General features: G+C 37.5%; 5 protein-coding genes across 15 annotated transcripts in view; 2 read left to right on the top strand and 3 right to left on the bottom strand.

Annotated features, from left to right (window-relative positions):
• Positions 1 to 50,680, bottom strand: part of LOC306884750 (disks large homolog 5-like) — a 56,986-nt gene extending 6,306 nt beyond the window's left edge. The window contains exons 1-27 of one of the 2 annotated variants that reach the window (XM_079440925.1): positions 49,921 to 50,680; positions 37,037 to 37,105; positions 33,577 to 33,730; positions 31,785 to 31,928; positions 30,149 to 30,332; positions 26,789 to 27,048; positions 25,800 to 26,112; positions 25,290 to 25,520; positions 23,502 to 23,686; positions 23,288 to 23,413; positions 21,778 to 21,910; positions 19,754 to 19,881; positions 19,472 to 19,647; positions 19,252 to 19,355; positions 16,532 to 16,624; positions 13,541 to 14,416; positions 12,249 to 12,369; positions 10,455 to 10,599; positions 9,457 to 9,581; positions 9,259 to 9,348; positions 7,210 to 7,378; positions 4,238 to 4,400; positions 3,441 to 3,574; positions 3,184 to 3,348; positions 2,349 to 2,532; positions 835 to 983; positions 1 to 113 (exon numbers count right to left, since the gene is read on the bottom strand). The exon at positions 1 to 113 is cut by the window's left edge and continues 58 nt beyond it. In XM_079440925.1, the coding sequence (XP_079297051.1) occupies positions 1 to 113; positions 835 to 983; positions 2,349 to 2,532; positions 3,184 to 3,348; positions 3,441 to 3,574; positions 4,238 to 4,400; positions 7,210 to 7,378; positions 9,259 to 9,348; positions 9,457 to 9,581; positions 10,455 to 10,599; positions 12,249 to 12,369; positions 13,541 to 14,416; positions 16,532 to 16,624; positions 19,252 to 19,355; positions 19,472 to 19,647; positions 19,754 to 19,881; positions 21,778 to 21,910; positions 23,288 to 23,413; positions 23,502 to 23,686; positions 25,290 to 25,520; positions 25,800 to 26,112; positions 26,789 to 27,048; positions 30,149 to 30,332; positions 31,785 to 31,928; positions 33,577 to 33,730; positions 37,037 to 37,105; positions 49,921 to 50,215 (5,029 nt within the window). In that variant the 5' untranslated portion in view covers positions 50,216 to 50,680. Of the gene's footprint in view, positions 114 to 834; positions 984 to 2,348; positions 2,533 to 3,183; positions 3,349 to 3,440; positions 3,575 to 4,237; positions 4,401 to 7,209; positions 7,379 to 9,258; positions 9,349 to 9,456; positions 9,582 to 10,454; positions 10,600 to 12,248; positions 12,370 to 13,540; positions 14,417 to 16,531; positions 16,625 to 19,251; positions 19,356 to 19,471; positions 19,648 to 19,753; positions 19,882 to 21,777; positions 21,911 to 23,287; positions 23,414 to 23,501; positions 23,687 to 25,289; positions 25,521 to 25,799; positions 26,113 to 26,788; positions 27,049 to 30,148; positions 30,333 to 31,784; positions 31,929 to 33,576; positions 33,740 to 37,036; positions 37,106 to 49,920 lie in introns of both variants that reach the window. The other variant, XM_079440924.1, reaches the window with a different exon arrangement.
• Positions 50,681 to 56,587: 5,907 nt separating this feature from the next.
• On the bottom strand, positions 56,588 to 72,876 carry LOC306884691 (annexin A5-like). Of its 2 annotated transcripts, XM_079440801.1 has the most exons (16): positions 72,639 to 72,820; positions 72,413 to 72,513; positions 67,657 to 67,905; positions 64,261 to 64,334; positions 63,105 to 63,443; positions 62,463 to 62,550; positions 62,074 to 62,168; positions 61,543 to 61,656; positions 60,609 to 60,699; positions 60,375 to 60,454; positions 60,200 to 60,256; positions 60,019 to 60,112; positions 58,966 to 59,061; positions 58,454 to 58,512; positions 57,443 to 57,565; positions 56,588 to 57,336 (listed from the first exon to the last, which is right to left on the bottom strand). In XM_079440801.1, exons 3-16 carry the CDS (start codon positions 67,895 to 67,897, stop codon positions 57,277 to 57,279), a joined length of 1,611 nt encoding a protein of 536 aa, XP_079296927.1. In that variant the 5' UTR covers positions 67,898 to 67,905; positions 72,413 to 72,513; positions 72,639 to 72,820; the 3' UTR covers positions 56,588 to 57,276. The 2 variants fall into 2 exon arrangements, with proteins under 2 accessions (XP_079296927.1, XP_079296926.1); XM_079440800.1 differs by having other exon boundaries at positions 72,413 to 72,876.
• Positions 72,877 to 74,760: 1,884 nt separating this feature from the next.
• Positions 74,761 to 81,096, bottom strand: LOC306883923 (molybdenum cofactor sulfurase-like). 2 transcript variants are annotated; one of them, XM_079439449.1, is made up of 15 exons: positions 80,915 to 81,096; positions 80,532 to 80,621; positions 80,374 to 80,440; positions 79,087 to 79,734; positions 78,900 to 78,976; positions 78,610 to 78,809; positions 78,324 to 78,440; positions 77,293 to 77,682; positions 77,023 to 77,185; positions 76,491 to 76,575; positions 76,193 to 76,317; positions 75,767 to 75,869; positions 75,401 to 75,542; positions 75,212 to 75,316; positions 74,761 to 75,078 (listed from the first exon to the last, which is right to left on the bottom strand). In XM_079439449.1, the coding sequence occupies exons 1-15, from the start codon at positions 81,042 to 81,044 to the stop codon at positions 74,962 to 74,964; spliced, it is 2,559 nt and encodes an 852-aa protein (XP_079295575.1). In that variant the 5' UTR covers positions 81,045 to 81,096; the 3' UTR covers positions 74,761 to 74,961. The 2 variants fall into 2 exon arrangements, 1 of the variants encoding a protein (XP_079295575.1); XR_013785397.1 differs by lacking the exons at positions 74,761 to 75,078; positions 75,212 to 75,316 and having other exon boundaries at positions 75,412 to 75,542; positions 75,767 to 75,900.
• A 948-nt stretch (positions 81,097 to 82,044) lies between these two features.
• On the top strand, positions 82,045 to 101,199 carry LOC306884156 (poly(rC)-binding protein 3-like; the record flags this gene model as incomplete). 8 transcript variants are annotated; one of them, XM_079439857.1, is made up of 14 exons in its annotated part: positions 82,293 to 82,643; positions 83,858 to 83,945; positions 84,670 to 84,790; positions 85,426 to 85,449; positions 85,574 to 85,606; positions 85,963 to 86,079; positions 87,268 to 87,399; positions 89,532 to 89,660; positions 89,981 to 90,070; positions 91,420 to 91,461; positions 94,322 to 94,397; positions 95,303 to 95,355; positions 96,678 to 96,847; positions 100,759 to 101,199. In XM_079439857.1, the coding sequence occupies exons 3-14, from the start codon at positions 84,707 to 84,709 to the stop codon at positions 100,793 to 100,795; spliced, it is 987 nt and encodes a 328-aa protein (XP_079295983.1). In that variant the 5' UTR covers positions 82,293 to 82,643; positions 83,858 to 83,945; positions 84,670 to 84,706. The 8 variants fall into 8 exon arrangements, 7 of the variants coding, with proteins under 7 accessions (XP_079295988.1, XP_079295983.1, XP_079295987.1 ...); XM_079439858.1 differs by lacking the exon at positions 96,678 to 96,847 and having other exon boundaries at positions 82,480 to 82,643; positions 100,519 to 101,080; XR_013785419.1 differs by lacking the exon at positions 94,322 to 94,397 and having other exon boundaries at positions 82,563 to 82,687.
• Positions 101,200 to 108,590: 7,391 nt separating this feature from the next.
• On the top strand, positions 108,591 to 126,699 carry LOC306884599 (brorin-like; the record flags this gene model as incomplete). Its single annotated transcript, XM_079440597.1, has 3 exons — positions 108,591 to 109,259; positions 112,195 to 112,324; positions 126,548 to 126,699. The coding sequence occupies 3 exons, from the start codon at positions 108,591 to 108,593 to the stop codon at positions 126,697 to 126,699; spliced, it is 951 nt and encodes a 316-aa protein (XP_079296723.1).
• Positions 126,700 to 144,179: the final 17,480 nt, after the last annotated feature.

Below are 144,179 nucleotides of genomic sequence, written 5' to 3'. Positions count from 1 at the left end.
AGGCCATCCAGGTGCCAAAGTTGCCATTTGGTAGTGTGTCATCCACATAGAGGATGTCGTCTTTCTTAAAAGAGAGATCGACCTCAGTCTCAGCCACTCGGTCATAAAGTGCTCTGGAAGAGAAAGAGGACATGAATAATTCAACAAGTGACAGCATTATACATGAGGAAAAGACTGCGACATCTACAAGAACGAGGTAATACGAGACAAATGAAAAGAGTGCAGAAGACAAAGAAAAATAAAGGAAGGAAAGAAAGAACGAATGAAAAATTCAGGAAGAGGCCGGGACAGAGCCGATCCCTCATTCTTGGGAGTAGCACAAGGCGGCTTTTAGTGGCCACTCATAACTCCTCTTCCCTGCTCATTCATGACATGTGGATTGACGGAGATTATTTACTGCCCGTGACATCATGGGAGCGCAGGCATAAAAAGCGCCTGCAACAGCTGCGGGCCACAGAATTTCATTTGCACAGACAAACACGGCTATTTCTGAACAGCCCTCTTCCATTATTCTTTTTCCACCGTGCAGACGCAATGCATCTCTGTCTCGAACCATCTAATTACCACAGCTACTATTATAGAACACAAATTATGGAGATTTGGTGATACAATCTCCACCGCCAGATACAATATCTCACCCTCCATCTTAAACATAATTAAAGAGATTAAAAGATACCCATTGCAGCAGTTTTCTCACATATATATACATATATATATATATATATATAGAGAGAGAGAGAGAGAGCAGCGCACACAAGGCCCAAACACTGGCATTTGGTTATAGGGAAGCGGTAAGTGGTGATGTATGTTGATGCAGACGAGATCATGCTGTACCTGATATAGAATCCATCTCCAGGAGTGTCCTTCACCTGGTTGAACTCATCTAGATGATGCTGGACTCTGAACGTCACTGTTTCTGCAGGCTTCAGCATTTCCAGGTACGCCTCCTCAACAGTCTTATTCTTCATACTAACTGTACCATACTGGATGAACAAAGAACGATAGAAAGGGTGCAATCACGTTTAGTTTAAATATCCAATCTCTTATGTCAAAAAAACAAAAAACTATTACACTCAAAACTTCTTGAAATTTGTAGCTTCTTAACCACAATGAATTAATTAATTACGCTGAGAATAACTATTTAAACACTGGTTCCAAAAATAAATTAAGGATTCCTGATCGATTTCCATTCCATATCTAATAAACTTGTAGTGAAATCCCAATGACTTCTTTCCTTTGTCTTAGTGAAGCAAATATGTGCTATCGTCATGGCTGACACAGGTCTGAATATATCCATGCCAGGAATGGGATATTACCAATTTCACACCATGCTTCAGAAAGCAAAAAAGTGATCAATAAAAAAAACATAGTTAGGAATGCATACTGATATTTGAATTAGAGGAGAATAAAACAGGCAGTGGATGAGGCTGCATGAACCCTAGCAAATTAGAGCGCGGCAGGAAGGAACCCTAAAACCAAGTTTGTTTGTTTTTTACACTTTTGGTTCAACTGTCTCAAAGTCAATAGGTTTTTTGGTTAAATGCCTGAATTACGGTTTCAAGATGTTTTTACATTTTATCCTACAAAATAAAATACATCAGTAATACCCCGCTTGTTTAAAATATTTTATGTGTACTGAAAAAGGTGGTTGCTACAGGACAGAGTGGGATAAACAGGACTACAGAGGTTGTCAGGAACGCTTCACATTGCGTTTAGACTTGTGCTCATGCAAACCATCCTTACTGAAACATGACTACTTGTGCATTTTAAACAAAGACTACAAGAGTTATCAGAAGCTTAAGGGATGGTGACATTGAAATTGATCGTGGTGTAGTTTATTTATAGCCTAACTTCGCTTACTTCTGGTGACTGTATTTAGGCTTTAAATTCATAAAGGTTTTGTTCATTTGTGAAGATCATCTTGATTAACAAAATGTGCAGGAATCATAACTTTTGTTGGTCACAGAGCTTACTTTCTGCAATAATCCAAGTGTCAACGGAAAAAATTCCAGTTGGCTTTTTGTCAAAGAAATCAGGGTGAAATGCGGCATCACTGCGGCACTATATAGAGTAGACAACCAAACCATAATATTCAGCTTAAGTTAAAAGTCTAACTGCACTAGTGCCAATGTTAAGATCCTTCCGGAAACCTGTTTGTCTTGATTGTAACAGTCAGGGCTGTCAATTTAAAGTGTATTTGTCCTTTCAGGTCAGTGCAAAGCATATAACACTCAAAAAAAGGAAGTACAATAATTCTTTTGTGTCTTACAAAGAACTGCTGTCTTGCCATTTCTGTTCACAGTAGTTCCCTAAAAGCACTACACAAAAAGAGCAGTAGCTCCATTTACCTCAAGTATCATGTCCCCAGGCATAAGACCATCCACTCTTCTGGCAGGACTGTCCTCTTCCAGCCTCTCCACAAAGATTCCCCGCAGGTTTCCTCCACACAGCTGAATGCCCAGCTCCCCCTGAGTCTTCCTCACCATTACCAAGCGAGGCTCTGGAACTTTCTTTGAATTCTCAGAAGACATCCTGACATTCAAGAGCAGAAACAGGCTGGTCACCCAAAGTCATGGATTTCTGCATATTTATGCTTCTTTGAAAAGAGCTACAAAATTTTGGGCCAAACTGTGTAAAGAATTGCACAGATCCTTCCAAAAGAAGGCATTCCAAAGAATGTTTGGCAACAAGCTCAATGTAAAAATGGTGAGAAGGTGGAATAAGCGTGATGTTGATTATCAATATACCTATTAGTTATTCTAAATAAAACAAATCTTTCTAGTGACATGTGCCAGACTTCTCCAATCATTTATTTAATCACAATTGACTGGAAACTCACAATAATGTCTACCTCCAATTTTGAGTGTGATCTAAAAAAATCTAATCAACAACCAGTGGATAAAATCAAGTGTCCACCATATATTTTTATTCTTCCTCGAAAATCGGTTTCATTTAGATTTTCATCACAATAGATGAAAGATGTTGCAGAAAAGATGTTGCCGTTTCCTAAAATAGTGAATCCACTTCTGTGTGATTTGCATGTTGCACAGGGTTGCTGTCATTGTAGAGCATTCCAAATCTGTCATTTATGTGATTATATTCAGTCAGAATGCTGTCTTAAAATGCATCTGCTATCTAGACAGTAGACAGCAAGGAAGATCACTGTATGTATTTGTGCAGTACCTGATGAAGCTGTTGGGACTGGTGGTGGGTGTCGTATGCTTGGAGGACGGAGTGAGTGTGCCTTCATCTTGTTCACTCAGGGTGTCTATGGTGGAGTGGTTATCGGGGGTGGCGGCTCCACTGCCGTGCGGGGTGGACTGAGTGCTCACTGGCTCCAAGCGGGAACTATGGAACAACACGGCCAAGAATAAACCACCCCCGCTTTGAAATCAAATCTACATTAACCTGCGCTAAATGAAATGGAAAAAGGGCTGTACCTGGAGCGAGAGTGGTTGCCGAGCTGATACATGTGTGGGTTGTACTGGGCCATGATTGTGATGGTGTCACACTGCTGGCCAATGATGAGCCGCGCTTGCTGCTCGGTGGCATTGCGCAGGTTTATACCATTATACTGAGGAAAAGAAACAAAAATCGATTTGAGTTGCATGATGCATTTTAGTAGGTGGCATGGCATACAGCTTTACTGATGGCAAAATAAATTATATATAATTAATATATGTGTGTGTGTTTGCTGTCCAGCTACATACAAATATGACTAAATATAAGTAAAATTGCATAAAATAAAATGAATGAAAATTTTATGAATTTAAATTTAAATTCTACACACAATTAAGTGCAGAAAGTTGCATAAGAAAAAAAAATAAGTGCACCAAAATATAATAAAGAATATGCATAAATTATGCATAAAATTACTTAAAACTGCATATTTGCATAAAAGTGCATATAATAGCATAAACAAAATAGAAACCAAAATAAAACTGCATCAAATAAAATTGCATCAAAAATAGAATAAAATCAAATCAAATAAAAACATTCAAGTAGAATGTATATGTCCCGGGTGTGATAGTCCTTGATATGAAGTGTGAAATATAGAAATGTATTCTGTATAGCTGTATACTGCTCTCTTTAAAAAAAAAAAAAAAAAAAAATACTGCTTATGAGTTTAAATTTGCCCCAAGAAAAAAATTAAATAAATTCAAGTTAGTCATTGGCAAACCTTTTTTCATCCTTTTCTCTCAAAGCCCATTTGTGTTATTAATGTTCTAAAGCTAACCTCCAGTAGCTGGTCTCCATATTCCAGCCCAGCCTGGTGTGCAATGCTGCCCCCGGTCACCTTGGAGACAAAGATCCCACCATTCTCTCCACTCACGATGGAGATGCCGAGAGGCTCCGACCCTTTGTGCACGATGACATTCCGCGGCTCCTCCAAGTACGGCCTGCCAGAACAATAAATGCAGGTGAGTTTCAAGATCAGTGATAATCAACAGCCGAGACAGAAGTTGGTCTGCAGGGCTTTAACCAGGGTAGATGCTGAAATACTGCGACAGAGGAGAACCATGCAGGTGGGTGTACAGTAGGGCTGCACGATTAATCGCATGCTATTGTCATGCGCATCTCGTCAGTAAAGCCGGTTCTTTGATTAGCGGTAAGTCTCCATCACCTGCTTTCAGATGGAGCGGCATTTAATACACGGAGCCACAGTTTGCTGACAAGCCACGCAAAATCGCATTCATAATCGCTGATAAATCGCATATCAAAGAACCGGCTTTACTGACGAGATGCGCATGACAATCACATGCGATTAATCGTGCAGCCCTAATGTACAGCAAGAGACATTTACTGAACTGGCAGTTTGGAGGACTAACTGCCACAAAGGCACACAAACAGGGTAGAAAGCGGAGGGAGTGTGCATACAGGACTTCAATAAAAGATCCAGAAGGTTATACATTTATTCTCCTAACCTAAATACGCATGTAAATATACCCGATTTACCACCCAAACAAGTAAAATCATGCTTAAATGTAACAGCTCCTCCAAGTCCAGAGAAAACATCAACACTTCACTGACAAGTAAACCACATTTCAAAACAGACCTCTGTATTCCTGAGTAAAGAACTTAATACATTATACCTGCCATTTCACACATGGCAATAATTACTTATAGCAGCTTTAATCTCCCTTTAGCATTTGTGATTGACTGATTGAGGAAAATCTGGATCTTTTCAGGATGAGAGCAGCCAAACTGACATGCAAATCATAAATGTCTCTCCAAAATCTTGAGCACTTAAGTACACATTTACTCCAAAAACAGCTAAACCTGTTCTGTACAGATTTAAAATTCATGGGGAATCTCTTGCTGAGCAGGTTCATCAAAAAAGTAAATTAGAAGCAGCGGGGAAAAATGACCCAATAACACCAATTAAACTCCACTTGAAGGAAATGTTGACAGAGATTTATAAAAAACCTGATCCCCTCCATGTAGCCATATTAAAGGTGTAGTTCACACAAAAATGAAAATTGTCATATTTACTCACCCTCATGTCATTCAAAACATGATGTTCATTCATTTTTTATGAAAAGTGAGATTTCTGTCCCTCCACTGAAAATCCATTCCAACAAAATGTTCACGCTTCAAAATGTACATAAAGAGATTGTACAAGTAATTTATGAACAGAATGGTTTAATCAATTTTGGCAGAGACATGGTCACTTCATATGATGAACAGATTCAATTTGGAATTTTTTTCCACTTATAAACATAGATCTCATACATTGAGCACATCAAATATGGTAAACAGAAGGTCAACCGCACTTGATATGTGAGAACCAATGAGTTTTGTTCTTGTGTGTTGGTTGACACTTTACTCTATGCATGTGCGTTGATTAAAGGGCTACTCCACCCCAAAATGAAAATTTTGTCATTAATCACTTACACCCATGTCGTTCCAAACCTGTAAAAGGTTTGGTAACACATTATTTTAGGGACCAATTCTCACTATGAACTAGTTGCTTATTATTAGCATGACTATTATTAACATGTGTATTAGTACTTATAAAGCACATATTCTGCATGAACATATTCTAACATCCTTAAAACTGCCCAATACCTAAACTTAACAACTACCTTACTAATTATTAATAAGCAGCATATTAGGAGTTTGAGATGTCGTTGTTAATGGTTTGTTAATATCGAGAATTAATGTGTAATCATCGCTTTATATCTCATGTAAAGCAATCATGTCTGTTTAAAAGACTTGGAATAAACTTTGATTCACATTGATTATGTTTACCTTTAAAAGTAAATCACACAGATTACGTTTATCTCTATGTTTCAAAGTTTTTTTTCAATGGAGGGATAGAAATTTCTATGGTTTCATTAAAAAATCCTCATTTGTCTTTCAAAGAATTAAAGTCTTGATTTGGAATGGCATGAAGCTGTGTAATTGAGGACAATTAAAATTGTGTAACCTAACCATGTAAATGAATCAAACTAACAAGGGGCTCGCAAAACAACATGTGTTCACGGTCTTTGGTTTGCCTGAACAACTAGTTGACTAATCAATCAGAGTCATCATGGACTGCTATTCACAACCATTTTCCTTTGGTAACGCGGCATTTCCATGTGGTAAATATATTTCTCATGGCCTGGGCTGTATGCTAACACAACACAGAGAAGCAGGGATTTCTACAGCCAACCAGTTGGAGCTAACAAGTATGTTTGTCAGGCATTCCCTGTGCGTAACTGGCAGGGAACAAACCTCAAGCTTCTGAGAGAGGAGAACCTAGGCCTAGCAGCCAGAGGGATTCTCAGAAATGATCTGTTACGGTACAGAGATCTGAAAGATTGAGAGAAGCAAAGAAGAGAGGAGAAAAACAGATTGTGAAAGAGAGAGACACACAAGGGACTCTGGAGGAAGACAAATATGTAGAGAAGAATTATAATAAATACACAAGAACAACTGGAATGAATGAGTGACCTAGTTTACAAAACTCCACTCAAAGTCGAACTGAATTTTACATGATGGTGCAGATTAAAATAAGTTGAGCGACGGTGACGATATGAACGACTGATCCTTCAACATACATTATTTTATATTCACGCACAGTCCAATTATTGGAGTCAGATAAAGGGCTTCTGAGCTGTATGAGGATAAGAGCGAGCTGTTGCTTGGCAACCTGATGAAGAGGCTGGGGGGGGGGGGGGGGGGGGTGCGCAGCAGGAAGGACCCGAGGCAGCGCGAGTGTACCTGTCTTTTCTCCGCTCTCCTGTGGGTACGGGGCTGACGGAGATCCTGGGCAGGGTGGAGATGGAGCTCTGAGACTGGCTGGAGACGAACGAGGATGTCTCCAGATTGAGAGGAGACAGGGGTGGCGTGATGAGACTGGAACTGCTGCATTCTGAATGAGACAGGGACCCTGATGAACAACACAGAAACAGCAGTCAGTATGGGTTCTACACTGACAGCAACAACAATTTCACAATTTTGACAACAATCCATATAAACCTCTATATTTATGCATTTGCCATCATGGCCAATTAGACTCAAAAATGTTTACTGCAAGTAATACAGAGCAAAAATTTACTTCAAAATAATGTGCAATACAATATATAATAACAAACAGCAACATTTACAGATGGACACTACAATTTCTAAATTTTGGGGTTGGTAGGATTTTTTAATTAAATGAATACAGTAATGGCATTTATAATCAGATTTTTATTTCAAATACATGCTGTTCTTTTGAACTTTCTATTTTGTCCCAAATCTTGAAAATACAGTTCCCACAAAAATATAGAGCAACAGAACTGTTTTCGACATTGACAACAATAAGAAACATTTCTTAAGTAGCATTTATTAGAATATTAGAATGACTTCTGAAGGATCGTGATACTGAAGATTGTAGTAATGATGCTGGAAATTCTTCTTCTTTGCATCACAGGAATAAATTACATTTTAAAAATTTATTAAAATAAAAAGCTGTTATTTCAAAATGTAATCATTTTTCACAATATTACTGTTTTAACTGTATTTTTGGTCAAATAAATGCAGCCTTGGTGAGCATAAGAGACTTCTTTCAAAACCATAAAAAAAATAAAAAAAAAAAATTAAGTACCGACCCCAAACTTTTGAATGATCATGAAAAGAGCAAGGACATGTCCTGAATGCCAATTTTGCTACTGAAGTTTAGATCAGAAATACCTTCGTCTTCACACTCTCATATAAATCTGCAAAAAACGCTTTACTTAGATTTTTTTGGTCTTGATTCCAGCCAAAATATCTAAAAATTCTTTAAAAAAAAAAAAAAAAAAAAAAAAAAAAAAAAAAATCACAACAGATTTTCTAGACAAGTAAAAATTATTGTCTTGTTTTCAGAGAAAAATAATCTTGTTTTCTGTTTGACTACAGTTTGATTATTTTTCTTACCCCATTGACAGATTATTTTACTTGTTTCAAGCAAAAACTCACTTAATTTTGACTATTTTTTTCTGAAAAACAAGACAATTATTTTTACTTGTCTAGAAAATCGTTCTTGATTTAATTTTTAGACATTTTGGCTGGAAACAAGACAAAAAAATCTAAGTAAGTAAAGTATTTTTTGCAGTGAAGTCATGAAATAAGAGCAAAATTAGCTAAATGGCACAGTTTATAGCTCAATGGCTAAATAAAACATTAAAATCATCAAGATTTTCACAATGCCGATAATTCACCAACAAATTGATCACTAAAATACTATGAATATACATTATATTGATCTGTTCTAGTACAAAAGAAAACTTATTTCCACTACTTTGTATATATTTGACCCTGAAAGTAAATGGAGACTTAAATTTCATGTAGGAATCACTATTAGTTACAGAGAGAAAACCTCTTTGCCTCAGGTTATTTATTCAGGCTTTCGATATTTCAGTGTACACAAATGTCAAGCTTGTTTGTGCAAAGTGTTCTCTATTTGATATATTTTACTTGATTTAGTTCAGTCTGACATTTTAATTGCCTTTCCTGTACCGTATTGCTGCATCTGGTGTTTATTTAATTTTACATACTGCAGTATGGAAGACAACACTGGATTAAAAAGTCTAAATATATTTATTTCAGCAAGATTTAAATAACTAAATAAATTGACTACACAAACATAGAAGTGAGGTGACAATGTAGCATCTTACTTGAAATGTTTATTGAAGTATGACGCCTACAGTCTATACTACATATAATGTAGAAAGGAGTGTTAATTTTTCAATTCAACCATAACCCAAGATCATTTCAGATATGCTGGATTCACGAGTGGAGGCTCACCTCTTTCTGATCCCAGCATTGAGCGAGGATAGCGCGGCGTGGAGGGAATCTTTATCCTTTCAGTGCGATACTGCAAATTATTTGATGAACCTTCAGGAAACAAAAGGGAGAAGGTGAGGAGAAATAAACACTATTTAAATTCAATAGTTACTGCGTGAGGAGAACAGATGACATGCAAGATTAAAGATAGCGACTGACCGAGTCTAGCGCTGGACGGCAGGGAGTTGGTGCCGTGTGAGGCCCGGCTGCTACGGGACGAGTCAGAGTAGTCTGTGGAGCGTTTCTGGCTCAGGTCCAGACTCAGATGCCCTTGATGCTGAGGACTGAGATGGAGAACAGAAAACATACCAGATCAGCAAACACTCATAATGGGGTGAAGGAACAATTCTTCTCCTGATAAAGTAAATAATTATCTAGTTTATGACCTACAATGTTTACTTGTACTTAGAAAAGTAAAAAACAAACTGCAATAACTCACATTTAGGATGCACTTGTTCTGCATTAAAGTGATACCTTCCAGGGTCAAAAATGAACAGGGGCTTGGGGCAAAAATAGCACTAAAATCAACCCAAATTCAAAATGGGTGGGGGGGCCTCTGCGCTATTAAACTAAACATATTAAGACCGTCGTGATTACAGTGAAATGTAAAAATGAATGAAAAGTGCTAATTGCAGAAATATGTTTAAATCTGCTCAAGTTGCATCAAAGATTTCCTTTGTATTATTTATCATTATGATCAATCAAAAAGACAGGTTTGTATTGAGCATATGAAGTGGTCAAACAGCATTTAGATTTAGGTTTATTTAGAATGGTTGTGTTTTTCAAGCTATTAAAATAACCAATGTAAAGTCTTAAATTTCTAATGCATAAAATGCAATAAACTAATATTTAAACGTTTCTTAAATCTGTCTGTGTTGCATAGAAGAATATGACATTTAAAAAAAAAAAATTTGGGGGGGTATTTTATTAATCAATATTGAAAATCATTATTACAATATCAAAATAAATAATATGTAATATTGCCCCTTTGTGGAAAACTTTCATTTTAGCCCCTGATACCTTCCACGTTGATATTGCCACAGATTTGCCATATTTGATGGAGGTACAGTCTTAAGTGGAATTCCAGTAGATGTGTTATTTTGTGTGTGTGTGTGCGCATGTGTAAGCATTGGTTATCTCAGTGGGAACTGTGGTACCTGGGGTGTGTGTGCTGCTGATTGATCTGGTTGGCGACAGTGGGGCAGTTGCTGGTGTGAACTCTGTGACTGCGCACCATGTAAACGGGGTTCTTCATAACGGCCGTTACCGCAGGGCAGGGGGCCAGTCCTCGATGTGCTGAGTCTGAAGTTTAAACACAACCACATGACCAATAAAACACTTCAATGAGAAACACACACTCCCCTTCAACTGCCCGCTGCGCTCACATCTTTCATTTCTGCCTCTATTATTGTGGCTACTGCTCTCCTCACACCATCAAGAGATGTTAGCCGAAAGCCAAAACTGTGAGTTTTGTCACAAATAGAGCATAGAGTATGGCCTGAAACATATGAAACATTTGAATATATGGCTAAGTGAAAGGTGCCAACCGTTCAGAAAATGCTGTTTGTCCCCCAACTGTCCACCGCTGAGCAATTTTATTTTCTATTCATTTTCTGTGTGGGTTGCAATTTTTGACACCCTGTTGGCAAAATTTGGGAGATGTGGAGTAGTTTGTGTGTGACAGTTATTTTAAATTAATTTAACATTAAATAAACATCCATAATAACACAATTTATAAAATAAACTAATGAACAAACAAATATACAAACAAACACACACACACATATTCATAAACTCAATCATTCATTCATTGAAACTAATACAGCATAATATCAATCAGGGTTTTCAAACTTAGCACAAATAATGCTTCCACTGAGTTTGGACTTGCTAGTTTTGGACTAAATACTGGTTTGTACTTCATAAATCTATATTTCTCCTAAATTAAAGAAAAATATGTGTTATTAAATTAACTTGTGTAACAAGGGTGAAAGCAGTACATCAGTAGAGCTCAACCAGTTTGAATAAAACATTACTTGTTTTCTTGTCATGCTGTAGAAAGTGTGAAAATTTAAGGAAACATTTTTGAAATGAGGAAAATCATGCAGTAACATATGGAACAGGCCCTCAATTTTACTTTTTATGATAAATCACATTAAATTTAACATATCTAATATTTCCCATAACAAAAGGACATGGCAATTCGCTTTTTTAATAAAAAAAAAAACTAGACTGTATTGATGTCACGCTTTGGCTTTTGCTTGTGTTCAAAATCGAGTTCCACCAGTAAAGCCAGCTGCTCTGGGCGACAGATGAGCAGACGGCGGGGAAGCTCGGAAGGCAGTCATCCCAGCCAAAGCTTGAATACTCAAATCAAGTAAAAATAGACCTCATTATCACACAATCCCCATGTGAACTGTATAGTCACGTGAAAGAGGCATCAAGCAGAACCCACAGCGGTTTGTCCTGTTTCCACAAAAATCTACAGTCCTGACAATGTGCTTTATGTCTTTACGTGAGAAAATAAAATGCAAATATGTCATTGCATTAAATGGGACCTAACTGACACATTTCAAGGCTCATCAAAGAGAAGCCTTATGCTGCAGAAAAGTGATAAATGCAAAAAACTGAGCCCTGCATTTTCATCCTTCCTAAGCAATAGCATGAACGTTCAAAGATGAAAATTATATATGGGTTTCATTCTGTAAATCAACAAGCTCGTTGAACCATATTCTACATGATTATCATAAATGAGCAATTCAATTATTCAGGACTGAGTTCAGCATAAAATTAAGAAAAACATTCATTTGTAGGCCGCCTTGATCGGAATAAAGATGAACTGTGCTCCGCAGAGCAAATGCAGACAGGGAGAGAGTAGGAAGAGTGTTGTTAAAGAGATACATTGAAATGCACCATGGGCGAGTAGGGCTCTGATTAGGGCGGCTGTAACTCACTGGGAGGCAGGGTTCCATTATAGGCTGTAGGCACAAAACCCACGCTGTGTCTGTGAGGTCGATTAGGAGAGGAACGCAGCATCTCCCTCTGCTCCACAAAGTCACCATCATTTGAATAACTCTGCCAAACACACACACAGAATTAGATAATGCAGCATACACTTCTATATATAGAAAGTTAGAATTAATGTTTCTTTGCATTATAGAATATCCTAACAAAAATGACTAGTTGAACAATTTTTCATTCCTCAAATGGTATACAAAATATTTATGTATTTGCTCTGAAATGGTTAAAAACCATAGTTTGTAGCAAGTCGATTTGAAATAGTAAAAATGTAGTACAGTTAAAAAATAAATACAATTTATACATTTATATATTTACAATATATAATATATTTATATTTACAATAATCACGTCACAATGATTGTTACAATTTTTTACAAATAACAATGACATAACATTGTCATTTACACTAACGTTTAAAAGCTGATTTTTTAAAAACTTCATTCAGCGAAGATGCATTAAATAGACCAAAATTGACTTTTACATTGTTACTTACCAACAATTTCAAATAAATGCTGCTCTTTTGAAGTAATTAGTATATATTTTTTATATTATTACTCATTTTTAATTAGTATTATGGTTTTCACAATATTAAGCAGCACACATGACACTGAAGCCATATGTTTTGCCATACATTTAATAACTCAAACGTTTGAAGCATGTCAAATTCCATGTAGGGAATACAAATATTTTTAAAGAGATAAATCATATTCAGAATCATATTTTGAACTGCAAAATCAAGTCAATGAACAGCTTCATTGTACAGTTTAACTGAATTTGCTACTGAGGTTTAAAATCTATGATGCTGTTAATTAAATATCTTTGTCTCAATGCTTTACTGACACAATATTTACAAAAATACCATTAATGTTATTGTGAAATTCATAATACATATTTTTATTTTAAACTGACAGCAATATATGATAATGTATAAATCCAAATATGTATCATATTAAAATATATACTTTAGTATAGTAAATATGTACATGAATAATTCTAGATTATATTACAATAATTAGCATATTAATATAATAGAAAATTCATGCTAATAAAATGGCGCTAAGCTATTCTTCTACATATCATCAGGAGGTGAGCGTCAGCATTTCTAATATTCTCTCCCCCTCTCTCTTTCCTCCGGGTGCAGTGGGAGATCAATCTCAGGCTGCGAAGCTAATTAAAACAGGCAGGATGGGTGGCTGTGTCAAGCCCAGCAGATCTATATATTCACCTGGAAGCTCTGGAGAGGAATGGTCTGAGGAGTCATCCTGCGCCTGAGCGCCGGGGCCGATTTGGGCCGAGGACGCTTCACTTCCGGTTCCTCCGGCCGCATTCGACCGATGTCTTCCTCGCAGGACTTCCTGGAGCTCAAGACCTTGCTCTCGTGCCCCGCCTCGGTGAAGTACAGGTTGCCGTTGCGGTCCTCCTGTTTGGGTTCGTGGACAGACATGGCGGTGATGGTGGACTCTGAGGCGGAGCTGCCCTGATGTTTGTGCTTGAACTTGAAGGAGTCGCTACGTGTGGGCGGGGTCGGGGGCGTCGGGGCAGAGTCCGCTTTTAAAGGTTGAGGCGAATGGTAGTGCGTCTTTGACAGCGTATCTGGCCTTTTGAAGGTGTCGACATCAATGGGCTTTCTTTGCTTGGGCGACCTGTAGATGGAGAGTTGCGCCGGGCTGTCAGTTGTCATTGCAACACCCACAACCATTTTAGGCCAAGTGCCACCACTGTGTTGCTTCTCCAGGCTGGCTTCCAGTGTAACGCATTCAGGGCCGACTGACTCTGAGCGGGTGTAGCAGACCTCCTGAAAGGCACTGCCACTGTAGCGGGCCGGTCCCAGCTCTGAAGCGGGACGGAGAGAGTTAGGGTGCAAGGTGGAGATCGGAAACACCTTCCTCTCAGAAGAACCGCTCTCCTCTAAGTCAGTCCTAGTCTTTCTTCTCTCGCCGCCTGTGTCCCCGCTGTAAATGTCTGTCTGAGTGGAGCTGTTGTGTTTGAGGTTTCTGCTGTTTCGAGAATGGATATCCGACAGGTGGATTCTGCCGTTGGGTTTCTCGGCCTCCCTCAGGCTCTCAAAGATGTTCTGCCCCGATGTGCTCTGGGGAAAAAACTGTTAATGGACAGGTTCAGCACGACTGGCATAAATAAAACAACATCATCAATAAAACAAACATTCAGAGGTACATAAACTACTGTTACTGGGACCTATTTCGCAAAGCCAGTTTCAGTGCCTACCCAGGTAATTCGAGTTTAGTTCGGATTCAGGAAGATGGATTGGTATTTAGTGGCGTTCCTCACCATGGTAACTTATGCTTTTTATTTTGAGTAGGAGATCACTAATCGGATGCGAGCAAAGGGTCATATCTGATGCAAAAGTTAACTCCTGCTCCAAATTAAAACACTTCACAGTGAAAGTATTTTAGTGATGGAATTGCAAAAATGTTGCTCCTAATTATTTATTATATATGAATTACATAATATATCTTTAATGCATTACACGTAAGCAATTATATTTTGACAACTGGGCCCGTATTCATGAAAAATCTTAGTGCTAAGAGTTGCCCCTAGTAACAAAATTCTAAGCAAATTCTTAGAAATGTGGGTGTTTCCTCTTAAAATTAAAGAAAAGATCCTAGTAAAGAAAAAAGTAATTCAGAAAGCATCTTTACCTTTAAAAGAGGTCTTAAGGTCCAAAATTGTTAGGAGTACGGACAAGGACTTTTAAGAGGCTTAAGAGTTTCTTTAGCAGTGGAGAAAATTAATGAAACATGAAGAGGGAGAAGAAATGTGTTGCACACAATGCATGACAGTGAGTTAATGATCCATGCACGATCTAAAGTGTAGCGTCTTATGTTTGTGACTGATCTTATTTGAGATACGCTAACATCTCCGACCGCGCAGAAATGCCATAGCGCCAGAAATCACCACATTAACATATTTGGCAACTGGAAAAATGCAACTATGCAGCAGCGATGATTTGGGTCTGTACCTGACAGCACTTTCAGAACTTTGTGTCGCTGTTCATTTCCTATAAAATATGTTAAATATGACAGCATGGTAAATAAAAAATAAAGAATATATATACATATATAATGTGTGTGTGTGTGAGTGTGATTGTAAAACAGGTAAAATTACAAGTGAAGGCTTATAATAAACCCTACTCTTAAAAGCGCTCTTTTATTTCCTTCTTGGGCAACAAACCAATCATAGTCTTCAAAAGACTGTGTCATAGCTAGCAACGGGGTCAGCCCCGCCTCCTCACTAAGATAAATGTTTTTGTCTTTTCCTTGCTCAGAGTTGCTCTCAGATTGGTCCTGAATCACTTTTAAGCTAAGACTCCTAGTTAGAAAATGTTAAGCTAAATTAGGATCTCTCTAAAAGGATTCTTAAAGTCTTTAGGAATACGGGCCCTGATATTCAACTTTTAACTGTTAAACTGTTTTTAAGCACTTTGTGAACGTACATAAATGATATGTATAATTAATTTAGTTAATTCACTTACATCAGTAGAGTTAGATATTTTCTTTCATCCGTCCTCTCAAACTTTAATAGCAGTGGCAATGTTTTGTTCTTTTCTTCTAAATGCATTTAAATTCCGGATTTTTTTTTTTTTTTATAACTATCTCTTTATCTTCAGTGCATTTCTGTGAACCCACTGAGCCTGATCTAAGCTGGGTTTGTTTAGTTTTGTCAACTCTAAAGCTACTCTAAAACTCAACAAGCTTCATGTAACAGGCCACAGGTTTCTTAGGGTTAATTTAATCCAATAACAAATTGACTTTTTGCTGAGCTCCACCCCACTTCATGCTCTTCATGATTATATACATGTTGTGGATTTCCAAATGGCCTCATTCACAAGTAAAGTTACAAAATGTTGTGTTTATGATTTCATAATATCTGGTGTAATTATTACTGAGAAATCACCATATTATAAAAAAAAGACAATTTGCAACCAAAAAAAAAAAAGTTCAAACAATAGTTATGGTTAGTTAGCCTAAGAAAGCATTGATTTACAGAGGTTCTTAGCAAAGGCCCAGATGAAAGCAGTAAAGAACAACTACAAACTATTTTCCAAAATTGACTTGCACAGTAACATCTCAGAGTTGGTATTCCAACTCAGACACAGCTGTCTCAAATGCAACTTGGAATAAATGTCACGGCAGCACCTTGGCATGTGGTAATGAGAGCGGCACACACGCTCAGACAGCATTGAGAGAACAATCACCTTCATGAGGGAGAGAGCGAGCGAGTCCCTGCCGCCCCTCAGCAGAGCCTCACATTCACTCAGAGATTTGTTATCCAGAGCGATCCCATTTATCTAGGGAGAGAGAAATTTAGGTCAGCGCTTCACCAAAGAAAAGTGCCAGCAGACTTTAATCCTTCTATTTTCAAACCTAGAAATGACTTCGGAAACTTGAGAACAGAGACAAAGAGATGCTTGGTGAATGAAAGGATGCACTTTTAAGATCTCCAGTTCAGATAAATCCTTCCATCTTTTTAAACGTAAAGAAATAGTTCACTCAGAAATATATTCTGTCAAGGTTTACTCATCCTCAAGTTGGTCCAAACCTAAACTGACTGACTTTCTTCTATGAAACACAGACAGAGGAAATGTTGAAGAGTCATACCGGTCTTTTAATGAATCTGAAAGGAGACTCAAGCTGTTGAGCTTTTTAAAAAATGGTAGAAGGCACCTAGAAGTATCATTAAAGTGCTCCATACTGCTTGTGCACTATATTTCAAGTCTTTTCAAGTCATACGATAGCTTCATGGGAGGAACAGCCCTAACTATTAAAAATAGATCTAAAAACATATATGGTGATATTAGACATCAGGTTTGGCAACGACACACAAAAATCTAATTGTCTAATTTCAATTGCCATTTATGTGATTTTGTAGTCCATACAACTTAATAGTTAATTTTATCACTATAACATGTGTTGAGTAAGCTGAAGTACCAACATTACTGAATGAAACAAAAGCAAAAACTGAAATAAATAAATTAAAACTGTTCAGAAATGACTCAATTTAACTGAAAACAAAAATAAAAGCTAATTGAATTAAACTAACGCTGAAAAGTAACATTGGTCTATTTATAAATTTATCATATGGCTTCAGAAGACTTTTGATACTTCTATGGGTGTTTTTGTCATTTTGAAGTTCAAAAGTCTTCAGGACCTTGCAAATTTGGTCCGAAATTTTCACGTTAAAAGATAAATACGACCTCATGTTGATGTCAATCACGTTTACACACTGCCTCCGAAAGTTTCACCATCATTAAAAATTTGGATCGGGTTCAATTTTCTACATTTTTCGCATCCGTAGCAAGCATTTTGAGATGTGTTTTGACAATTCAGAGCCACAGTACAAGCGAACGCCAAAATCCAGAATGGCATCTGACAAGTCGATCCACTTCGTCTCGCAGCACAAAGCACTGTATAGGTCTTTGCACACGGAGTTCACAGAAATTATTGGTCTTCTTTTTAAAGGGGTCATCGGATGCAAAATTCACTTTTCAAGTTGTTTGAACATAAATGTGTGTTGGAAGTGTGTGTACACATCCATGCTATAATGATAAAAATCCACCCGGTGGACCCAGTTTTAAAATCCTCTCTCTCAAATAAGGCTGTTCTGAGATTCCTGTCAGAATGACGTAGTTCTGTACAGGCCACTCCCACGATAGTTGATTGACAAGACCTTCTTACCTTAGACCCGCCCTGAGTGAGCTGTAAACAGTCCGACCACCATTGTGTCGACTCCGGTGCAGGGGAAGACAAAATGTCTCAGATTAAGCGATTGAGGTGTTTTGTTGTTGGATGTAGTAATAAATATAGCAGTCCTCATCTACTCCCTACATCTGAGCTGCTGAAGACGCAGAGGATTAACGTTACTTTCGCTTTGAAGTGAATGCGCCGATCCCTGAAATGCGTCTATGCCTAAATGCGTCTATGAAGACGTGAGTATAAGGTTTTATGAATCTTTGCAAATCGGCTTTCCTAATAATGTGCTAGTTAGCCAATTTCACGGCTGAAGTTTACAGTCTGCTCATCACTCCACGGAAGAGGGGGGCGGGTCAGCAGAGCTCATTAGCATTTAAAGTGACATGGACTATAATAGCTTGCTAAAAACAGAGCTGACTTTGACCGGTTTAAAAAGGTGTTTTTTACACTACTATTGAGAAATTTTAACCAAAGTATGTTATAGACTTTTAAGACCCTAAAGAATCATAAACTTTTTAATAAAAAAAGGCCATCCGATGACTACTTTAATATGTGGATCTAGTATCGCTAGCAAAGCATCAAACTGAGCCACTGACATCCTGAAGTGTATAAACGTGATTGACACAACGAGAGGTCGTATTTATTTGTTAATGTGCGGAAATTTCAGACGATAATTTCATTATATTGAAAAAGGCAACCATCCTTCATTTCTCTTCTTATGCTTGTGTGTTCCATGATAGCCATGACAAGCCATGAGAGTTTAGAAATATATGAGTGCAAGTAAATCATGAAAGAATTTTCATTTTTTAACTCTTTCTTTAACGATGACAACCAGCAGATGTAGCACAACTGATTGAGCCATATGACATGGCCAATATTAGAGCCAAAAGGTTACAGATATCTTCTACCCAGTATCTATCATGGAGTCAAAAGTAACACCTTATCCGCTCTCAGGATTAACATCTGTGTTACTTATCCCCAGAGTAGCGGCTATCGCTTAGCACGTCACCTGTTTTACACTCATCATCCATTTAAGGAGAGGAGTGGATTTGATTGGCAGTTCATCTAATGAGCCCCCATGCATTTAAGATAAGGAACTAAATTAAAAATCTGCTTCATTTAGGAGGTTGATACGGTCAGATTTTTAGAAGAGCAAATCGGATCCTTGACAGCAGCGATCTTCCTTCAATTTGAGGAAGGATCGCATGACTGCTTGATGACTTACGGCAATCAGGCGGTCTCCGATGGTAAGAGATCCCTCTCTGGCAGCTGGGCTGCCCGGTGCGATAGCGGCCACATATACGCCACCCTCAAGAATGATACCAGCGTCTGGGAGGGTGCAGAGCAAAACCAAGAGTCATGAATAAGAAAACAAGGGAAATCAGCCACAGAAACGGTAAAATGAGTCGGGAAAATACGTGGGATGTTGCAGAAGTAAGTGATACCTTTGTGTCCAATGAGATTAATGTGGACAGGAGTAACCAGTCTTCCTCCTAAAGATTTCCTCCTGCGAACGACCATATTGATCAGCCCTCCTCCATTAAGTACAGCTTTGATGACCTGCTTCCTGTCTTTGTTAGTCAGGTCCACATCATTTATCTTCAGCAGCCAATCATTCACCCTATTGAGAGAGGCACGGCTGGTCAGGACAAAACTATGAGCAGGGAAATGAGCGCGTAATCATTCCAGGAGCCATTATCTGAAAAACACTCAATATCTGTATCCACCTCAATCTTCCATCCGCGATACTTCCTTTGTCCACTCTGGTTACAAATATCCCACAATCCCCTGGTAAATATGGATCATTCACCCCCTCTGCGATATCAAACCCCATTGCCTTCAAATCCATGTCGTCCTGTGGGAGGATAATGATAGAGAGACTGATCAGACCTCTCCAAATAGAGGAAGACAAAGACAAGGGAGAAAAAAAAAAAAAAAAAAAAAAACTTAAAAAGGTCAAATGATGTGAATGAGTATCATTTTAATAGTAACCAGGGAAAGTAAATATTGTGTTACTTTATAAAAAAAAAAGTTCAAATATGTCTAAATAACTTGGATGCCTTCTATATTAAATGTTAAATGAATGAAATGGACACTACATGGAATAAATTATTTTTAAACTTTGTACACTAATAAAAAACTATTTAAAAATACTTATTTAACACTGAAGGCACAGTTTAACTTAAAATTAATAAATTAGTAAAATAATATTTTGTGGCCATTTTTGAGACCCCCTTCATGCAGATAAATGCAGAATTGCTGAGCAGAGGGGATTTCTTTTAAAACATTAGAAAATATTACAGATCCCAATTTGAACGCTATGTGTGAACGTTATAATAAATGTATTAATAGAGCCGTTGTAATTATTATCATTATTATTGTCTTTTTAATTTTATTTAACAGAACAACAGTAAAATTTCAATACTAACATTTATGAATGTTGATGGAGCTTGTATTTTGATGGAAACCCGCAGGAAGACCTCAGTGCTTCCTTTTGTTGACAGCAGCAGATTTATAAATTATTCTCATTACTAATTTGGGAAGATGCACGTATCACATTGTCACATGCCTTGTAAAAAAATCATAAAAGTGTTACTTAGCATTGAGCAACTGACGAGCTCCTGCAGCGCTGTTTGAACACATGCAATTCATGCGTGTACTAGAAAACATTAAAAAAACATAACGCTCTGCAGTAAATTTAATTGTTTAAGGCCATTTCACGATTTTAATCATACAGTAACCAGCAACAACCACCCCTTCCTCTTCTCATCGGAGAAATGCATTGCAGTACTAAACGGTCTCTCGCCATCGCTGCTTGTAATGATTTTTGCATCTTGCTCGGACAGTTTAAATTGCTTCCACACTGCAGTCATATTTGCTGCAGTAGTGTGCGCCTCTGTTTGATCGCATCAAGTCATTGTTCGGTACAATTTATTAGGGCTTTTTGTTTATTTTCGTCTAAATAATGTCGACTGCTAAACAATCGGTGCATCCCTAGTAGGTCGCGATATGGCACTTTTTTATCACGTAAAAATTTATACCGGTATTATTGTGGACGGTATGATATGGCACACCTCTAAATGAGCATCCTGGAACCATGAAGGTAAATGTAAGAATTTAAGACCTTTTTAAGACCAAAAAAAGAAAAAGTTAAGACACATCTCCATCACTTTAAAAAAAAAAAAAAAAAAAAAAAAGTGCTTAAGTTGAATGGCTCCCAACCACTACAATACAGAAATAAAAAATGATGGGTGTTTTTCTGTGAAAAAGTCTAAAGATTTTTAAATCAAGATACAACTTGAGAAGCAAAATACCATAAAACCAGAAGTCGTTTTATGAGAAATTTATGTAAATATCATTAAAAAAAGAATTTGCCAATGGGCTCAAAAAAATCTATTCAATTCAAAGGGAAAACAAGTTTTCATACCCCACTGAAAGATATTTGTTCTGGTTTTAAACTAGACTTCATATATTCAATTTGCCACACTAGTAAATATATCTCGACTTCAGGATGTTTAAATATTTATATTGGGAAACAAGACCAAAATACTGAGGAAAATATTCTTTTTTTTGTCTTTCCTTGTCAGAACAGGACTACAAAATAAAGAGTATTTTTTAAATATTTTTAAATACTTTTCCGAGGCTGGTAAACATTAATATAAATATTCCCAGATATTTTCCAGACCTGTAAGATCAATATATTATTCCTCAAGACTTTTAGCTTTACTGCTTTGGATTTTTCTATTCTTACCCGATCCTTCTCAAACTCCACCACCTCCGTCTCCCATTCTAATGAGTCTGTGTCTATGGCTGAATCATGGGAGCTGTGAGCCATTAGCTGGCAAAAACGCGCCTCCTTCTCCAACTGGCTCTCCATCTTCTCCCTTTATTGGTAGAGAGAGCACAAAACAAAACAAGACAGACCATTTTCTCTCTCATCTCTCCCAACAGTCATGTAATTCATCTAACGCCCACAAAACCCAACAGAAAACAGCAAGTATGTCAAGTGTCAACAGTCTTTGTAAAGACCATCTCTTTGTTTGAAGAGTTGCTGATGCAAGACTGGGAAAACCGCTGTCTTACAAGCCTACTGGATGATACGGATTGGCATCTTTTGCCACAGTTTGTGTAATCTGTAACACCTGTGCTAGATGGAGATGTTATAAAAGCGGCATCAAGGTCAAAACTTAAATTTGGGAGGAAAAAAATAAAACAGGATCAAGCAGTTAGGGAATACTGGCAAACTGTCACTAAGATTCATAGACTCAGAGAGAGGAAAGCCTGGAGGGCATCAGTGACATAAAAAAAACTTAAGAAAAGTCTACTGCAAGAGGGTGGGGGTGCTCTGGAGTTTTTGATGGAAATGGACTAACCACTAGGGGGCATCTGAAGAAGAAATTTAATCAAAAAAGGGACTAGGCCTGACTAGGCCCAATTAGCAGACTAGGACCAAAAATTAATTCCAACAGGGCCATTAATCATTTGTCATAAATTAATATAGCTGCGCATTATAAGTGCTAAATGATCTGCTGCCTGTCACTGACACGCACACTCAATTTATATTTATCTATCTATAACATTATTTTGTATGTTATTTAGTACAATATTTAATAAAAAATAATTTACTAATTAATTTATTAACTTATGTATTTATTCATTGTTATATTTATTTGCATTACGTAATTTGTGTAATTTTTATTCATTTATTCATATACATTTCATAATGTAAATTTTATTGACTTAATTACATTATTGATTACTTAATAATGAATTCTTGAATTATTACTGCATTCATACTAAAAATGTATTAACATTATTATTTCTTGCATTTATAAGATATCACTGTAAATTAAATCATTAGAAATTATTATAAATTAAAACATTACTTGCATTTATAAGATTATCGTTGTGAATTAAATAAACGACGATGTACATTTAATTTATTACGTTATGTTTATTACATTATTGCCACATTCATTCATTATTTTTATTATTATTGTTTGCATTTACAAGCTAATATATGGCTAACGTTCCATAATGTAAAATTCTTACATTTCTATTTAAATTTCATAGCCAAATAACAATGACTTTAAAAATACTATAAAGTTATTGTCACTTTTGATTGTTCAGACCTTTTTTCAGAAACCTATTTGTGTAACATTTACAAAGGGTCAGTTGTAAATTGAATGAAATACCCCATATTATCTGTAAACAACTGACTGAAAGATTGTCAGAGAGAAGCGGGACTAAAAAGTGTATACTTGAGCTCTTTAAGTTCCCTGGCTGCATCGTTCCGCTGTTTCCTCATGTCGTCAAGGTTACGCAGGGCATCAGCCAGATCGCTGACGGCACGGTCTCTTTCTCTGCGCAGATTATCACACAAAGTCCTGCCAAGACACAACAAAGACACGCTCAAGCATCAGCAGTTGCATATCATCAAATTCCTTGACTGCTTAATTCAGTGGCAAATGTTACCGTATGCTCTCTCTCTCAGCAACAATCTTGTCTCTTTCCTGAAAGGCCCAGTCTCTGCGACACTTGGCCACCTCGGCCTCCTGCACGGCCTCCTTCAGCTCCTGGGACATGGCCTCACACTGCTTCCTCAACACGTCAATCTCCTTATTGGCACGCTCCATGTCCAGCGTGGCCGAGTCTTGTTTCTGTATCAAAAACATTCATGATGAATATGATTGCAGATGATTTCATCACCAAAATGTGTTTTTAAGGCATAAATTAAGACATCTGTGAAGTCATGTTAGTGAAATGATCTTCACCAGAAGGCTTTGAGGCTTAAAGCTTCTGTAAAGCTGTTAGAGACCTCTAGTGGGCTCTAGCGGCACTGCGGCTTCAAGCTGAATAAATCTGCCTTTGGTTATTTTTTTACTGGAATAATCCAATGGCTCACAGTTTATGAGATTTTTATGAGCTTTGTGGTTTATAGTGTTTGTTTGTGTATGAAGACTGGTGTGAAAAAACTAGGCAGGCAAGGGATAAGGGGTGAGGATACAACGCTTTGAGATCTGAACTAAGATTCATCTCACAAACGGCCCCTTAGACATTTATTCTCGAAGAACAGAGCAGCAACTGATAAATATTTCTGATAAAACCTGAATTACAATGGTAAAATACAATATAAAAAATATTACTTTTGAGCCATGGATATGCAGAAGCCCACACATTGTCGTGAGTCATGGGCAGCACTCTGAATCTACTGCATTATCCGTTAGAAAGGTATTATTTATATTTAAATAGTTAAAAACAAGGGGGTTGTAGTGATATACACTACAGCTCAAAAGCTTGGGGTTGGCAATATTGTTTTTTATGTTTTTAATGCATTTTATGTCCTCCAAGGCTGTAATTATTCGATTGAAAATACAGTAAAAACAGTGTCAAATACTGCAATTTAAAATTCTAAATTTATATTCAAATTTTCTATTTAAATATATTTTAAAATGTCATTTATTCCTGTGATGTCAAAGCTGAATTTTCAGCATCATTACTCCAGTCTTCAGTGTCACATGATCCTTCAGAAATCATTCTAATATACTGATTTGCTGCTCAAGAAACATTATCAATGGTTGCAAACAGTTGAATGAAACCTCACTGAAATCTTGAAGTGAAGATTTAATCTGAATACTCATGATTTTTTATTCATCTTTATTTTTTATTCATCTTTAACATTGTTTGTTCTATCTGTCTAGACCCTTTCATTTTCCTAGGGCACTTTTAAGCACTTGCATTAGTAATGTTAAAATCACTTTCCTTAACTAACAGCATTGAAGAGATAAAGTGAAATGACTGGTACAACTTAACTAGCCAATAAATGAACAGATGCAGCCCAGTTATTATCAGATGTGTCTTTTTGCAGATACTCTATTATTTAGTATTTTCTCTACAATCCAGACAAACAGACAAATTAGCTTTGCAGAGTGCAGGTTCTTATTCCTTCAATGACCTTTCAACATTCATGACATATTTATGTATTAGAGATAAAGATGAGTTTTTTTTTTTAAAAAGGGAGTTGCACTCAATAAGGGAAATTTCTTGCTGTTGAAACATTAAGGCACTGAGCAGAGCGCCAAAACTAAAAATGAAGTACTTTACTTGTCTTAATTCCATTTATTATTTTACCAGCTCTGGAAAATTCCCTGCATCTACCACAGAAGATTTTTCATAGAAGATTGGATGCAGCATTACAATATGAAATATGTATTTAATATTGTCATTAATGTGCGCATATATCAAATCCCAGACTGTTAGCACCTGTCTGGCCTGGTAGTATTCCCGCAGTAACTGGTCTCTCTGGATGATGGCTTCGGTTCTCTCTTTCCTGGCCACATCTCTTTCCTCCCGCACAGTCTCGATGTCTTTACAGGCCTGACTCAGCTCTTTCTGGGCCTCCGCTTTGTCCTTCACTTCATGGCAGTATTTTTCCAGCAGCTCGTTTCTCTCACAGATGGCACGGTCTCGATCCACCAGCGATGAATTTAGCTCCTACAAAAAGACGCAGACGTCAGCGACAGTTATATGCTATTGATTTAAAGTGCTTTTTCAAAACGGCATGTTATTCAGTGGCTGCCTAGCACAAACTTGGCAACAAAAAGCTGATTTACAGAACAGAGAGCATATAAAAAAATACAAGCCTCAGTCACACCTTAATCTTAAATACTGTATTCAGTGATACAGTGAGCTTCCCCAAACGACTGCTGACCATACAGATCAAAGCAACAATATTGCATAGATATCTAATATCTGTTATTAGGGATGTGTTACCTGTCTGAGAGCTTCCAGCTCCTCACTGGCCACCATTCTCTCAGAGGAGGTGTTTTTGAGCCGGGCCTCCGCCGCCTCCAGCTCCGTCTGCAGCTTGTCCACCTCTTTAATGACCTGGTCCCTCTCACTCATGATCAGCCTGTATTCATTAAACACAGAATCCCGCTCCTCCTTGTATTTCTCTGCATCCTTGACCGCCTTCAGCTGGAAGTTCTTGTAGCGCGTCACCTCCGACTGGAGTCTCTCCATCTCTCGCTGCAGCTCCTTGTTCTGAGCTGAGGCTTTATTCAGCTCCTGCTGCAAAGAGTCAAACCTGATGGGTTTCAAATAAAAAAAAAGTCAATTAATTAGTATTTCGATTAATTAGTGCGTTTCATTATTAAAAAGGACAACCAAATTTGTAACTATTTTACTGGCAGTCCACTGTATGAGGATTTTTTGGGTATAATATATCAGTTTACTTTATTTAGCTAACCTCACTTAAATGAACTATAGTGTCCTGCACCCACCAGTGAAAAGATATAAAAAATTACATCTGGTGTCTGAATAATTTTTGGTTTGCCTGTATATGTAATGAATGTCATTAAGGCAAGCTTGATTATCCTCTTAGCTCTGTTAAACATATTTTACCATATTTCAACCCATTTTGCCTCAAGCAGAAAATGCTTGTAGATTGTGTTTGATATGATTATAGTGTCTGAAAGTTAAAAAGATGTTGATGTACGACATTTAAATATAAACAATGTATGCGTTCTGTGAAAAATGTAACAATGTATTTTATTATTGTAATGCCTGTCAATCACAACTAGGCAAATTTGATCATGCTTTCAGCTCATTTGCAACAAATTCAGACCAAACAATACAAAAAAAAAAAAAAAAAAAAAAAGAGGCTGCAGATTGTAGTGTTCAAAAAATGTTGACCAAGTATGACCTTTAAATTTGCTAAAACACTTAAACCACATCATAAAGACGTCTGATGCTGCTCGTACCGTCTCATAGATGTAGACCACTGCTGTTGGTACTGGATGGCCGTGTCGCGCTGTTTAAGCAGAGCATCTATTTGCTTTTGCAAGCGCCTGTTCTCCTCTTCCACTTGCTCCAGTCGACTCAGATCTGTGTTGTGACTGGCCACCTTCTCACTGTAGCGTTTGCTCAAGACATCGTATTCCTTCTTCACCCCCTCCAGCTTATCCATTGCTGTATCGTAGAGCTTGTTCAAAACCTCTGATGACCCATTCTCCCTGATTACCTGTATCCAAAAAGCCTTTCATGAACCTGATCTACTATATGGTGTCAAATAAAAAAAATACAAGAAACAAAAAAATAAATAAAATAAAAACCTTATAACCCGTGTCAAAATAGTCTTTTGTGAACCTGATTTACTGTGTGGTGTCAAAGAAACAAAACAAAACAAAAAACACAAACTTGTCAAAAACAAAGCCAAAACAAAACCATGATTACCTTTGTTGAAAACAGCTTTAAGGAACCTGATTTATTGTGTGGTGGAAACAAAATTAAACAAAACAAACAAAAAAACTGATTAAACAGCTTCAAATAACCTGATTTATTGCATGGTGTCAAAGAAACAAAACAAAAAAAACATGCAATTAAACAAAAAAAAAAAAAATAATAATAATTTAGTCTTTTGACACTACTTATTTGTACTAAAATGGTTCACAAAGCTTTCTGTTATTAATTATATTGGTCAGTCCTAAAGATATTGAAAATAGCACAGGGTTGGTAAATTAATGTAGAGTTCAACTGATGTGTAATTATACTCCTACATACGACCTGTTATAAATTTGCTTTTATCATCACTTGAATTCAAGTTTGACAACGCAAACACCAGAGGGCGATCATGAGTCTATGAAACATCTCCTGTACATGCATGCAGAATGCTGTCACTGCAATTACACACAAATACGCAACACTGAATTCAGCAACAAACAAACAGCATTAAGTCCACTTGTTTTGCAAAAATGTTGATCTATTAGAACACTATGTGTCCTAATGACATAATCGAAGGCAATTCCCTGTTCAGGCAATAAACCCACACCACAGTGGGATTTCACATGCTGAGTGATTGGCATCTGTATCTAACTCTCCTCTAGGCCATGTAATCAGTGCTTAGGGTATTGACTAACTGCAAAAGCCTGTTCTTTTCCATCAGTCAGCAAGCACTTGCCCTTCCAGGCTGACCTTTTTCAAGCAGGCGGTGAGCGTTTTGTGCAGCCAGTGGGCAGCGTAAGCAATGCTGACGGGTCAAAACACGGTTCAATCTCAGCACTACAGCACAGATACCATGGCACGCCTGATCTGACCTCTCTGCGACAATTAAGACCGTTACAGACACACAAGCAGGAGCTATCCTAATGCTTTAAACCTTTCCATTTGTGTTCGTGGGTTTCATTCGGAAGGAAGTCTGATAAATCAATCCATAGTAGCTGCAAAGAGCAGACATGTGTTGACACGGTGGCATCTGACTGAATAATCTCCTGTCCCCTGGCTTCCGATTTATGTCAAGGTCAGTTTTGGTTGCACTACTATGGAATGCCCAGCCTCCGGATTTACAACATAAACACTGCTGTTCATGATGCAACAGACGCACTAATCCCACAACAGTCTGCACTGCAGGGAATGACAAAATCTGCAATTTAATTAACCGTACCAGAAGCTCTCTGGAAAAAAAAAGGGATCGATTTTGGCAGACTAACGTCACTGTCTGGCTGACGGCAGTACCATTAGGCCTGTTTCACACTGCAAGTGTAAAAAGCACATATGTATTTTGGTGCCCGTATTAACAGGTTACTTTCACACTGTGTGTATTAGCAAGGTGGTGCTGCGAAAAAAGCAGTTCTGCGATTACAGTTTCAGCACCGAGCCCATTTTTGCTGCTTATAGCACACTCAACTAGCAGACAACCAAGAATTTCCTACACTACAGTTCAAAAGTCTGGCGTAAGTAAGATTTGTGTTTTAATACATACTTTTATCCACCAAGGACATATTAAATTGACAGCAAGGGCACTAAAGTGACAGTAAAGACATTTATAATGTCACAAAAGATTTGTTAAATAAACACCATCCTTTTGAACTTTCATTTAATCAAAGATAGATTAAAAAATGCTGGTTTCCACAAAAATATTAAGCAGCACAACTGATTTCAACAACAAGACTAAATGTTTCTTGAGAGGCAAATCATGAAAAAAAGTGTTATGATGTAAGGTTAATGTACTTCCAGCCTGTTGTTTATGTTTTAATCCATTACCATGTTCAAAAATTCTATAATAAGAATGCAATCTACCATGACACAGATATTACAAAACCATAAAAATACAAGTCAGGGGTATTCAATTAAAGTTCCAAGAGGTTTTTTCTTCCAAGCAGAAGTCCGGACAAAAACAAACAAACACATTTTTGTATTTTTACATTTAGATACATGTGTGACCATGTAAGAGAAAAAAATACTGTTTTTGTCCAGGGTTTTCCTCCTGAAATCTATATGATTTTAATATTTTACTTCAAAACAAATGTAGCTACAATAATCAAAACATTCTCATCTTGAGCAGAAAAGAAGGTTAACTAGTAGTTTCAAAGTTTAAGTTCTATCCTAGCCATCTAACAATTCTCTTTTCCCAATTATAATTACATGACTCTTTTAAAATGTTCTTAGCCTACAGATTAACTCCCTGGGGTCGGCGGTCATGGCGTAATGCTAAATGTAGATCAGAAACATCTTGTCACATCTGGTTTGAACAGTCAGAGTCATAGGTTATTGATAGATAGTAGTAATATTAGTAATATTGCTCCTCACCATGTTTCTGTCGTTGTTAAAATACGCAGCTCTTTACAAAGCAACTTGGCGCGTCCGGAGAGAGAGAGAAAGCGTTCGGAGCTGAAAGGGCTTGAATAAAGCGTGTTTGGCTTTGGATAAAAGTACTAGAGGATATAGCGCTGAAATATATTTACCATAAACAAACCTGAGGGCTAGTTATGTGATCCGCTCTGCTGTTTTGACGTGCTGCTCACTTAAAATGGTGCTGCTGTTACAGCTACAGTTCGCGGCCCGGATGGATGCTGCGATGCGGATGCTGTCCACCTTTTGAATATCAGTTATATAAATAAGGATAAAAGACTTGAGTTGCTTTTAACGAGTCCTTTTCTTCGAGTCAAGTCTGGAGTGATTTCAGTCTATAAAAATGCAGCTTGAGTGCGACTCGAGTCTGAGTTACTAAATCGAGTGCCCATCTCTGATGCGTGGTGTGTTGCTGTCACAGTTAAGATGGCATTTCATTTACACACTGCTTGTGCATGTATGAAGCATCCCTGGATTATGTGGAAAGCCTGTACCTGTTGTTGCTGTACTCTCATGTCGGCCACCTCTCTCTGATCTTCAGAGTGGAGTCTCCTGAGCTCCTCACAGCTCTGTTTCAGGTGGTTGTGTTCCCGAACCAGCTTGGCATTCTCTCTCTTCAAAACCTCCATTTCCTCCTTAAACTGAGATTGTTCGCTTAGGAGGCGGCTATGCTGTATGCTGAAATATAAACCCAAAACAAACAAATGAGCTACTTATATTACAACTCTGTTACATCACATGAGAATCTGCATCACACCTCACTTGTGCGGTCTAGGTAATGTTTCACTTTTATGGCCGTTACATCCAGATGTCTTTTTAAAAACAATCAGGAATCATTAAAACTCTATTTTAGTAACTAAACAGTGACTCCATTCCAAAAACTAGTAAGCTGTGGCAGGCAGAAAATGCACTGCAACAAACAGCATTTATGTATTTTATGCATAAATTAAAAATAACAAAATAAAATACATTTCAGTTTGATTTCATTTTTATAACAGAGAATGGTTGTGTATGTGTGTGTGCTGTAATCACACACTGTTGAGGGAATGGGGAATATGGGATTAATCCCTCATCAACTCAATCTTCATCTCTATGTGGTCATTCATGCCCAGCAGAGACGGGGACAGGAGGGCGTGTGTCCTTACATCATAATCAGATTACAGCCACTGCACATCTGTGTATGGATGGACGATATTATGTTGGTGTGTGGATGACCACACGCTGGCAAACAAGGTTGAGTCAGAGACAACAGAGCAGAACAAACTTCCTTATTGCCAACTGGTTTAGATAACGAGGCTACATTAAACCAATGTCAGTTAAACTGATGACATGACAAAGCAGTTTTATAATTACTTCCTTGTGACTGTGTATTTTGCATAAGGATTTTTATAGAAAGACACCGCAGAGACAGTTCACACAAAAAGTTAATTTTGTCATCATTTACTCGCCATACAAACCTGTAATGAATTAAATTTTTTTGCTAAAATAGTCTCTTTTTCATTTTTTTTTATCCTGTGTTGTTTTGAACCCAATTGATTTTCATTGCATGGGCAAAAACAGTAAAAAAAAAAAAAAAAATTACTTGAAAATATCTTCTGCAGGCTGACATGAGGGTGAGTAAATGATGACAGAATTGTGATTCGAACTCTTTTACCACCATTGACCATTTTTCAGCTTTCCGTGTCTTTATTGTTATGAGGTAGGAGGCAAAATGCTGGCGGGAAAGAGTTAATTTTCACATTTTAATTTATTTTTTATTTTTTTATTATTTAAATTGAACACATTTATTGTAATTTCAATAAATATATTTAATTATTTTTTTATTATATTATTTCTTTTTATTAATTTTTTTATTGTAATTACAATTGTATTTTGAGGTTTGGAAAGATACATGGATGATTAAATAACTGGGTGAACTACTCTTCTAGATGACACTAAAACTGCTCCCTAAGTGCATTACGCACATTAATATTGCAACATGAATTGAGCTGCAGAACAATGTGCTTCAAACATTTAATAAAGCCACAATTAACCTGCAGATAATGCAAGTGCTAATTAAAGACTGCTACAAATGCAGCGGATGGCTCTTAGCATGTCTGTTAGAGAGAGATGTGTGGCGCCTGTACTCACTGGTAGTAGTCCGCCTCCTTCACGGCCTCCTCGCACCTCTTCAGAGTCTTGGTGTGCTGGTTCTGCAAGGACTGCAGGTCTGCCATGGCCTTCATGCACTGCGTTTTCAGGCGCTCGTAGTCATGGCCAGGTTTGGAATTTGGCCTTTTGGAGACAAAGAGCAATACATCAGCACTGCGTCCCTCAGTCTGCAAGGACGGCCCAATGTTAACTGGGATAACAGAGACTCTACAGGTCAAAAGTTTGAAATAATTAAGATTTTTTTTTTTATGTTTTTCATAAGTCTCTTATGTTCACCAAGGCTGCATTTACTTGATCAAAAATACAGTAAAAAAAGTAATATTGTGAAATACTAAAATTAATAATTGAATTTAAAATAACTAGTGCTGTCAAACGATTAATCGCATCCAAAATAAAAGTTTGTTTACATAAAAAATATACACAGTATACACACTATGTATAAATAAATACAAACACATGCATGTATATATTTAAGAAAAATGCGTTATGTTTATATATTAAATATATTTATATATAAAATTTAAGAAATGTGAATATATAAAATGTATAAACGTAAATATCAAAACATGCTGTATGTGTGTGTGTGTTTATATACATAATGAATATGCACAATATATAACAATCAAAAACTGTTATTTTGGATACGATTAATCATTTGACAGCATTAAAAATAACATTTTCTTTTAAATAAAAAAAAAAAAATTCAAATAGAAAACAATTTTACAATATTACTGTTTTTGTATTTTTTTTAAATAAACATGCAGCCAAGAGAGACATCTTTCAAAAACAATCTTAATTACAGACCCTACTGACACTTTTAAAGCTATCTGGGAGCAAGACCTGGGAGTTTCTATCACGCAGCACTTATGGCATAGCATCTTGAACCAAGTGCATTCCTTTTCCATATGTGCCAGGCATGGGTTAATACAATGCAAGATACTATTCAGAGCTCACTTAACCAATGGCCAATTGGCAAATATTTTCCCTGACAGGAGCGCTGCCTGCAAACGTTGCAAACAGTCACCTGCTAATAATCTGCATATGTTTTGGACATGTCCGAAGCTAGTAACCTTTTGGTCTTTTGTATTTGAGACGCTTAAAAAAGCTCTTAGCATTAACATTGTCCCTGACCCATTTCTAGCCCTTTTTGGGGTTTCTCCTTTACCAGATTTAATGGCCCGAGATTGCTTTCACTACAATCTTGGCCAGACGGGCTATTCTACTTAAGTGGAAGCATACATCCCCTCCATCTCATGACAGGTGGATACAGGACATTTTATATTGTGTTGGGCTTGAGAAATTGAGATGTTCACGTTGTGGTTCACTTAAATCCTTTTGCAAGACTTGGGATCCTTTCTTAAATTACATTAAAGGTTTACCTTGTTCACCTCCAACTGGTAACGATCCATAACTATTAAAAAAACTGACTTCGAAAGGAATTGAAAATGTATTGTTATTATTTTCTTTAATTACCGATTTATTATAATTATTAGGTTTTTTTTCCTCAATTTGAATAATTTAGGGGGATATTTGGGTTGAGAGAAGGTTTGTGGGAGATCTTAATGATTTCCTGTGGTCTACTACTTTCCTTTCTATGATGTACCATTCTGTAACCGTCACTGAAAATGCTAATACAAAGATTTGAAATAAAAAAATCTTAATTAGACCAAACTTTTGACTGATAGTGTACATCTACATCTGAAATTCATTCTATGTACCTTTACAGATATCTAATTAAATTACTGCTTTTTTATTTAACTAGGGTTGGTACCTGCAGTCATCAAACGTGGTGCCAGGTGAGGCGAGAGCCAAGCGCTTGCGAAGTTCGTCCCGCTCCCTGGTGACTTGTCTCAGCTGGAACAGGATGGTATCCAGGTTCTCGCTGGCCGGCCGGGTGTCACTGAGCACAGGTGGAGGTGATGAGGCTTTGGTACCTGCAACAGTGAGCACGTCACCGGAGCACAGACAAGCTCACCCGGCACTAATGCAGGGATACATCGACACAAACACCCCCAAAGACAAAAACTATAGCCACGGCTGCCTCAACTGACCACTCAAACTTGGAATCACATCAATTTTATATGCAAGGAATAATATGCATCCAGACGATTGTTATTTCAGAATAAACTCCTTAAGGGGTTTATTTTGCAATAACATCATTCCACTTATTACACACCTACTTCCCACATAAGTAAATAATTGGACATAAAACATAAGTTCAATGTAGACAAACATTTAAGGTACACACTTTTCACCACATAATTATGAGGGATACTGATTTTAGATGAAACCGTATTAAAACTTTACCTGTTTATTATCTTATAATCCATCACAGGGTACAAAATAATCGTCCTGGCAAGACGACGAACACAGCAACAATATGGAGAGCAAGAGTCAGTTCCAGAAGTGAAAGTGGCATTTTTTTCCCCGAAGGGAAATTGATTTTTAACGATAACTTATAAACCTTTAAAGGCACACCTACTGTGAGCTCTGAGGTTGTTCATTGGTGGTATATACTTTTGTTGAAGCCACCTGTTCACATTATTTTATCTTATGTTTTAAATAATCATGTTTAACAGTGGAATCCCTGGTAAAAATAAATAAATTACCCATGATGCTGTAAAGGAAATTTCCCCAATCAGAGAATGGTCCCTTTTTCACAAGACTGTGACGACGCATTTCAACGGTCATCAGCATCGTAAATCCTTTAAAGTTTGTTATATTTCGATTTTTACAAAATGTTGGTACATTTAAAACACTATACTTTGTATTATAACACCTTTGCAACAAATTACAAAAACACTAGTTAACACTAATGCGAGGGTGTTTCTAATGCATCGTCTATGGGTGGGACAGAACATTAAACATGTGGTATTCTCTCATTCACTGCTCTTGAAGTTAACCTAACTATGAATACTTCCGTTGCTGAGAAACCCAGAAATGGGTAAAAGGTCTATAGCAGTGCTGAGCATACACAATGCTTCATGGGATTGTAGTAAAGCCATTATGCACATAGTCGTGTACCTTTGTCTTTTTGTCTGATTTTCAAATACCTTTTTGCTTCAAATAAAAGTTTGTAATGTTGCGATTCTTCTTATAGCTGGTTGGTTTGGTTTATGGCTTATAGCACTTAAAGGAAGACTTTTTAAAAATCCCTATGGGAAAAATGAATGAAAAAAATACTTCTAGAACCAGCACAGGAAGCACCAGCATGATTTGCTCGAATAGGTGGCTTCAACAAAAACAGATACCATTGATTAACAACCTTGGAGCTCACAGTAGGTCTCTGTCTTTAAAGGTTTATCAGTTATTGTTAAAAATCAATTTCCCTATGGAGAAAACGAATGGATATTTTACTCTGGGACTGACTTGTGCACTCTAGAAACCTTGTGTGGAAGAGAAACAAATGCACTTAAAGAAATTTATCATAAGCATTGTAATATTCGAGGCAGATGTCAGAAGACTGCGAAATATTTAAAAGAATACTACTAGGCAGCTTGTTAGGTTTTAGACAGTGTTATTGTAGTATTATGTATATACTACTGAAGTATTTATTTATTAATATTTTGTATTAGCTTTTATTTTTAGATTCATTTTTATTTCAGTATTTGTTATGCATTTTTTTATTTGCTTTTTAATTACTTCTAATTTTTATTTAAGCTTAAGTTTTATAAAGTATATTTTACTTCAGCTTTATTAAAATGACCAAAAATTATTTTAATAATTTAATAGTTAACAGTTTAGCTAACAATAACTACACTGCTTTTAGAGCAGAGCTACTATCGCTACAACTCATACAAAAACAGGCCAAGACTTAAAACTAAATCTGACCTTTAAAGCTTGGCTGTACTAAAAAAAAAACTGCAGTACAAAAAAAAGCTACATAAATAATCATACAGGAAAAATGTGAAAATGCTTGAGGTCACAATGGCAGACATTCTGAGCACTTTATGTAAATGATGATCTTTTGGGATGAGCAGCAACTAAAATTACACCATAATCTTTTGGTCTAGGACAATCTGCTGCAGATATTCAGAGAATGAATTCAGCTTTATGCAATAACACCGAGGATAATCTCCATTACTGATAAAAGCAGGGCAGAGAACATAGTATTTGTCGAGATGTAATTTCATTGTCTTTCTAGGGATTTATTAGAGAAGGTTAACATGAGACTACTTGATAAACAGCACACAACATTTTTTCCACAACTTTTCCATTATTTTAAAATTCCCAGATACATCCAGCTTGTGGGAATCCTCATTTTGCTGCAAATATTTCTCATTTTTATATAAAATTCTTTGAATAATGTTATGGAAGTCCTATGTATACCAAGTTAAATGCATTGTAACCATAAAACAAATTAATGTACCTTTATAGATGCCTTCACGTTAATAAAATATTACATGCATTTACGTATTATATAAAAGTGAAACATCATGCTGCAATAATTCATTGTCTGTTTGTTTCAGAGGTCAGGTTGATTTTTAAACTCTGAAATTAAACTTAAAGGGATAGTTCACCCAAAAATGAATGAAGTATGTGGATAGGCAAACAGTTGACGGTAGCCATTGACTTCCACAGTATAAAAAAAAAATACTATGGTAGTCAATGGCTACCGTCAACTGTTTGCTTAGCCATATTTTTCAAAATATCTTCTTTTGAGTTCAAAAGAAGAAACTCACGCAGGTTTGGAACAAGTGGAGGGTGAGTAAACAGACTAAATTTTAATTTTTGCATGAACTATCCCTTTAAAACTTATGCATATGACCACTAATAAAGTTGATATGAAAAAACTGCTTTGTGCTGAATACTTTAGTGTCATTTATTCGCAACTGACTGAGAACAGGCTTTCTGGTGACATTATCCTCACTGTCACAAACCCACACTGCTCCTCACCAGACACAAACAGGCAGAGGGCATTATGGGTATCTCCAGTGCAATGTTTTGGTCCCTTTAGAAAGCACTATGTGAAACTGCCAAGTCATTTGGCCGGCAGTCAGCCTCAGAGCATATTCTCCATTGGCACCAAACCAGGAGAACAGGGCTCGGCCTCCAAACACAACCGCCATGCCCTCCAAAACACGTTATCACCGTTCATCTGAGCCGTCAGTCTGCTTTGAGTGACTTTATAAATGCATCATACACGCCCACATGCACCACAAGCATTGTTGTTACGGCACGGTGACATTGTGTGCAAGGTGTCAAGGGTGGGGGCAGAAACACTGACATACCGGCACTGCTGAGGGAGCTGCTGCTCTCCGAGTCTGATGGCATTGTGGACAGGACGCTGTAGGTGGACCCTGTGGAGGAGAGAAAACACGATTAATAACTCAACACTGACGCTTACAGCGCTTTAATTAACAAAATGCTCAATGCTGGCAGAAAGGTAGCACGGAAAATAGAGAATAATTCATCTTCAACTCTCTAAAAACGAAGTGACGTGACGTGGTCAAGTATGGTGACCCATACTCGGAATTAGTGCTCTGCACCTAAGTGCACACACACAGCAGTGAACACACACAGCAGTGAACACACACCCGGAGAAGTTTCAATTATTGTATTAACATTCACACACCAAATCAGTGTGTCTGTGTGTTCTATATATAGGGTCTAATTATTTATTCATTTAGGGGTTTTGTGTGTGTGTGTGTGTGTGTGTGTGTGTGTCCCAAAACAAGGACAATTAAATAAATAAGCAAGCATTTAGATTGCACAGCAACACTGAATAAAATTAACCACAAAACAATAAATCACAATTATTGTAATTATTATTGTAATAATAACTTATAACAAAAATAATGCATTACAATAACAACTTAATTATAATAATTATTTTATCTAAATATAAATATATTAAGTATACAAATAATGTTATAACCATATAATTATTATTATTACTATATAAATTATTATTATTACTATATAAACATTAATAGTAATAGAATTCTAAATATATTATTATTATTAAAACAGATAAATGTATTATTATTATTATTATTAGATATTCAAAATTAAAATATCTGTAGTGAATGTTTTTGCTATAGTCTAATGAAATTAGACAAAAAGTTAATTAATGGAAAGTTACTATGCAAATTAATAAGACACTTCAAAAGGATCAGTACAGTTTGCTAATATCAAATGTCTGACTTTTATAAAAAATGGCAGCAAACTTTGTGGCTTGAAAACATCACAGAAAACAGAAAGACACTATAAAACATAACCCCAGACAACAACCGGCTCTATTATGGGAAAACATGAGTATTCCAAAGTGTGTTACTGTGCAAAAACACCCAAGTATGTAAGCAAATATGAATAAAAATGAAATGGATAATTGAATCTTTGAGACTCTTCCACTGCAGGGCTCCTCCTCTTAATGAGCAGAGTGTGTGGTGACAAGAACACGGTTCATTATCACAGGCCCGACTCCACACACACATCCAGCCCGCAGAAGATCAGACACTTGAATCTTCCTTCACTCTCTTATCACATCAGCCGAGACACAGCTCTGCTTCTGAAGAGCAACTTCAGCAACAGACTTCAATGTCTCCCGTAGCCTGAAATAACTTTGGGGTAGCGACGACTGACTGCAAGTGCTACAGTTGCAAAGTTTTTTTTGGTGGGGTGAAAGGCAGATGGAATAAATAGATATTGTATAACGTCTGAAAGCAGACACGTAGTCCTGTGAGTCCTGTACAGGAAGATAGGCTTCAGAAATAGACAGCATGGTTTTTAATGCACTCCTAACTTATTTTGGGTTGAGAGGATGGATGGAAATACATTCACATGAACACATGTGGAGCTGCATGCACTTAATGCATCAATGATTCAATGGCTATAGAGAACAGACGTCACTAAAAAAGGCCTTAGGGAAACAGGCACATAAACTGGCCTATTTCCAATCAATGCAAATTAGCAATAGTCAAATTCTTTGATGACAGTAACTGGTACAACAGGTCATCAATAAAGCCATGCTGAATCTGTGGTTATAATAAAAGAATGTATTGTATAATGTACTGTGGCAAATATTGTCTTGCAGTTTAGTTAATTTGTCAACAAAAAATATTCAAAGGAAAGTTATTTCAGAGGTTAGAAGTTGTTAAATTTGAATTGAATTTTCAAGAAATTGTATTAAGCACTAGGGCAGTAAAAATGAGAACATTTTGGCATCAAAGTTTAATGCATATGCATAAAAATACATCACAAAATCTTTACATTTTTGTGGTAAAAAAAATCTGTGAAGCTTAAATGTTAACTAAAACTATTAAAAATATTTTTTATTAACAGATATAATGCTGAAATAAAATTAATGTTAGTTGAAAAACTTAAACTTTAACCTAAATCAGAAATGTGCAACAAACTTGAAATACTAAAATGACTTCAACTGAAATAAAAAAGCTGAATGTAAATTTAAAAACTAGTTACAAATGACAAATATTGTCCAAATATTGTATTTATCTTAAACTTTAACTAAAAATGAAAAATATAAAAGTAAAAGCAAATAAAAAAAATTATATAAATATACACACACACACACACACACACACATATACAGAGAGAGAGAGAGAATAAATATGATACTAAAAAAGATTCTACTAGAATATATTATTAAAAATTATTATAATATTTAATTAAAATTAATAATAGAACAATATTTGAGCAGAGACACATTTGGCCAAGTTTATGTTGGACATATTTTAAAACAATAGCGGTAGCCCTTCTCTGTCCTGGTGCATTAAGTAGGTCAGAGATGGCATGCTTTGCTCTGGGCATCCTTTGTGTTTGTTTGTTTCCTGCTCTGCACACTTGGTCCAACAGTTGTTTCAGGCGAGTAGACAATCAAACTCCCAACAACCCCCCAGCAAGCATCACAAATACGGCATGACATGCGCTGCTATGACAAATTCAGCTGAATTTTAAATCCTGCTATATGGCAAAATAAAAAAAAAAAGAGGATCCACAGGCTGGGAGTGAACATGCTCTGAGTGTCTTCCTGAAAAATGAACCAGTGCTACAGACAAAAGCTGAAGGCTGAAGCTTAATAATGGATGAACTCAAGAGCATTCATCCAAAAAACACATTTATCTTTTAGCTTTGACAGCCTAGCTGAATCAGTTTGTATGGGGTTGATCTTGAGTCACAAGATCTTATTACAACATGATGATAATCTATTCATACATTGTCTCATAGGCTACATTCACACAGCAGCAGAATACGCTTGTCTGTTTTAGAGTTGCATTCACACACAGTTCAGTTAGTAACCAGAGTGACAACCGCATTTCATAAAACTAAATATCATAAATAAAATATAAAAAAAAAAATACTAGACATATTTAAAAAAAAGAAAAAAAAAAAAAAGAAAAAAAAAATATAAAATTCAAAACATTAACAAAAACTATAATGATAGTGATACTAAAATAACACTGCAGTGAAGCAGTTGTGTCAATATATTATTATACTGAAGCAAATTCATGCCATGTGATGCAAAATAAATACATAAAATGCAAAAAAGTAATAAATAAATTTGGAACAACCAAATATGGTTAATTATGCAGTAATGGCAATATTATTATTTACATTTATGTTAAGAATTTTTTTTAATAACATGTTAATATTGTCATTTTATTAATAAGTTTAATATTAACAGTAATTTTAATAAATTAACGAATATTTTTATTAACATATGCTAATATAGGGCATTTTCATTTTATACATTATTTTTTGCATTCATTTGATTTTGCAGAGTCAATACCATAAAGCAGATGCCTGCAAACCACCATGAATACAAAGAGTACCTTTCTAAGAACTGTGTTTTAAACTAGGTTTTTAAAAGACTGCTCCTTCTGTTTTATATACCATTGGCCCAAATACGACAATCAGCCCCAAATACGGTCTGTGTGAATGAAGCCTTGGGAGTACAGAAATAATTTCCCAGGCTAACAAACTAGATTTTTGCATTTTATAAAAGATGTTTAAAACACGACACCACTAGGATGTTGTGAAAACCATGTGCAACAGCTACGGGCCTCAGCGAGCAGCACTACATTGAGTTGTATCGACTCTGCGTGTTTGTCTCGTTCATGATACTGGGCCGGCAGAGAAGGCGTCAGAATGAGCCTGATAAACGACTCTGTTTACCCACATTTCAGCGCTCTAAATCAAACCGACTTTGGCTGTGCTCCTACTTCTGCTGCAGGAGCCGCTGCCGTTTGATTAAATCTGGAGTCGCCCCAGTGCAAGCTGAAAGACAGAGAGCAATGTGCCCCAGGAGAAGACACATCACATCACAGCCTTTGTTCAGTCACTTTCACATGAGGCCGCATGGCAAGGCTGTGGCACCGAGGGCAAGGTTCAGAGGAAGCAGCCAATCGGGGCTCAGAGGCGGTCATGTGACATGGCAGTGTTTACAGTAGTAACGTGCAGCGAGGAGAGACACATCAGCAGACAAAAGCACTGGACTCTCACATATCAGTTGATGTCACACACAGATACAGGGACATTCCCACTTTTGAGAAGCCTGTGGAAAAATCAGAGATCAGAGGTAATCCAACACTCGCTCAATACAAAAACCACTGAATAACCCCGGGACACATAAAGCACTGAAACGGAGGAACAGAAATCAAATTTTACCTCTACAAGAGCTGCATCTGATGTTACTTGGCATTTGGTGGGGACTTTTTATCCAAAGCACACTACCAGCAGAAAAAGAGCCCCTGGAGACGGTTAAGCGCTCGGCTCAATGGCAGTACAGTAAGAGAGCGAGATTGTGATCTCAGTAACTCTAGTTCTCGGTCACGCCTACTGGAAGCAGCAGCTTTAGCGTAACGCTGGAGAATCTGGGCTGCCAGCAGCATCGCCACTCCTGCATCTCATCTCTTCACATGTCACTCCAATAACAGGCAACCCTTGTGAGTTGTGGGCAAATATTGCTTCTCCTATTGCAAAGCTTGTAAAGATTCGTCACGTGATGAAAAGGCAAACTTTAAAGCTATTTGCCCATAAATTTAGCATTTTTTACTAAACACAGAAATAAACAATACAGTTCAAATGTTCTGGGGTGAGTTTTTGAAAGAAGTCTCTTATGCTCAACAAGGCCGTGTTTATTTGACAGTAAAAACAGTATTATTATTAAATATTATTACAATGAAAATAACGGTTTTCTATTTCGGTTTTCTAATATCTATATATTTATTTTATAAAACCATCACAGCTTTAACAAAAATGTGGATTATGAATAATAACAGGTACATTGCTCACAGCAGGTGATCTAAAGTCCAGAAGTAATGGTCTTTAAATGGTGGTGAATCAGTTATAAAAGCATTGCTCTGATGACTGTAGCAGTGGTGCGTTAATGGGATGAATTTAGAAATGCAGTTTGAGTGTGAAAGTAAAGATTACTGTGTTGACAATCTAACAGCAAGCTCAAGCACAGCATGCTGTCAGCACACTAAAATCCTCCCAGACAGCTATCAGAGAACAGCCACACACACAAAAGGAAAAAACAAACAGACAAACAAACACACATATATATTACAATTTATAGATGCAATCAAATTCTCTTTTTTTCTTTTTACTTAACATTCAAAGCCTAAAAAGTACTTAAAAAATGCAGCCTATTCAGCTGCATATTCAGATTCGTGCTGTGGCACAATTCATAAACTCAGGTTGCATTTCACAAATCATCAAATTAAAAAAAAGTCACATCTCAAAACCTGATCATGCAGCAGAAAAATTTTGAGGGTGACGCTTGCTGCCTTTTTATGCCATAGAAATATTTTTAAACCAGAAACCAGATTAACATCACCAAAAATACTCGAACCCAAGCATGCCGCACTCATCTGATTGTGTTGCAGTGACAGGTACATAATGCAGGCTTACTCTAATATAGCATCTCCCTACGGGACACATGGCCCGTTTTCCGATACCCCACTGTAGTCCTTCCTAGAAAAAGCTCCATGTGCCAGTCTGATCACCCGCGCTCAGATTAAGAGGCATCAGGACTCATGCCGTCTCAAGTCCTCCTGGGAAGATTGTGCGTACGAGCCTGGAAATGGTAATTACGATGTGATGTTTATACAAGTGAAGTCGGAAGATTTTTTTCTTTTTACACTGACTGAAACACAGAAAACCTTTTAGCGCTTATGCAACAAAATGAAGAGCAAAATATAACCATTAAGGGTGTAAATTATGCTTTATGTATTTTATTATTCTCGTTCAGTCACAGAGAATTATGGGAAATGTTACTGTAAAAAAAGTAACTTTAAAAAAAAAGTCAACTGTTAATAGTTAACAGTAGTTAGCACGTAGACTATACTGTTAAAAAGTTTGGAGTCGGTAAGATGTTTCATTTAAAGGAACACTGCACTATTTTTAGCTCATTTTCCAACGCCCCAAGAGTTTCTGGGTCTGGCAGTAGCACTTTTAGCTTAGCTCATTGAATGCGACTAGACCATTAGCATCTCGCTCAAAAATGACCAAAGAGTTTCGATATTTTTCCTATTTAAAACTTGACTCTTCTATAGTTACATCGTGTACCAAGACTGATGGAAAATGAAAAGTGGTGATTTTCTAGGCCGATATGGCTAGGAACTATACTCTCATTCCAGCGTAATAATCAAGGAACTTTGCCGTACCATGGGTGCAGCAGGCGCAATGATATTACGCAGCGCCTGAAAGTAATCCCCATCTAGGTAACTAGTTATGATATAGCTGGGGACATTTTCAGGCGATAGTATAGATAGCTTAACGTTAGTATAGATAGCTTAACAGACAGACTAAAACCCTCAAGTCCAATTCTGAACAAATCCCAAGTTTCCCACCAGTAAGTACAACATTTGGTGGCATTCATGTGCTCTCATCAGTACGATCACTCTGATATGACTTAAAGGCAAGATAAGACCATCACAACTCTGTATATTTCCATTACCTCACAATAACATTTAGACTGTGGCACTTCCGCAGTTCCTCTGCAATTAAGCAGCCTGGGAACACTTGAAAATGGTAATGAAGTCCTTCTTGATAGCTCAGCCTCTCATGGAGAAAAACAGGAGGCTTGTGTCCTTTTAAAGAGATCTAGACCAGCGTCTATCCATGTGGACACAGTATCATTTTGTCTCCTTTAATTCCAGCGTTAGCAATCACTCATGCGTTCTGCTGCCATTAAATGATCAGGCGCTGCTAGCGAGTGTTCACACCACAAATTGAGCTGAGATCAATACTGTTTGAGTCAATGTGAAAATGTGTGTGAGCGCATCACCATCACAAGGGATATTGGGTTTATAAAATAGCTTTATTGAGCCACGTTTAACGATGAGGTATTAAGTTTAACTATAACAGCCAGACAGATAGATAGAAATCTCTCTAGATCCAAAAAGTAAATGAGAGCTGCTATACAGACTAAAAGCAGTGCATTCTCAAATGCATTTCTTCTAGCTAGGTGGATAAAAGGGAAGCTGACATGCAGAATATAAATGATAGAGGCTATCCTGTCCTTGAGTGTGACGTTAAGAAGCAGAGATCCTAAAAACTCTTTAGATCTGAAGTGATGGCCTTGAATGAGAGTGGCATCAGTATTAATATTTCATGGCATGAGCTGTGCTTCACAAAGTCAGGAGTAGTGCACGTCTACAGAATACTCTCAAAACTTCATTCACAAAATCACTACTGAGATTTTTACCAAGAACCGTTTAAAATAACACAGTTTCTTGTGCTCAAATGGTTTTCAGTTGGAGGCTCAGCAATAAGGATGATGTGCTGACCTAGGGGCAATGTGAGATTTTATTTTATTTTTATTTTTTTGCCAATTGGTGAAACGGTCACTTGCCTTTTGGTGTCAGTTGATGTGCTGCTACTCAAAACCTTACATTTGCTGATTTTATATATTTTATTGCAAGGCATATAAATATATATTTGCGCAGTAGCAAATGTAGCTAATTCTGCTGATTTGTCAAGATAATGTTTAGCATGTACATACAAAATTAAATTTAAAAGTTGAAAACATTTTAGTTCTCAGACATTAATTATATGAAAATAAAGGAATTTAAAAATATGAAAAAAAAAAATAATCCAAAATGCAATTTAAAGTAAAAACAAATATCAGTGGAGTATACAAATTAATATTTGAACAAACTTGATAAATACAGTAAAAGTGCTAATTATTTCAACAGCTTTAGTCTTGTATAATTAAAAAGTGACATCTAGAGCAGTATAATATTTAAAGGTTTGGGGTTGGCAATTGTTTTTTTAATATTTCTTGAAGTATCTAATGTTCACCAAGGTGGCATTTATTTGATCAAAATATAGTAAAACAGTAATATTGTGAAAAATCACAACAACTTAAAATTAGTGCTGTCGAACGATTTGTTCGCACGTTTTATGTGATATTCCAGTTTTGCGCATAGGCCTAGTTAAATTTAAATCTTTGGATGGAAACATTTGATCAATTTAATGCATCCTTGCTGGATAAAAGTATTAACCCATTTAAAAAAAAAAAAAAAAAAAAAAAACTTAATGAGCCCAACATTTGAATGTTAGTGTATACATTTGTAATAAGTTTGTATTATTTAAATACCAGCATTAGCTACTGACAAACCTGTATTAATCAACCTGTTAGTCAACCACTTGCAAATTAGCAACAAAAGAATTACATCTGAAGTGCAGCAGTGTTTCAAAAGACTAGGCTGAGAATTACAAAAAAAGCTTCCATGTTACAAAAAAAAAGCAAGGATGCAAGTATTAATATGTCTGCTCAGAAATATCACTGTGTCAAACACACCACTTTCTCTTACTGAGAGGCTCAATTTCTAGGGCTGGGGGGGTTAAGAGTCCTCTATTTGATAAACGGTCACATTGTAACTGTCTGTCCGCTGCACTGATCGACTGGTATCTCAGAGGACAGCCCCCGTGGTCCATATTCAGCTCAAGCTGCTGACGGTGCAGACTGGGGCAGTTCATTTAAAACAAAAGGCCTGTTGTCTCTGTACTGGCCCTACATTTGACTGCATGGAGGAGTTGCCACTCGCCCACTATGGACAAGCCCTAGCCCGTGTGAAACAACTGCACTGCTCCTAATTTGAAATGGATGATACCATAAAGCACCAGTGTCGCATTCACCTGCCCCTCAGCTGAGGCGGACCATAGGTCACAGCAATAGCTTCAGATCACAAACCATAGCATCATGCTGCTTCAGAATCAACATCAATGTTTACACCACATAAACTGTGAACAAATGATAGTTTTAATGGTAAAAGACTCTAAACATGCTACTAGAAAAACCTATTAAATAAGAAGTTCCGTTAACATAGAAACAGTGAAAAACTGTAGCCCTTGTAGGACAATTCATGGGATTTTACAGTAAAATGGTAAAAAACTGTCAATTGACATTACTTGAATTCCCTGTTTGATGCTTCCCATTTGAAGGTTTTTCATTTAAATAATTATGTTTCTCCTTAGTTTTTCGTATCAATAGTACATTAGGGATTTTATATGGTTAAATTAATGCTTACTGCATTATTTTAGTTACCATGATTTTGCTTTTGCATGAACGATTCGGTGCACCTGCTATACATTAGTATTTACCTCAGCTTGCGAAAAAGCTACTTGTGATGAACTTTTATTCATCATGTGGCTTTCTCAAAAGCGTCTGTGTATTTTAGTGGTTTTAGGTTAGTATATTAATGCTGTAGAAGTTAAACTGAAATATACCATTTTTAAATTTCAATCAGTCAAATCGGTAGAATGTTGCTACCGTATTATTTACAGCAAAGTCCTGGCAACCGTTTTTTTCTGTTAGTTTCATGTAGAGTTCAGTCTGTATGAGAAAAACAGCTCTGAAATGATGCGAATTAAAAAGACGCCAAGTCAACAGAAATGATCAGGGATGGGTTTACAGTAATCAATGTGTTTCGGCTTATGGAAATGTGCAAGTCTGCACTATGGTCATTCGAATATCATCTACCGCACATAAATCTCATTCTTCCTGTCCTGTTAGAGAGATTGATCGTCAACATTGATCTTTTTTCTCCCTATTTTGGTTGATTTATGAGGTTGTGAACAGGAGAGTCATGCTGTTTGCAGTTCCTTTAGCCTGTGTGCTGAACAGTTGGAGCTGCCGCTACAAACCTCTCCGCTGAATCCATCCAGCCCCTCCTCCACCCCTCTGAGCCTGTGTGTGTGTGTGTGTGTGTGGATGAAGACCTGGCAACGAAAAGAGCTGAACAGTGGCAGCTTGGGAGAATGACTTCAGAGCAGGTTGATATCAGCGCAAGTCATCGCACTTGCATACGGCAGAGTTATTTCAGGCTGTTTGGAGCCTGCAGGGGGACAAGACTCGCCTTTAGCGCTTACTAACACGGCTAAATGTAATAATGACATGAAGTGATTATCACAGCACTACGGGAAAAGACATTTCAGAAATACCTTTCAGCTCAAATCAGCATAAGCCCTGCAAAGAATGCATAGCATCTTCAGAGAGAGACCTTAGACAACACGAAATAAACGAATCTGGAGATGAATAACCACAGCTGAGCATAGGAAATATAAACAGCTCCATGCTTATGGATTTCTTACGCACAAATGGGTGTGTGTGGTTTGTGCACATAAAATAAAACCACAAAGTCAGGTGGGACTGTGCCGGCATGCTCAAAACCCAGAGTGTGTGTGCGTGTGTAAACTGACAGTAATGCTCTACAGCAGAGGCTCTCATTGGGTGGGTCGCAGATGTGTTCTGATAAGGTCTTGGGCAGAAGGATAAAAAACAACGCTAAATGCTAATAATAAAATAGAATTGTTAATAAATAAATAACATTATTAAGTCTGAAATGGAGAAAATATAGTAGTCAGCATTTGGAGTGGATCAAAACCTTTCAGCAAAGCTGTCCTAAAAACCAAAACAATACCCGCTCTTGTCTTAGGACGACTTTGATTCACTTTTTTGGTCCACTTCAAATGTTGAAGTCTGTACTTCAACAACATAACATTTTGTTGTTGAATTCAAAATCAAATTCATCTGTCACTTAGTAAAAGCCAAATTATGCAGATGTTCTATCAAAGACCCATGTTCTATCAAAAGGAGAAAAAAAAATGCACAGCATGAAAAATGCATATTCAATTTAAGATTTGCTAAATATTACATGTAAAAATATGAATATTTGAGTTTTTTTTAGACACTGCCAAATAAATAAATAACAGATACGGTACCGATATATCTGTATACGGCATATGTAAATCTAAATATGCATGCTCATTCAGTTTATTTTTACAACTAAATATCGAACATCAGCCAATAAAAAGTAAATAAAAAAATTAAAATAACATTTAGATGTCATACTACCATTCAAAGGTTCGGGGTCTTCAGAACACACTTAATATGATGATTTGGTGGTTATTTCTTATTATTAATGTTGCAATGATTTTGAAAACAGTTGTACTGCTTAATATTTTTATGGAAACAGTGATAACTTTTTTTCAGGTTTCTGCCAAATACGGTTTTAGCAAGGGTGCTGAAAGAATGAAACCACCAAAATTAAATTAAGCCAACAACAAGAGTATGTGAAGCACTCAACGGTATAGTTACTCGTCTAAGTTCATATTTCCTTCTATCAACACCTTCAGTTGGCTATTCTTTCCAAAAGACCTCACAGTGGAGGTTCATGACCCCACCACAATCATCCTCAAAAACACAACACATGTACCAATAAAGATATCATTAATCTCACATATCTGCAACTGCATCATTACAAAATCAGATGAACTACAATCCTTTCAAACCATTTTTAAAGATTCAAGAGCATTCTTACAGGTCTACGAACACAGCACATGTATGTTCAAATCGATTTGCCATGGTAGTCTGGCAAGTGTGTTTCCATGGAAACAAGCCCATAGCCTATTCCATAGACGTGAGTCTATGGAAGCACTTGGTTTGAACAAAATAAAAATGGAAATGATATGACCCATGTCATGGGCGATGAAATAGAAGCACATCTCCATGGGAAAAATCTTTATTTCAGTTACCCATGATGCCTTGTTCTGATCGCTGGAAATATATTGAAGATGTAGAGCATTGACCAAGAAACCCTAGTGTGATCTTTGATCAGTCAATAGCACTTTCATCCTCATCTGTAACATCACATTTCAACCTGTAGAAGACCAGCTTTGCTCTGTCATAAAAAACAATCCCAGATCAACTGCTTTTATATTTCATATCATCTAAAATAAGTTACCAAACACCAGTTTTAAACATGTATCCAAGCTGTGCATGTTCACCTCCCAATCCTCTATCCTTCCTGCCAGAGTGACTTCAACTGGTCAATTCCAGCACTTGACTATTGATCCAAAGCTAAAAATAACTGCAAACATCATGCAACACCATTTAATCAAGTCATCGCCACGTCAACCTCCAATGCACAACAATCAAAAGCATGACTTCATCATCGCCTGTGCAAATACAAAGACAAGTCATGCTGCAGCTGCATGCACGCAAGCAAATACCATTTCTACATAAATCTGTTCACTCATGTCTATCCCAAAAAGTCTGACCAAGTGCTTCTATACTTCATATTAATTTACAACATGTTACCAGTTATCAGTTTTAAACACGTGTTCTGATCCACATCATGAATCAAGCATGATGGGCATGTTCTTTTCTGCCAGAGTGACTTCATCTGGTCAGCTGCAAAGACATGTTCTGCTGCATGCAAATACAGATTCGACAATCAATCACATCACACACCATGTCTATTGAAAACACTTTTAAATTACCCTGTACTAGTACTTTCACATCCATCTAGAAGTCAGTTAGACCAACAAACATCAGTGTTGTTAGCTTGTGTATTTTGTGATGCACATCATGAAGCAAGCATGTTCACTTTACTATTGATCCAAAGCTAAAAATAGCTGCAACCATCATGCAACACTATTTCATCAAGTCATGGCCACATGTCAAGTGCACAATAATCAAAAGCATGACCTCATCATGCATGCAAATGCAAAGTCATGTTATGTTGCATGCAAATAATGATTCTAGCAATACTCATGGTCAACATCTGCTAGAAGTAATCAGACCACCAAACCTCTGTGATGCATCATGAATCAAGTATGTCCAGTCTGTAGTGCATCTTACCAGAGTGATCAGCTGGTCCTCCGTTGGCGAAGAGGGCAGAGTACAGGTGAGGGTATGTCTTCTCCAGGGCCACACAGAGCTCCAGGAAATGGTCGCTCTGCTTGTTCATGAGCATCTTCAGGAGCTGGTCCACTTTCTCTGCGCTGGAGGAGCAGTTCTGGTCCAGCTCGAAGGCTTCCTGCTCGCTGAGGCTTCCCGATTTACTCAGCAGCTCTATCAGCCGGTCTGCATCCGTGATGGACTCCAGTAAGTTCTGGTGGTACCGGTGAAGTAACTCTTTGTGCTTGGGCTCCATTGCAGTTCCTACAGTTCCCTAGCTAACTAGCTAGATCCGCGCTATCGCCGTAGACCCGAGTCCCCCACACAAACCCGATGAATGCAGCAGCAACTTCTTTCTGTCCGCTCACTTGTAGGATTTGAGCCAAGGCGCCATGAGATGTGATGGCTTAATGAAGCGGGTTTTCATTACAAACTGCAGAAAGGCACAGAAGCCATGTTTGTTGCCTAAGGCTGTTGACTGCACTAAACAGCGAGACATTTCTCCGGATCACTTACGCGAGGCAACTTCGTCCATTTTTCCCTGCGTTTCGGAGGAGAGCATGTTCGTCTGCGTTTATAGTTTCTTCTTGGCCATTTATGAAGCGCTGTGCGGACTCAAGTGTAGGCAAAAGTAGCGCAACTCTTCCCTACTCAAACTGTACGCTCCGCCATGTCTCGGTATCTCAGCAGCTGCTGTCAATCAACTTCCCGTTCTATGTCCATATACGGTAAAGTGGGCGGGGCATTTCCCAGAGACACACCTGGTTTTCTCCCATGGGCGTGCACTACTTCTTAAAAATTCGGAGGAAAAAGGCTACACGGTTATGAGGATGATGCATCATGACATAACAAGTGCAAGGGGACTTTACGCTGGAACATGTGCTGTGCACCGCAGACTTTTGACTGTTTCAGTATATGTGACTGTGCTGGTTTGTGATTTTATTATAGTGTAACAATATAGTCTAGACATTTAAATAAATAAATACATTTAAAATTGGAACATTGTGCCTGCTGGTTTATAAAAAGGTTATCAAGTGGTCTCAAAGCCAGATGTAATAGTACATAAATTACTTGTTTAAAAAAAATGTAAATGTTATATGAAAGAATAATTAGTAAATAATGTGATCTTTCTTATAGCCTACATATATTATCTGTCATTTCTGGACAGTCTTTATTAAAATGACATAGTTAAACAAGTTTTACTAAGTAGAAAAGGATACCATCGTTACACATACATATAATTAATTCCTAATGATAGCAAGAACTATGTGTAATTACAAGCAGTCCCACAAAAATGGCACACAGATTCGAAGTATTGTTCTGCTTTGCTATGTAAATACTTTGTAAAGCAGAACATACATAAAATTATTAATGTAGCCTGTGACCTACTGCAAAAAAGGATCCTACTCAGTCTTATTTTGCAGTATATATATTTAAAAAAATCTTAAATTGAGATGCATTCAAAATGGCATAATATATTAAGACTTGTTTTACAAAAAGATATACAGAGTATATTTGTCTTATTTTGTATAAAAATCTTAAATTGAGATGCATTCGTCCAAGAAGCAAAATGCCATAACATATTAAGTCTTGTTTTATTACAAAGACGTTGTAGTTTATGATTAAAACAAGAAAAAAATCTGTCAGTGAAAAAAAAAAAAAAAAACTATTCAAAGGGAAAACAAGTTTGTTTTTTTTTCTTCCAAAGTGAATCAATCCCAGGATCTTTGGGACAGACATGACTAAAACAGATGTATGTACAAATGTAGTACATGTATCTTCATTTAACAATTTTTAGATATTTGTAATAGAAAACAAGACAAAAATACGAAGAAAGAAAATATTTTCTGGTGTAGAATAATATACATTTTCTGACATTCATATCACAAGAACAAACTCCAAACCCCATGATTTTGCTTTATTCTGGATTTCATGTGAAAAATGATTTTGGTGATATATCCTGCTCAGTTACTGTTTATTTAACATCATCCATGAGCGCATTACATTTCTGATTTATGGCTTTGTGAACCATCCATCCTTGAAGCTCAAACTTTACATTATTGTGCTGAAAGCCAGTAAGAATAGGAGCTGAAAGAGTGTTTACACATCTTCAGATGACTGGCATCATTAGCTGTACAGCTCAGACTGATTTATAGATGAAGAACTACAGGTTACACAGAGTTCACAGTCTATAAGAGGCCAGTTGGGGTTTTTACATGGTAACGAAAAGCAGATTAGTAAGTACCCAGTCAATAATCAGTTACCTCAAACATACAAAGAAAGATAAACATGGGATTAAACCAGATTGAGTCATTTTATTGGACTACCAAAGTAGATAACAAGCGGTGCAAAGGATGTCTGTCAGACACATGCAAACACAGTGAACTAATGAACTATCAGTTCTCACAGCAACTGATTGTATGTATGTTATGCAAGGCCTAACAGAGTGAGCAGAAACATTTGGAGAAATCTGTGATCTTTTGTATGCAGCTGACAGACGGAAAGAAGCACATGTCAGCAAAGCAGGGTTGGGACAAACCTTGTGACACTGCGAATTGGTTGCTCTAAATAGAAGCTCCCACGTGAAGCATAAATGGGTGCTGTCAAGGCACTTGATGCTTAGAATTAACAACCACCAATTACAGAACACGTGTCTGTATACACCACCAAAAATCAAGATATAGAGACAGAACATTAGCTCTTCGTCTGCATTTTGAGGAACACATAGAGACACAACATACTCATTTATTGTGACTGATTAAAGTACTATGAGGGAGTTATTTATCTAGTTAATTCTATAAAGACTTGGGAACATTTTCTGTAAAGAGAACAGCATGCAGAGGTAAAACCATTTTAAAAGAGTCTTTAAAACATGATTATTATGTATGAACAGATGTTTGGTTTGTATCTTATCTAGAGGTTAGATATAAGTTGATTGCTCTCAGTGGAACCTCATTTTCTGGATAGTATTTGTAAGCCCTGAATAATCAAGACTGAAGTTTTTAATTTTGAATGGATTTCCATTTCATTTAAGACCTAAAACCTGAAAGACGATTATTTCTGAAAAATAAATAAAATAAATGCAATCAATTTTTTTTTAAAGGTAGCTAAAAGACGTCACACGATTTTTTCTTTGTTTATTTATTTTTTAAATAATACCATTATAGACTGACATTTCTCAAATGTCTTTTTTTTTTTTTTGCATAGTTTGTCATTGTATTTAAAATGCACAGGGCAATTCTGTCCTCTACTGGTGTAAATAATAACATCCTGAATTAAAATCCTGAGTCATAATGTGTGAGGCAGCTTTCGCTGTCACTGACTCACGTTCATAATATTTATATTCACACATTTAATTATTTATATACATCCATCCAAGATATTTGCTTTCATACCTTTACATTTCTGAACATACAGGCCTATGATGACTATACATTACAGAATAAGAGTCCTGCTGCTACCCCTCCGCTAAAATCTTCCCAGGAATGATTTAAAAATGTCCCCGCCATTATTTAAAACCTGACTGTCACATTGTGTTCTCGGTGAACTTGTCTAACTAAATAACGCTCGTGGAACTTGCCGTCCTCCGCAGTTTGGCCTCGGTATGAAATAACCAGGCTGTTGGATGGGATTAGATTTGAGCTGATCTGGGAGCAGTGACACTTCTGCACTGCGGGAAGCTACACATGATGGATGTACCCCATGATTCAGACACAGTGAACCTCCTTAGCTATTCAAATCTTTTTTAAACAAGGCTAATTACAAGTGGCATAAAAACTTAGAGGGTATACAAGACATTCAGTTTTACTGACTACTTGTTTTGCTATTAAAATAGTATATTGTTTATGAAATAATTTCAGCATTGAGCAAATTCTAAATTAAAATGCACATTATAAATCTCATATTACTCTAGTTTAATCTGGTAATATAAATATAGCTCCAAATATTTGAGACCTTGGCATAAGTAAAAATATTATATACACACAATATATAATACACATTTATATGTGTGTGTGTATGTAACGTGCACGGACCCACACACAATTGTGGACACACTCTAGATTTACTCATCAGTAGAGGTCTAAACATCTCATCCATTGTAATTAAGGATGTAGCACTATCTGATCACTTCTGTATTTTCTTTGATATATTGATCTCAGTCACCACTGAATCTAGATCTGTCTCTATCAGAAAGAGATGCATTAACGAGAACACTAGTGCGCTATTTATGAAGGCAATATCATTAACACCAAGCATTTCTGCAGACCCTGTTGATCTTCTCCTTGAGTCATTTAACTCAAAAGTTAAGAATGTTATTGATGATATTGCTCCGATAAAGGTCAGTAAGAAGACTGACAGACAAAAATAATTTTGGAGAACATCAACAGCAGTTCAGAGCATGAAAAGACAATGCAGAAAAGCTGAGCGGATGTGGCGGAAGACGAAACTCGAAATTCACTATAGCATCTATAAAGACAGCCTTCATGCTTTCAATGTGGAACTAGCCACAGCTAGACAGACTTTCTTTTCAAACCTTATAAATAGTAACTTAAACAACACTCGCACTATTTTTGCGACTGTTGAGAGACTGACAAACCCCCCCAAGTCAGATTCCCAGTGAAATGCTCTCCGACAGCAAATGCAATGAGTTTGCTTCCTTCTTTTCTGAGAAGATCAATAATATCAGAAAGGAGATTGGCACATCCTCAAGTTATGCAGAGGTCACACAGATTTGACCGCAATTTCAAAAAGAAGTGACTGTGTGTTTTTAAAGAAATTGATAACAATATTTTGGAAGAAATAGTACAGCACCTTAAATCTTCAACCTGCTATCTTGACACACTTCCCACATCCTTTTTCAAAAATGTGCTTAACTGTTTAGAAGCTGATCTCTTAGAAGTGGTGAACGCCTCACTTCTTTCTGGGACTTTTCCAAACTCCCTTAAAACTGCAGTTGTTAAGCCCCTTCTGAAAAAGCGCAATCTTGATAACACCATGTTGAGCAACTATAGACCCATATCAAATCTTCCTTTCATAGGTAAGATTGTTGAAAAGGTAGTTTTTAATCAGCTGAACAACTACTTTAACTCAAATGGATACCTGGACAATTTTCAATCTGGTTTCCGAGCACATCACAGCACAGAGACAGCACTCATTAAGATAATAAATGATATTGGTGTCAGTTCTGATTCTGGCAAAATATCAGTGCTGGTACTACTAGATCTTAGTGCTGTGTTTGACACTGTCGATCATAACATACTTTTAGAGAGATTGGAAAACTGGGTCAGGCTTTCTGGGATGGCACTCAAATGGTTCAGGTCATACTTAGAAGGGGGAGGTTATTATGTGAGTATAGGAGAGCATAAGTCTAAGTGGACGGCCATGACATGTGGAGTCCCACAAGGCTGTGGTTGTTCTTAGATGTTTTGTTTCCAGTCAAGACTTGGAGAAACTTGTTCATGCCTTTATCACCAGCAGGGTGGATTACTGTAATGGTCTCCTCACCGGCCTTCCCAAGAAGACCATTAGACAACTGCAGCTCATCCAGAACGCTGCTGCCAGGATTCTGACTAGAACCAGAAAATCTGAGCATGTCACACCAGTCCTCAGGTCCTTACACTGGTTTCCAGTTACATTTAGGATTGATTTTAAAGTACTTTTACTTGTTTATAAGTCACTCAATGGCCCAGGACCTAAATATATTGCTGATATGCTCACTGAATATAAACCGAACAGACCACTCAGATCATTAGGATCGAGTCAGTTAGAAATACCAAGGGTTCACACAAAACAAGGGGAGTCTGCTTTTAGCTATTATGCGGCCCGCAGTTGGAACCAGTTTCCAGAAGAGATCAGATGTGCTAAAACATTAGCCACATTTAAATCAAGACTCAAAACTCATCTGTTTAACTGTGCATTTGAATGAGCACTGTGCTATATGTCCGAACTGACTGCAATGAATTTTAAGTATAATCATTTTCTTTAAATTGATTTTAAATCAATTTCTATATCATTTTAAAATTCCTTGTTTTTATTATTTTTATTTCCATGTTTTTATTGATTTTTAATGTCTATTTCACTTTCTTTTATGTAAAGCACTTTGAATTACCACTGTGTATGAAATGTGCTATATAAATAAACTTGCCTTGCCTATATAAATATTAGAAGAGGTGTTTTTTATATAGCTCTTTCTCTCTATGTATATATTATTATATTATTCAACATAACTATAAATACTTATGTTCATTAATTAAAACCGTATATTACATTTGAATTAAATTTTACATTATTTTAAATGCTTTTATAAAAGTATAAATATCCTATAAAAATATTAACAAATTTGAATTAGTAATAATTAGATTTTTCATTGAGTCATTTAACTACGTGCTCCAGATGTCTAATTCTGATAATTATTTTTGCCTTGGTAAACTCACTTTACATATGAAGTCTCCTATCTTTATTCTGTAGATTGTAATAATGCTGTTTGACCGCGAGTCATGCCTGATCTAGGAATAATTATATGAATGTTATTAATATTTATCAGGGTGTTTTGAGGTCACAGCTGAATTAGCTTCAGAAGTCAGCATGATAGTATCAAACAGGCTACTGAAGAAACACCAACTTAATTCAAGTTGAACGCTTGAGTTATCGCTTTCAGGCAGGATTTATTCAGCATTTCATATGTGTGTTTGGCTCTGTACAGAGTAAACAAAAAGGAAACACAAAGACAGCACCATCATTACCACTTTTTTTGCCTCAATAGTGAGTAGGCCGACAATCATAATGGTTGCAACAAAAGAATTGTATATAATAATAATAATAAAAAACAAACGGAGTGTATTATGCATAAGATGCAGTAAATAAATTTCTCTACTATAAAATGTCCATTTAGATGACTAAACCTAACATTTATGGCACATTTTCCCCAGTATATGTATATTACTTAAAATACATAAATGTGTAAAACATTTTTGGCATTCAGATCTGTGCGCAATACTTAATCCAGAATTTTCATAAATCAACTTGCAAACAAAATCTTGGAGGAAACGCATACATCCGATGGCATACAATAATTCGCTAAACCACTGCTTTGAGTGTAGAAGGCACATAAAGATATAGCTGGCTACTCTCGAGATAAAAATATATTCATAATAAGAGCATGAAATGTAACATGCAGCATATATGCACACGAGTGCCTTTGCACTGAGTACGGTAAAACATGCAAGTATGTAAGTGCAAATGAAAGTAAGGCGTAAGATGTGTAGAAATCGTGGTGTGGCTTCATGTCCTCTGAGGGTCTACAAGCATCTGTATCCTTTAATCGCTTCCACCGCAGAACTGCAGCAGTAGTTTCTTATAATCCCCTGAAGTGTCTCCCTATAAACGCAGATTAGTTTCATTACAATTATTATTACAGTGCTGCAATTTTCATTTGTCAAAAACGTAACGCATAGTTTAAATGGGTTATTACACAGGTACTCACAGATATGGCTGTGTATAGAGATTTCCCATAATTCTTCATGTATTCCTGACGAATGTCCAGCATGTCCACCTCAGAGCGGGTCACCATGATGCGAACCAAAGTGCGATCCTTGGTTCCTGCTCCCTGCGTATTTCAAACAGCATTTTTCTTAGTTTTTAAGGATATTTGGATTTGCAACTTTGATGCATGTGATCTTATACACTACAGCAGTAGTTCTCCAAACTCTTAGGCCAATTACTGCCTTTAATCAAATCAGAATCCAGGTAACTTGTGTTCCCTCAAATTATTTCAGCATTCAACAAATTTTAGAGTGCAGAAGGACTGCGAGTTACATTATTCCATATTAATATAATAATATTACAATAATTACTGTAGTCCAGTTGAAGTATATACTATTTTCTATTTCTGTAAATATTTTAGATCTTTGCGCAAGTGCAAAAATTGATGTTCATTATTAAAATTTCCATGCCTGGCACTTCTTGAATTTCCAAATTAAGAAATCAATATTTTATCAAATAAAATTTACTGGATAAAATATGTGTATGTTTATTAAAAAATATCATATGTTGAAAATATAAGATATATACACATATATAAAACATTTATTACTTATTATAAAATAATGCTTTATTATATATATATATATATATATATATATATATATATATATATATATATATATATATATATATATAAGCATTATTTTATAATAAACAAATAACAGAATTTTATTATTTATATATAACAAATATAATGGAATTTTGTATTTAAAAATATTTTTACACACACGTATTAATTTAAAAGTAAATAATTAAAAACATGTATTCTAATATATAAATATAAAACACAAATTATATATATATATATATATATATATATATATATATATATAAAATAAAGACAATAATATAAAAGTGTATTTTTACTATGATAATTATGACATTCTTCTGGCATACCACCTGGGGGCACTTTGTTTCAGTACAGCTCATTCGCACAGAAAATAAATCTTACCTTCATGGCCTTGTAGAGTCTCTCAGCAAAGTAGGCCGGTGTGTTCTTGATGCATTTCACTGCATACAGAAAAACCTGTTTAGACTCACCATACGCAAATCACCCTGCAGCTAACAAGTCGTGTACAACACAGCAAGCAAGATGAATCTTGAAACTTAAATGGAAAAATATAACAGAATGAAGACAGACTAGGCATTCTTCTGAAAGTGAAAGTCATTTAAAAGAGAAAACCTGACTGTTCATAACAGCAAACCGAAATAACACACTAAACACACCTCGTTATGAACATGTCACCGACTGAAAGGAAGTCATGCACTATGACACAGCAAGCACATATATCGGCTACGTTATGTGTTATGAATGTCGTTGTGTGAAAAATATTACCGCATATTTACCCTATAACAGCTTTACCCTTAAAAGGGCCGGCAGGATGGAGAGCAAGAAATACAATTATGAGTGTTTAATGATTAGATTTTATGAAACGATTATAGATGGCAGATCAGACAGCTCACCAACAGCCAGCATGCCGCTCTCCAGATCTCCAGACATCTCCCTCTCAATACTCTTCTCAATGTCTCTGCCACACATGTGCTGATACTCATGAAACACTGTCAACACAAAAACACTTCATGTCTTATTATAGTCTAGGTCTGCAAACACTGAAATCACAAACAAAAATCTGTTATGAGAGCAAACTAATGAACTTTAAAGTAATCAATATTTTTCATTACAAAGAATGCACAAAACATATTGTGCAGAACACACTTTGGGATATATTAGAATGAGTGACACTGAAGACTGGAGTAATGATGCTGAAAACTGAGCTGTCATCACAGGAATAAATTACAATTTAAAATAATTTAAAACAGAGAGCAGTTCTTTTAAATTGTAATTATATTTCACAATATTTCTGTTTTTATTGTATCTTATTATTTTTTTTAAATCTGTCTTTAATTTTGGATGTTCAATCAAATAAATAGTCACAGTAGATATGTTAATGAGATAAATATATGACCAGTATTGCACATATTATGTAATTAGACAACTGTGTGCTATAGAAAAAAAACAAACAAACAAGAAATGACATAATAAGTAGGTTGATTCAGAGGTGAATTCATGTGTTTCCACTGGAAACCATATCCAGTTATGAGTCATAATTCTCAGCCTCGGCAAGAGTGTGTTGACTGCAATGCCGGACCCAAAACTGAGTTTTCGGCCACCCCATAATGGACAAAGTGGCAGAACTTGAAAGTTTTTGAGCATTTTTACACTTTACGTATTCTTTATGTGGGAGCACTCAAAAATCATTATACTCGATATATAATATATAATACAACATGATTATTTCTCTTTCAGTATATGTCATAGTACAGTATTCTTGACAAACAGGTTTGGAGATTTAGGTATTTCCCCATTCAAGCAGATATGAGCTTTACTAGCATTACTACTACCTAGAAGGAAACAAGCAGCCTGGAGGAGGCGCTGAGTGAACTGACCTTCCTAAAACAGACTGACTTGACTTGATAAAAGAATACTATTATTCCAGCCAAATGGCCGTGATGTACCTGCTCTGAGGTGAGCTTTGCTCCGAGCACACAGGATGGCATTGAACTTAGACTCATCTGTGCCAAGTTTATTTTCCCCTGCTTGATAGAGAGCCTGCAGCAGAACATAAATAGAGCATAATATAGACTCTTCAAAGAATGAGAAACATGTATTTTTAGAAACATTTATTTCAATAATTACCTGAGCATCCTGTTTGGCTAATGATATGTCCACATTCTCCCTCTCATCACGGTTACCCTTTGAGATAATAACAGGAAGAAATACTCATATGACTTTCACATTTCTGTCATTTACAATGTTTTTGACCCTCAAAATATGAAAGTTTCACATCATAACATTTACATCTTCTGTGTACCTGAGCAAGAGAGACCAGAAGTCTGCGGAAATGTCCAGATGTGTCTCCACTGATGGAGTCCTCCAGCGATTTCTTATTTTCTAAAACAGAAACACTGAGCGTTATCCATCACAGCTCACCGCTCTTTACTGTTGAGCTTTAGATTAAAACATGCATGACAAATGCTTGATTGGGAAGTAATCACATCTGTAATTGCAGAGGGAAGGAATTAGGTGATATGACTCTAGAACGCACCGGCTTTGAAGATTTGATTGATTTCTCGGATCTCCGCATTAGAGCGAGAGGACAAGATTTCAATCAAACAGGCCTCATCTGTTCCTGCTCCCTGTGAAATAATCAGCAGATTACATTTGTATTAATGGCACATCAAAAAAATCTAATCAAATATTCTGTTATGTGTGCAACAAAGTAACAGTTCACTCAAAAATGTAAACCTGTTGTAGGTAGGTACTTCATTCTTCACATTTGTGGGGGTTTTTTTTTTTGGTGAACTACTTCTATTCTCAGAAAGCAATGCTACATGTAAAAGTAATGCTATATGCATCATTAAGAATTCAAACACTTCATTATTAATAATTCATATTTATAATTATGATATTTGCTCACCAAGGCTGAAAATACAGCAAAAAATGTTTTGTGATATTGTGAAATATTACAATTTAAAATCGCTGTTTTCAACTCTAATATTTCTTTAAATTGTCATTTATTTTTGTGATGTCAAAGCTGAATTTTCAGCATCACTCCAGTCTTCAGTGTCACATGATCATTCAGAATTAATTCGAATATGCTGATTTGCAGCTCAAGAATTATTTTCATATTATTACCAATGTTGAAAACAGCTGTGATGCTTAATAGTTTTCTGGAAACTGTGATACATTTTTTTCAGGATTCTTTGATGAATAGAATGTTCAAAGGTACAACATTTATTTGATATAAATAAAATTGTAACAATATAAATGTCTTACTGCCACTTTCGATAAATCAATTAATTATTGACAAATTTTGGTATACAAGCATGACTAAGCTATAACTATAAATCCAGTACCTTTATATATTATATATGTTGCATCAGCTATCCATGTGAGGGTGCTAAATTGCACAATGTTTGATTAAATAATTTATCATGCTTCATTTGAATTCATTCTATTAATAAAGTACTTTCACAAACCTTGATGGCCTCTTTGAGCTCAGATGCATCATACTGAGCTGGAGTCTTCAACGTGGCCAGCACCAGTTTCTCAAAGTTCCCTGAAAGCTCAGACTTCAGGTCCTTAATCAAATCCTGTAAGCATTTGGTTACATGAGAATGATTAATGATGCTTTTCTTAACCCATAACAAAATCTGAACTTTGCTGCATTTAGTTCTTTTCTGTATTAAGGCTCTGATGATCTATATGCTAGCATCGACAAAATTATCTTGGCATGTTTATCTTTTAGGCTTCCTCCTTTGAAATAAATCGACCAAAATTACTGATGTCTAATCTTTCACTTAGGGGCATATGAATATTTGTCTAATCAAATGCTCTCTAGAATGAGACAGTTTCCTCCCACTAACACCACCTGCCTCTGACTATATGATAGCATGTAGCCCAGCATGGTTCAAAGCTTTTAAGAAAAGCTATTAGCTGTTAAAATTAAGGGGCAGCTGCTGTATCTGCTGAACAGCAAATATCTAAAACGCTCCAATGCTCTTCTTTACCTTTCCATAGGCAGTCTTGTATGACACCAAGAGTGGAACACGCTGCCTGTTGGAGCGACTTCCGAGTAAATTAATGATGGCTTGTTCATCGGTGCCTGTTGAAACATGTTCATGCATATTAGCAGCCTTTTATGCAGCTGCATATACAGTAAACACAGGAATCATTTTCTTGAAAGCTCTTATTGTATTTCATGTCAGTCTAAAAAAAAGCTCTCAGTATTTAAACATCCTTTACCTGTATCACAAAGGGGTCAAACTTAATAATATTAATAACAGATCAACATCAAAGAACAAAAATAACAGAATGACTTTTAACCCCGAGGGAGAATAAGTGGCAGTGCCTTCTAAGAAATAGAGTAAGTGGAAAATGAACATGAACAGTAACTAACCAAAGCCCTTCATGGCCTTCCTGAGGACTTCCGCATCTTTTAGAGGATCAGCTCCAGGGAAGTCCTGAATGGTGCCTCTGAATCCACGCTACAAATAAAAGAAAGAAAACAAGTTAGGAATCAAATATATGCTCAGGCTTTCTGCAGGTTTTATGAAGGTAAATAGAAGACTTTTTAAAGACCAGGAAAATTTGAGGAATAAACTGAAGGGAACACAATACATCAATATGTTCTCTATAGCTTAACTACAATAAGTAAATGTTATATAGACTAATACGGTTAATAAAAGAACAAGAAAAATCAACTTAATTCAAAGAGTAAACAAGTTTTCATACATCATCGACAGATATTTGGTTTTGTTTTAAGTATAAACTCAACTTCAATTTCTCTGAAAACTCTTCATTTTGCACCTCAAGTAAAGTACCTTGATATTAGTATACTTGTATTGGATAACGACAAAAATACTTAAGAAGATATTCATTCATTGCAGTGCATACAACATTGAATACCAGACTTTCTGCTCCAGCTTAAGACCTTTTAAGGCCTTAATGTGTGGAAAGATGAATTAAGACTTTTTAAAGACCATTTTAACAACCCCGTATACTGCAATAAACTGCACAAAAATACTTGAGAGTTAATTACATTGACAGCTGGAACGGCAGGTGCACCTCCTCCGTAACCTCCTCCGTATGCGGGCATGGACGGGTTGGGTGAGGGTGCCTTGGGATAGCTAGGCATGGACGGAGTGGGTGCTGGGGCGTTTGGATAGCCCGGCATCTGCTGACCCGCGGGTGGCCCACCAGGGTATCCCATTCCCGGACCTTGGGGCATACCTCCTCCTGGCTGAGGGTACATGCCATAGGACTGGTTAGGGGAGGGGGCTGGTGGGGCCCCAGGTTGGGGGCCAGGATAACCACCAGGCATTTGAGGGAACATGGATGGATTTGGGGTAAATCCACTATTGGCGGCGAACTGATTTGCCTGTGATGGAAAAATTTGAGGGGGTGAAAAAAGAAAAAAGCATGACAGTTAGGACAGTAGAGCAGACTTTGCAAAAAATGTAACATATACAGCCATGAAATGACAATACTGAAGGACAAAGAGATGATTAAGGCCAGGACAGGGAGATAAGGAGGACGGTGAACAAGTGTGCATTCATGGAGAGGTTTGTTTAGATAGTGTGGCTTTGCACTAAAACGTTTCTGTTGACTTAAGCTACTCGCATCATATTGCACACGGGTGTCACAGAGACACAGTTCTGTAATATTGAAAGAGTTTCCACATGCACAAATTTTCCCTTGCCGACCGCTAAATCCAGAAGTACTGTGGAGGAGTAATGAAACCAGTCCTTTTAGTCAAGCTAAAGCATCACACTGCAAAAATATTTCCATGAAACGTAGTGGTCAACCAATGTGTGTTTATTTGTACATCATAGAATATGTTGTGTGAAATATTGTCCTTGCTGCAGTAGTTCAATGGATCCACAATTGTTCTCATTTCATTGTACATTGTACATTTGACTACAGAGCAAACTCTAAAGAAGCCTGTGCATCAGTAGATTGAATAGGGTCAAATTTGTTGGCCAAAGCACATTCTGATGACACATAAATTATAAGGGATCAATGTCACGGTCACAAGAACACAGTTTCGTACGAAGCTGATAAAGTAAAGATTTGATGCGGTTTTAGCCAAGGTTGTGCATTTCATGCTGACTGGAATCAAATTACCTGCATCTGTTGAGAATGGAGACCAATGTCATTTCTGATCACGCAATACATCATTTTATTATAGAACTTACCATTGCTGGGAGATTTGATGCGTTGAATCCAGGATTCGGCATATTATCCAGGCCAATAGGAGCACCCCAACCTCCTGCAAATACATGCATTTAATACGAGCAAACATGTAAGCAAAAACCAAAAAGCCCTACACTAATTATCGCCGCACAATATCAGTGCACTTCACAGTTAATAAGAAATCAACACCAACCCTATTTACATCATTAAAAAATGTTCCTGGTCTTATAGCGCATGATTCACTGCTGCATGTTATCCCAAAGAGAAAAATGTAATAACATGGTCTGCCTGTGAAAATGGCTTTTCTTTTCAGTCTCAGATCCTTTTCAATCACCTGGTATATAATCTCCATTCTGCTATATAACATATCTTAACCATTCCGGCCTATTTTTCACAATCCAGACAATTACTGCTGTGCTCTTAGTGACTATCTTGTCTCACATGTCAGATTACAGAAATAAAATGGGCTGTGAGCATCATTTCATGTTGACTTCAAAAACACAGTGTGTATAGGGGAAATCAGGACACATTGTGTATCAAATGACAGGCTAATAATAATCTAGACATCAATTTTTGATCATTGTTCTGTGCAGAATCCCGAGGGGCCTGCATCCTCTTCTATATTAATAAAAAAATTTAAATAAAAACTTATTTTCAGTTCTGAACCTGTTTTGATGTGATAAGACAAAACAGAAACACTCTGTTGAATCCAGAGCAGCAGGTTTTGTTATGGTAATAAGAAGTGGCAGGTAACATTGCACTGACATTGCAAATTAATTATTAAGCTCTTTCTGCAGGGTGTTTCCTCAAATATACATAACTTGTATATTTGGTTAGTTGACATGAAATGGGAAGACTGGGAAGTGGACCTGTTATGTGACAAGCTGAACTCCACATAAAACTATTTTAAACAGCACTAGTTTTTGCAGTCTTGCTTTATCCGGTGTTATGATACCTTTCATAATTATTTGAGCAATTGTCTATATTAAGTATTTTAAATTGTATTTTCCACACCCCAAAGCCATGTAAAATGCCATATGAACTAAAGAAATCATAAATAAATAAACACACACACACTTCAAAAGTCAGTGACATCTTCCTGGAGTCAGTCTCTTATGCTCACCAAGACTTCACTTATTTGACCAAAAATACAGTAAAAACAGTAATATTGTAAAATATTATTAAACGTTATATATATTATTAATAAATGTTATAAGAACAACATTTATTAAAAACTGAAATCTTTATTGATTTATGGACCCTCGCTAAATAAAATATTAATTACTTTATTCATTGCTTTGTCCCCCCACGGACATCTCTGTGGGGGACGGCCGGACTTTAGTTTAGCGTGCATAATAGTCTAACTCAGTGTACAATAGTCTAACTGATTGCTTTTAGATGGAAAAGCTGCCCATAACTCCTGGTCTAGGATCGGTTTTCTTTGTAATAATAGCATAACGAAATAGGTTTGGCAAACAATCCAGTATTTCTTCTGTTTTGAAAGCGTCAAATGATTTTACAACGCATTTCCGCAGAGGGGAGCAAAGTAGCCAATCACAGACATGTTTGTTGATTTCTACAACGCAATGGCCAATCTGAGGTGTTTAGGTTGGAATCCTCACATTCACCGCTTTTTGTCCAGTGCTGAGTTCTATCATGCTCGTAACTTCATTAAAAAATACGTTTCATTGTGTGGTCACATTCATTGGTTAAAACAGAACTTTGTAAGATCGTAATGAATGAGTTACAGTTTTTAATCAATTTAAAGGGAATGCTCTTTGCATGCTGTTTACTATAATACATTCAGAATTTCAATAAAACTTGTTTTTCATGCTTGACAAACGACCACGTACGACACAGCGATAGCCAAGTACACTATATAGATCAAGATAATAATTTCAGAAGCACAGAGTGATGTGATTTTGCAACCGACCCTGGTCCAAAGCAGGATTTAGGTAAGGAAACGGTTATTAATTATTTGTATTGGCTGCCATGCAAAATCATGCACCTGCTTGCTTTTCTGTTTAATATAAGTGTTTTTGTGAACGTATACGCTTTAATAACAAATAATTGTTATTTGTTATTAAGGGGCGGGGGGGGGGGGGGGGGGGGGGGACAAATGCCCCCCGCACGATTCGGCCCCCCCAAGAAATATAAGAGCCCCCCAAGTTGTGTGTCCTGGCGCCAGGCCTGATATAATTTCATCATTAAACTTGTTTCAACATTAAACAATCTATATCTGGGGAAAAAACTGCTGTTGAATGAGCATAGGCCATATTCATATAATTTTAAGTGGAATATCTCTTTTTTGGGATATCTGAGATCTGAACAGGAAAAAAATGAACAGTCAGATTGGATATTATTAGTAGTGATAATAAATTATAGTTTAATTTGATATGCAATGTGTTTGATCATCAAATAATATACTTACGTCTGCTAACGCTTTGAAAGCAAACAGTGCTTCTAGAAAACAATGTGACATTCACTAAGTAGTACATAGTGAATGAGTGAACGAGTCAGCTGTTTTCAATGCACTACACCAATGCACTGTGTGTACAATTACCTCTGGTGTTTATGTTCTCTCATGTGCCTAGGAGTTCAGCACCACCGTAAGATCATGATAAACATGAACAGAAGCTAAATTTCCTCACTGAGAGTTTTTGTATGAGACGATGTCTAAGCATCCTGTTGACGCTTGAATAACTACTAGCGAAACTGATGTAGATAAACCAGATATTTGCTTCCCTGTCAGAACAGATCAGATTTCATTACTAGCATACTGACAGTATGGACAGACAGTGCTAAAGATCAGATCTGAAATTGTGAACAAAGCCTTAGAGTTATGAACAATTTGATGAATAAAATAATGCAGGTAAACAAAACATAGCAAGGTCAAAAGTCCTAGCATGTATACACACCAAACAAAGCATATTTTGGTTTGGCAAAATAGCTAAAGCAGCCAGATTATGGAAAATGTGTGACCAACTAGTCAACAGTTTCCTTCCAACAGAACATTCATTTGTGTTTATTCAGTAATGTAATCCATATGACCTCTGGTGCAAAAACACACAGATCGAAGGCCTCTCTAAAGAAGAGCCTGCAAATGAATATCTGTCAGTGCGAGACAATGCTAGAAACTAGCTAGTGTTTCTACCTCACTATACATTCAGTCATTTACTCACTTTTTTCCGCTGGCTCCACCTAAAAATTCTGGATTACCATGTCAACATCACTATTCATCACTGTTCAGTGAAAGCGCCATGAAACAAAGTTGGTTTGTCCACTGAGTTTATGTATAAAATAAAACCTTCCTAACCATTTCAAATACAAAACTTCATAGACTAGAGTATGATGTAAGGCAGTACAATGGAAATCATCCACCAGATACAGTGGCTCACCTGAAGGCACAGAAGGATACGGCCCTGGCTGGCCAGGATAGGCACCTGGCTGGGGGGGGTAAGCTCCAGGTTGGGGAGGGTAAGCTCCAGGTTGGGGAGGGTATCCACCCGCCTGCGGGGGGTACATCCCAGGCTGAGGGGGGTAACCTCCTGCAGCAGGAGGGTACGCCCCTGGTTGGGGTGGGTATCCACCAGCCTGAGAAGGATAACCGGACTGGGGAGGATAGCCTGGATAGCTCATTGTCGTGCCTGAAATTGAAAAAAATATGGGTTGTAATTAGCAAAACTGTATATAAAGTAAACCTTCATAAGCATGAACTGCACATCAGAAATGTAAAAAAAATATTATACTCAATGTACAATTCTAATAAAGATGTAATGGTGATGTTGAAGTCATGCGAACAAGATGTATAACTTGTTTATAACTTTAGCTTTTACTCCTAGGCTTTATTTATTTGTGAAGATTATCTTGATGAACAAGATATGTAAGAATCATAAACTTGTGTTGGTCACAGAGCTTATTTTCTGCAATAATCCAAAATCCAATTCTGGGTGGGCCTATAAAAACATGTCTTGCCTGTAGTACTCTATTTAGAAGGATACAGTTGATCCATTAGGCCTCTCCATCTTCTGTCTATTTGTTGCTACACCTGCTTTTCTGCTGCTTGAATGACAATGTCAATGAGCCCTCAGAGAGCAGAAACTGCTGTACATCTAAAAGCATCACTAAATTATATTTATAGCTGTAAATCATGCTGTGTTTTACAAAGTAATTAATGCATAAAAAGCAGGTGATAATTATTACAGATTGTATGAATGGTCAGTATACTGGTATTGCTGGGTTGATTTAGTTTTAATGAAGTCATTCATGGGCACATTTTTCAAATAGTTTTGCAAGCATGTTCTATTTTAGAAAAGCATCACCCATTTCCTTTCCATTTAGATCGGTGACAAAAGTCAAAACTGACACGTTGCTGCTGTGTTTAACACCTGACTAGAGATGTTGAGAGTGAGATGTTGTTTTGCTAAATAATGCATAGGTCAACTACTAAAACAAGATAGCTATAGTTTCTTTCACTTTCACTATATATACACATATACATGTATATGTATGTATATATATTAGTGTTGTCAAAAATATCGATATTTCGATAAATATCGATACTGAAATATCTGAACGGTACCAATATTAATTTCCCGAAGTATCGATACACCGATACTAGCCGAGCTGTCACTTTCACTTCTCTCCAAAGGCGCGTGCCGCACTCGTCTCCTTCGCTCTGGTTAGCAAATAGTGAAAAGTGAAGTGAATAGAAAGATGAGTGCTCTGGTTGTTGAAGAACACAGCAGGAGCGCTATCTGTAGGGATCTATGATCTCCACGATGCAGAGAACGCGCACGGAATCCAGTCATAAACACGGAATTTACAGTTTAACGCTGAATGTCACGGAATTTGTCAAAGTTTGGATGAATTAATCAAAAGTAGGTCATTACACTTAAATCAAATCGCGATATGGACTAGTATCTGTAAATATTAAGCTGCAAAAGTCCATGTAAATATGAATCCTGCATGTTCTGCGCGTCTCTGTGTGAAACCTGCGGTTTTGTTTACTAATGTGGCGCTCGCGGTGATTTCAGCGTCTGCCGTCTCAATGAGGACATAAATACATCAACAATATCTCCAGAACTGATCTGAAAGGCACTTTACGAGCATTTTACCATTTAATTTGAGTAAAACTAGCGTCATATCATACACACACAGAACTTTAAAAGTATTCACGACAACCCGTCAAAATAAAGGTTCGGTTTAACTTAGCCGAATTTTAATTAGTACATGTATTAGTAAACGTTAGCTTCAATTAACATTTAACTAAGATTAATAAAAGATTAATAAATAAATCAACAAATGCAGTACCTCAAGACATTTTTTTGTTCATGTAAAATATACCGCATGTTCTCGACTTGTTACATTTATCTTTAAATTAAAAAAATTACCCCCTTAATATTGTGGCAGTTTTTTTCTCCGTGGTATCGAAAATGGTATCGAGTATCGGTATTTCAAGGTATCGTATCGAAGTTAGAAATTCCAGTATCGTGACAACACTAATATATATATATATATAGAGAGAGAGAGAGAGAGAGAGAGAGCGAGCGAGAGCGAGAGAGAGAGAGAGATTTTTCTTTTAAACAAATAAATGCAAAATTTATATATATATAATATGTATGTGTGTGTGTATGTATGTATATAGTCTAATTCTCTCAGTGTTTTTTTCTGACAGGGAACCGACTGCATTCTGACTGTTCAGACTTCTCACCCTTTCCTTTGAAATATATCTAAACAAACTCTGAATGGAAAGTAGTGGCTATGCTCTCAAAATCAAGCATTTAACCAACCATTAACAGCAGTCAGTGTGTCTCACTAAAGAGTTCCCATGTGGTACAAACCATGGAAACATTACATAAAACAAGTTCAAGACAGCTGCAACAGTCATGTTCAACAAGTAAAATTCCCTTTCCCAGGTATAAAAAAAAAAAGTACCCTTCCATGATGTACTTAAAGTGCTCTATTTTTGCGCACTAATTTTGTACTGAATATACTAAAAATGATTCTTTAGTACAGCTTAAGATAAACTTAAGATCAACTAAGTGTACTCAACTGTGCTATTTTGGGACACCATGAATATTAGCTAAAATGCTCTTTTAATATACTATCTCTGTATTTAAAAATGTATTTAGTCACCACTTGTAGTAAACTTGAGTACTTGAGCACTTTAAGTACATTGGAAGTGCACTTTTTTTTTCTTTTTACCTGGGTTCATTTTTTCCCCAGGGAAATAGATTTTTAGTGGTAACACAAACTAATGTAAGACTGACCTACCTTGAGCTCTGAGGGTGCTAAATTATGTTATATACTTTTACAGACGTGTTTTAGACTATGAAATTACAAATCCTTTTAAAAATATATGTATTTTTATATTTTATTGTCATGACTGGATCTTCCAGTGAAACAAAAGACTTCTACGTGGTGACAAATGCCAGACATCTCCAATGATTTGTCTAAACTCTGCCCCTTTTCCTACAAAACCCTCTGATCCCCAATCCCTCCAATCAACAACTGATGAATACAACAGCTGGCGGCCAATGTTGAGCTCTATAGTAGGACGTATCATGCTCTTTTGCCTATGCTAAATAACTGATTATTGAGGCAGTGTAGAAAGGCAATGTATCTGCAGAAGCGTTAGAAAATATAGTGCCTGAGCAGTACATGGAACACAAATTATAGGGTTAACATGATAAACAAACAAACAAAAACCAAAACAGGGCTTTTATAATATCGTTCATTGACCCCTGATGCATTGCCTCGGAGTGATGTCCATACTTTGTGAACATACAAATAAAAAGCTATAGCCTATAATATTTTTTCGCCTGTGTTCATGCTCTATATGTGGTCATGGATACTAATACTTATGTATTTGAAAGTATAATACACTCTGTATGCAGTCTTATCACCTTTACTTAGTGTGGGAGCAGTTTGCCATAGCACCTCACCTGCCATAAAACACATTATAATATGTGTAGAGGGAAGGGGCAATATACAAAGACTTTTAGAGACGAACTCTGTTGATAAAACACCACACCTCAACATATGATGCAATCTAAACAGTCAAACTTTCCAAACTAATAGTTCAGGTGGGCTTATACAATCATGCATTGCTCAGGGCAGAAAAAAAAAGACTTTTGTTTGGCCTAATTTTTAAGAATGTGAATGTCCTACATTACAATGTCAAAACAGCTCTATCCACCTGTCAATTTCTCAACAGGCCTTCACACTTGAAATCATCAAAAAAACAACTGTCCACTCTTTTTGGCTGTAGAAGTTTTACTTTCTATAAAGCAGGGGTCTTAAATAAAACCAAGAGTCCAAAGAGTCCACCAATTATTAATGTGGAAAAATTAAAGTACTATATATACATACACACAGAGCGAGAGAGAAATACTATATTATGCAGGACACTATATTAGTAAACAGAACTGTACAGTAACTTTAAATTTGCATAATATGGGCCTGGTTTCACAGACAGGGCTTAGACTAAATCAGGATTAGGCCATAGTTCAATCAGGACATTTAAGTAATTTTTATAAACGTGCCTTAGAAAAAAACATTACTAGGGTGCATCTTGAGACAAAACAAAGGCACTGATATATTTTAAGATCAATCAGAGGAAGTTTGAAACAGCTCAGACTTACATTTTAGTCTAGGACTAGGCTTAAACCTTGTCTGTGAAACCAGGGGATACTGTTTTAACTTATAATATAATGTAAAGCTATTTACTTAATATAGTAGAACATCCTATACTTCATACTGCATTCATTATATCAACAAATATATCCAAACTTCAATATTATCTCACAAAACATATGATCTGCTCGGGTTTTATCAAGCGCAAATGTATATAAATCAAAATGTTCAGTCACATTAAAACAGGTTGTCTCCCCATAAGACCTTATTATACCACAGATCTGAAGTGTGATGGATCCTTAAACGTGTGAATCGAAGAAGTGAAATGCGTGTTTAATGCACAACATTACGGGTGGATCTCTTCAAATGCTAATGCTAGCTGAGAGAAGGCTTAAAATAACGTGTTCCTGCAGGAGTTACAGAGCAGAAAGCGCATAAACGTCTTTATTATTATTTCAAGAGTTTAAAACGTTAAACAGAAGGCATTTATAGTGTGAAAGAGTATTAGTTACTTACAGTTTAAGCAGCGGCCCGTCACTTCCTAGAGTAAGTTACCTCTCTGCTCGAGAAACGCCTGTAATATTTCATGAAGTGGGTGGGACTCATTCTTTCCATGACTGTGTCACAACAAACAATCTTTAACTAAAACATGTGACTCTTTCGTATACCATGACGCATGATGTTTGGTAATAAAGGAATTACTATTGTAATCATTCCATTAGTCTGTCAAATATGACCTAACCTTGTGTGGAGTATACAGTTTAAAAGAGCAGCTGCGTTGTAACGTTAGCTGCTAGTCACTTTAAGAGCTCGAGTATATCTCCGTTTCCTATAGGCTGTGTGTTTTTCTCTTGCTGTTGTTTTTAAATATTTATTAATACTCTGTGACAATCTAGCACAAGTCACAAAAGACTAGGTGGGTCTAAATATGGAAGTTTGCCCAAGAGAAACACGCCCTAAAGTCAGTCACGCCCATCTGTGCGTGCGTCTGACGTCCATCTGTTTACGTAAGCGAGTTTGTAAGTGATACATTTAATGTTGAATTTAGCAGCTCTTCTACCGAGACTTACTAGATCTATATTATTAATTGTTATATTGAATATGAATTATTATTATATTAAATAAGTCTCCCCCTGTCTGAAATCTTTAGGAATTATTTGATATAATATATAAGAGCTCTGTCGAAAAATTATTTATAATTTAATTTATAAGGTGGTTTTGTGTTTACAAGGTAGTATAAGTATACTGTATTATACATACTTCTCAATCTATTTTTGATTTTGTGTCTAAGCACTTGTAATATATTGATTGTAATCTTAATGCCATCTCAATATTTTGGGTTTTGTTAATTAAAAAAGGTCAATTTTATAGATAGCCAATGCCTCTAGTGTAAGGTGTTTTTTGTTTGTATTTTTAAGTATAGTTTTATCTACAGCCATAATACACAATACATAATACAGCCATATCACCCAAGACTGGTTGCCCACTGGAGCTATGCAGGATTGAGCCTGGTGAGTACATGGATGGGAGACCTCTAGGTTGCTGTTGGTGGGTCCTAATGCCCCAGTGATGGGGACACTATACTGTAATAAGCACCGTCTTTTGGATGAGACGTTAAACTAAGGTCCTGAGTCTCTGTGGTCGTTAAAAATCCCATGGCACTTCTCGTAAAGAGTAGGGGTGTAACTCCTAATTTATCACAATAGCTGATCAATTCACTTTTCAAGCCTGTGATTAACTTAGCCTAAACATACTTTCATGATGTTATACTTCCTACATGTATCCTATGGTGTTTGATTAATTAGTTCAAATAATTATCAATATTTGACAGACCACATCCTTTTCAGGCCTATTCTAAATATGCAATCATTGTTACATCCCCTGCAAGATGATTGTATGATAATTATATTGAGGAAATGTTCTGTAGAAGAAAATGTGTACTTCCTCAAGTAATCACAGCAGTGATGCAAGTCTAACATGATCTGGGGCCGTATTCACAAAACAACTTAAGGCTAAAAGTAGCTCATAACTCACCGATTTAAGAGAAAATCTTAAAAATAATGGGCGTGTCAATCCTAAATTCAGGACTTCTAAATTTTTGCTCTAAGAGTATTTCACAAAGCGTTTTAGGGCTAAAACTAGCTCCTAAATCTGTGAAAGGTTAGGAGTAGTAAAGAGGACTCATAAGTCACTAAAGACCAAGCCACAAACTTTTCCTGAAATGGCTGTTTCCGGCAATCTGCCTCGGAACATAAACATTTTAGAAACATTTGATGATAATGTGGTTTTGAAAAGGTATCACCTTTGGTTTTGGAGGTTATCCCAACTCCAAATTTTCCATGTATTTGGATGTATTATCAACAATCATTATTTTACTCTGTTAATTAAAAGGCTGTTTATATGCATATACACTAATTGTTTTTGAGAAGCACAAGAGGCTGACAATTAGCTGGACATATACTTGTTTAATTAGTGACACTTATCCTGCCTTTTAAAATCTTTATTTGAATGTGGCAATTGACATTTTATTTAGAAACCTTTATTTGAGTACGGTAACATATTGTAATCTACAATATTTCTATGAATAAATCTCTGACAGTCTGACCAATCACTGTGTGCATAGTATTAAGCATGCTGACATCATCCATAGCAACAAGGTCAACCCTGCTCTTACTTTTAGCTTAAGACTTCTCTCTATTCCTTAGTAAAAGTTTGTCTCAGCAGCTTTGTTAATAGGTTTTAAGAGAAAACTTTTAACTCGCAATTAAGGAGAACTCTTAGTGGTAAGATAAAATGTTTTGTGAATACGGGCCCTGAGGCTACATTTTTTATATAGTGGAAATAGTGGAATTGTTTAGCTCCTGTAGCTAAATAGCATGTTTACTAGACACAAAAATTTAACATATTTCATATTCAATATGCAAAATAAAGTCTGTTCAAAGTGTATTAATATTTACATTACATTTACATATTATTAATACAAATAATACTAAACGTAGTCACATTTTCTTTAAATAAAATGTGACTGTTTAGTTTATAAATCAGACTAAAATTACAAAACAGTTCTAAGGTTTATCAGTAAATTCTGATATTCGTGGAATAACACAGGCCCCTACGGATAAGACGGGGACAGCAGTGGTGTTCCTTGCTGACTGGTGAGCCAAGTAAACACCAAAAGTCACCTAAGAGCAAAGAGCAGAGGAGAAAAGAGAAGTTATGTAATTTATAATTCATTTACTGGAAATGTCATTTCTGCCTTCTTGTAAAAGCAATCAAAGGCAGAAAACACGAATAAGGAATTGTGTTTTTACAGACTTTTCCACTTCTGCATTCAGAAAGAGACCGAAGGGGTTCCTGGGTTCTAGAGGCTGATTTTTGATCAACTCCAATCATCTGACAGCGGCCACATCTCCCAATCACCTTAAACAAAACATCAAGAAAAGAAAGACCTGAACATCTGTTTCAATTCCGGCTGATTATGATGTGTCAGCTGTTTCCTCTAACCTGAAACTGTGTGTCTCCCACTGTCAAGTGAGACCAGTCATCTTCTGCAAACGCCTCCTGTCCTGAGATCACCAGATTTGCCCTGAAACGCTGAATGAGCTGCTCCGTGTCATGCCATGTTCCCTCATTCTCACTATCGTGTCTTAAACATGCCAAATATAAGAAGAACATTTCAAAATAATGAAGTACTTTATGTACGCAGAGTACTGGCTGACAGAATAAAAAAAAGACAATTTAAAAGTAATCTAATAGGCATCTAATAGATAATCACATTTGGGTATCCTCAAATGTTACACTATTAAATAAACAGAACTTTCTTGAAGAAGAAGGTACTGTATTGTTCATTTGTAGCTGGCATGACTATACCTATTGGCAATGTGTTTTTGCAGAAAAGACACGCTGGCTCTATTAATAAGCAGAAACTGAGCCTCATTCACCAGAGAGAGAGCAGTGGGACCAAAATTCCCCGCTGGACAGGAAGACATCATTAAGGTAAATTGCTTCTCATTATAGGGATGTATAGAAACAATTGAAATTATTGACATTCAGTGCAAGAGCAGAGCTACATAATGAATGTGGATGGCACAGCTATGATCATTTGGTCTCAAAATAATATTATTAAAGTTGAATGCATTTTACTTATTTTATTTTAATATTGTCTATTCATAATACAGTGAAACTAACATGAATCTAAGCATTAACAATGCTAATATTCATTTAAAATATTACATATAAACTACAATATAAAAAAAACAGGATTTAAAACAAACAAATACAAATGCTGTATTTTACCTTTTTCTGGTCCAAATTTCATATCACGCAGGAATTCAGGTCTCTGTCTTATAAGACGACAAGGTTTTTCCAGAAACCCAGAAAGCCAGGTTGAAACTTCCTCCCCACAATCCACTGTCTGTACCCTACACCAAAGACAGATTCTTATGAAGCCATAACAATATTCATATTAAGCCACAAACCCATTGAAGATAAGGTTCAAACACATGAAAGTGTTTATAACTTTTAAGCTCACCAAATGTATTGCATATTGCAATGATATAATTTGTTTTGGTGGGCTTGTGTTTTATCTTCATACCTGTCACCGCAAACTTTGCTCTGGGATGTTCTTAGATCTGAATTTGCTAGACTGGTCTCCAAGGGAACAGTGACTGGCTCCATGCCTGAGACAGGAGAGAATACATTATTTTAGCTTATTCTTGGAGAGAATACATTATTTTAGCTTATTATTGGAGAGAATACATTATTTTAGCTTATCATTGAATACATTAGAATACATTACTAAAGAATAAATATCATTAAAAATCTGAACTATAACCACATAATGACAGGCATGAACAAAAACATTAAACAAAGGTCAGTTATTTGAGCATTACTCTTGTAAAATAATAATGTGGTTTGTGTTATAGCGTCTATTTCCACATAAAAAGGTAACATGGTTTCATCTTATATAATCACTGTACCACAGCACCATTTAAAAAGGCTCTATCTACTAAATATTTTGGCTATTAAAAAGTGTATTTTAATTTACATAAATCAGTGTATCTCACGATATGTCTGCAGTTGCTGTTTTTAAAAAGCTGTAGTGATGTGCATTGATGCACTCTGACCTGAGACCTGCAGCTGCAGTGTGTTAGAGGCCAGACAGATGATAGGACGGATGAGACACAGCTTTGGCTCTCTTTTCTGGCTCAGACAAACTCCATTCTCATTCACAACCATCCACAAACGGTCATACAACAAACCCTGGAGTCCCAGTGGCCACTCTGTCACCTGTTAGGTCAATCACAACAACAGAGCACTTGCCATGAAAACTGATATCATTACATCAACCTGCTTTCATTGTCAACACAGAACGATAACACAACTGCTTTCTCTACCTCAACTGATGCACATGATTTGACAGGATAGATGAAGAGATTGGTTAGTGTATGGCTACTGCCATTATTCTTTCCTTCTTTTGACACAGTGTCTTCAGATGGTGTTATTCTCTCAGGTGGAGTGAGAGTTTGTCCATTCTCATGTCCTAGTTGGCCATTTGGTATTGATGCTAGGTCATAAGATGCCGCTGACTCCATCGGTTCAGCTGACTTGAGCTTGTTTAGTCTCTTTTGGTCCAAAATTAGAGGTTTGTCCACAAAACAATTCACAACAAACCGAAGAAAGTTCTGACAGTCCTCAAAACTAGACATGTATCCAAAAGACACACGGATGGATCCTGTGGGACGTCCCTCAATCAGATCAATGTTGTCTCCACAGATGTGACCGGCCTTGAAAGGAACCATTTATTAATGATTATTTCAAAAATCCCATTATTTCATTCTTTCAATTTCTGTCTGTCTGTCCAATTATCTATCTGTCCTTTTTGTCATCTATCTGTCTGTCCGTTCGTCTATCTATCTATCTATCGTCTATCCATCCATCTAGCCATCTATCTATCTACACTGCCCTACAAATGTTTGGAAACGCCCTAGAAAAGTGGGGTTTTGGACAATATTGGCATGAATCCTTTTTAATTTGTGATAATTTTGCACTGATAAGGGACAACACTAACTACGAAAACATACTTTATTAAATAAACAGCTTATAGAAAATATTTAAATTTTCGATTAATCAAAATATCCACCATTAGCAGCTATTACAGCTCTGCATAATCTGGGCATCCGAGCTGTCAATTTATTCAAACATTGACTTTGAATTGGCAATCAATTGTTGAGGCTACAGTATGCAGTGTGCTGACCCAAAAATCTATCTGTCTATCCATCTATCCATCCATCCATTCATCCATCTTTCTGACTGTCTGTCTATTTATATCTATCTATTTATCTGGCTGTGTGTCCATCTGTCTGTCCATCTCTCCATCTGTCTTTCTAGCAAACATCAAAGTTTGAATTGGCGAAAATCCACTTACATGTAAATTACTTTTCACGTTTTGGTTGCTGATAGCCAGATAATGTTGGCAGGCTCCTGTGTTGCAGAAACAGCCTGTGCGAATATGAATATTAAAGAGACTAGCCATTTTGTCCACCTGTCAAAAACAAACAAATAGAAATAAGCACAGACATAAAGTAATGAACATTTTCTAATTCTTACATTTTAGACTGTCTTTATTATTTGCAATATTTGTTTATAAATATACTTCTTTTTTACAGGTTATTAAAATGAATTTGAGGAGAATATGTCAACTCCTGACTGACCTGAGAATACCCTACTGTTCGTCCATGACAGTCCAGCAGGTTAAAGTTGAGGATTGCACCCTGTTCAGCAATATTCTGAAAGTCATTATCACAGTGGATCTGTGCCACAGGTTTTCCATTGCTATGACTCAGACATGAGAGGACAATGTAGGTGTAGCGAGCTAATCCAAATGTGTGAAGCTGAATATTCAGCATACTGCCTGAAAACCAGAAACATCCACTTTTAATGCAAGTCATTACAATGTGTGAATCATAACCATGTTCAGGACGTAAACCAAAAACTTCTGAACCTGTAAGTTTCTGAAGTGTTTCAAAGCCATGATGGAGAGAAATGATGTCAAGGAAGGAGATTGTGCCATCCTCAAACCTGATAAAGTTGTGGAAAAAGCAATTATGCATTAAACAATTTATGACAGGTAGCCTCAACTATGCTGCTTGCCAACAATTAAAGGTCAAATTCTTCCTGTAACATCCTACCTGCTGACTACATTTGGCTTTGGTACAAAAAAGTTATCTGCCACAAGATAAGCCGCTGCTGTCCCTCCTCCAAAGTAAGTTTTTCTCAAGACCTCAGCAGCCTCATTCCTCACCAGCAAGGCTCCGAGTCCAGTCGGGAAGCCAAACATTTTGTAGAAAGATATTGGCACAAAATCAGCGGGACATTGGCTTAGATCCAGAGGTGAGCAGCTTACAAAACAGGCAGCGTCCAGGAGAACAAACCATCGACCGCGGTGCTCGCATGCTGGATAGAGCTGCTGAGACTGAATTCCCTTCACATAGCTCAGAGGATACTTTCTGCCTGAGAAGTTGCTCTGGGCAGGATAACAGAATAGATGAGGTGCAGAGCACGCCTCTCCATTTGTCTGTGTCGGGGGTGTTCTCGCTCTTCTCTCCACTTCGTGAGGTAGAACAGAAACTGTGCCAACTCCCTGGAGTGCGGTCACACCGCGAATGCCCACCACAGAGGTGTGGTTGTCAGTGAGATAGCAGAACTGACTTCCTGGCCCCTCGTTTGACGCGGCCTTCCAGGGGAAAGTGTCAGCCACTAATTTCAGTGCTGCAGTACATCCTGACGTGAAAATCACTGAGTACTCTTCAGGACATGTATTAAAATGTTCCAGTATCCTGTAGGAGTTCAAAACAAAGAGCTATCTTATCTTATCATTATGTACCTTATCTTGTCTTATCTTCAACTATATATTATAACATACCAGTGTCTTCATCATCAAAATCTTTTTACGTATAATACTGCTTAAAATATTACTAATGCTGAATCCTCAATTCAGGCTATAGTTTTCAATGTATGTTTTTTAAATCTTTTTGTTTCCTCTGTTTATGTTTTGTTTCTTTCTTGCAATTATATTTTACTAATACACCATTTATTCATATTTTAAATGAGCTTTTATTTTTCAGTTTTCATTTAAATTAAATTAAATTAAAAGACATTTTTAGCAGTTTTGCTTGTCATTTTTATTAGTTTTTATTTGTTTTATATATATATATATTTTAATATAATTTCTTAACTTGAGTACTTCAACTTATTTAGTTCTAAATTAATTCGTTTCTAATTTTTGTTAAAGTTTTTAAAGTTTAAGTGTTCATCTAATTTTTTTATTTTTATTTTAATGACCAAAAAGTATTTTATTAGGTTTAATTTGTGTGTGTGTTTCCTATTTCTATTATAATTGTATATAACTATATAATTGTAATAAGTATTTCTATGCTATGACTCACTGAAAATTCAGATGGTGCAAAAGTGCTTACCTGTATCTGACACTTTCCACAGTGTCATGTGTTAGTCTACTGCTGGGATTATGACTGTGAGGATTGCCTGACAAAGAAAAGTATGTTATGATCTAAAGCAAATTATGATATTGATATTATTAAGTTGTGCATTCAACAATGCATATGAAGGAACTCACCATAAACATTGCTAGATATATCATCATAAAATCCTTTAATCTGAGATTCAGGAAATAGCGTTGTCCCTGCATGATCAAGGTATGCAACACCTTAAAAAGAGAACGAGGAACCTTTCAGCGTCTACTACTCTCTATGTAATTCACACTGAGATCAACAGAGGGCACTGCATTCATTCTGACCAAATAACAAGAACTAAAGTAAACATTGCAGCATTACAGGCCCACACTCTCAACCGCTGGAGAAGTTAGAAGGCTGATTTTTTGTCTGTCTAATACAAAATAGCTTATTTATTAAACAAACAAATATTCGTATGTTGTTAAAGCGTGAGAGTAAGTAGCAGCACCAGTTCCTGAACGTGAAGGAGGCTGAGGACCTCGTTTACCTTTAATCCGTTTAAATTCCCGGTCGATCAGTTCTTGTTGATCAACGCCGTAACCATAATAGTGCCAGAAACTGTTAAAACTCTCAAAAGTGCACAAGTCCTGAAAGTCCTGTGAAGACTGAGTCTCCATATCTGTAGAGTCTGACACAAGAGCTTCCTTTTTCGCGAATTTATGTAACGCTTACCATGTCCAATTGATAGAACCGAGACTAAAGTCCAGCAGCAGTGTGACTTGATCTTTCTGCAGGACAAATATAGTAGAGTTTCATAAAAAAAAAAACCTTATGATGTTTCTGAAGCATGTCTGGTGGACTCGCATGTAGAGGGAAGATAGCAACAAAAATAGTTTTGATATGTATCCTCTCAGAATGAGACCTGTGGGATGTTATATTGGAGAGTGTCTACTGAGAAAAATATATTACTATTACTAAGTATGAAAATAGATAAACAGTCGCACCCAATTCACTTTATGTTTTATTAAAACAACAGTTCTGTTAGCAATTTCAGGATTTATATACATATGAACAGATAGATAGCCTACAGCACAAAACTATTGTAGAATAATCACTGTGATTGTCAAATGTTATGTTTTAGAATTTTAGTGCTATTTATGTATTTTTATGAATATTTTGAAGCATTTTTTTTTGTACATGTTAGTAGTTTTTGTGTGCTTTTGTCATATTATATTTAATATACTAATTTTAGTATTTTAGGAATTCAACTTTTAGTTGCCAGGGTGACATTTCTCATTTTTGTTTAGTTTTTCATAAAGGCACATCTTATTTCAATTATCCAAAAAAAAATCTAACTTTGTGATATATTTAGTTATATATAATATAACAACGCTACTGTTTTTCATGTAACAGAGTCATTGAACTTGATTTTACACTATTTATCAACACATATGCAGGGAGGGAAGGGAGATCCACAGAGACATTGTTCATTTCCATCCCAGACAGCAGGCAGTGATTAAATATGCCACTTCTGCTCCACTAATTCATTCACTTTGAAATTCTGCTGCCGAGCAGAGTGCATCTTTTTCTGTTAAAGGGCCACATTGTTTTCACAGGACTTTGGCCTCATTAGCAGGAGTAGATGCTCAGTGTGGGGGAGGGGAAACCGGCCAAAGAGACATTGTGTCTTTCTGTCCATAATGATGTGACACAGTCAATTTGGAGATGCTTATGTTGATTCGGCATTTTCGTCTTCCTCTTATGTGTCCTTCAAAATGTCATTATCCATGCATATGCCTTATCTAGGTCTTCCCTGCCAAAGTGAACAATGTATTTCAAGATTCAAGTCTCACAGTTAGACAATTTTGTCTTACTTTTCTGTGAATATTTTGCCAGACGAGGTCAGCTGTCCATCTTGCAGCTTCACCAAAGTATGGAAAACCTGTTGCCTTCTGTTCTTCTTGGGATTCCCTAATACATCCGTTCCCAGGATGAAGGCGCTGCGGCATCAACTACGTGAGTATTAAGAACTGAGAGAGCCTCCGGGCTCACGTAACCTGGGCTAAAGGCTTATCAGAGGCTAAACCAGAGGGGGAAAAAAACAGTAAAGCTAGTCTCAGTCGACCAGAGGTACGGGCACAAGGCCATCTGTCCAGTCTCTGAATACAACTGACAACAAAGGAGGGCAACTCCGCACTCAGGGAGTCATACACACTCTGAAGCCTCAAACGTTAACTCATCCTGGATTGACAAGGCAAGAAGAGTTGGTGAAGAAAGTAAGTGGTATCTTCGCGCTGTCTCAAGCTCCATCACTTCTCAGGTCAGTTTGCTAACTTCAATCCAAAGCTGCTCGTCACGCTCAGAGACTTCCAAAGGACAGGAATAAATAGGCGTATTAATGCTTTTCTGGCAACAACAGTGCTTTTGTTTCATCTTTGACAAAAGGAAAACTGTTGTTTATATCTTTTATATACATTTATGTGACTGTAAATACACTAAATGTTGACATATAATTATTATAATGCAGTATAACACAATATATCTAAACAAATATAATTTATAAATTGTTAATAAATGTAAATGCATATATATCTAATATAATAACAATTTCTAGTTCTGACACTACATAGACTAATACTTGTTTAATATGTTTTCATATAATTATAATAATGCAATATAACTAAATCTAAAATCTAATTTATAGAGGTATTTATGTTGACTATCTATCTATCTATCTATCTATCTATCTATCTATCTATCTATCTATCTATCTATCTATCTATCTATCTATCTATCTATCTATCTATCTATCTATCTATCTATCTATCTATCTATCCAAGATAGACTATATACGGAAAAGTTTTGTTTGATTAGTTGATTTCTGTGTATTGGAATCACAGTATTGTACAGTGTAAAACAACAACAAAGGCTTGGCCATTAGGATTACGTATTTAAAGCAGACTGATCATTTCTGAAGTCTAATCTGACCCACCATTTACTTCGCACGTCAACATTTCAATGGCAGCCGCATAAATTATTTAAATTCCTGATTCATAAACACATTTGACATTTGAAAAACAGCGTGTTTGATATCTATATTCAGGCTTATTAGTGCTATATGATGGCAGAATGTTTTCAGATGCCTGTTGACAAGCTTTGGAAGGATAGAAATGGGTCAAATGGGTTTTAGCATTAGCCAAACAAATCCGGGCCTATAAGATTAGACAGGATGGCAGCAGTGTGTTTGATGCATTTACCTGATGAAACAGCACACAACTAATAGCCACCGTTTTACACCATTTGATATCTCATAGTAAGAATGCTGAATCTATAACTCATTTCGTAACTTCCACATTATAAGTCTTGTTCATGATTAAAATTGAATTCTCTGTCTTTAACAAATAACTCTTTTACTGGCTTTGATGTTAAACAGAAGCAAAAAAACCTGAATTATATATATATATATATAAAACATTTGTTTCTCTTTTAGTCTATTCAGCGTTTCCCGTCTCTTTAGCAAGTTCCTCTGCTGCTGGAGTGTCATGGAAAAAGGGACCACATTTCATTTAACATCTTATGTAAGTCTGAAAACATTTCAAAAACAGTAGTTTTCAAAGAGGCCTAACAAATGAAAGCATTGGGACTCAATTAGAATAGATGTCTTCATGTTCTCCCTTAAATAAAGAAAATGCACTTATGCAATTATTGCTCCTAGTTGCAGGGCCTCATTAGAGGAATATGAGGAATGGATAAGGCATTATTAAAGGGAAATTTAAGACAATCTCCTTACACTTCCTCTGATCTAACGCTGCCTCATTTTTTAGTTTTGCCCATGTGATCTCATCTGGCTTAGAATCAATTCAGATGGCGATAAGCTCGGTTTTAAAGGGCTCGTCATTGCGGAGATGTGAGGAATGTGGGAACAGACGACTCTCTGATAAATTAATGGGCCTTGTTAGACATAGTTACACAAACGTCACTTGATCCAAAGGCCTAGAAAGACACAAGTGGCTCTTTTTGAGTCTTATCAAACACGGTCACACCATTTCTATTAAAGCAGAGCCATTAGAGAGGTTAGAGGCAGGACCCCGCTCACCCGCCCGGAGGGAAATAACGTCCAATTTAATGTCAGAGCACAGCAACAGGTACCCACAGCTAAGCAAAATGAATGCATGACCAAGTAGACATTTATGGCTAAGAAAGGTAATAGCAAGGAATTATGAGTTGTCAAGACTGAAATGTTTGCTCACTGAAATTCATCTCATATCTCTTCTGATTGAACTGGTCTGTTTGTGTGCACAGAGACAGTCTGTTTGAAGCATCTAGACCCAAGAGAAGAATGAATATGAATGAGAAGGAGGGAGGAGTATGTGAGGGGGGGCTAAATGTCACCCTCACCATCCGCCTACTAATGCATGGCAAGGTAAGACACATCTTGGATCCTGACAGAGCTGTGCTTGTTTTGTTTTCAGCCTTGATTTGCAAGCGCAGCCAGACAGATTTATGAATGTATATTTTTGATTGGCAATATAATTGATTATAAAATGTTGTCTTTTAGATAACATTATCAGAAATAATATTGGCAGCATACAGTGGCATTTCTGTGATCATCTTTTCTTACCTGTAGTAGTCTGGGTCTGAAATGATGAAATGAGGCTGCATTTATGCAATCGAAAATACAGTAAAAACTGTAAGATTATGAAATATTATTACCATTTAAAATAATAGTTTTCTGTTTGAATATATATTTTAAAATGTAATTTATTAATGTGATGAAAAAGCTGAATTTTCAGCATCATTACTGTGTCACATGATACATGATACACATGAACTTTCTATTCATCAAATAATCCTGAAGAAATGTATTAAAAAATATGTATTAAACACTGTTCTCAACATTGATCATAATGAGAGATGTAGTGTTAACAGCTACACTTCTTGCCAATTTATGCTGTCAATACCATTTCTGATTATGTCATCTAAAAGAAAGCACTGATAATCTTCAGTTTACCATGCAATCATTTAAGATTAAATTTTGTCTGTTTTGTGTGTTTCTAGGAAGTTGGAAGTATCATTGGGAAGGTAAACAATTGATAATTGCATTATTGAATTAAGCACTTCTTACTGTGTTTACATATGGCTTACAATCTAATTATGATTTACACATTCTGATATAATTATGATTTTTAATCTTGCTTTGTTTTAGAAAGGAGAAACTGTCAAAAAAATGAGAGAGGAAGTAAGTGCTACACTGATCTTTATGACCTTCAAACCTCATTTTATATTCCACATAGTAAGGTTTTTAACAGTTTTTTTCTTATTAACTATGGACTGTTGCTTTAATATTACATGCAGTGCACGTTATTAAGCTGTGTAAAGATTTAAAGAACTCATCTGGGTGGCCACATGAATATCAAAAATTAGACTGCAGAAAACGTCTGGAATCATTTTCAGTTTGAGCAAAATCATCTTATTATCTTCACGATCAGTTCAATGGTATTTCACTGCCAGAGGGTGCAAATGTCAGCCTAGAGGCGAGGCTGATCAATTAAACGTAATGCAGCACAAAAACTCTGCTTTTCTCTGTGGATTCAGAGTGGAGCCCGGATTAATATATCTGACGGTTCCAGTCCAGAGCGCATTGTCACCATTACCGGACAGTCTGAGGTCATCTTCAAAGCCTTCGCCATGATCGCAGAGAAATTTGAGGAGGTGGGTAGTAGCTACACTGTAAAAATATTAATGTGGATTTACGCTAGGGATTTACTATTTTCCATACTTTCACATTATACAGAAGTAGTTGTACAATTTATTACAGCTACATTATTACTGAATACTTTTTACTCTACTTTTACTATTGTCATTTAGCAGACGCTTTTGTCCAAAGCGACTTACAAATAAGAAAAAGTAACTAAAACTAAAAGTTACAACTCTATAAATACTATATACCCACATATTTAAGAAAATAAAGAAATTAAATAAAATTGACACAGTGAATACGGTGAATTCAGAGTGAAAAGGAGCAGGAAATGACTGATCACAGTTCAGTCACAATTGCCTGTGCCTGCATTACAGTGATCTCTTTTATATAGACATTAATTGTAATAGTGTGGCATCCACAGCAATATGCCTGCATTGCATGCATAAATTATGTGGTTGCATTTTTTTTACTGTTTGATGGTTTATTATTATTTAGCTACATGTTCATATTAATTATGTTTTAAGATTATATTTGATAATTATCAGAGTTAATGGGTTTTATATGCCAGAGAGATCATACTAAATTTCGTAATATTTGTAATGAACAACAACCACTTACCTCACCACAATAGTATTGCTAACCCTTCCTCCCTTAATTGTTCATTAAATTATAATATTTATATAATTTACAATGTTAATATGCATAGCGAAGTTTGAGTAATGAGTCAATCATCATGTTCATGTTGCACAGTGAAACCAGTTGTGTTCTATAACATCATTACACTGGCTTTTAATTAAATGAATTCAAATTAAATTAGGTCCCAGTCAAAGGATGATGACTTAATTACTGAAAACACTGTTATTTTTTATTAATTTTGGTGATACAGTATCATCGTTTTCTTTGGCAAAATCCACACTAGGTAAAAAGTGTATATATATATATATATATATATATATATATAAAGAAAAGTGTGTGTGTGTATATGTATATATTTATATATATATATATATGTATATATTTTAACATTTTTATATAACACAGCATTACCTAGTCAGTATTTTATTTCATTTCAAAGACTGTCAACTTGTATTCCTGCAAGTTTTTTTCTCCCTTATAAACTTGTTTTTATGAAAAAATGACACAATGACTTGACACGAGCTGAATTGAGCTTTTTTCTGATGCATACGTATCTCTTTCAGGATATCCTGACATCTATGATAAACAGCACCGTGACAAGCAGGCCTCCTGTGACACTGCGCCTCGTCTTCCCCGCCAGTCAGTGTGGTTCACTCATTGGCAAAGGAGGCTCGAAGATCAAAGAGATCAGAGAGGTAGATATTCTAGGTAGAAGTTTAATTGTTGGCAAATGCACAGGGTTTGTAATGCAGGTCACAGCGGCTCCCAGATGATGCACAGAATGATCCGTTAAACAATTAGTTTCCGTTGTCTCGGCGGCAGGCAGAAACACTTAACATCAGCATGATTGATTGTCCTCATCAAGACACACCTTTCTATTCCTGAGCACAGGGGGCCGCTCGACTCAGGCTTTCCGCTAAATCCACACGTTATGAGAAGGCTGCACCCCTGAGCTGTAATTTCCTAAACTCTTGAACTCGCTCACTTTTCCTCAAACTTATCTATTCAGGGCTTTCGTTGATGGAAAACAAAGTGATTTATCTCAAAAGCGGAACCATTCGTTGTCAGTTTGCTGTTGAAATTGACATGAGGACAGTGACTTGCTTGAAGTTGCTTGAAGGCTTTGTTTTTTTATTCGGCTGGTGGATCACATTGAATAAATATAGCTGTCCTCGCCGCTGAGGGCTGAACTGGCTGCTTTTATTCCCAGTTGCTATGAATGTCTAGGACAGGACAGCCCACCAAGGCCTAAATAGACTAATATTTATATACAGTATCCAAATAGCTTGACCTAAATAACTGGCCAGACGATAACAATGTCAGTTCTAGACATGAGAATAGCTGTAATACCAAAAGGGACTGTATGGCACACTTTTTTGCTAGTCGCTTGGAAAGAAATCAGAATTTGTAATCTTACAATCTCCTCAGTGCTGAGATGGGAAACTTTTCAAACTTTGTGAAAAATGTTAATTGATAATTAGTGGTTGTATTGCAGTTAACATGCGCAATATAGACACTGACATTTAAAATGATACTTATCAATCATTAAAGGATTAGTTCACTTCTAGAATAAAAATGTCTTGATAATTTACTCACCCCCATGCCATCCAAGATGTTCATGTCTTTCTTTCTTGATTTGAAAAGAAATAATTTTTTTTGAGGAAAACATTCCAGGATTTTTCTCCATATAGTGGACTTCAATGGGAGCCAATGGGTTGAAGGTACAAATTGCAGTTTCAATGCAGCTTCAAAGGGCTCTACACGATCCCAGCTGAGGAATAAAAGTCTTATCTGGCGTTATCAGTCATTTTCTAAAAAAAATACAAATGTATATATCTTTTAACCACAAATGCTTGTCTTGCTCTAGCTCTGCAGTGCGCATGCGTGACTTCTCACATTACGTAATCATGCTGGAAAGGTCATGCGTGGTTTGTTCTTCGTCTATGTACTTTGTTCAAAAAGGTTGGGTAGGGCTAAAAACTCCATCTCATTTTCTCCTCCAACTTCAAAATCGAACTTCAAAACCTTTTTTTTGTAAAAGGGCATTTGACTTTCTTTGCACGTTCGCTTTGTAAACAATGGGTCGGTACGTCCACCTACGTCATGCGTGACCTTTCCAATGTGACTAAGCAGAGCTAGTGCAAGATGAGCATTTGTGGTTAAAAAGTATATCAATTAGATAAAAAAAAAAAAAAAAAAATGGCCAATCGTTTTGCTAGATAAAATCCTTATTCCTCGGCTGGGTTTATGTAGAGCCCTTTGAAGCTGCACTGAAACTGAAATTTGGACCTTCAAGGTCACCATTGAAGTCCACTATATACAGAAAAATACAGAAAATGTATTTTCAAATGAAGAAAGAAAGACACAAACATCTTGGATGACATGGTGGTGAGTAAATTATCAAGAAATTTTTATTCTGGAAGTGAACTAATCCTTTAATGTACACGATAAAAAAGCGATCATTAAAGAAATTATTGCACAGCTCTCTGGAACAAGTGAATGTGATTTGTCAATATGGCAGCACTGCAAAAACTCCCTTTTGGAACCCTTAATTTTAAGAGTGTAGGTAATAATTCTAATTAAAATCAATAATTCATGTCTGCACATTTACTTAACTGGCGAGTAGCTGTGTAATAAGCAGTATAATGTATCGTCATTTGCTGATTATTGCAAAATAAACTCAGGCAGACAGGGTGACCAGGAATGCGGATGTGGAGTGACCTTCTCCTTTTAAATGTCACTACTGAAAGAAATATGAATGATGTCATTTGTGGCTTTTCTATTCATCCTGTCCAGCGTGTTGACTAAAAGCATTGCTGTATGACAGAGCACAGGTGCCCAGGTCCAGGTGGCAGGAGACCTGCTGCCTGACTCGACTGAGAGAGCCGTGACCATCTCAGGCACACCTCACGCCATCACACAATGCGTGAAACACATCTGCACCGTCATGCTGGAGGTTCGTGAGCATGCACATGCACATTATGCACGATTTACCTTAAACGTTATTTCATTTGGGGAATATTTTTCAGGTCTTTTTCCCCTTCACACTTCATTTGCATTCACTTTCAGCGCATGGACTACATGTTAAATGTTCCTGTTTGCTTCATTAGTTCCCAGCATCCAACCTTGGATGCCTTTGTTTTGCAGGATTTTCCCTGGCCCGCATTAACTTTGGTCTTTGAACAGTAAAATCCAGTGAGGCTTAACAGAGTTCTAGACACATAGTGCCTAAACGCCTTTGCTTTTGTCCTGACTGTGCTTGTCTCCCTCATCTAGTCGCCACCTAAAGGAGCTACCATTCCGTACCGACCCAAACCCACCGTGGGTGGCAGCCACACAGTGTTGGCGCAACCCCATACTGCGTCGGTGAGTTCTCCATCTATCTCTTAATGTAGAAACCATACAATACAATCGACAACAGCTCTTCATGAGCATTAACGATTCCACAGTTCCCTGCAGTCCCAGTGGGACGCTCTGAGTGTGGATATTTACGCTAATGATTAGACTGAGATCAGCTGGTGGACTAAATCTCACCCCCAGATCCAATCAGTAATACAGTCACCAATTGGGCCATTGGACCATGCCAAGTGCTCTTAAACGTGCAGATCAGACTCGCTTTGAATCACTAATTTAGACAGTAGGTGTTTGAATTGGAAAGCTAGTAGCTAATAATAAATACAGCAGTATATCGCTGGACTAAACAATTCATTCATCAGTATTCTATTCTATTGTTCTGATCTTATGAAATACATACATACTCATAAGGGCATGTAATCAAAGCTTTTGATATTTTGATATCTCCTCTTGGTGTGTTGTCCAAAGGGCTTCTGTTGCTCATTTGAGTGATCATGACATTTAGTTTGACTAAGGTGAGAAATGCAAACGCTAGTTGTCCGTATAATGAGAAATCATGTCAGCTACAAGCTCTCTGGAGGATTAAAATGCTAAGAAGTAGTTTAGTTTTATTTTTATTTATTTATTTTTTAACCATGTTTGATGATAGCATGGGATGTTCATGTGATGCCCCCTTGTGGTTACATTATGAAGAGCTTGACATATTTCAGTCATAATTCCACCTGGCAGTGGAATTATAACAACATGTTATTGACAAAGCAGTCTCAAGTAGACAGACTTTGACTAGTGGTGTAAAGTCTGGTCCACTTTTCAGCTTATTCTGGTCGTGAGCCACCCGCTTTAACATGAACAAAGCAGCTGTTCGTTTTGCTTTACGTGTTCTTTAAGGGTGAATTTTGTATGAAATGAATCATAACAACTACTGACTCATCTAAAAAACAAAAAACAAATTTGAAATATGGCACAGAAATTTCCCTAAATAGAGGAAAGTGGATGAGCATATTATTGATTACTTCACACAGCAAAATAGTTTTGCTTGTGGATATCTACATGCTACTAAGTATTGCTAACAAGATATGAAGCCACTAACTTCGCAAATCCTCAAACGTGTTTATATTATCAACTTGTTTTAAACACTATTTTATTTGACAAAGTCCTGCTAACCCCAAATGTTACAATTTGCATTGCATTTGAGCCATCTGTTTTGAGCTTGCGATTTTCATAAAAGCTTTCTAGGTTTTTATGAAATATGCATAGAATGGACTGTGGGTGGTCCATGGGCGTGCCATATCATCTAATGACCAAGCTGCAAATAAGCGCTTGTTATTTGTTCTAACCTAAACATGTTATCTGTTCCACAGGCATTTGCTATTCCAGGACAGTTTGCCATTCCACCCCACGATGTGAGTGTTAGTCATACTGGCTGATCAGTATCATTCACAGCACACTTCACAACACCACTGCAGTGCCCCAGCCACATCCCACCCCTTACACAATCACAATTCTCCCACTCCATTCCTCACACACACACCTAAGTGCCGATATCCCCGATATGGTCTCTGTATGATCGCTTCTTTAAAATCTAGTATCACTAACACTTCTTAGTCCTTAGTTATTTCATATCCCTGGTTAAGACACAAAAACAATATTGGTTAACAGAATCATTCAAACGTGAATGCTATAATTACAAAGGTTGCAAGGCAGCACTGTATTGACAGAACCCTAAACATTAGGGTTAGGATTTTTCAACTCCTATGTAGTAAACTTATGAAATTAATTCCAGTTCACCATACAGGCAATCTCTGTTAAACCATTCACCATACAGACTCCATTCTTTGGAAGTCAGTTTCTGATTCAGCCTCATGCCTATGGCCGAATCCCAGCCATATCGAACTGCTACCCGTGTACAGTGTTGGGGAGGATACTTTGGAAATGTAATAGGTTACAGATTACAAGTTACCCTACTTAAAATGTAATAAGTAGTGTAACTTTTCAATTACTTTATTAAAGTAATGTAACTGATTACTTTTTGACTACTTTTATACATTTCTAATGTTGTCAACTGTTAATTATTTTCAAACATGTAAACCAGGCAGGGTTAACCTTACAGTAGTACTCAACACTGATTACTGTCAGACTTTCTAAATCCTTCATCACTCGAATTAAGATTATAATATTTTAATTTTAAAGGAGACATTGGATGCCAAATATCTTCATTTGCATATAAATGTATCTTTGCAGTGTGTGGACAACTACCCTACAATGATAAAAAATGTGTGGGTGTTCACTGCTGTGTGTGTGCACTTGGATGGGTTAAATGCAGAGCACAAATTCTGAGTATGGGTCACCATACTTGGCCACACGTCACTTCATTTCACTTCACTTTCACTAAATCTGTTTATGTCTGGCTGCGCAAACCAATTTGCTCCACACTGCTTTCTGAATGAGGGACAATTCAAGACAGGTTTTGTTAAAAAGTTAAAACTCAAGGATGGAGCAGTACCAATTGTTAATGATCAGCCGCACCTCCAGAAGAAGAAAGTCTCACACTTTATATTTTTTATGATTATTTGTGAATCGCCTTGGCTCTTCCACAGAAGAGAGGGGTGGGGTGAGTAGAGCTCATTAGCACGTAAAGAGATATGCACCGAAACAAGTTGCTGTGAACAGAGCTGTTTTTGACAAGGTAAAAAGGGTGTTGTTTTTCACGACCACTGAGACCATTTCAAGAATACCCTAAAAAAATCACACCAACTTGTGGAAAATGGGCATCCGATGTCCCCTTTGAAGCACAGTCACCACAAAATCAGACTACTGTTTGATTGTTACACATCAAATTGAGATTGCGAGTGAAAACGAAACAAACAGTGACGTCGCAGGTATCAAAAACAAGTTGCAATTGTGAGATATTAAGTCCCATTACAAGATATAGTCACAATTACAGTAAAATTGCCATTGCAAGATTTAATATCAATGCGAGATATAATGTAAAGGTACAAGTATGAAAAACAAAGTCACAATTTTGATATAGCCAAATTGCAAGATATAGTCACATTACGACATATACAGTAATGTTGCAATTGCAAGATTTAAAGTCAATATGAAATATACAGTGAAGTTGTAGGTATGAAAAACAAAGTCGCAATTGTGATATATAAAGTCACTGTGAGATATAACCACACTGTGATAAAGTTGCACTTGTGGGATTTAAAGGAATAGTTCACCCAAAAATTAAACAAATTGTCAGTAATTGCTCACCCTGATGTCGTTCCAAACCCGTAAGACCTTTGTTCATCTTTGGAACACAAATTAAGATATTGTTGAAGAAATCCGAGAGCTTTCTTGCCTTTTTATTTATGGCATTTTTTACTTTATTATGATAGGTCCTAAAGGAGGGATTTGAACTTGGCATGCACACAAGGCTATTTCTGACAGCAATGCAACTACCACGTTTCTTTGTGCACAAAGTCTTCTCGTAGCTTCCGAAATTAATATTGAACACCTATGTCACGTTGACTATTTTAACGATGTCCTTACTGCCGTTCTAGGCCTTGAATGTGGTAGTTCCGTTGCTGTCTATGCAGGGTCAGAAAGCTCTCTGATTTCATCAAAAATATCTTCATTTGTGTTTTGAAGATGAACACAGGTCTTACGGGTTTGAAAAAACATGAGGGTGAGAATTTTCATTTTTGGGTGAACTATCTCTTTAAAGTCAGTGCAATATATATAGTAAAGTCGCAGGTATAAAATATATAAATGATAGAAGGTTCAGCATTAAAATTATAAGCAAATGTGATGATGTAATATAATATTTGCATACTGTCCCGAATTATGATTGGTGTTCTTTCTTACATCAATTTGCATTCTGAATTGTGATTGGTCTTGCATGTAACACATGTAATGCTACCTCTGCACTGCAAAGGCGATGTCACATTGTCTGTTAATTCTCACAGACAGCTGGCAGAAAACCTGACGTGTGTCATGACAACTGCAGATCGGATGATTCATTTCACATGCTATGAACAAAAACACATCTCTTAAATACAATTCTTTTCCTGCCTCGCAAGCACTCAAATTCCCTTAAGGAAATGCAAATGTAGTTTCTCGATCACCTTGAAGTGGACGGTAAGTCCAAAGGGGGACCTGAAAACTAATCTAATTTTGAGACTTGATATGGGTGCTGTTCTGTCTGTAGATGTGAATGTCCTCTGAAATAATTCCATTTTGATTGGCTAGTTCTAACCTCCCTTCCTGCCCCCGCAGTTGACCAAGCTTCACCAGTTGGCTATGCAGCATATCCCCCTTACCTCCCTTGGGCAGAGCAACCCCACCTTCCCTGGTACGTACCCAGAGCTCCCCAGGGAAGTCTGTCTCTCCCTTTGTCTGTCTCTCTACCTGTCTTTCTCTCGATCTGTCTCATTCCCTCTCCACTCTTTCGTCTGTCATGTCTGACCACCTCTGTCTCATGCGTTCACCACCGCATGTTCTACTTTTCCACTCTGAAGAAAATGATGGCGAAGCCTGTTTTTGTGGTAAGGTAATAAATATCATAACACTGCCAACATAATGCTGCACATGCTGTGCCATGATACAACCACTAACCAGTCCTGATAGCTCTAGATAGTCTATGTTCAGATGCCGGCCGACGGCCGACGGCTCCTTTGAGCTGTCGTAGAAATCTCCAAATGTGTCATGTCACCATAATAACAGCATCATGACGGCTATGTGATGCATATGTGTCACCCCTCAGTCTCTCCTTATATGTGAACTCGTCACAAAGGCTTTCACTCGTTTAACATTCTTCCCCCCTCATGTCCTCCACAAAACCCCTGACCTGTTCAAACCGGCAGCATTTTCCTAAGCAAACCTGAAGCCCACTCTCACAGCAGCCCACATTTGTCATGACAAACAGAGTCCATACATTGCAAGTGCCAGCCCATAATTATTACCATGGAAATAGGGAGTTGAAGAGCGACAGCCTCTCCACAGACGTTTCCGATAATGTGCGCTATTTGGAAATGCTTTTATGGGTGTTTTTGAATCTCAGGCAGACATGAATTAAACAGGAATTCATTCATGACTCACCCGCTGTAGCAGCCTTAATGCTTTCATACGCTGTAATTTTAATGTGATATTTTTCGGTTTTATTTGAGCACACTCAGTGGCAGTGTAGCAATGTCAAAAAGTTTCTTTTTTTTCATCTGATGAGTTGTGAATTGCTAACGTTCCCATTTCCCTGCATAGGTCTGGAGGCCTCTATTGCTACCAGTTCTCATGAGCTGAGCATACCTAATGATGTAAGTTATATTATATGTCATAATCATACATTTTACTTTTATTAGACACAATGTCTGTTGCAGTTCATGTTACATTAAAAAAGTCACACTTAAACTATACAAATTTCATTAGATCAAATAAAAGTGAAAATTATAATATTATAATAATTTGAATAATTTGAATAATAAGCTAAGAATGACAAATTATGCCAGACCTTTTCTTAGCTATATTTTCAAATGCATAATATTGTTAAAATATATTGTGTCAAAGATCTTTTTAATTGATTTTGTAAGCCTCTTACGATGTTCATCAAGGCTGCATTCATCTGATACAGAAATACTGTGAAACAGTAATATTGTGAAATATTTACTACAATTTAAAATAAATGTTTTAATATGTTTAAACATTCCTGTGATGCAAAGATTAATTTTCAGCATCATTACTCCAGCGTTCAGTGTCGCATGATCCTTCAGAAATCATTCTGATATGCTGATTTGCTGCTCAAGAAACATTTCTTATAATCAGTGTGCTGCTTAATATTTTTGTGGAAAATGTGTTTTTTTTTTCTTGATGAATTGAAAGTTCAAAAGTGCATTTATTTGAAACAGATTTCTTTTTCTAACAGTGCAGAAGTCACATTTGTCAATTTAATGCATCCTTTCTGAATGCAAGTAATATTTTTTTCTTTCTTCCAAAAAAGAGGGTAGTGTAATTTTACATTTTATTACCAGAGCTTGGATTTCCATCTAAAATAAGAATCTATATCTATACAGGAATGATAGTCTTGGGAAACATATCTGCTTATTATATATGCTGCTTGTTGATTCTCATGCACAGCTGACAGAAAACAAGATGCATACGGATTCTCAGTTTGAGGCACTGAGACAATATTTTATTTACGAAGAACCAAAGGTGCAGCAGAAAAAACTTTTACAATATTTACTTGCTTGTACTTACAGTAACATAAAAATAGTCTGAGATGTGAATGCTTCCACACTGTAAAAAATCCAACTTTCAAAAAGTTCTACTAACCAATGTAAAAAAGTAGCCTGAACAAAGAATTTTTAGTAGAAGTCAGAAGTCATGACATTCATTCAGTTTTAGGTGTATCTAATTTATGATTTGCTATAATTACACTGACACAATGTTACTCTGATCATGTATTAAAGTAATCTGTTATTCAGCACCCACTTGTAGAATCTATTTAGTAACATTCAAGGCATGCCATACAGTGGAGAAGAACAACTTCCATGACCTAGAGGTTTACTCCCAGCCTCCTTAGACTTTTAATGTCCAGATGCTGTTTGCCCCTCACCCGTCTGTCTCTCTGTCTCTCACTCAGCTCATAGGCTGCATCATTGGCAGACAGGGCAGTAAGATCAATGAGATTCGCCAGATGTCTGGTGCCCAGATCAAAATTGCCGGGGCCACAGACGGTTCGGCAGTGCGCCATGTCACCATCATAGGCTCCCCAGCCAACATCAGCGTGGCTCAGTACCTCATCAGTGCGAGGTAAGACCTTTCCCTCTCACATGTTAAAGCATAGTTCAGCCAAAAATGAAATTCTGAAGCATAATTTACTCACCCTCATCTCATTCATGTTTTTCTTCGGAGGAAATTAAAGGGAGAATTTTTGAAGAATGTTCATGCAGCTCTTTTCTATACAATTCGTAGTGATCATGTCTGTCAAACTTCAAAAAGACAAATTATAAAAGCAGCATAAAACTAGCCCATATGCACTACAGTACAGTAAAAAAAAAAAAACATCAAAGATCCTGCAAAAAAAAAAATTATTCACAGTTTCCACAAAATATTCAAATTGATCATTTTTAGCAAATCAAATTGAGCAAAATTGAGCAAATCAGCATATTAGAAAGATTTCAGAAGGATGATGTGACACTGACGACTGGAGCAATAATGCTTAAAATTCACAGGAATAAATTACATTTTACAATATAAAACATACAAAGCTGTAATAATATATCACAAAATTACTGTTTTTACTGATTGTAATGAAAAAAATGCAACAGTGGTGAGCATTATTCACTTCAAAAATATTAAGAAATCTTACCAACCCCAAACTTTTAGATGGTAGTGTATATTCCAAGTCTTCTCTAGCCATATGACAGCTCTGTGTGAATAATAGATCAAAATAAAAAACGATAACAATTTATTTTAGGGTCTCTTAACTAGTTGCTTATTAGTATGCATATTGCTAGAATATTAGCCATTTATTAGTAGTAATGAAGCACATATTAATGCCTTATTCTACATCCCTAATCCTACCCAATACCTAAACAAAAACAAAAAAAACTACCTTACTAACTATTAATAAGCAGCAAATTAGGAATTTATTGAGGGAAAAATCGTAGTTAATAGTAAATAAGTGTTCCCTATTCTAAAGTGTTACCTAAAAAACATTAGCAAATTAAAATCTTTCCCATTATAGTTTTCAAAAGTGGCTTTTGATGCATCACATTAGTTTGACATCATTATTTGTAGCGTTCTACATGCCCAAATGCATTAAAATATGTGACCCTAGAGCACAAAAACAGTCTTAAGTAGCACAGGTATATTTGTAGCAATAGCCAACAATACATTGTATGGGTCAAAATGATAATTTTTTTATGCCAAAAATCATTAGAATATTAAGTAAAGATCATGTTCCATGAAGATATTTTGTAAATTTCCTACAATAAATATATCAAAACTTAATTTTTGATTAGTAATATGCATTGCTAAGAACTTCATTTGGACGACTTTAAAGGCGATTTTCTCAATATTTAGATTTTTTTGAACACTCAGATTCCAGATTTTCAAAGAGTTGTATCTCAGCCAAATTGTGTCCTATCCTAACAAACCATACATCAATAGAGATATTATTTATTCAGCTTTCAGATGCTGTATAAGTCTCAATTTAAAAACCAATTCCCTTATGACTGGTTTTGTGGTCCTGGGTTATATATGATTAATGATTAAATATATATCAAACCTATATTTGATTTAAGAGTTACAATGAAATTCAGTGAGTATACAGCAACTTAACATGAAACTTTCTAAATATCTTTCTTGGAATACAGTGCAAGCTGGGTAAGAGCAGCCTGAACATTCTGCAGCATTTCTCCTTTTGTGTTTTACAGAAGAAAGTAAGTCATGAGAGCAAGTAAACATGATGACAAAACTTTCATTTTTGGATAAACTATTCCTTTCCCACAATCTGTTTTAAGTAATGGTGTAATACTTAGGAATTAGACAGCAGTCATGTGGTCTGTTTCATTTCACCCATTTGGCACTCCTTTATTAATTCTCATCCAGGCATGTTAAACCTTTATTATTATTCCTTCTTGTAACACATAACATTCCCTAAATTGATTATTCTTTTCTCTATTTCTCTCACCCCCTCTCTCCTCTTGTGTGCACCATAACCCCTCTATTAACCCCACACTTGTCCTCACATCCCTCCTTGTTTGCGTGCATCTGAATGTGTGTTTGCAGTTTAGAGATGGCTAAACTGAGCATCCAGGCTGCGTCTTCCTACTCTTCCAGCACACCTATCGACCTCAGCCTGGGCTTCTCCCAGTCCACCCCCTCCGTCTCCACCTCCACCGCCTCTTCCATGGCCGTCCTGGCTGCTCCCCCCTCTGCTATTAATGTCCACTCCCCCCAGTCCGTCCCCTCCATCCCCAGCGCCCACTACGCATTGCTTGGCATGAAAACTGTCCCCTGGCTGGCAGTGCACACAGCCACCTCCGCAGGCCTCCCAGCCGGCCTCAATCCCTACACTGCAAAGATCCCCACCTCGTCCAGCATCAAAAAATCTGAGCGGCAGAAGTTTGGCCCATACTGAGCGGCCGTGGTCTTTAAACATCAGTAATGTTGTATTTGTTTATTATTCATTCATGAATATTAAGTAGATTGAACGTTTTTCTCACCACCCCATATTTTTTATGTTTCTGTGCAATATTACACAAACAAGGAATAGTGAGTGCATGACAAGATTAATCGCTTCTTATATTGTTTTCCATTTTGTGTGGCGTTTCATTCAGAAGTGTTTGAGATATCCATCTCGCACCATATCATTTATCTGACACGGCACCTATTTTTTTTTTTTTTTTTTTTTAAAGAAAAGCCAAAGCCAGCAAAAACTTGATTTATTGGTACTATGCAGCTCACAGTGTTTTTGTATATATATATATATATATATATATATATATATATATTGGAGTGATCTTTAATGTGCTTATTAGAATGGCTGTCATCATTATTGTATCACAAAACAATATACAAAGTAATTTAAAAGAAAGTGTCATGCTCTGCCTCTCATACTGATGTTGTTATTCAGACTTTGACCTACTTTATTAATATAACATTATATCAGAACTTTTTTTCTGCAAATACGCTTTTTAATTAATATTGCAGAGACACTAGCCATAGCCTAGTCAGAGGGGGTCCTTGCCCAGTAATAAGGGGGCCTGTTAGGTCCTTAATAATATGATGAGGGACCCTCATACTAAATTGTATTTAGTAGCTCTATATTATCATGTATTAAAACCTATTTATTAAAAATATTTACTTTGTATTAGGATCACAGTGAATCATTTTTTTTTCTTCCAACTACTTATTACTGTTAGATGTATAAACCTGAGAAACATTTTAATTTAAATTTATGTGTATGGTGATTTTCACCATTAATATTGTTACAACGGCAATTAAAAATATTTATTTATCATTGTAAGTTAACATGTTAACTTTTTTCCTTTTCAAAAGTTTATTCAGCACAGATGCATTAAAAGTGACAATATTTTTTTCCCCCAAACAAATGCTGTTCTTTTCAACTTTCTATTCATCCAAGATTCCATAAAAAAAAATATTTTCAATATTGGATAATAATTAGAAATGTTTCTTGAGCAATAAATCAGCTTATTAAAATGATTTCTGTAGGATCATTTGACACAGATGACTGGAGTAGTGATACTGAAAATTGCTGAAAATCATAGAAATAAATTGTGTTTTAAAATGTTTTTACATTGTAAAAATATTTCACAATATTGCAGTTTATACTGTATTTTTGATCAAACAAATGCAGCCTTGGCAAGCATAAACTTCTTACAAGAAAAAAGTATACTTCTGAATGGTAGTGTATGTGTTTTTGTTTTTTCTCTCTAATTTCTGTGGACCCCTAGCACCCGCTTCCAGCCTGTGGGAGTCCCAGGACACCAGCTTGAAAACAGAGCCTTCACTTTGTGTTGATGTAAAACAATATCCAATAAAATGTTATGTTTTTGTTCACTCAGCTAAGATAACAGATGACACAGCAGCAGACCCATGCTTCTCATGCACAGAAGGGCTCATTATCAGAAATAACTGTTTTTAACAATAATTTGATCTGTTCTTCTGTATCTGATTGTGTGTTTTCTTCCTAGGCTGTCCTCAGTGATAGCAAGTCTGAGGCCACTGTAGTGCAACATTTACAGCTCTTATCATTAATCTGTGATTGGATTACCCTAAAGCCATAATGGACTCTTATGGACTCAAGAAATCCTGGCTACATGATGAAAATTGTTTTCTAACTTGAAAACCATGTATTAAACAGATGCGCTGTAACTGTAGGTTTTTAATGTGTCAACCATTCAATGTAAGACATGTATTTGTGTTTGTTTTTAGATTGCTTTTTGAAATTCAAATCAATGTACTTTTGTAGAATTTAAAAGTCGTTCTTTAATTAAACAACAGCTTTTCATTAGTACACACAGACTTTCTAGTTTAATTTTATATCCAAAGATGATGTCCGGATACTGACATACTCAGCCTTGGCAATGCATTTATGAACCTTTAATGAAATTAAACATTCCCTATTTCATTGCATTTTGGTGCCTGACCTGTTGTGATTGAAGCTAAAAGGTAAAAGCAAAGAGTTTTCACGGTGCTCCAAATGCATATCTGCTGCCAAGAGTCTTTCAATAATACATGCAGTGCTTAAAACAGGGTTATTTTGGTTAAAGTAAGCTGGTCTCTAAGAATCAGAAAGCACCAGGGAAAGCAGTTTTCCTGCACTGTACATGATTCACATTTGTCTTGTAGAGAGCTTATTTTGTCCTCCTTATCAACCATTTGTTTCTGATGGATGTTTGCTGTTTTGTAAATGTCATCAGTACGTCACTGGTTTACTGGAGAACAGACAGAGTGACAGGCTGAATGCTATTCATCTCAGTCAGGCACAGAACATAACATTCCCATGGGATCTGTGGATACTGCTTGAACAAACAGTGCATCAAAGCCACTAATTTTCATGCATGCAGCATCCACATTCACATAAAACTGCATGTTTTCTCATGACTCCTCTAATAACGAGGAACCATTGTGTATGTGACAAAGACCATTGGCTATGTGACAAATAAAAATCTTGAATAATTTCCTAAGACATATGAATGCATTACAACATATGCTTTACCTTTATCGTGGATGTTTCACGACAGCCTTCTTTTGAGGGTCCTTTGACACATTTTCCTCCCCTAGAAAGAAAGAAAGGCCTCCATCAATATTAATAGTTTGTACCCTTTAGCAGAAATGTCCACAGAGACATCAGTTGGTTCTAGACAACAAACTTTGTCTGGAAAAAATCGGAATGGACTTTTCGTCACCCTTGTTTTAGAAACTACCTTTTCACAGGTACTGCTGGGACAGGTTTCTCTGCAGGTTGTTCAATCATGCATGTGGTCTGAGCGAGCCATTACCACACTGTCACTGCACGTAGAGCCCTTGTCCTGTTCTCCAGGAGCAGAGGCCCCATTCAACTTTAATAAAAATAACTTCTGCTTTTAGAAAAACTCTCTCACGCTAAGACGTTTGGCCAAGCTGTGAGGATCTGAATCGCATTTGTATGCCAAATACAGGTTCACAGTAAGGCTGGACTGGATCAATTGTTAATGTGCATGGAAATGTAGTGTCAGAAGGGGACCTCCTGTCCTCTGTACGGAGGGGGTCGTGGTGCCAGCAGCTTGTGCTCTGTTGTGAAATGTAGTGTTGTGGACATTTATCCCTGCCTCTTTGGTAATGTTGAATTAATGATTTTCCCCTCTCACCCCATCAAAAGATGATGATGGAAATGGCTTCGACCAACCCTGAATAATCAATTATATTAATGCAGGCCTGTGATGGATATGAAGGACATAATCATCTGGCCTCAAGCACCACTGCCGTTCTGTGTGTATGTGTTTACAAAACTGCCCCCAGAAGTTGGCTAAATGTGACAGCATCCTTTTGGGGACATTCCCATTTGGAAAAAACTATTCATAAATTAAAATGTAATTTTTTTTAAGAATCCTAAGAATATAAAAGGATTTTAGGGTTTTAGTTTAGGGTTAGTTTGTGGTCCATATTATTAATGTTATACACAAAACAGAACTCTATGTTCTCATTTCGATAACTAATAAATATGTGTGTGTGTGTCTTCTTAGCTATAGTTTGGGGATAAAATTATGCACTGAAGTTAGATACGGTTCAAAAGGTTGGGGTCAGTAAAATGTTTTTTGATAGTCACAAATGCAGCATTTTTTTTAAATCAAAAAATACAGTTAAAACAGAAATTTTGTGAAATAATATTACAGTTTAAAATAACTGCTTTCTATTTTAATATATTTTAAAATGTAATTTATTTCTGTGATTCAAAGCTGAATTTTCAGCATCATTACTCCAGTCTTCAGTGCTACATAATTCTTCAGAAATCATTCTAATATGCTGATTTGCTGCTCAATTTATGGCATCCTTGCTGAATTAAATAAATAAATAATATTAATGATATTAAAATAAAAAAAACTTACTGACCCGAAAATTTTGAATGGTAGTGTAAAACATTTCTTTGTTTGATTTAGCTAAGTATTGGTTCCTTTTTATTGTTATTTGTTATTTTATTTCTGTTTGTGTGCATTGATGGATGCTATTTGCTAGACCCACGTGAGTTTTGTGTTATTGACAATCTTGGCCAGGATGCTCTTGTAAAAGAGATTTGTAATCTCAATGTGCTTTTCCTGGTAAAATAAAGGTTAAAAAATTCAGAAATAAAATAACTTCAGTAATTACTTAAAATAATAAATAATTAGATTAATATAATATAATAATTAATCAATAATATAATTGGTTTATTCTAAAAAAAATTTATTTGATAGGTTAGTCTACAGTCATTATAAGCAGATACACAAACAACAGAAGTCTAGGAACTTACTATGTGAATATCAAAGTGTAGAGTTATGATAAAGGCTGAACAAATATCATCAAAAACACATAAAAACTCCATATGTGTGTGTGTGTGTGTGTGTGTTCTGATTTCACTATTCATTACTGAATAAATCAACTACATTCAATACAAATGGTGGCAGAAAAGTTCAATCCTTGTGCATTTTCATCAGTTTTATACCTGCACATTCAAATGTCTCTTTGTCCTCAGAATCTCGAGATCAAGGCCAGCACAGCAATCTGGAAAACAGACGCTCATCGCACATCTCAAGACGGATCTGAGAATGGATAGGCTCTGTCAAAACAACGTGAGCGAATGATTAATCACACAGTGAATTGTGAGAGTCCAGTAAGGGAATGTGCCACCTGGTGGTCAGAAAGGTGACCCGCTATTTTCATTAAACTCCTCACCATGTGACGTAAGTCTGCCGGTTTATGTTTTTTTTTTTTTTTTTTTTTGTCACTGATGCTGAAGAGTCCACTCCTTTCTTTCAGTTCCCCGGCAAGAGCTGAGGAGACATTAACAGCCCTGACGTCCTCGTTAGTGGCACCATAAAAACTAAATGTCCTATTCTCTGAGTGCAGTTGTGAGGTGATGTGGAGCCTGATGAACGAGCCTCGATATCAACTGTGTGACACCGACGGAAAGATGCAGGTATGGACGTCTAGTCTGGTTGAACGCCTCTAAATGGCATTGTAAAGTTACAGTTAAACGTTTAAGAAGAGTCTGTTCTGCATGAGCGATGCGCGTAAACGTGCCCAGTATGAACAGAACTGATAATCACGCGCGCAGAGTTTAGTAAGATATGGATGTAACTACTCGCTATGTTTGGTTTCAGTAAAGGCTTTTTCTTTGGGTTACGTTACGTTGATTAACTTAAGTGGGTGATGTGAATATTAAGGATAATAGCATCTGTTACAGCGCAGACTGTGGTTTTGTATCTGCTTTGTGTCGCATCATTATCTACGCCTCTTTTTCTCATCTCAGCTTCAACTCCAATTGATTGCCTCAGCTATTAAAGTGATTTTGCACCAGAGATGTCACACTTTCTATGTTTAAAAGTGAGGCTGAAGATGTGATTTTGGAGTGGATGTGAATGATGCTGTGAAGAGCACCTGTGCATTGCATCAACAGGCTCCACAGCGCGCAGGGGCTGGAGTTGAGATGGCGACATGCATGGCTTTTTATGCTTAAATGCGAGTTTAGATTAACAGTTAGTTTGAAAACAGAAATTGAGCGTTTCACATTTAATGAGTTATTGTGCATCTTGTTTGATGCCATATTTTACCACTGAGCTTTTTCCCTCCTCGAATTTTTCCCTCATTAAGCTGTTGGTTGTTTAAAAGCAACACAATTGTACCGTTTCGTTCTTTTAAAATGCTTGGCCGAGCGTCGTATAAAAGAACTGGGACGTTTCACTATTTGTATCATTAAGGTTGACGACCTTCGCACTACCATAGCCTTTTTTTTTTTTTGGACTAAAACGTGAGTTAATTGATTTTAATTACTTATAAGTGTATAGGCTGAACTGAATTGTAGAACTGTATAAACACAATGCAAATGTAGTATAAGATTAATTTCTGTGGTTCAGACAGGCTGTTAAAGTTGATGCAATGAAAAAAATGAATGTGTCTGGCTTCTGGTGTCATTGGCTTCCAGCTATTTTTAGCTGTAAAACAGCTGGTTTTGCTGCTTGATATTGCAGTCTGGTGTGTCTCTTAACCATATTATTTTAATGTATTATCTTAATTATGAACAAACTGGTTTGTAGTGCTAACAGTTTTACCGTTTACTGCACTTTATTATTCTTCCTTACAGTGGAATCAACAATCATTTCGCCATGCAAGCTCGTATGCATCTACCTCTACTTTTGAGTGGGATGCCCACATTTCAACATCCAATCAAGAACTGGCGATAGAATCAAGTCCCCGCCTTACTTTATTTGTTTGTTTTTTTGATAGTCCGCTACACTCGGATGTACATCATAAGACATAAGAAAATATCTGTCGCTACTTCCGTTTCATTGTCACTTTAATATTAACATAGCTGTGATAACCTGCATCCCTGTGCCTATAGCATAATTATTCAGCACAACAGCAATCATACTTGTGTGATGTTGCTTAAATATTTTTTCCACCAATCCCTTTTTCTCCCCATCTAAATCTATTTCACGATTAACCTCTTCGTGTCATTTAACAGATTCAATTGAAGTGAATTGATTGCGCTTAGCTGGACGGAGAATAGAGGAGTTATTGAAGTGCTTGTGACTCAAGTTCCCTTGAGGCAATTTACTTTTGTGTCCATCACCCCCGTGAAAATTGATGCGTGGAGGTGCGATTGGAAGATTGCTGTCGCTATGTGTGATTACACCCGAGGCAGTCAGCCTTCACACTTTTCCAGCATGGGAAACTTGTATATCTCCTCAAAAAAAAGAAAAAAAAAAAGAGAAAAGAAATGATTTAATTAATTATATATATTTTTGGTTATTTTCTGTACAGTCTACATTACATTTACTTAAAATTATGGCAACAAATTACATATAAATCTGTTTAGAATTCAGTATCAATCAAATCAGCTTTTTAAATGTGAGGAATTCTGCAAATAGATCAAATAAAACAATTAATTGAGTTAAACAAATACAGTTAATTGGAACGAAAAGAAATATCAGTCATTTTAGTACTAAATAACAGTTTGTAATTGTAACAATAATTTATTTAGATTACATAACTGATGATTTCTTTATATTTTACATATATTATCCATCTCATTTATTGATGAGAAATGTATGAGTGACTAAGAGCAACGTCTTTGTTGTCTGTTGACCACATCACATAAACATTCACCACTCAAACACTCATAAAATAAAAAAGCATTAATTTAATACATTAAAGACCTCACAGATGACGACACTTGCTACATGAAACATGACAAGGGTAACAATCAAATAAATGTTCATTAGTGAAACAAATCTGTCCTGGCAACAGATTACTAAACATGACAAATAAATAAAATAAAATAAAATAAAAATAATAAGAAAATAATAATAATAATAATCAAAAACTACAGAAATTTAAACAGTCACACAATGCAATCATGATTACTCATACTCTAGAGCAGGGGTAGGCAACGTCGGTCCTGGAGTGCCGATGTCCTGCAGAGTTTAGCTCCAACCCTAATCAAACACAGCTGAACACGCTAATCAAGGTCTTCAGGATTAATAGGGCTACAGGCAGGTGAGGTTTTTTTTTCAGGGTTGGAGCTAAACTCTGAAGGACATCGGCACTCCAGGACCGACGTTGCCTACCCCTGCTCTAGAGGACAGTAAATGGGTCTGAACCACAAAACTATTGTTGGAAACTGGATCGTGAGCAAAAGGAACATTTAAACAGGCAATGCTTGCAAATTCAACATGGCTTATTCAAATTTGGTCAATTTATTGCAATCAGTGAATGATTATGCTCATTAGTTAGTAAAAATTAGTAGCTATTATTTCAGTCTGCTTTATATTCTGTTCAACTTTGGTTAAATGAAACAAAACTAAATACCATTAAATACCATTTCCGTATTATATTTTCATGAAATCTACAGAAGCACAGAATCAGTTGCAGCCTGCACGATTGCAACTTGACTGAAGAATCATTGAAGTGTTTTTTAAAGGAGATCACTGTTTCTAGTGTTGCACTCCTTAAAGGAACACTCCACTTTTTTTGGAAATAGGCTCATTTTACAACTCCCCTAGAGATAAACAGTTGAGTTTTACCGTTTTTGAATCCATTCAGCCAATCTCTGTGTCTGGCGGTAGCACTTTTAGCTTAGTTTATCATAAATAATTTAATCGGATTAGACCATTAGCATTTGGTCATCAAAAATTACTAAAGAGTTTCGATAATTTTCCTATTTAAAACTTGATTCTTCTGTAGTTACATCGTGCACTAAGACCGACGGAAAATGAAAAGTTGAGATTTTCTGCAGCAGCAGGCACAGTGATATTACGCAGCGCCTGAAAGTAGTCCCCAGCTACGTAACTAGTTATGATATAGCTGGGGACTACTTTCAGGTGCTGCGTAATATCATTGCGCCTGCTGCACCCATGGTACAGCAGCAAAGTTCCTTGATTATTACGCTGGAATGAGAGTATAGTTCCTAGCCATATCAGCCTAGAAAATCGCAGCTTTTCATTTTCCTTTCAGCTTTAAATAGGAAAATTATCGAAACTCTTTAGTCATTTTTGAGCGAGATGCTAATGGTCTAATCCGATTCAATGATCTATGCTAAGCTACGCTAAAAGTGCTACTGCCCGACCCGGAGATTGGCTGAATGGATTAAAAAATGGTAAAACACAACTGTTTAACTGTTGGGGAGTTGTAAAATGAGCCTATTTCCAAAAAAAGTGGAGTGTTCCTTTAAGAGAATTGATTTTGGGTCAGTTGTTTAATAGCTGCTGTAGCCACCTTCTCTGACTGATGATGCATTCAAGTGGTGTCTGAAAAATTGTATTTATGAGTTGGACGACCATGAAAAAAACCACAAATTTGTTATTACATGTGTAAAACTCTGAGCTTTCTTTAAGCCCACAATTTTGAATTTGGGGATTGTCATGTCATTGAGAAAATATGTCAAATGCAAAGGGTGCAGCATCTGTATTGAATACTGTAAATTTATTGAAAATATGTTTGTACAAAATATGATGTTTTTGTACAATTACAATAGGACATATAGCAATTCAATTAGCAGCAGCTTCATAAATCAAATAAAAACATAAAAATAACACATCATATTAAATCAATATGGTACCGTAGTGATCCAACCAAAGTGACATGTCATAATTACAACTTCCAAACTCATAAATACAATACTTCCCAGGAGGAACTGAATGCACTATAATAATTTGCATTGCCCCTGTCCATGGTGCTGAACTCTGCAGTTTGTTTCTTTTACAGATGTGACCATGCTTCTGCTGTACTAGACTCTACCTGTGATTTGAGGATTGTAATGTGAGTCCAGGTGCAGTCCCGTCATTTTATGCTGGTGGAGAGGAGCAAGATGCTTCACTCAGCTGCCATGACAACAGGACTTATCTTTGTTAGCTGGCTCTTGTATACGAGCGCACGGGGCAATCCCATTGTGTCGGTGCCAGAGGGTGGGGAGAAAGAGCGCTTGGAGCGCGTTCTGACCCAGGCCAAGGAGGGCATGCTGAGCCCCGGTGCAAAGCAGCGTCTGGAGGAGCTGAGTAATCTTGAACTGGAGGGGATCAAGGGTGGGAACAAATCCAATTCTAGCAGGACCAGACCCAACTTGAGTTCATTGAGACGAGGGTCCAAACTGCAAGGCAAGACCCTCGAAGCCTGGGGTGAGCAAGAATCGCTCAAGCAAACCGAAGAGGTGCCAACGGAAGAGGCCAACGCCTCTCTGGATGCGATCGATGAGTATGCGTACCCCGATTATAGGGGGAAAGGCTGCATGGATGAAACGGGGTTTGTGTTCGCCATTGGGGAGAAATTCACCCCGGGACCCTCCACCTGCCCATGCTTGTGCACAGATGAGGGTCCTCTGTGTGCCCAACCAGAGTGTCCAAAACTTCACCCTCGTTGCCTGCGCGTCGACACCAGCCAGTGCTGCCCGCAGTGCAAAGAGAAGAAAAACTACTGTGAATTTCGAGGAAAGATCTACTCCTCTCTGGAGGAGTTTAAGGTTAGCCCAACACATTAAGTGCTTCATTATCTATATGCCAGCTTTAACTAGGTTTATTCCTCTCTTTTATCTGTATTCAACAGTGTCAGGAGTGCCAGAGTGACCTTTATTTTATGGCAGATTATGTGAAGTCCTTGCATTTAGATCTTTACTCCTATGAATCTCTGTTCATTATTGAGTGGAATTGAATTTTTGTGGTCCAGTGGAGTTTTCTGTCCAGTTGAAGAAATCTAATGTGTGCACATCATGTCTTGATTATATATTGATTCCAGTGAGCCAAAAATGAGATTTCAAAATTGCACATTTTTTTCCATTTTTAATCCATCACTCTTCCTCAGCCCCAGTCTTTCCCCAGGGAGGAGGCTTGCAACAAGATAAAATATTATTTTTACTGCATTTTCTGCTCTGAAAGTGTGAAGAGTTCAATTATTATGCTAAACTAATGGTGACTTATCTTGCTTAGGCTGTTATGTAAGATAAGACGACAGGCCTTTTTTCCCTGTAAGGCCCTATTATGATGCTCTCTAATTTTGCCTTTAGTGAAAAACGCATGTCATCAGTTTCAGAGTTAGCAGCAGGTGCACAAATGATTCTTTTTGAACTGCGTGTCTCGCCCCACAGTGTAGTCAAAGCCATTAGCTGCTTCTACAGCTTATGCTCTTGATTTAATTTTCATTGGTTCCTCCTCCTGTGTCATTGGAGTCCTTATCCAAAACACCTGAGCTTTATGGCGAGCAGTGAGATTTATTAATGCAGAAGTCAGCACAAGCTCTTTTCACAAAGAGTGGTAATGACCAAGCACTGAATTTATTGGTTCTGCTCAGCCGCTCCTAATGCATATGCAGACTGCAAAGGTAACAATTAAACCCTCGGCAGAACAAAATGAGTCCCGGTATCATATCTGTTTAATCCCAGAATGTGAGCCTCTCAGGGGGGAGCTGCCGAATGAATCTGTGCTCGCCTCTGTTGAACTTTTCAATTTTAGAAACCCCCTGTGAATTTTTATTTTATTTTCCATCACAATTGGAGGTGACACATTGTCCTCTGTTTGATTCGTTGAAGATTGTCTCAGGAGATACTGTGTGCAGAAGGTTATTTTTACAGAAATGCTAATGCCAGAAAAGTCTTTTGTATTTTATGTTTGAAAGCAGAGAAGAAGCAGTGAGCAAAACTGATCGTTTGTTCATATATGCAGTATGTGATTTTCGGAGACATCTGTGGAGTCACATGAATGCTTGAGAAATCCACTCTGTGACAGAAAGACTCTGAATTTATCACATGAATACAGTTTGGCTCAGCTTCATAAATTGCATGTGGCTGTTTCTTCAACTATGGGCACTTTGGGTCCAGTGGATTTTTAAAAATTAAACACTTTTTGAATTTGCTACTTGATTTAATTTGTCTTCTAACAATGTCCAAACGTGTATGAATCGCATCAAAATTCCCTGAACCATAATTTCCACCACATCTGAAATCACCATTCATGAAAATGATGGTGGAGGAAATGACATTTTAAAAATTAATGGAATAAAATGGCAGAATGTTTACCCTACTAAGGCTAATTTTGTAGCTAACATTTTATGTATCGTGAATGCAGATATCTAAAAATACTTCCAGATTTTTTGCATACTTTGACAGAATGCAATTGTTAAAAATATTCAGTAACACTTTACTTAAAGCCTTTATGTATAATGCATAATAAAAGTAGTTTTAATGCATTAATTATGCCTTGTAATGCACCTTATAATGCATTGTACAATCTTGTGAATAACTGTAACCACAGTTAATATATTGGCTGCATCCGTAAACCTAGGCAGCTGACTTTCTGCCTTGCTACCTTATCAGACAATGACTTTGCAGGTAGCGTAATGGTTTAATGATCCACAACAGAATAGAATGAGTTTTGGCGAAAACTAAACAAATATTTAATTACTATAGTACTAAATGGAATGCACATGATTGCTGGATATCAAAGGCAGTGAAAGATACATCTATTCTGCCTGCCTTCAAAAATCGATCAGATGAAGGTATCTCATAAGACAGGAATTGAAGCTAACTTTGGATTTGCATGTGCCTTGATGCCTACCTACCTTGGACTGTGTCCTCTGATGGCAGCATTTTTCAGTTTTCGGATGCAGCCCCGATATCACTTATCAATTCATTGTTACACTATGCATTTTAAATTCAATTTAAATATTTATAACAAGATATAATGTGTTACAAAACATATTATGAATAATTATGATGCATTATACCTTTTAACAACCATTTATAATGCATTATACATAAAGGCTTTAAGTGAAGTGTTACCAAATATTCTGTAGACAAGTGTTATTTACCTGGATTTTGAAGGCTTCTTCTTATGCTGGGTAAATTATTAGTGGCAAATTTGTTGTTCGTGATGAAAAAATGCTGCAGCTGAGGGACAGTCATAAAGTATGTAAAATTGTATATATATAAATCATTAGTAACACTTTACAATAAGGTCAAATAATTACAATAATTAGTTGACATCAGTTCATTAAACTGACATTAACAATAAGGGTTAATGAAAATCAACCCTCTGGACCAAAAAGTGCCTGTAGTTGAAGAATCACTCAAAAAAGTAGACAGGTATTGATATTCATTCATAATGGACTGGAGCGTAAGGCACACCTCACGAGTTCCCCATGGACATAAATATGGAAAGAAAGGAAGGGAGATGAGCAATGCCAGAGGAAATGCCAGAAGGAATTAGGTGATGCATTGTTAATATACTCCAAGTGCTGTGATTGGCAGGATTGTTTGAGCGTGCTCTTCAATTAAACTGAACACTCATCAGTTTCCTCAAAGAAGCACGCCACAAATCAGAGCTCTTGTTCTTCCTCTGATGATTGTAATAGTATACCGAAGGTTGCTACAGAAGGTTTTGTTTCTCGTCTGCCTGTGTTTCCAGGTGTCTCCATGCGAGAAGTGCCGTTGTGAGCCCAGTGGAGAGGTTCTGTGTTCGGTGTCAGCTTGCCCGCAGACCGAGTGTGTTGATCCGAAATATGAGCCTGACCAGTGCTGCCCGGTGTGTAAGAGCGGTAAGTGGTTGTGTTCTTCCAGCCTTCCTCTCTTTCTCTATTATTCCACCTCATACCTCTCAAACCACCATCCCTTGAACCGCAGAACCCCCAGGAGCGAGAGAGAGGTAGGTTAGAATCGCTTCTGTAAAATGACCACTGAGACTTCTGTCCACTTCACTCAATTACCATACCATGAAGAAAATTCACAGAAAGCATGCACAGAGCCGCAGATCTCACCACCTCTCGTATGGCCTACGTGTGCATCCATCTTATTGTTCTATAATAGCCAGTTTACTTCAGTGAGGTGATGCAAACCCAAGGAGATCATATTTGTCTGCAGGCCTTTGTTTAAGATAGTTGCCGGCATGCATTATTCAGACAGCAATAGCACTAATGAACCTGCAAAGCTGCTCTGCTTGTTTCCAGGAGGTGAGGTGATTAGCACAGGCAGGTGTTTTTTTTTGTTGCAGTCTGCTTTCTCCAGCTCTAGGGCACAGATGATTAAACTTTTACACATGTTTTTTTTCCTCTATTTGGCTGCAAATACAGAAGTATAAGGTACATAAATGTACTCCCTCGTCAAAGCGCCCGCTGCAGAGACGGAAGTATTTTCAAAGCCATTCTACATGAAAAGCACCCTTGCACGGCAGCCTTTTTTTGCTCTGTTACAAAATCTAGTGAGCTGCCTACAGAAGCAGCATTTTAAGAGATGTTCAGCGCGCTCCAGACAAGAAGGTCGTTCCACGAGGAATCTGAGATACCTTCTTTTGGATGAATTCTTAGGCAGTGCATTACGTGTATACTTTTTTGTATACGTGTATAGTTTTTTTTCAAAATGTTCATTCGGTATGGAAAAGTTATTTATAAAATGGTTACACTTTTTTGAAATAAATATGATTTTTTTATATTATTTCATGTATTGACTATCATGAACAACTAATAATGAACAACAATTGGTTGGTTGGTACAGTGTTTTTGGCTGTATTTAGGCTGTATTTATTTGATACTGTAAAATCAGTAATAGTGTGAAATATTATTACTAATTAATTGTTACTTATTGTTTGTGCTGCTTAATATTTTTGAGGAAACCATGATTATTTGATGAATAGAAAGTTCAGAAGAACAGCATTTATTTGAAATAATTTTTGAATAATTTGTCTTTACTCCCACTTATGATTTTATACATACTTGTTGAATACAAAAAAAAATAATCACTGACTCAAAACTTTTAAATGGTAGTTTTGTATAGTATTGATCATTGTATTGATCATTCATAATACATGAGCTAACGTTAATTTATACATAAAAAAAAGCAAAAACATAATTATGTATGAGTATGTATAAATTAACATTGTTCTATAACATTGTGTACCAAATGCTTTAAAGGCTCATGAACTGCCTTTGTTTTTTTTATTTTGTACTGTTCTCTGAGGTCCACTTATAATGTTATCAAGCTTTTTACATAAAAAAAACATCATCATTTAGAAGTAATAGACTGCTTTCTGTCCTGTTTTAACCCCCCTCATCGGAACGCTCTATTTTTTGTCAGATTGGCTTCAATATAAGCTGTTTTCAGACTAACGAGAAAGTTTTGAGTTCTGAAACTTACAGGATGTTTTTAATAGCACAGTGACCTCGTACATGTAAAATGAATTATTTCATTGTAGTATTGTGCTGTTAATATACTGTAGCAGCATGTGTTAATTAAATCAATTGAAAGTCGAATGAGTAATGCTATTTATGTGATGACAATTGAGATGCTGCCTATGTAGACAGCAGACAGCGAGGCAACTCACTAGGTTTCTGAACAGACCTTTTGTTTGCCTTGTGCGTTCTGTTGTTCTCTTTTTGGCCAGAGGACTGTTTTTCAGGCGGGGGGAGGAAAGAAAAGCGGTGACCTCGGGTTAGTGTGTGAGTGTTCTGTGATTGGAACACATTACAATGTCTTGGGAGAAGTTTTCTGAATCAGTGTGGGTTATATAGAGCTGTTTGAGATGCTTTTAGACAGCATGTCCAAGACTTGCTTCTTGTGTACGCATGGATCCTGATCTAATATGGCACCGGCAGCCACGCTGCCTCCTTCAGCAGAAAAGAAATGATGACTTGGTAAATGGATCTCTGACTCGGCAGCTAAACTCTCAGCGTAGTGTGGACAATGGGGGGAAGGGTGATGTGGGGCAATTATTTTAAAGAGCACACATGTTTAAATGAATCATCTTGGCATTTGCTGAGATGCTGCCAAGACTCCCTGATCCAATATCTCAGTTGGCGTTTGGCTGTGAGATGGAATCCAAGGAACAAAAGCAGGCCAGTTTCATCAAGTCGTGCCGTGGTGAATTCAAACAGTTTTACAAATGTATGTGCACACTCAAGCAGTCAAGCTGTATGGTTTTATGATGGATTGGAAACATTTTTGCTCAACGTACAAGATTACAGCTGCCTAGTGATTTCATGGCGTGCTGTAATACCTGGCTTAGTCGCGCTTGCCAGGTAGTCTGTGATTTGATTTCATCTCAGAATTGTTTCGATAGATAAAATCACTCTGATACTCTGTTTGTGTTTCCTGTGGTTCCTCCGCATGTCTTGTGGGGGTGGATCACAGAGAGATGCAAGTGCAATGGGTGGCACCTCTGAGGCTTTTGCTGCGAATGTCTGAGCTACAAAGACTCCTGCACAGATGCAGTGCAAGAAGCAGCCAGATGCTCTGACCCCATGAGATTTGCACTCTTCAAAAAGTAAGACTTCAAAGCTTTGCGCGGTGACACCGGAATGGGTGCCGGCTGTGACAGCTAGTTCTAACATGGCATCTGATGAGGATAATAATCACATACACAAACTTAGCATTTGACAGGAGAACACCGAGGAGGCCTTTGGAATTTTTTAACGACTGACACTGGACCCATTGGAAGTACATGATTTCATATCGGGGATAGAGTCACTTCTGAAGGGCCAGACATTTGAGCCAGAAATGTCATGATTTATCACTCTGGAGCAAAAATGACATAATTGTAAGTTTTGACTAGAAAATTAATGATTATAAAGTCTAGCTTTGAATTAGGGCTTGTTTGATTTTTTTTTTTTTAAACTAATCAAATGTAAACTGAGGATTTACAGACAGACATTAAAAAGTTTGGGGTCAGTAAGATTAACGTAACGCACACGTAAAGCACTTAATACAGTAAAGCTAATTAATCAAAAGTAGCAGTAAATATTTTTATAATGTTACAAAAATTATATTTTTAATAAATGCTGTTCTTTTGAACATTCTATTTATCAAAGAATCATGAAATTTATCACAGGTTTCCACAAAAATATTAAGCAGCACAACTGTTTTCAACCTTGATCATAAGAAGAAATCAGAAATCAGCATATTAGAATGATTTCTGAAGGATCATGTAACATCGAAGACTGAAGTAATGGCTGCTGAACATTCAGCTTTGCATGCAGTCTTGGTGAACATAAGTGATGCCTTTTAAACATCTTACTGACCACAAATTTTAATGGTTGGGTGGATGGGCTGTTCACTAGAAACTATCATAAGCTTTGACATCAAAAGTAACAGATATAAATCGAATTTACACTATTAAGAACCCTTCAAGGACACAAAAAATGCTGAAATATTAGTGCTATTTAAGTTGAAAAAAAATTTGCTTCTTAGCATCAGTTAATGTATCTACAAGCAGGGGCTAAAGGAGAATTTCTAACCAGCTAAAACTTGACCCCTTGCTCAAAACAAAACTTTTTCAACTTTCTGTGTAAGTGACATGTCCAATAAATCAGAAGGAGAATGATTATTTAATTGGTACCATTAAGAGTCAATTACCATCTGATTTAGTGCTCCTTTGTATGAAAGACCGGCCCTTTGAGAAAAATGTGGTGTCTAAGGGATGAAATGATAATAGCTGCAGTAGAAATGGGGGCTGTCGTCTTCATTTTGGTTGGCAGACTTGACACTGAATGGGGAAGCAGTGAGGAGAATCGATTTCTAAATGGGTTGCAAGCATTTCTCTCATAATCATAATCTTGTGCTCGGTTCATGCTCACCACGGCATACCCAGCAGGGGCTACAAAAGCCTCCACCTCTGACTATTTTAGCTCAGGTCACAGAAAGCACACAATTCAAAAGATGTAAATGCTTGTAATTTGTTCGGTCATTAGAACGCCTCATCATTGAGCTGATTCATCTGTGGCCAGCATCAGCAGCTTTGCAGAAAATGCAGCAAACAGTGAAAGGCCACCTACATCTTCAAGGCCGTGGTGCACATTTCATCCTATTAGCCACAGTTTCATTAATTTTAAGCGGTTGTTAACACGTGAAAAGCATAAAGGGTGCATAAAGCAGTCACGAGGGCTGATATCTCTATTTGTTGCTCATGAAGAGCAGAGGTAAGCACCTCTTTCTTAGCTACTGAATGAAGAATTATGTTCCCGTGCAGAGCGCTGCCTGGGTCTGTTGTTGGAGGAGTATGCTGGGAGACACTTGAGGAAGTGCCATGGGGGAGATGAAAATGAACGCTATTGCTAATATCCACCCCAGGCAGTTGCTCATGAATATCAAAGAACATCTGTGAGGAGCTGCAATGCTGGGACTCAAAAAGAACGGGGTGAAAAAAACATCCCGATTCAGTCATAGCACTCCCGCGTTCTTTTCTCTCACTGAGGGACTGTCAGTAAATAAGAAACTTGGCATTGAGTGATTCTTTTGAGTGCTTTTAGTTGCTTTAAGATTTATAGAGAAAGCTGCACCAATATCACAAACTCCCAAAGATACAAGACCCTCTTTTAGGTAAGGATAAATGTGCTTTTATCAGGAATTTTTGTGTGATGATTAAAACAGCATCAACTGGCCATATAATCTTTAACCACATGCAATTAGTCACTATAAAGCTACACATAACTGCCTGGGTGCTGTGAATGAATCAGTGTTTTTGAACAAACAAGTGAGCAAATCTTTAAAATAAACAAATAGTTCTCTTTTACTTTCATGTACTGGCTATGACAATGAATATTTTTTCATTCGCTGAAGTATCTCCTTTTAAAAAGCATAACAGTTTTCCTTCTTTCAAAGGCTCATGGAATGACTCAAATCGGCACTGAACGAGTCATCGTAGGTGTGTTGTCTTTGACCTTAAAGGGATAGTTCACCAAAAAAATGTTAAATTCTGTCATTAATTACTTACCCTCATGTCGTTCCAAAACCTTAAGACCATCGTTCATTTTCAGAAGACAAATTAAGATATTTTGGATGAAGTTACGGGAATACTTTTTGTGTGCAAAGAAAACAAAAATAATGACTTTATTCATCTTGTTGCTTCATGAAATTATGATTGAACCACTGATGTCACATGGACTATTTTAACAATGTCCTTACTACCTTTCTGGGCCTTAAACTTTTCAGTTACATTGCTGTCTATGCAGGGTCAGACAGCTCTTGATTTCATTAAAAATATCTTAATTTGTGTTCTGAAGATGATCAAAGGTCTTGTGGATTTGGAACGACATGAGGGTGAGTAATTAATGACAGAATTTTAATTTTTAGGGGAATTATCCCTTTAAGTGCCCTCCGAAGGCAGTGGAGAAGGAAATTTACCCACCAGTCATTGCTAATCACTCCAACCTGAAAGAATTTTGAATAAAAGTTAAAACTGTGACATGTTACAAGGTGGTCATTTTCATTTAGTTGCGAATGTGAATTAGTTGCATTCACAGCAAAGACAGAAAGCTAAATTTATTTGAATAAATAAATGATCAATGACCATGCATTGTAAAATTATGCTAACAACTGGTATATGGATTTAACCAGATGAAAGAATCTGTGAACAAATCAGTGAATGAATTTGAACTAATCTTTTTAGGGAACTCAAAAGAGAGTCACTGAAGTGAATCAAAATATCTACTAATACCTCGTTCATGAGTTCACACTTACATATATTTAGCACGAGTAAGGTAATGCGTATTTGGCAAGTATAGTAATGCGTAGTTGGCGTGCTGTCCTGGGGAAGGGCTCCGGGCTCAGGAATGGCCCGAACCCAGAGTACCCCCCCATGGTGTGGCGAGAACTCTAGAATGGAGAAGGGGTGGTGGAGGGATGCTGATTATCCGTCAGACGAACAGAGGTATGTCAGCTGTATTTATAGCCGTACATTGATTAACTTGAGTGCGAACCTCCTGTGTTAATTAGGCTAAGTATCTGACGCGCTCCTCCCGAACCTTGTTAATAAAACATCATCATGTGTTACAAACAGGAAGAGATGCTTTTTATTTCCCTGCAGCCCTTTCCTTTTTGTCAACCTCCTCTCATGTGGGCCATTGCCTTGGCAACGTACAGGGAAACAAGCCCTCTTCTAGAAAGGCTCAGACAGTGGGGTCACTGCTAATCTGAGGAGGTTGCAATAAACATTTTGAGCATGAGCCAGAAGCCCTGAAAATCCATGTTGCTGGGGGGTAAAAGGGATCACTTGCATTTTCCCCCCCAAAAAAGAAAGAAAAAAATGGAAGGAGAAATATTCATGGGGGCTTAAGAGAGGCCCTAGAAATCATTTTCAGGCCTCAGCTCATCTCAAATACTTCTTTTTCTTTCTTCCTCTGGAGAAATATGTTCACCTGGATTTGTTGCGCTGATGGTTTTATCCGTTTGTAATGGGGCTTGATTCTCTGCGATACTGAAGGAGAGAAGTAGAGGACAGTGATTTTATATGCACAGCACCTCCAGCTCTCTGTACATTCTCCTGAAACACTATTTTTCCAGTCTTTTATGCCCGGGAGATGCAGGAAAGTAGGAGAACAGGATTTGAAAAGCAAACCGCACAGATAGGAGAATGTATTTAACAGATGTCTGAAATCAAAATGCCATGCATTTATGTTAAAGGCATCTTTCTCATACATGAAAGCTCAACAAATTAGAAAGATTCCTGGGGCCGGTTGTACTAGCTGTGTGCAAGTTACAGCTAAGCTTTGATTTGATGCAAAGTAACAGCATACACACTAATAAAATATTTTTGTATTGCAAGTTTAATTGTATTAAACTTGAAATGTTGAATTCTATATAAACTAAATATTTACAGAAGGAGTAGTGATTGGAATGAAATAGCAAACTGACTTAATTGCATTATACTTCAATTCTTTAGACATGGCAATGTTGACATTGACACTCATTTACATATTAAGAGAGAGAACATTATGTGAATAAATAACTTGGTTAGTGGCTCTTCAACTCTAACCCGACCTAAACAGCAGTGCTCTGTGTACATTGGTCTGTGTTGTGTATGTCTAATAAAATCAATCATGATAAATAAATGTTTTAAAATTTGAAAAAAAAAACAATTGATGACAATTTACTCACCCACATGCCATCTAAGATTTGGAACAGATTTGGAGAAATGTAGCATTACTTGCTGACCAACGGATTCTCTGCAGTGAATGGGCACCGTCAGCCCAAACAGCTGATAAAAACATCACAATAATCCAAATGTAGTGCTGGTCGGTTTAAACGAAAATCTGTCTCATGTTTTTTTTTTTTTTTAGGATTCTTACTGTTTCATGATTTATCATGTTTTTTCCCCCTGCCTGTGCCATCAGAATGCATAAAACAGTTGCAGAATCATGCATTTTAATCACGATCCAAACAAACATGCTATATGTAGCATGAACAGTTGATGTAAATCTGAAGCAAAAACAGAATGGTCTGACCTTAGCTTTGAGAAACTATACTACATAAAATATATATCTGCACAAAACGAACAGCAGATGGGCTGAAAAAGAGCGCAAATTCACTCTCTGACAGCAGGTGGGGCTTATGGAACAGCAGCAATACAGCATTTCCTTGGTTACCGCTTTAAAGAAAGCTGCGCTGTGCTTTTAAATACTACGTAATATGCATTAATGGATGTTAGATAAAAAAAATTAAAAACAAATTCTGAAAAAAATCTATAATTAAACAACACTGTATCAGACTTTACTGATCAGTGTGAACTTAATGCACTTAACATTATATGAAATTCAAGTTCAAATGGAGTTAACAAGGTTTTTGACCAGCAAATGACGGAGATTGAGTGTTTTGTCTGTCATTAGAACGGCTGTAACTGTTATCTGAAGCAGCAAATGCATCGCATTATGCTTTCATCAACTTTTACAGGTTATATGATGTTTATTGTAGCTATATGGGCACTTGGTTTTTCTTGTTGTTTAATACACTTGGTCAAAATCTCAAATTAAGCACTTATGCACAGGATATTTAAAACATACAAAAGTATTTTGGCTAGATGGCAAACCCTACTTCTTCTCTGTTTTTCAAGCACACAAAAACATTAACCTTTACAGACATAGTGTTTGAGTAAAGAAAACACTGTACTATTCAAACATCAATTATTTAATTACCCTTTCATTGCGAAAAAGCGGAGATCTGTCTCCTCCAGGTTGTGCGTGGCGCATCAGTCTGAATGCAGGCGGGGTGAAGTTACAAAGTTTTGCTGAGAGATGATCCAATGGCATTACGAAGTTTTACTGACAAGCTCTTTTTAATGCTTATCATTGGTTAAACATTTTTAAAACACTCTGATTTAAAATAATAATAACGAATTATAATAGAGATATGATGTTTGGATAATTTTTCACGGCACACCTGACTATGGCAACTGCCATACTCTGCCATACAGAAACGCCGCCCCTTTTCATATTTCACGCCCTGTTAACGGCCGTTTACAGTTTATGCCCAGTTAAAGAATTAGTTGTGTATTATAATTCTACAAGTTCTCCAACCATTAGAAGTGTATGCAGGTAATAGGGATCCCCACTCAGTTCACAACACTGTCTATGTTGCTTAGCCATGTATGCCAGTTTGTAAGCCGTTTTAATTTATTTTTATTTTTTTTATTCATACTGTGTGTTTTATTCAAACCAGTTTACTGTTTGATCCAGTATATTGCCCAGCACTATCCACAAGTAATACACAAATGACTCCAGTCAATCAATTATCATCTTGTGAAGTGAACAGCTGCATGTCTGTGAGAAACTCAAACCTCAAGACATTTTAAATTTAACCCATTGCTTCTGGCCAAAATACCTGCCCATAAGTTATAATAATGTCCTTAACAACTCATCTACGTCTTGGATGGTCTGAGGGTGAGCGAATTTTCATTTTCAGTATGGAGAGAACTTTTTGGTGCATTTTGTGTCAATATTGTCTTTATATCACCCATATTATATCGTCAGTATAAGCTATTATAAATAGAGGCTATACATAAATAACCAGCACCATATTTCAATGGTAAAATATTTTTTTTTAACATTTTTTTTTTTAGGCAAAAGAAGTTCAAGGATCAGGGATATACTGTACTGATAATTAAGAATAAACTGAAATTCACTACATTCTTCTCACATATTTGACAGTTATTGGATCACTGAGGGTGAACATCATTATTCTACTTTGCATTATTTTACAGAGATCGTATGACTTGCTAGCTGTTCTTTCTTAAGAATAAATGGTGCAATCAAATAAAGTAGTTACTAAGCCCCTTGTGTGTACTTTATGTTCCATTTTAAGTAAGAACTAACAAACGGCTGGTGCAACACTACCCTGGTCCACGGCATTGTGTGTGACTTATTATGAGAATGTTGAAATCGTTCATTAATGTTTTAGTGAAGTCCATCCGCTGGCACTTCCAGAATAAAATATACCCCTGCAAATCTGCATACACCTTCTCTATCCATCCCAGCCCAGCCATCATTTCCACAAAAGTAAGTAAATTTAGTGACATTTATAATGCATACAGCATACGTACTAAAGAATTGCATTAGAGGGCTTTCCTTTTTACTTATTCTCAGAACAGTGTGAGCTATGATCCCGGCTCTTTGAGAGAGCATCAGCTCTAATGAGCTTTAAAAGATCATGTCATTTTCAGGATCCAAGCTTTCCTTTCCTTCTCCTTTGCTTTTTATCTCAATTAGCACTGTACCATGGGGAATGCAATTCATCTCTGAATGGACCAAAGTCTTTAATGGTGCTCTCTCTTGAATTTAGCCTCTACAGCAGCGCTTTGATAGGCGGCGATGATAAGGGTCTGCTCAGCGTGATTAAACACTCCTCTCCACTGCCAAAAATGCAGCATGCATACTGCTCTACTGCTGTTTTGTTTGTTGCTGTGTACCCAACACATTTATCTTCCTCCCGATCCTCTTCGTCCTCCTTTTTCAACTTTCTCTACCCCCTCTCTCTGTGTACCAATGATCACATATAATGCGACAATACATAATCATGTTCTGTTATGCAACTGTTAAACATACATGGCAGCAGTATTAACACACATATAGTACAGAGTCATAGGGTGATCTGAAATATAACCCATTGTGATGAATCAGCTGCTTTTACTTCCACAGTGTTGATATTTGGGGGCAGGAATACGAAGTGTTTGCTCTGAAATGATTATAAATATGGATTGGATGACGTCTTGACAGCATTGGCCAAATATTCAAGATGATTGATGTGCCCGCATTCTTTTTATGTAGTCTTCCATCTTCTATGATAATGTCTTTTAGAGGCTGAATACCAATTCATCCTTATTTGAGGGATGTAAATGAAGCTGCGCCTATAGGTAGCATTTCTCTTTAATGGCATAGTTTTTGTATTAATTTTGTCAGCTTGACAAAGCCATTATTATCTTTTTGAGTTTTTTTTCTAACCTGAAACTTAAAATTTAAATTCTAAACCTAACTACATCCACCAAATTCAGCATAGTCCTGTAGCCTGTTCCGGCAGTTTCTCATAGCTGAAGAATACTATAACTTCCATTGAAAAATTCTGACTATAAAAAGCCATTTTACACAGCATGTTCTCGGTTTATTATCAATGGAATGGAGGCAGCCGGAGCTTTCCAAGCTCATTCGCAAGTATCCTGCTGGTGTGCATACTGCACATGATCATATTTTTCATCTTTTCATGGCTGCTGCGTACTAATAATGCATTTAGCTCTTATATGTACAGTAGTTCCCAGCAGAATAGCCATATATGTACAAAATCTATTCCTTGATTTTCTATATAGTGCCAATCACTATAATAGGGAGTAGTGAATGAGAGTAAATGCAGCAAATGTTCACACCCAACGGGGCTTGGCATTAACTTTTAAAAAAGACTTTTATGACTAAATTCAAGACCAACTAAATTCAAGACTTTTTAGTTTGTGTTCTGTTCTATGAAGAAAAACATTTTTTTAGAAAAAAAAACATAAGTTTTGCTCAAGAAGAACCTTGGCAATTTTGCTATCTCTATTGAAACCCAAATCTCAAAAGTGCTAATGTTTACTCTTGTTTTACTCCTTTGTCTGTCTCTGCATATTTTGGCAAGTCTTCTATGCCAAAATATATTCTATGTCAAAAATTCTATTGTCAGAATCTGAATTCCTTCTGTTCAGCTTGCTACCATGCCCCTAACTCTCACTACTGGCTGAGCTGGAAAGAGATTGACAGATATGAGCGGATCGCTCTAAATGTTTAGATGGTTCCTGCGAGGCTTTTTTACACTTTTGGGGGAGATAAACCCATGCATGTCCTACTTACAGAAGCCAATGAACAATAAACTAGGTTAAGAGAATGTATTTTGACATAAACTTCACCTTTAGCTTTATTAGCTATCATTTACATGCAGCACAGGATGCAATATTTACATATTCTAGCATGGGGCTGAAGCAGTATCATACACTGTTTCACACCCCTAATCATTTATAAGGCAAATAAATGCCAAGCTTGCTGCCCATCGTGTACTGTGTAAAATGCCATTAATTCCTTCTAGAGCTTTCAAGCTGTGTTCACCAAACTCAGCACAGTATAGGCTTTATTTTTTTTCGAATTGATCAGACTTGATTGTCCTGTAGTGAAAAGCCTTCCATCCATACATTTATTTAAGCTTTAAACTATTCAAACATTTCAAGCAAGGTTTTGTCTAGCCAGTGTCTGAGTTTGTCATGACAAATTCTCTTTTTCTAGATAACGTATGCCTCTGAATGTGACAAGTCATTTAGTGTTTGTCCTGATGAGTCATTTTAGACCTGCATGGTCCAGTGCATGATGTGGCATAGAAGTGCCAATCTATCATCCACTGGCTGTAGTTGGATGTTTTCTTTTTTGCTTTTGTTCATGGTATTTTTGCCTTTACAGTAATAATAAGACAGTTAAGACCAGACAGGAAACTAACATGGGATGCATTCCGCATGAACACAACTGCTTTCTGTGTGTCACATGCACGTGCACAAGCCACTGTACCATGGCTTTGAATACTCTTGTTTGTTTTATACCATGTCTTTTTTAATTCTGTTTGCCAGTGTGTTGGTTTCATCGATAGCTATTTGCAGAAACCAGCTTTACTCAAAAAGCATTATAGCTGGATTCAAGTTTAAACACATACATTTGTATAAATGTTTTACATTTTGAAAGAGCACTTGCATAAGAGTAGTTAAAAATGTATGCAGTGGAAGAGCTTTATAGATTAGCACACTAAAGATTTGAGTCTGCACTTGCGGCTTGATAAATGTTTATGGTGCACCGAGAGCTCAGCAATTACTCCTCTATGAAGTTATGATACAGTCATGTTTTATGGAAGGCCTGATATTGAACTGTGCTCTACAGTGTAAACATCTTTAGAGGTACTATTGTCCTATGAAACATTTAACACCATTGTGATAAAGACTGATTGCCATCTGTGGGTTCAGTAAGGAATGCTTTCAAGATGCCAAGACGAAATGTCCCTGCCTCAATGAAGTGAGCTGCATCAGGGATCCACACTGCAACTAAAATTGTCACAAATGCGGCCGGAAAATGTGCAAGAATAATTTATTATCTATTCCCAATTGGTGACAAGTGGGAAAGCTTTGTGTGCATCCATATTCAGATTTGTCAGAGACTATCTTGTGCATACCTGTGTTGAATGTCAATGAAAAATGACTCGTATGTACAGGTTGTTTGTAATGAATCATTTGAAATAACAGATTCAACAGTTTGAATCAGATTCAGTGAATCATTTAGAGCTGGTACTGAGATTACAAGTAGCTCCCTCACTGAACTGCCAAGCATTTTTAATGGCCGATTCAAAATGAACCAAGAATCATTAAACAGAAGCACCATCTAGGTAGCATATCTCTCTATTGGCTTTTTTTTTTATTTGTTATTAATCAGATACGATCTTATGCACACCAGTGTTGAATGCCGATGAAGAAATTACTCTTATGAACTGGTTGTTTGTAATAATTTTAAATTACAGATTCATCAGTTAACAGTTTGAATCAGATTCACTGAATCATTTAGAGCTGTTACTGGGTTTACAAGTGGCTCCCTCTCTGAACTGCCTGACATTTTCCATGTCCAGTTCAAAATTAACCAAGAATCATTAGTTGGAAGCTGCACCTAGGTAGCATATCTCTTTATTGTCTTATTTTTAATTAATCAGATATGATCTTGTGCATACCAGTGTTGAATAACAATGAAAAATGACTCTTATGAAGTGACTGCTTGATATGAGTTATTTATAAAGATTCATAAAACAGATTGAATCATTTAGAGCTGTTACTGAGTTCACAAGTGAGTCATTTTTCAAGTCCGATTCTAAATGGACCAAAAATCATGACTGTTTCACGGCAACATTTTGTTGAATAAATTAACAATGGTGTTCTTAAAAAAATTGAATATTTTGCAAATTTTTAAAAGCTTAAAAAAATAAATTATTGGTTATTGTTTAAAATAATGTCCAAATATACAGTTGGATCAACTGTATGTAAAGTTTTTTTGGGGGTGGGGGGTGACATTGTCATCATAATCAAAACAACATTTGACTTTTGATGTTTATACGGCACAAATATTATGATTCAATTGAGCATATTTATACTAAATACAATTATAATAACACCCTAGATATTATACCTTTGTCACAGCTGTAGCAGAATGAACTGAAGTGTCTCTGTCGAGCGATTTTGTAATTTATCAACTGAAAAATCATTTGCCTCTTAAATATTTAATTCATAATTTCTTTGTTGGTCTGCGGCCTCGTACATGCAAAAAAATAACTGTCTCGGGTCATAGTATTGTGCTTAGATTGACTGCTAACTTGAAAACATCATAAAACTTACATGAGGCCAGTTGACATAATTTCAGCTTGATCCGTGACAGTTACTGCCACTCAAAACCAGGGCTTGCAGTTGTGTTGGCAGATCTCAACAGGCTTTCTCACAGTTTGATGCAACCTCTCCCATCTGTGCACAGGGCCAAACTGCTACGCGGACACAGCGGTGATCCCGGCCGGCCGAGAGGTTAAGATCGATGAATGTACCATCTGCTACTGCACCTACGAGGAGGGCACCTGGCGTATCGAGCGGCAGGCCACCTGCAGCAAGAACGAGTGCCAGCCGAGCTAAGGCTCGAGACCCTCAGCCTTCACCCGGACAGCTGCGGAGATCTTGATCACCCGTCCCAGCTGTGGTCCGTAATGGGCTCAGCACGGCAGCCCTGAGCCTCACACGCAGCCAAGACACCGGCATCACGACATCCGTCGGTCATTTGTGACCGTTCATGACTATGAAATCAGAGTGTCCTGTAGCATGCAGCAGACGGGTCAATTAACCTGGGAACAAGACCAAGGGCCAGAGTGTGAAACGCTACTTTCCTCTCGCTACCACAGAGCCTCTGAGTTGGCATGGAGTCATGACGAGTGATGCGATTCATACGTTAGAGTTACGTGTATAGTCTTAGGCATGGGGTCGAATTCAACTATATTAATACTTCAAGTTTATATTGAGATTTATAACCCATATAAAGGATATTTATTTATGTATGTGCTGGTTCAACGATTATGATTGGATTCAGATATCTGATTTACAGTGAAATGATATTTTTTATAGCCACTGTATTTTGATATGCTGTAACGTTTTAATACCGGATCGACTTCAATCCGTCTTATTAGAATGTATAACGCACCTACAGCTGTCAATGTGTCTGGAGGAAATGTTTCGTCAAAGACTGTCAGGAGTGACACAGAACATCTAACACAACGTCAGGATAGTCAGCAGAGTAGAATGGATTCCATTCAAGGAAATCAAAAACGGAAAAAAAGCTGCTTGCAGATTTATGTTAAGTCTTTATTGTGCTCTTATCTGAGGTCCGTTTGCTAAGACGTGTTTCTATGTGTACATGTTTTCATGTTTCAAATAAATTGTTACACTGTGCACACTTGTATGTGATTTAGATGCTGCTGTGAGGTCGACTGAGGTCGACTGAGGTTAGTTACCATTTTTAAACAAAGGGCCATGCTTGAAATGTCAAGTAAAAACATGAAAAATGGCACAGATTTCATAAGGAGTATTGAACCAGGAGGAGTGTCCGATCGAGTGGCCGGTCCAATAACTTGATGGTTAAATTTAGCCGTGTCAGTTCATTTAGATGTTACCACATGAAGCACATTTTTAGGTTACCTGACAGAATATGTTTTACAGTGAGAGCAGAAGTGTAAAAATACTGTGAATCATACCCAGCTCCGATTTACTTATTTTAATCAAACTCCCACTCTGGGGAAACTGTCTTGTTGAACTTCATCACACTGAAGAAAGAACAGAAGCTAAAAGGATCCTCACAATTCTGGTGTTCATGTTAGGAAATGGGAAGGGACATCAAGCAGTATTTCTCATTTTTCAGACCCTAGTGGAGATAAAATCAACAACACATTTTAAAAACATAGGATTGTTTATAAACCTGTTCAAATTTGATGCTCATGTAGGATAATGATCAGAGCTAATATAGTTATATACTATGCATTAAATAATCACGTCTTCCCAGTTCAGGTCTTGGAGCATCTAATAATGAGATGATAAGTGGAAATGTCCAAATGTGCAGTTCTGGGCTACTCCAGGACCACTGGACTGAGAAACACTGATCTAGATTATTCAGTCAGCTCAAACACCTCCCACTGACGGAGATGTGTGATACATGTAAGATGTGTCTGTGCTTGAACAATAAGCAACAGTGCCATTGCTCATATGAATGCAGTCAGATTAAAAGAGGAATATTTTCTTATTAAATTCAAATTAAACATGATTTTAGATCACTTTTATTTTAGTATCATTTGCATGTTATAGTATTTATTAATATTTTGAATTAGCGATTTTACAGTTTTCATTACAATTTTAGATTTAATCATTTTGTTATGTGCTTTTGTCATTTTATAGCTTTAATCTTTTTATATACTAATTAGCTTTAATATACTATATACAATTTAGCTTTAGTTTTTATTTATGTGTAGTAATTTTAGTACTTCAGCTTGTACTTATTTTATTTCTTTTAGTTGTCAAAGCAACATTTCAAATTTTTGGTGCTTAATAAAACTGCTTTTCATGTAATATTTACATTTTTGTTTTATTTAAGCATTATATAAGTTCTGTTTTTTATACCTTTACATCAATCACTAGAATAGTTTTAGTTTCAGCTTTAGTAAACAATTGCACTTTAGACACTAAATGGCATTTCTTCATTAGTATGCACCATGTTTTCAAAATTGACCTTTAATGTGCATGCCAACCATTTGATTAAGGTCAATATTTTTCATTAAAGGTCAGAATTAAAAACAAGTGCACAAATGACTCATGTTTTTAGAAGACATTTATCTCCAGTAATTTCTGTAGGCACAGTTCAAGTGTTAACGCACAACGACTGCTGTGATTTGCTCTAAACAAAACAAATCAGTGTTGAAAATCCCGATTATTAATTTAACGCGAGAGACGCAAAGTGAAGTTGACAATTTCATGTGACAGGATAATATGCCCCAACATCAGGTGTGATATCAAAGATGCACATGCTGAATCTTGCATCAAAGTAATTCGATCAGATCCCTCCTGCCATATGGCAGCTCTTAAATGCAGTTGGGTTTGATGTCAAGGGCTCTGCCGCTAACTGAAAGCTACAAAGTGTGTAACACAGGTTAGCTGAGTAGATTACACAGTATAAAATTTTATTCCGTTGCCACTTCAGTGCGTCGAGGCTCACAGCAAACAAACGGCAAGTATATCTTAAGGATTTTCTTCAGCAGCCTCATTTGGGCATAGAAACGGCAATTAGTTTTTGGGATTAAAGATGAGGGTTTATATTGAGAGGTTTATATTTCCCTCATTATGTTTTATCAGCAGTTAATAATGTGTCCAATCAATTAAAAGAGCATAAAATTACACAACATAATTGCAGACAGATTATGAATAACGGAGCAGAATTATGGATCTTAAAAGAAACTGTTACTGGATTATACAGAAACGAATGTTCATTCAAGAAGTTTCAAATATCTGTTTACATGCTCTCTGTCTTGGTTGCCAGACAACCGGTGCATCCCTCCTGTAGAAAAACTTGCCTTCGGGCAAGACTGGGGGATTGTGGAAAAATGAAGCCAGATGCGTGCACATACATGACAGAAGAGCTGATCACCCCCCGGCATCTCCCTGTGCTTCAATCTATCTCTTTCTTTATCTCTGATCACCTCCAATGTCTCTTTCTCCCTCTCGACATCTCAGCTGTGGGGCTCAATGGATTTGGAATCATGGATTTCTTCATGCATCCTTTTGTAAAGTCTGTCACCCTGCTGGCTGTACACAATTGCCATTAAAGTGTCTCTTTCCCACAGTATCGCTTAACCCCTCTTCGGATTTTCTTACATTAATCTATACATCTATTAGATGAGAATACTTTCTTTTATATTTCCCTGTTCAGTTCTTCAGCTTTGACCTTAAAATGAGCTCTTACCTGATCATGATCAAAGATCTGGATGCTCGGCTGTTTTATGTATCCCACGCACATTTTTTATATTTTTTTTAAGCAAAACAGCCTCTTTTTTTGATAATTTCAGCTCTATTTGGTCTAGTTGAGCTCAATTATTAAAACTAACTCTAATGACTACACAGTCGAGGGTAGCCTGAATTAGTTTGCCCCTTTGAAATGGAATTCCCAAAGTGTCTTAATACCAGCAACTGCGTCTGCATTCAAAGGAAACTTTTAATGAGGGAATCTGTTACACAAACTAAAACCAATTACTCTGCGCTGCATCTAAAATTTCCCCTAATATACAAACGTCCCCTGGTCATTCAAATGATAGTAAATGCTTCTCCCTTAACAAGCAATGACATTCCTTTCTGGCTTGTAGCCAGATTACTTCATACATGGCTAATACCCCATTAAACATGTCTGTCAATATGTGTTGATTTCCTCTGGACCAAGCTGCATTCCCACTGGCTGAGATCTGGAGGAGTTTCTGACACAGAAAACACAAACCGCTGTGCAAAATGATTAATTGAGTGATTCTGTCAGTAATTGTGTTTGCCTAAGGTATAAAATGAACAACAAGCGTTTGGCTGTGTTCCATTAGCAAGATGTCCACATCACTTTGAAACAGATAAAAAGGAAATTTCACACTCTGATTTCTGGCCTTCTTACGGCCTCTACACACAGCACTACAAATGACAATTAAATGATAGCAGCGTCTCAAAATTAAACACAGCACCCAATTTATTAAGCTATGTGATTGTTCATTATGAAAGAGAAATATGCAGAAATTTAAATACAAATCACCAGCTCATGAGCAGAATAATGTTTCAGCACAAAGAATAATGTCTTATTGTCACGGATCTGTCTGTTCTGCTCACTCTCCTCTCACAACGCACGCCTGCAACTGGTATCACTTGAGGCTTAATCGAGCACACCTGCACGTCATCAGATCCTCATCACCTCGCACTAGAAAAGCATACACCTCACAACACCACAAGGTCCGGTCTCGTTTCAACTAAGTCGTTCCAACGTTTCATTAATACGAAGTGGACTGCTTATGATATCACAGCGAATTACCTGCTACTTACCTCCTTGTGTACTCACCTTCAGAGGTCTCTCCAGTGTTCCCCAGTCTGTCTGCTCCAGTGTTCTGCTCCAGAAGTCAGAGAATCTGCCAGTATGAGGTGTGTGTTCTGCTCCAAGTTCCACGAGTTCCTGTCAAGGCAAAGCTTTATCATTACGCACTCCAACTTGTCAAGTGAAGCTCATACTCACCATATCCATTCAACTTTGTTTAATATAAACTTCTGTTGTTGATATAATCCTCTGTCTGAGTCTGCTTCCCGTAACAGAAGACCGGACCCCAACCGACAACAGCAGTATGAGCTCTATTATTGATCCTGCCACATCCATTCTCTCCATAACCCAAGATGGCTGCCCCATAGAGTGTTATGTTGAAGAGTTCCTGCATCTCGCCCACCAAGTGAATTGGAATGATGAGTCATTAAAGATGCACCAGCTGCTGCAACCCCTGGCTCTCTGGCGCAATACATCGGCCTTGTGCTTGTATTAGCGGGTTCGTCCTTCACGGTGGAGGAAGTTCTCGATGACCCCATGAGTATTCACATTAGCCAGCCGCTGCCCGCGGCGAAGTCTATGCCGCCGCCATCCACGGGGAAACCAAGCCCGCCGGTCACGGGTGAATCAAGGCCGCCGTTTGCGGCACATACCAGCCCTCCTTCGTCTCCCATGTCTCCGCTGGTCCCGTCCAGCTCTCCTGTGCCTGCTCCTCGTCAGCGTTCTCCTGTGCCTGCTCCTTGTCAGCTTTCTCCTGTGCCTACTCCTTGTCAGCTTTCTCCTGTGCCTGCTCCTTGTTAGCTCCCTTCAGTGCCCTCCTCTCCAGGGCCAGTTCCCCAAGTGTCCCCAAGTAAGCCAATTCTCAAATAACTGCTATGATGACTTTTGTTCTACCCACTTAAAAGATAGAAGTACTTGCATTGTCCAATCTATACAGACTGTGTCTGTTCCCTGAATAGCGAGGTCAAAATATAAATTTAATGCAGGATCTAGAAAAAATCTGATTATGATTAAACCAGAAAAATGCTAAATAAATGAACAAAAACAATTTTTAAAGCTTGGGCTCCTAAATATTAGATCACTTGCACCCAAAGCAGTTATTGTAAATGAAATGATCACAGATAATAATTTTGATGTACTCTGCCTGACTGAAACCTGGCTTAAACCAAATTAATATTTTGGTCTAAATGAGTCTACTCCACCAAGCTACTGTTATAAACATGAGCCCTGTCAGACTGGTCGTGGTGGCGGTGTGGCAACAATATATAGTGATATTCTCAATTTTACTCAGAAAACAGGATACAGGAGGTTTAACTCATTCGAAATACTTATGCTTAATGTTACACTGTTAGATATGCAAAAGAAATCTCTCCTATCTCTTGCTCTGGCTACTGTGTATAGACCGCCAGGGCCATATACAGATTTCCTAAAAGAATTTGCAGATTTCCTCTCAGATCTATTGGTTAATGTTGATAAACTGCTAATTGGCTGAGATTTTAACATTCACGTTGATAATACAAATGATGCGTTAAGACTTGCATTTACTGACCTAATAAACTCTTTTGGAGTCAAGCAAAACGTCACCGGGCCCACTCATCATTTTAATCATACGCTAGATTTAATTATATCGCATGGAATTGATCTTACGGATATAGATATCGTACCTCAAAGTGATGATGTTACTGATCATTTCCTTGTATCATGCATGCTGCATATTACTGATATTAATTATATGGCTCCGCGTTATCGTCCGGGCAGAACTATTGTTCCAGCCACCAAAGACAGATTCACAAATAACCTGCCTGATTTATCTCAACTGCTCTGTGTACCCATAAATACACATGAACTAGACGATATGACTAGCAACATGGGCACTATCTTATCTAATACATTAGAAGCTGTTGCCCCCCTCAAATTGAAATAGGTTAGAGAAAAACGTACTGTGCCATGGTACAACAGTTATACCCATTCTCTCAAGAAAGAAACTCGTAATCTTGAGCGCAAATGGAGAAAAACTAACTTGGAAGTTTTTAGAATTGCGTGGAAAAACAGTATGTCCAGCTATAGACAGGCTCTAAAAGCTGCCAGGGTAGAGCATATCCGCAAACTCATAGATAATAACCAAAACAATCCAAGGTTCTTATTTAACACAGTGGCTAGATAAACAAATAAACAGACACCGCCCGATCTAAATATTCCTTCACAGTTTAATAGTAATGATTTTATGAATTTCTTTACTGATAAAATAGATAACATCAGAAAGGCAATAACAAATGTATATTCTAATGTGTCTAGTATCTCAACTTCATTCATCGCACCCAAAGAAAAACTGCAGTGCTTTACAACTATAGGAAGATCTAAATAAACTTATCAGTGCATCTAAAAAGTAAAGTAAAAGTAAAGTCGTGACGTATTGTCAAGTATGGTGACCCATACTCGAAATTGGTGCTCTGCGTTTAACCCATCCAAGTGCACACACACAGCAGTGAGTAGTGAACAAATGCACACACACACACCGTGAACACACACCCGGAGCAGTGGGCAGCCATGCTGCAGCGCCCGGGGAGCAATTGGGGGTTCAGTGCCTTGCTCAAGGGCACCTCAGTCGTGGTATTGAGGGTGGAGAGAGCGCTGGACATTCCCTCCCCCCACCTACAATTCCTGCCGGCCGGGGGCTCGAACTCGCAACCTTTCGATTACGAGTCCGACTCTCTAACCATTAGGCCACAACTTCCCCTTTATTTTTTTATTTTTTTTATTTTTATTTTTTTTTTTTTTTAAAGGGGAAGGGGGAAAGGGACGTTCTCTGCATTTAACCCATCCAGGTACACCTGGAGCAGCGGGCAGCCATCAATGCGGCGCCCAGGGAGCAGTTGAGGGGTTCGGTGCCTTGCTCAAGGGTCTCACCTCAGTCGTGGTTGCCGGACCTGAGACTCGAACCCACGACCTTCGGGTTACAAGTCCAACTCTCTATCCATTAGGCCACGACTGCCCCCTAACAACATGTTTATAAGATCCTGTACCCACTAAACTACTGAAAGAGTTGCTACCTGTAGCAGAAGAACCGCTTCTCAATATTATTAACTCATGGTTATCTTTAGTTCACGTCCCAAAACCATTCAAGCTGGCGGTTATTAAGCCTCTTATTAAGAAACCTCAACTAGATTCTAATGAACTGGCAAATTACAGGCCCATTTCAAATCTTCCGTTTATGTCTAAAATTTTAGAAAAAGTTGTGTCTGCTCAATTGTGCTCCTTCTTGCAAAAAAATTATCTCTATGAAGAATTTCAGTCAGGTTTCAGGCCTCACCATAGTACAGAAACTGCACTTGTTAAAATTACGAATGACTGACTTCTTGCTTCAGACCAAGGCTGCATCTCATTGCTAGTATTACTTGATCTTAGTGCTACGTTCGACACTATAGACCATGATATACTCATAGATCGATTACAAAACTATACTGGTATTCAAGGGCAGGCTTTAAGATGGTTTAGATCCTACCTGTCCGATCGCTACCACTTTATTCATTTAAATGGAGAGTCATCACAATTATCACCAGTAAAGTATGGAGTACCACAAGGATCTGTCCTAGGTCCTCTGCTATTTTCAATATACACTCACCTAAAGGATTATTAGGAACACCATACTAATACTGTGTTTGACCCCCTTTCGCCTTCAGAACCGCCTTAATTCTACGTGGCATTGATTCAACAAGGTGCTGAAAGCATTCTTTAGAAATGTTGGCCCATATTGATAGGATAGCATCTTGCAGTTGATGGAGATTTGTGGGATGCACATCCAGGGCACGAAGCTCCCGTTCCACCACATCCCAAAGATGCTCTATTGGGTTGAGATCTGGTGACTGTGGGGGCCATTTTAGTACAGTGAACTCATTGTCATGTTCAAGAAACCAATTTGAAATGATTCGAGCTTTGTGACATGGTGCATTATCCTGCTGGAAGTAGCCATCAGAGGATGGGTACATGGTGGTCATAAAGGGATGGACATGGTCAGAAACAATGTTCAGGTAGGCCGTGGCATTTAAACGATGCCCAGTTGGCACTAAAGGGCCTAAAGTGTGCCAAGAAAACATCCCCCACACCATTACACCACCACCACCAGCCTGCACAGTGGTAACAAGGCATGATGGATCCCTGTTCTCATTCTGTTTACGCCAAATTCTGACTCTACCATCTGAATGTCTCAACAGAAATCGAGACTCATCAGACCAGGCAACATTTTTCCAGTCTTCAACCGTCCAATTTTGGTGAGCTCGTGCAAATTGTAGCCTCTTTTTCCTATTTGTAGTGGAGATGAGTGGTACCCGGTGGGGTTTTCTGCTGTTGTAGCCCATCCGCCGCAAGGTTGTGCGTGTTGTGGCTTCACAAATGCTTTGCTGCATACCTCGGTTGTAACGAGTGGTTATTTCAGTCAAAGTTGCTCTTCTATCAGCTTGAATCAGTCGGCCCATTCTCCTCTGACCTCTAGCATCAACAAGGCATTTTCGCCCACAGGACTGCCGCATACTGGATGTTTTTCCCTTTTCACACCATTCTTTGTAAACCCTAGAAATGGCTGTGCGTGAAAATCCCAGTAACTGAGCAGATTGTGAAATACTCAGACCGGCCCGTCTGGCACCAACAACCATGCCACGCTCAAAATTGCTTAAATCACCTTTCTTTCCCATTCTGACATTCAGTTTGGAGTTCAGGAGATTGTCTTGACCAGGACCACACCCCTAAATGCATTGAAGCATCTGCCATGTGATTGGTTGATTAGATAATTGCATTAATGACAAATTGAATAGGTGTTCCTAATAATCCTTTAGGTGAGTGTACATGTTGCCTCTTGGTAATATTATTAGAAAATACGGGATTGGTTTTCATTGTTATGCTGATGATACTCAACTATATATCTCAACAAGACCAGATGAAACTTCTAAATTATCTAAGCTAATAGATTGTGTAAAAAATTTTAAAGATTGGATGACCAATAATTTCCTCCTATTAAATTCAGATAGGACCAAAATATTACTTATTGGACCAAAAAAACAGTACACGAAATCTCTTGGATTTCAATTTGCAAATAGACGGATGCACTGTCACGTCCTCTAAAGTCAAAAATCTGGGTGTTATATTAGACAGCAACTTGTCCTTTGAAAATCAAATTTCTCATGTTACAAAAACAGCATTCTTCCATCTTAGAAACATTGCCAAGCTTCGAAACATGCTACCTGTTTCTGATGCAGAAAAGCTAGTTCATGTATTCATGGCCTCTAGACTGGACTATTGTAATGCACTGCTAGGTGGTTGTCCTGCATCTTCAATAAACAAGCTACAGATAGTCCAAAATGCAGCGGCTAGAGTTCTTACAAGGTCAAGAAAATAGGATCATATTACCCCAATTTTACAGTCTCTGCACTGGCTACCTATTCAGTTCCGTATCATTTACAAAATATTATTACTTTCCTATAAGGCCCTAAATGGTTTAGCTCCTTTCAAAGATGGCGCCACTCTGTTCGGACGCCGTCCAGGTCACTCTGCTAAGATTGTGTTTTTATTTACTTTTTTACTTAGTTTTACTTTCTCTTTTTACACATCTCATGTCGGCACTGATCACCTATAACAAAGAAACTTTTTTGGACATTGGAAACCGCTACACCAACCTGTTTCAGGACACTTTAGCCATGAATCCAGCATGACCTCTGGAGATTCTTCAGAACGCAGGGATGAACAATAACCCCCCCCCCCCCCCCCCCCCCCCCCCCCGAGGCGACGGATCAAAAAACACTGTGGGAAACGCGCTGGGATTCGAGAGACTCAGGAAAAGGGCTCACAGTCCTCCTCTTCCGAGCATCCTGCTCGCAAATGTCCAATCCTTGGAGAATAAGATGGACGATTTTAGAGCCAGGATTAGTTTCCAACGGGACATTAGGGACTGTAACATCCTTTGTTTGTCAGAAACGTGTCTTTCGTCCTCGGTCCCGGACACTGCTGTTATGCCAAGTGATAACTTCTCTGTTTTTCGGACGGACAGAACAGCAGAGGCCGGTAAATCCAGGGGTGGAGGAGTGTGTTTCATGATTAACAAGAAATGGTGTGATCCCAGGAATATCTCCATTCTGTCGCGTTCCTGCTCGCCTCATCTGGAACATCCTTCCATTATTTGCCGCCCATTTTATCTGCCCCGGGAGTTTTCATCGATCATAGTTACTGCTGTGTACATTCCACCACAGGCGGACACCGGCTTGGCTTTGTCTAAGCTTCACGATGTGCTCAGCGGCTACATTAACAAACATCCTGACGCTGCCTTTATCATCGCGGGAGACTATAACAAAGCCAACCTCAGGCAGGCCATGCCGAACTTTCATCAACATGTATCCTGTCCAACTAGAGGACCTCAGTTCAAGAATGCCTACAAAGCCCGCTCACTACCGGCTTTTGGCAAATCGGACCATACTGTCATTTTCCTCACACCGGAATATAAACAAAGGCTCGTTCAGGATCCCCTGGCGCAGAGAGTAGTGACGCACTGGTCCTCCTACTTGCAGGCGGCTCTTGATGACGTTGACTGGGACATGTTCCGGGCGAGTTCTTCTGACGTTAGCGAGTTCACGGGTGTAGCATTAAGCTTTGTAAACACACTAACCGAGCAAGCTACAGAAACCATAACAATAAGGACATTCTCCAATCAGAAACCGTGGGTGGACAGAACAATCCGTGCTGCGGTTAACACACGCACTGCCGCTTACAATGAGGCTCTTCTGACCGGGAATATGAGTGAGTACAAAGCATCGTGCTATGCTCTCCGACGCACAGTAGGAGCCGCCAAACACAGATACAGAGAGAGAATTGAGTCTCATTTCCAGCTCAATGACTCTTGACGGATGTTGCAGGGAGGATCATCTGTGCCTTCGGAAACAAATCCTCCGCAGAGGTGAGAGCAGATCCGTTGCTGGCCGACGAGTTACACACCTTCTACGGCCGCTTCGATTGCAATGGCGGCGTGTCTCTGCCGTCCAGCAGCAGCCAGAGTAGCGATGATCCTGTAATCACCGTGTCAGAGGATGAGGTTCGGAGGGCGCTAAAGAAAGTGGACGTCAGGAAAGCAGCCGGACCTGATGGGATAACCAGCCGTGTTCTGAGGTCCTGCGCTGATCAGCTCGCTGGTTTGTTCACTTCCATCTTTAATGAGTCCCTTGCTACCTCCGTGGTTCCCACCTCATTCAAAAAATCTGTCATAATCCCTGTGCCTAAGAACAATAAACCCTCTTGCCTGAATGACTATCGCCCAGTTGCCCTCACTTCTATAGTCATGAAGGTTTTTGAGAGACCTGTAAAGAACCACATTTGCTCCTCCATACCTGATACTTTGGACCCTCTTCAGTTTGCCTATCGCCCAAACAGATCAACGGACGATGCCATCTCTCACGTCCTCCACTCTTCCCTCACACACTTGGACAGCAACAATGGGAATTATGTAAGGCTGCTATTCATTGACTATAGCCCAGCTTTCAACACTATATATAGTCCCCATCAAGCTGGCTTCTAAACTCACAGACCTCGGCCTAAACTCCTCACTCTGTGACTGGATTCAAGACTTCCTCACTGGCAGACCTCAAGTGGTGAAAGTTGGCCAGTTCACCTCAAACTCCATCACCCTGAACGTAGGAGCCCCATAGGGCTGTGTCCTGAGTCCCCTGCTCTACTCTCTCTACACGCATGACTGCGTGTGCTCTCACAGCTCCACATCTATTATCAAATTCGCTGATGATACTGTGGTTCAGGGCCTCATCTCCAACAACGATGAGACCGCATACTTGGATGAGGTAGAGAGACTCGCATCATGGTGCCAGGACAACTGTCTCTCTCTGAACGTGAGCAAAACTAAAGAGCTGATCATGGACTTTAGGAAGAGACAGCAACAGCCCTACACTCCTCTTATGATCAGTGGGACCCCTGTGGAGAGGGTGAGTAGCTTCATGTACCTCGGTGTAAACATCTCTGCGAACCTGACTTGGACTACATGCATCCAAACACAGATTAAGAAAGCCAGGCAAAGACTGTACCATCTGTGACATCTGAGGAAATTCAGGGTCTAACCAGCAATCCTGAAAACTTTCTATTCAGGGACCATAGAAAGTGGATTGACTCAGTGCATCTCAGTGTGGTATGGAAACCGCTCCAATCAGGACTGCAAAGCTCTACAGAGAGTTGTGCGCTTACCTGAGCGCATCTCAGGGTCTGCTCTCCCCTCTCTGCAGGACATCTACCTCAAATGCTGCAAAAATAGAGCTGTCAAAATCATCAAGGACTCAAATCACCCTGGTAACCGACTATTCACTTTGCTGCCATCTGGTAAGCGCTTCCGTAGCCTGATGGCAAAAACTGAGAGACTTAGGAGGACTGAGGAGCTTCTTCCCCCAGGCCATCAGGCTCCTAAACTCTGTGTCATAACATCACTTGACTCCATGTAAATATCAATATATCTGTAAGCTATTCATAATTTTTTTACCTCATATTGCTGCTATCTAAATACCCTGTACAACTTTTTTGCACATTCTTTTGCACATTCCTGTTATATTACTATTTATGTCAACAACATACTGACCTGCACATTTATATTTATATATTTTTTCTTTTCTTTTCTTTTCTTTTCTTTTCTTTTCTTTAATATTTGTATTCTATACAATTGCACTGTCCTTGGAGCGGACCTGACTTACATTTCACTGCTGGTTATACTCTGTATAATTGTGTATGTTACGAATAAAAAATCTTGAATCCTGTGTACCGAACTTGTCTTCTACCACGCTACAATCCAACCCGCTCCCTAAGGTCGCAAAACTCTGGACTTTTGGTAGTACCTAGGATAGCAAAGTCCACTAAAGGAGGTAGAGTTTTTTCACATTTGGCTCCCAAACTCTGGAATAGCCTTCCTGATAACGTTCGGGGTTCAGACACACTCTATCTAGCTTGGGTTGAACAAATCATTTTTGCTTAGATTGAACAGCAGCTACGCTAATTATGTCTCTATTTGTTTCTCGGTTTCTGCCACGGGATTAACATCCCGTGGTAACTAGGAATTACAGAAGCTTCAATCTGGATCCAACCCTTAAATGATCGGAGACGACCGAACACCTGAGAAAAGATAATGCCAACCCCTCAGAGGACCTCAGAGGATGCCAATGCTCAGACAACATACAGAATTACCAAATTTTGCCATAAGTTAAATATATTAAGGTTCTGCAATATATAAATATATTGTGTAAACTTAAATTCCTGTAGAGCTGCTTTGCAACGATTTGCATCATAAAAAGCGCTATACAAATAAACTTGAATTGAATTGTCTGCGCTTCCAGAGAGGCCCCAAGAGTCCACGACTCCCGAGCACCCTCAAGTGGCTGCTCCTCCAGAGCGCCCTCAAGAGCCCGCGCCACCAGAGAGCTCACCAGAGCCTTCTCCTGAGCGGCTCCCAGAGGGGAACTTCCCCAAGAATTTTTTTTGGGGGGCTATATACCCCTGGTCTGAATAACCATAGTGGCTGTCGGGAAGACCTTGGACAAGGCTCCTGTCCTACCATGGCCGCCGGAGTCCCCAGACCCGCCCTGTAGGCTTCCCCAGTGTCCCTGCCCCGATGTTACTATTACGGCGTGGGACGCGCCTTCCGGGAGGGGGAGGTAATGTCACGGATCTGTCTGTTCTGCTCACTCTCCTCTCACAATTCATGCCTGCACCTGGTATCACTTGAGGCTTAATCGAGCACACCTGCACGTCATCAGATCCTCATCACCTCGCACTAGAAAAGCACACACCTCACAACACCTCAAGGTCCGGTCTCGTTTCAACAAAGTCGTTTCAACGTTTCGTTAATACGAAGTGGACTGCTTATGATATCACAGCGAATTACCTGCTACCTACCTCCTTGTGTACTCCCCTCTTGAGGTCTCTCCAGCGTCTCTTCTCCAGTGTTCCCCAGTCTGTCTGCTCCAGTATTCTGTTCCAGAAGTCGGAGAATCTGCCGGTATGAGGTGTGTGTTCTGCTCCAAGTTCCACGAGTTCCTGTCAAGGCAAAGATTTATCATTACTCTCTCATCGCACTCCAACTTGTCAAGTGAAGCTCATACTCACCGTATCCATTCAACTTTGCTTTGCTGTTTAAAATAAACTTCTGTTGTTGATATAATCTTCTGTCTGAGTCTGCTTCCCGTAACACTTATCAGGAATGTCAAATATTTAAGTAATATGTGCAAGCAAGAGGGTTTTTGTACAGACCTTGATTGTGGTTTTGATAAAACATACATTTATATTATTTATATATTATTTAATTTATATTATTGTTGATACAGTGCTTTAAACTTTAGGGGTAGTTCAACCAAAAATGAAAATTGTCATTAATTACTCACCCTCGTGTGGTTCCAAACCTGTAAGACCTTTGTTCATCTTCAGAACACAAATTAAGATATTTTTGAAATCCAAGAGCTTTCTGACCCTGCATAGACAGCAAGGAGCTGACACGTTCAAGATACGAGATTACTTTGTATGAGCAGAAAACAAAAGTGAAGAGAACAAATTGTTGAATTAAGTCGTTATTTTTGTTTTCTTTGTGCACAAGAAGTATTCTAGTAGCTTCATAAAATTTAAGGTTGAATCACTGATGTCAAGTGGTCTATTTTAATGATGTCCTTACTACCTTTCTGGGTCTTGAATGTGGTTGTATCATTACTGTTTATGCAGGGTCAGAAAGCTCTCAGATTTAATCAAAAATATCTTAATTTGTGTTCTGAATACGAACAAACGTCTTACGGATTTGAGGATGACTAATTATTGACAGAATTTTAATTTATGTGTGAACTATTCCTTTAATTTGTTTGTTTTACTTGTTTATATATTTATAGTATTTACTTAATTTTACTTTTTAACACAGTTTTTCTCTAAACCATCTAAGAAGACCATTTGAATAAAGCCAAGTCAACCAAGTAAAGAACTGATCATTGAAAGCTACTCATAAATTAATCCAATTTATAAAAAATAATGTAACTGGTGGTTGAACAATAACAATTATTTATTTAGAAAAGAGAATGACGTGTTGTAATTGTCAGGGGTCTGGGCCCTGTGTTTCTCCCTCTCACCACCAGAGGTCACCATCTCCTTTCCTCCCGGACTCCATTCCCCTAACCACACACCTGTCACCTATTACACTCGCAGCTATTCCCCATTGTCATGGACTATTTATGCAAAACACTCCTGCTGCTCTGTCTGGTTGAATTATTTGTATTAATGGTATTTGTTTGTAGGTTATGGATGCAAGCACCTTCTGTTGCCGTATTTGTATCCCGTTCCAGTTTTGGTTTGAGTTGTTTTTCAGATCCTGTCTGATCTTCTTCTGTTTTTGGACTGTGTCTGCCTTTTGTTTATTAAATTGAAGTTATACCTGCATTTGGACCCAGACCTTGTTCTTTCCACGGTGCTCTCTTAGTGATCCGTGACAGAATTCATCCAGCAGACATGGGTCCAGCAGGGAAGTTCCTCAACATCCGCCAGGGAGATCGGAGCATTGAGGATTAAGCCAGGGACTTCATTGGAGTGGCTCGTCGGTCGGCTACTGAGAAGACCTGCCTCATGGTCTTTTTCTGGGGAGGCCTAGCTGAGCCCTTCAAGTCCCTTATGCCTTACTGGCACACCGAGGAGTCACTGGAGGAATATGTCAATCAGGCTCTGTACCTGAGAGGCTCAAACTTCAGGGTGGAATTAGCTGCGGAGCCCGCTCACAGTTCTCCCGATGCGGCGATCCAGAGGTCTCATCGGCTGAACCCAGTACCTCGCGCCTGTTCCCGTCCCGGGCTGATCCGCCGCGTGCAGGAACCCCCTTTGATGTCATTGCGAGCGTCGTGGTTTGCTCGCGGTCCTCATAAGGCAGCGGCGTCCGCCCACAAAGCTCCCGAGGCGGCGGTGCCCGCTCACATTCCTCCCGAGGCGGCGGTGCCCGCTCACGTTCCTCCTGAGGCAGCGTTGCCCGCTCACAATCCTCCCGAGGGAGTGGTTCCCGCTCACAGTTCTCCCAGAGCGGCGGTGTCTGCTCACGGAGCTCCCAAGGCGGCGGTGTCCGATCACAAAGCTCCCAAAGCTTTGTGTGTGTGTGTGTGTGTATGTATGTGTGTGTGTGTGTGTGTGTGTATGTGTGTATGTATGTGTATATATATATACAGTATATACAGGGTAAGTGTGCCGTGTGGGTGGGCTGGGTCTCTGGCCTAGGCTGCACCATACGTCTCACTGTTTTAATACATTACAAAGTAGCTGAGACATATACATGACAAAACAATTTAAATAAATTAATTTACATACAGGGCAAGTGGGCCGTGTGGGTGGGCCGGGCCCCCCCTGACCTGGGCTGCACTACACATGTCACTTTTTTTAATGCATCACAAACTAGCTGAGACACATACACATCTACACATTTAAAACATAATTAATTAGATAATAAATAAATAAATTGATAAGTGTGGCATGTAGGTAGTGGCCGGGGATGGCTGATGTTTGGGGAGATGGGGGCGGGGCTTTGGGACCTGTTGCCCAGCAGCATCCTTCCCTGGCCCGTGACATGGGCTGGGGCATTAAGTTCTGATTCGTCGTAGCCACGGTGGGATCGGAGACACCCCCCCCCCCAATTATTAAACATCAATTTATAATTCACTACTAATATTATTAATATTATTATTTTTACTTACTTTTATTCGTCTTTATTTATTTATTTATTTATTTTTTACACTACTTATATCTGTTATAAATCTATTATGATGGGGAAGTCGTGGCCTAATGGTTAGAGATTCGGACTCGTAATCGAAAGGTTGCGAGTTCGAGTCCCCGGCCGGCAGGAATTGTAGGTGGGGGGAGGGAATGTCCAGCGCTCTCTCCACCCTCAATACCACGACTGAGGTGCCCTTGAGCAAGGCACCGAACCCCCAACTGCTCCCCGGGCGCCGCAGCATGGCTGCCCACTGCTCCGGGTGTGTGTTCACGGTGT

This window comes from Barbus barbus, assembly GCF_936440315.1.
Source record: "Barbus barbus genome assembly, chromosome: 18".
Classification (NCBI taxonomy): domain Eukaryota; kingdom Metazoa; phylum Chordata; class Actinopteri; order Cypriniformes; family Cyprinidae; genus Barbus; species Barbus barbus.
Note: the sequence above shows the minus strand (reverse complement) of the source record. Positions and strands in the feature narration are given on the sequence as shown.

Bases quoted from the DNA above. Each gene is read 5' to 3' on its own strand.
- LOC306884691 (XM_079440800.1), bottom strand. From the start codon at position 67,897: ATGAGCTATCCAGGCTATCCTCCCCAGTCCGGTTATCCTTCTCAGGCT. The intron at 61,657-62,073 runs GTAAAGAAGAGC...AAATGCTTACAG, and splicing joins ACAAGACTGCCTATGGAAAG to GATTTGATTAAGGACCTGAA. The intron at 60,113-60,199 runs GTAATTATTGAA...GTTCTGCTGCAG, and splicing joins TAGCCAAACAGGATGCTCAG to GCTCTCTATCAAGCAGGGGA.
- LOC306883923 (XM_079439449.1), bottom strand. From the start codon at position 81,044: ATGGAGACTCAGTCTTCACAGGACTTTCAGGACTTGTGCACTTTTGAG. The intron at 76,576-77,022 runs GTCAGAGTGCAT...CTCCTGTCTCAG, and splicing joins ACTGCAGCTGCAGGTCTCAG to GCATGGAGCCAGTCACTGTT. The intron at 75,317-75,400 runs GTTAGAGGAAAC...GTTTTGTTTAAG, and splicing joins TGGGAGACACACAGTTTCAG to GTGATTGGGAGATGTGGCCG.